General features: G+C 46.6%; 2 protein-coding genes and 2 long non-coding RNA genes across 4 annotated transcripts; 1 reads left to right on the plus strand and 3 right to left on the minus strand.

The window, feature by feature from the left end:
* Positions 1–24,891: 24,891 nt before the first annotated feature.
* On the minus strand, positions 24,892–59,495 carry LOC149343898 (uncharacterized). The gene is made up of 2 exons (XM_089546096.1): positions 57,817–59,495; positions 24,892–25,155 (listed from the first exon to the last, which is right to left on the minus strand). Exons 1-2 carry the CDS (start codon positions 59,197–59,199, stop codon positions 25,105–25,107), a joined length of 1,434 nt encoding a protein of 477 aa, XP_089402222.1. The 5' UTR covers positions 59,200–59,495; the 3' UTR covers positions 24,892–25,104.
* LOC149343899 (uncharacterized) lies at positions 29,930–30,634 on the plus strand. The gene has a single exon (XM_089542787.1). The coding sequence runs from the start codon at positions 29,930–29,932 to the stop codon at positions 30,629–30,631; it is 702 nt and encodes a 233-aa protein (XP_089398913.1). The 3' UTR covers positions 30,632–30,634.
* A 4,812-nt stretch (positions 59,496–64,307) lies between the features above and the next one.
* On the minus strand, positions 64,308–66,118 carry LOC149343900 (uncharacterized). The gene is made up of 2 exons (XR_016283158.1): positions 65,703–66,118; positions 64,308–64,948 (listed from the first exon to the last, which is right to left on the minus strand). It is a non-coding gene; the product is annotated as an uncharacterized LOC149343900 (long non-coding RNA).
* An 8,964-nt stretch (positions 66,119–75,082) lies between these two features.
* On the minus strand, positions 75,083–79,049 carry LOC149343901 (uncharacterized). Its single transcript, XR_016282735.1, has 3 exons — positions 78,731–79,049; positions 77,740–77,920; positions 75,083–76,063 (listed from the first exon to the last, which is right to left on the minus strand). It is a non-coding gene; the product is annotated as an uncharacterized LOC149343901 (long non-coding RNA).
* Between the last annotated feature and the right edge of the window lie 65,130 nt (positions 79,050–144,179).

The raw sequence follows: 144,179 nt of genomic DNA on the forward strand, positions 1-144,179 counted from the left end.
TACAATATGAGCGCAAGTTCGTACCATTCGTTTTTCGTCATTGACATGCAGCTGTTGGAGAAGGAATGAAACAGACGCAAACATTCTGCCCATAAGCACCACGTCGTGAACTCTGGCTCTCCTTTTTTTAAGGTTTTCAGTAAACAGAAGTGCTGCTGTCAACGTGCCATCAAGCTTCTTTGTGGCATTCTTCAGGGCCAAAAAGTCAGCCGAAAAAAGAGAGTTATTCGAGTGACGTGGTTTCGAGCACTTTTTTCTCACGAACTTTTGCTCGTTATGTTCACAACTGGATTATGCGGCATGCGAGACGACAGCCGAAATCCGAGCCTGACGTGACCGGAATGCCGACATCTGGATGACAGAGCCCCAAATCCTTCCATGTGCAGCACTTCTCTGGAGGCACTGCTGATGACACACCTCGGTGATCGTCGTGATAAACAGATTGCTGCGTTACGCAGCACACAATTGTCTGACTCTCTTCTTAACTGAAACCCAAGGATTCAATGCTTAATCTCCGAAGTGACATACAAAGAAATCAGTTTTTATGGAGGTTGAAAAATTGCAAGGCCGGATTTGGAAGCTAAATCTGGAGCGAATCACCATCGCTGAGCAGCCACTTCATGTTATTACGAGGGCTACATAGAACATTTTTCTTTGCCTGAAAGCTGTGCTAGGGTTCCTTACCGAAGGCATGTGCTAGCCTTGTATTAAAGAAATTGAATATAGAGATGTAAAGCCGGGTGAAAAGAAGAGGCACAAGAATAAAGCAACTTATTAGCACTTGACTGCACCACAGTTGCGCAGTGGGCCAAGTTTAAACACAGTAAACATATTTACTCACATTTCCGAGGCGCATGAGGCACATACCCGCATCTGTAAAGCAAAATTGCTTCTGCGTTGCTTCGCGTTGAATTTTAATTCGGTACTTCACACTCCAATTCCTTGTCACGTATGTGTGGACAATGACGTTCGAATGCTATACGTTCGCTTGCTGTATGTTTAAGGCGTAAGAAATCCAACTAAGACTTCATTTCAGATAGAAAAACGATATGATGATAAGTTCATCTGACTTCTATTGACCTCCCTGTCATTTCCCCTCCTCCCATGTTCCCAGATAACCTCAGAATCACCGCCATGCCAAAAAGCGTTGAAGCCGAGAGCAACACAGGCGGACATTCCGCTCGCGTTACGGGTCATATTCATCCTATTTATTCGACGATCGTATACACAGACGCATCACGAACCCACGTTAGAGCAGCTGCTTATTCAATTGCGACTGGCAACCATGTAGCGCCACACACCCTTGTTCTTTACACTGATCCTCAGCCACCCTATAGACCCTTCCGATATTCAACACCTATCCCTGGACTCAGGCTTCCTTAAGAGACTAAGGAGATCGTGTTGCACCTGTAGCCAAGTTACAGTTTCAGCCCTCGTGAAGCAACAGGTGGAGATGTGGCGTTACTCCCTGATTTCGAACATGATCATTTGGAGCGGCTTGCGGAGCGAGGGGTCATTCACGGCTTAAAAAAAATTTGGCTTAGTCTGTGCAAAATTTCTATACTATCAAACTGAAAGGAGAAAAAGAAAGAGGAAACTTTTACATGATACGGCAAAATAGTAGGCCGTTTTTCTATCTGAAATGAAGTCTTCGTTGGATTTCTTACGCCTTAAACATACAGCAAGTGAACCAATACCATTCGAACGTCATTGTCCACACATACGTGGAAAGGAATTCGAGTGTGAAGTACCGAAGTCAAATTCAACGTGAAGCAACGCAAAGCAATTTCGCTTTACAGATGCGGGTATGTGTGTCATGCGGCTCGGAAATGTGAGTAAATATGTTTACTATGTTTAAACTTGGCCCACTTTGCCACTGTGGTGCAGTGAAGTGCTAGTAAGTTCCTTTATTCTTGTGCCACTTCTTTTCACCTGGCTTTACATCTCTATATTCAATTTCGTTAAAACAAGGCTAGCACGTCCCTTCACTAATGCAGGATTGCTTCATGGACTTATGTTTGGAACACTAGCCGTAAAATTTTGCAGTCAGGGCTGGAAAGCTTCGTGGAGAAAGCTTTGAATAGGGGTGTGCGAAGCATTAATACCGATTGACTTCCAGGTAAAGTGTGTGTAATTCCAAGTTCACTTTTATGACCATCAGAACGGAGAGAAAAGACGCAAAATAGACCAAACCAGACAATGAAAAATGGGTACGTTTTCGCAGTGGCACATTTCAGAGAACAGGGACATCTTGCATTGAGTAAAACTGAAATTTGTACGAGCTGGTAAGTATTCATCTTATGGCGAACAGCGCAACTAAGGAGGGACACACACACAGAAGACAAGCGTTGACTAGCAACTTATTTTATTGTAAGACATAATGTGGAATATATGCCGGTAAAATTACAAAAAACCTAGTAAAATGAAACTATGTTATGTGGGAGGGAAGACAGTCGAGTTGTTTGTCTATCAATGTCACGGAAGGGTGGCTGACGCACTTTGCTCCCTGATTGTGGATAAAGTACGCTTCCATGACTTCGCGGGGCACCTTGACCTTGTTGCGGAAAAGCAGTGCTGTCTTTTTGTAGATGATGTGCAATTTTAAAAATTGGCTTTTTGCATTGGCAGAATACTTTTTCCGGTATTGAATTGCCAGCGGTGTAACGTAACAGAGTAGAACTAGGGTGTGCTAATTAGTAGCAAGATAACCTCTTGTTACAAAATTACCTTTTAACTTTGCCATTAGTCTCCTTGTTTTTTGAGAGGCCTGTAGCCCATCGTAGGTAATATCTATATAAGCTCTCACAACTTCATAAATGCAGTTACCCTGGATGCTCTGGCCCAACAATATTCCCTACATCGCGCCTTAATATATCTGTTTTCGAAGAGCTTGCAGACAAAGGAACGCCTCCAGGCCACGTAACTCATCGAAAGAGCATAAATATGCTGAACCACATCCCCAAAGGTAACATGCGTTTCCGAAATTAAGCAAATTGATATGAACATTTCTTACGATGGGCTACAAGCTTATGAATAAAGAGGGAGAATATTAGTAATATGTAAAAATTTGATCTTGATCGAATATTAGTAAATCACCCTATTGGTTACCACGCCTTATCAGTATTCTGACGCGGTACAGCGCTGGCAATGTTGTGATGGAAAAAACGGTCTTCTGAGTTCAAAAAGCCTAGTTTTAGAAATTTCAGGACATTTTTGGTGAAACACCGGGCTGATTCGTGTAGAACTCTTCAGCAACTTTAACTATTTCATGCATGTTCCTAATGACATCGCCCTTTTTGTCTCTCAACGGTTCGATTTTATTGTTGCCGATGTCTACTCTCCTCTTCGCAGCTTTAAGGCTACCTCTGTTCTTTAGAGCGTGCTAGATTCTCTCCATATTAAACTCCCCTATGAGAGCTAGCTTGCGTTCATTTACTATATTCTAGAACTCAGCCGGTCCTATTCTGTTCCAAGAGCATAAGTTCCTTGTTCTGTTTTTTTTTGTCGGAAGTGTGCTTTTAGAGTAATAAATTCTTAGCTTGCCGTTCCTAGCTTAGGTCGCCGTTGTCGTGTGTAAATGTCGGCAGAGAAAAGAAGTGAGTGTCAACACTCCCCTAAGGGCTGTGGCGCCGTAAAAAGAGGATTAAGAACGTCAGCTACTAGCTGTGATAGTTGCGATATGCGACGTTGCGATTATTTGTTGCTCGATTTTATGAATTTACCGATTTGACTAAATCATTCGGGGCCGCTCTATACTTCGTTAAATTGAGTTTTAACTGCACTATTATAATCAATTTCATTTTCTTTGGGAAAATATGGATTAACCAATTGTTTTTTTTTGTAGAAAAAGAATGGCCCAGATAAATTTGATGCTCCTACGCTCACAGTTACGTGAGAAGAAGACGACGAATAAGAGCGAGTTCTGGATCCGTGTTGCCACCCGCCGCAATGGCTCAGTGGTTAAGGCGTGCGTCTAGCGAGCCGGAGTGCCCGGTTTCGAACCCGACCACGGTGGCCGCATTTCGATGGAGGCGGAACGGAAAAGGAACCCATGAGTTGTGCGATGTGAGTGCGCGTTAAAGAGCACCAGGTGGTCGAAATTATTCCGGAGACCTCCAACACGGCACCTCTCTCCCTTTCTTCCATCACTCCACCTTCCTATCTTCCCTTACAGTGCGGTTCAGGTGTCCACCGAGATATCTGAGAGTGATACTGCCACAAAGAAAACTGTTGGAATAGATGCCGCGTGATGGCTCTCATTTTATCGTAACCTCAGACTATGCCCTCCCACGCTGGGTTTCAATATCCTTAGTTGCCCACGCATCACTTGCATAAGTCTCGTCAAGTGAGGAATTTCACTTCCTACCGGGCTCAGCCATATGAGCCTGCTCTTCCTGCCATAGTTCAGGGGAGCATAACTGACACCTTAAAGTGTTATCAAGTTTAATGTAGATCGTGCACTCAGAACTTTGGATTATGTAACTCTCTTCGCACCTTTATTTGCCCCTAGTGACTTTCACAACACGCCTCTTATGAAGGAAGAGTATTGGTTTCATGTTTGATTGTACTATGATATATGGAACGCCCAGGAGCTACAGTGCTAAAAATACGGCGCATTGTTACGAAATTTTGCAATTTGTCTGCCAGCCCCATTAGTCCGCTGTTTGAATTAAAGGGTGCTCACTGCACTGAACGAGCGCTGTCATTAGGTGGCTGTATCGGCCTCAGAGGCTATTTGCACTGACAGCGTAATTTGTCATGTACAAGGTGATTCACTCAGCACCTTGCGGGGCCCTGACCATTTTGCCCTACTCAGAGTCACTCTCACACATTGAGCAGCTAGGTGCATAGTGTGGGGCACGGTAGTAGAGAAGTAGCAACGTTTGAGAAGTTGACAGATGCTTAGCAGCGCGCACTATTCGATGTGTGCAGTGCATCGCAGATGACTAAGTGGAATTACAACGTCGAAGTACAGGACTACATAATTCCTCGCTGCAATTACAAAACTGTCTCAAATAATTCAACCCTTCTATTGGACCCCTGAAGCAAGCTCTTGTTCTGTCGAGTTTGGCCCAGTAATACAGGCGCTATTAGTGCGCTATAGATAGACGTGAGGAACTGCTGATTACTCGCGTTCAGAAGCTTTAGGCATGACTTGTGTTCATACATATGAGGATTTCCAAACCAACGTTGACCTATGGCGGAAGTAAAAATATTTGGCTAACTGTTCTCTAACCAGGAATGAAATTGTTGTCTACACCAAAGTTCATCTACGCAATCACCCAGCCACCAGTTAGAGCTGTACTGAAGGTACTTTGTTGGTCATCTCCAGAGGTCAAGAAGACTTCGCTACGCCAACTATAAATACGGTGAGAACAATTTTTTTTTTGCACAACTCCTCTAAGTGTTCTTTATGCACAATCCTAACATTAGGCCAACGCGATTTTTAACAATTATTTCAGTTCTCATCCTCTTCACCCGTGCATCGCATGCGTGAAACTGACCGTTCAAGCTTCGCGCAGCTGTCGTGTGGTATTCGCAGTTGGGCTTAACCGTGCTGCAGATTGTGGAGCTCATTCCTGAGAGTTCCAGCAGCAGTTCTGAGCCAGATGATACTTTGGTGTCGAGTACACCAAAGTTCCAAGAGAGTCTAACATTTTGTTTTTTACTACGGGAACAAGCCACATCGGTTGTCGAGTTAATGATTGGGAGTCTAATTTTGCTGTACCTCCAATTCACAAACAGCCAATAGCACAAATTGATAAGACACTACGGGTCCCCCTGCAAATCTTGCATAGTCAAAGCCTTCATTCTCGCACTAATGATACAAAATCTATGTCGGGTACTTAGAGGGGAATAAAAAGCACTAGGATCGAAAGCGGCACCTGTGACGAAGTGTGCCTTAAAAAAAATGTCATTGCGAACATGATTATGAGTAGCACATGAATACAACACAGAGAGATAAAGGTTAAAGGTTATAAGGAGGACACAGGGGCGCAATAAAAGACACGGACATAGAAGTAGACAGGGACGAGCGCTTACTATCAACAGGCTTTATTCGATTTAGACCGTTAATATACCTTCGCTTTACTCAAGCGCCACTGTGCGAATCACAAGCACGTGGGTACCAGAGAACACCAAAACAAATCCAAAGGCAGGCGATTACAGAAGTCTATCTAAGAAAACCATTTCAGATCGGCGAAGTATCACAGATGAATCACTGATGCAGTTATCACCTTTTTTTCTAATGTAATAGGCTTCCAACAGTTCCCGTCCAATCTGATCGCGGCTTCTCAACAATACTTTACAGTTCGATAAGCGGGGAAAACAGGCGACCTTATTCTTCTTAGTGCATTTTTGGCAATGGTCCGGGAGATGGGAGCCTGTCTTCTTTAAAGAGTTCTTATGGTTCAGAAGGCGCTTGTTGAGGCAACGTCCAGTTTGCCCAACGTAAACCTTCCCGCAAGTGAGCGGGAAGGCAGGCTTCCCTGATTCCCTCATTCTTGCTGTGACGCAGTCCTTGGTCAAAAAATTCAAGGGCAGCAAGCAGAGCAATGCGAAAGAACGAACGAAGTGTTCAAGGACGGAGGTGGTACCATACGTACACAGAACTTCCCACAACATCAAGAAGGTCGCCAAGAAGTACGGAGTAGAAGTAGTTTTTTCTGCTCCGCGAAAGGTGTCCTGTCTGTGTGCACGCATAAGAAGAAAAGGAAAACTGCAAGAGTGTGGCGTAAAACACGGCAAACCCCGCGTAACCTGCAAAAAAGGAGTTGTATATGAGTTCACGCTCACTTGCGGGAAGGTTTACGTTGGGCAAACTGGACGTTGCCTCAACCAGCGCCTTCTGGAGCACAAGAACTCTTTAAAGAAGACAGGCTCCCATCTCCCGGACCATTGCCAAGAATGCACTAAGAAGAATAAGGCCGCCTGTTTTCCCCGCTTATCGAACTGTTAAGTATTGTTGAGAAGCCGCGATCAGATTGGACGGGAACTGTTGGAAGCCTATTACATTAGAACAAAAGGAGATAACTGCATCAGTGATTCATCTGTGATACTTCGCCGATCTGAAATGGTTTTCTTAGATAGACTTCTGTAATCGCCTGCCTTTGGATTTCTTTTGGTGTTCTCTGGTACCCACGCGCTTGTGATTCGCACAGTGGCGCTTCAGTAAAGCGAAGATATATTAACGGTCTAAATGAAATCAAGCCTGTTGATAGTAAGCGCTCGTCCCTGTTTACTTCTATGTCCATGACTTTTATTTCGCCACTGTGTCCTCCTGAAAAGTTATGAACCAACAAGCCTAAATACAAGTACTTGTGAGATAAAGGTTAGTCATAACGCGCATTGTTGTGTTTCAAAGAATATTGATTTTTAATGCACTATGAAGAATAGTGGGCAAGTAACTATAACACTTAGGTGCAGGGACTTGCATTGTTGAGCGAACCATTGTGACAGTCTTCACAGTGTTCTGGAATAGCATGCCAGGCCCATAACCAGGCAGACCTCTCCAGTATTCATTAAAGTTTCCTCTCCTCCTCCTCTGCACAGTGCATCGCATATACAAAAAAATTTCATGCGTGAGGACTTAACACTTCTAGTTAGAGTACCGCCGTACATTATTTATGAAGCCTGCGTTACGACGATGCAAAGTGCGTGCAGCTGAGAGTGAATAAGTAAGTGAACTGGGCAGTTGAAATGCTATGGATAGTTTAGGAATAATTGGCCCGCTGCGGTGGCTCCGAAAGGCGCGGGTTCGATCCCGGCCACGGCAGCCGAATTTCGATGAAGGTGAAATTCTAGAGGCTAGTGTACTGTGCGATGTCAGTGCACGTTAAAGAACCCCAGGTGATCGAAATTTCCGGACCCCTTCACTACGGCGTCTCTCATAGTCTGAGTCACTTTCGGACGTTAAACCCCATGGAACATAAACTAGCACCAACATTCGAATTACTGCGTCCTCAGATTCTGCCCATATCTGCGACTATTCATCAGACAGCCCAAAGAAGAGCAGATTGCATCCGCGCAACCTGTTTTCGGCATAATCTGCGGCCGTTTTCAAGGATGCAGTTGCCTCTGATATGTTACTCACATTATTGCCGCTTTGCTATGGGGAGGGCAAGGGCGAGCATGCAGTAAGTGGCTGAATTTCTTTAAGGCGAGTCATACTTTACTCAAATTTGGAGAACTTCGATTCGATCTGGTTCCGCCACTCCTGAAGCGAGCTCAAGCTCGACAGGAGCCGCTGCTGCTGAATCTGCTTAATTCGTTTGACAGCCTCAAAATGGGACGTGCATTTCCCGCAGTGAGTTTGCGTTCTAGTTTCAAGCTTTTTATTAGGCTCGAATTGGCGTCAATGTTTCCAGACAAAAGGTGAACTAGGCGCACGAAAATTACGCGACTGAAAAACAGGCAGCACTTTGCACGAGCATTACATAAACCATCAATGGAGCACGGCCCCGCGAAAAGAGAAGGGTTAGAAATGCGAGAGGAAGAAAAAATGTCCAGGCAGTTAACCTGGGCGTCCTAAATCCACGACTCTTTGTTCCGAGCAGTGTAAGCGCCCATGTGTAAGCCCAACGTTCATGTGCCGAGTTTCCAGGTGAGTTAAATCGCCGGTTACAAAGATAGCAAAATTTTTTTGATGTAATCCGATTAGTCTCTTCTCGTTTGGTAGTCAAAGCAGTCCGGTTGCACTTGAGCGATAAATCAGTTTCCAGCGGTTACCTTGGCGTGGCTATGTGATGTGCACACTTGGCTGTCGAGGGAGTTTTGGAACGCGGCGTGTCAGCAGTGGTGCGGCGGACAGCGGAGCGCCGTGCGTGCCAGCCCCCCGTTGCGCGTGTGCACGTGCGTATGGAGGGCGCGAGGCAGGCACGAGGAGCGGATAGCTGACGTGTCAGCAAACCGAGGTGTTAAGGAAGACACCGCGGCACAAGTCTGGCCGTTCAAGCGTGGAAGTGGCAGCGGTCGGACGTTGGATCCGAGCTGCCAGTGACTTCCCTTGAATCATCGACGCAAGATCATTGAGCCCCGTTCAAACGTGGAAGTGGCAGGTGTCGGACGTTGGATCCGAGCTGCCAGTGACGTCCCTTGGATCATCGACGCAAGACCATTAAGCCTCATTCAAGCATGGGGGTGGCAGCCGTCAGACTTCGGGTCTGTGCTGCCCTGGACTTCCCTCAATCAACGATGCAGGCCTACTGCATCCATTTCGAGGTCGGAAGAGGCAGCAGCCAAGGCTTCCTTGGATAGGTTGCGCAAGCCTACGGTGTTTGCGGAACGCCGTCGACAGGACCTGGCTACAGTTTTCCTGCTGCAGCTGCTCAGTTCTTGGGAGCGGCTGACAGGAGTTCGTCAGCGTCTCCCGTATCCATCTCCGTTCCTCATCTCCTGGCTCTCTACCACCGCCTCCCTGAACACAACGCCAGCGGCGCATCGCAACTCCTCAACCCGCGTCTGTGCTACCTGCAAGGCATTCCCGCACCACCTGGACGCTTTGTAGCCGGTGAACTCTCTCCGTTTTATCTGTTGTGTTTTACGCGTGCCTAGTGTGTGTTTTCCTTGGTGTTTTCGCGTCTTCCTTTCCTTTAAAATATAAACACGGCTTCGTTTTGTTTTGTTTGATTCGTTTGTTCATTTCTTCGAACCTGCACGCGAAAGAGTCGGGGATGCGTCTACCCTATTCGCGACAGGCTAGCATGGCGACCATCCAGGCGACGGTGGGTATCACGTCAGCAATACGCCGTAACTCCATGATTGGCGTAGTGTCCGACCCTTAAGAACGCGCGAGAACTGCAACAGTTTCGAGAACATCGACTTTACGTATTCGCTGACAACCATGCACCTACCCTTCATTGCCACAGACAAGCGTGTCCACCCAGCGGCGATAGCCCTCTGTGCATGTGCGCAGGGAATTTACCTTAGGAGTTCTTACCACGCATTTTCGCACAGCCAGAGCTCCTGTGTTTTGAGCCCTCTTTGAAATAAAACTTATTCAAGAAATGAATATCTTTCAAAGGTCTCTGACGCTTTTATTTGACACTGACATTTTCATGACCAGACAGAGCAGAAAAACAACTGCTTGACACAAAGCGCGCCCATACCATAAGGGCGAGGAAAGACAGCAGAGAAGTGTGAGCGCTTCGTGAATGACATGAGAGCGCAAAACGGGGAAAGGGACGAGCAAGGGAACAGGACGAGTACTGCACTTTCAACAGGATTTATTCAGGGAAGAACGTTTATATAGCCTTTGCACTTATCCGTGCTCTTAATCGCAGACATTCACCTCTCACAGATCTACATCAATAAACATCATTTCACTGTGGCGAAGAACAACGGATGTGTCACTAATGCAACTATCACCTCGCTTCTTGTGAGCGCTTCTCTGCCGTCTTCCGCAGTGCTCATGTTTTCTGCACAATTTGTGTCCATCATGGATTACAAGCTAGGCCGAAAGGATACCTTACTAACACAGCCGCCTGTTAAGTGTGGATGTTGGGAGCATCAGCCTTGTCATCGTTTCCTTACCACAGTGAGCCCGCGAAGGAAGAAATGAAACGCAATGCCTTCGCAAGATGATATATGGCACGGCCATGTTTGGGTTAGTTTTTACAAAATTATGCCTGTAAATTTCATGCAAATTTCTTCTATATGCATGTGCTCTTTCCTACTGCGCTTAAGAACAAGAAACCTGTAGTATTACTGAGCGCATGACTCTAATTCACCAACAAGAATTTCTCGACAATATTTATTTTTCCTTTACAGTATAGCTGCGTATTTTGCGATAGAAACGTCCGTGTTTTTCAAGTGAGCCATATTATGCGGCTCTGGCGAAAGCAACAGCTAGCAGTGAATTACTCATGCGTATGCAAAACTAAGCTGTAATAAGTGTCGGCGATCCATGCTACTGTATAACACACCTAATGTGAACAATGGTAGAGAGAGAACAAGGCCGGCTCAACTTGTGGCCGCAGTTTATCATGTTGTGGCCACTGTATATTTCACTACTGCAGGCCTGGTGATGTAAGGCTCACAGAAGCTGAACGAGGGACTAAACATGTTCGACGGGCTGCAACATAGATGCCTTTTATTTGATACACGACGACTGTTTTGTGTTTAATCTAAATTGCTTGTTATACAACTATTACTCCTTTTATTTCCTCCATTTGTTTTTTGCTACATTATTGTAAGTTCCTGTCCCCTTGCCGACTCCAGGCTCTTGTTTGAGGACTAATAAGAGCTTTGGCCTTTGTTTTTAGCTGAGGTGCATATGTGGTGTACTTTGGCCATTACTTTTCCAAATGCAAGCGTACTGTGCCGCTGCCAAAGCGAAGAGCTTGTGGTTTTGTCAAGCTGTAAAACGGAAGCTTTTATTCCAGGCCCGTGCCGCCATTTTTTTTTACCATGATGGCAAATAAAACAAACTGAAATTGAATTGAAGTATAAATATGCCCATAGTCTTTCAAAACCACGCCTATATTAGTGTCCGGCTGAGTGCGTGTTTTAGAAATATCTGCGTATTCATCTCTTTCCTACTTCGCTAAATTCCTTTCCATGTTATTTTTCCGGTTTTGAGCCATGGTATTCCGTTATGGCATTGTGGCAACTAAGGCATTAGACGTTTCCCCAATTTTTAGACATGAAATATTCATTTGAAACTGAAATGAGTATTGAGTATTGCAACTGAGTATTTTATTCTGCGTTGTTTATTATTTGTGTACATTACTAGTTTTAATTCATTATTACGTGTATTTTGTTCAAATTCCTGTGCCATATTTTTATGATTGTATCGCCCCCCCGCCTATGTAATACCCTCGCACGAGGGCCCTTAGGGGTATTGTAAATAAATAAATAAATAAATAAATAAAAACCTTCAGCTTGCAGCCTGCCAAAAGACCAGTAAATTTTCCTCTGCGGCCTATGTTTTTAGCAACATGGGAAAGAAAGGATTTTATTTTCTTGGCTCGTTATCCGTATTTTTTTTCAGTATTTGTATTTACTGCACACCATACGCATGTAATCAATATTTACATCGCATTAACACTAGTCAAAATGCAGTTTAACCACAGTAAGCAAGCAAGTACTCTCAATATGCAAATACCTTCAGTAACTTTGTCACCGCCTGCTCACTTAGTTAAACAGTTTTCCGCCCTGAAGGCAATGATGTGTGACGTGAAGTGAGGTGAAGTGAAGTTTATTTTTGACATCGATTTGTCAGAGGTGACGGGACAAAAGGCAATTCATTTTTTGCCTGACGTGGCCCCGTCACCCGTTACATTGCTCAGGGGTGTGATGCAATACTTCACATACTCGTATATTTTAGCGAAGATTGTGCTCTCTGCCTTTAGGATCTTTTCTTAATTATATTCATGCGCACATGACATGCAGCCATTCTGCAGAATTGTGTTTGTCTTCTCAAGGCTCGCATCTTGGGGTGTTTCCTCCCTGTTCTGCTTTTTTTCCAGCCCTGCTCGCTGCTCTTGTTTCTGGGTAATAAATATCGCTTCATTTATTTATTACTATTTCAACACCCAAAACCACCAGGCTGGGATGTTGGCTAATGTATGGTGAGTTGGAAATGTAGATTAACTATCAAATTCGGTTACCTCGTTGACTGGTGGTTGCGGTCGATTCTTTTAACGCAGGTATATTCTGGCCACCAAAACGCCTTTAGCATAGAAAGCACAGTCCCGGGGATTTTCATTTGCACCTCAGGAAGCATTTATTTTGTTTGCGTTCGTGAGCAGATTTCGTCAGGTTATGCGCATCAAAGCGCAATGCTTATTTGCAGTCTGGGCTGCAATGAGTTCAGGCATTTTTTTCTCCTGCTGTCGGTTCTTTTAGCTGAGAAAGCTAGTTTTAGCAGCCTCTTTTTAGATGTGCGCGAAATTCTCAGAAAGTCACGCCTTTTTGCTTCCTTTCAAGTTCCTTATTTATTTATTTATTTATTTATTTATTTATTTATTTATTTATTTATTTATTTATTTATTTATTTATTTATTTATTTATTTATTTATTTATTTATTTATTTATTTATTTATTTATTTATTTATTTATTTGAAATAACTTACAGGCCTATTGGGAATTGCGTAAAGGGGGCGAAAAAGATATAGTGCAGTGCATTAATAACCAAAGGAAACAAAAGGGAAACAATACAGTCATGATAAACAATATATCAACAAATTAGTAGAGAAGAAGAAACTACGCGGAAATAACAACAGGAAAAGAGAAAAAAAAAAGAATACGCGGGCACAAAATAAAGCACTCTCAATAAAGGATAATGTGCTCACCGAACGTGGGAACATTGAGTAAACTAGCGCGATTAAGGCAAACACGGAAACTTGGCAGGCAAACATAAGTAAGAAAGCAACCAAATGGAACGAGAGTAGCAGCAAAACAAAGAACAAAAAAATCAGAAAAAATAAAAGACTTGAACGTAGGCGTGCTAAATGACGGTTTCAGTGAAATATGTGATGTGTTGAGAATGGAAAGATTCTAGATTAGACGCGGAAGCGATGTTGTCTGGCAGATCATTCCATAATCTGATGGCCCGTGGTAGTGCAGATGAATTGAAAGCCAATGTGTCACCATATATTCTTGCAAAACTGAACTGATTATATAATATTTTCGACTTGTGGGATGAGACATCGAGTTGAAATTAAGTAGTTCTATTGAAGTGCGCATATTTGTGAAATAGTGTTAGGAAAGCGATGCCATGGCGTGTGCTTAATTATTGTAGAGAAAGATCTGTTTTAATCTGAGTGATGCTTGAACGGTACTTATAGTTTCGTGAAATGATTCGTGCTGCCCTGTTTTGGATAGATTCTAACGCGATGATCATGTTCTTATGATAGGGAGACCAAATGGGAGAAGAAAATTCAAGTTCTGGGCGAACAAAAGTGAGTTATGCTAGTTTTCGAATATTAGATGGTGAATTTCGGAGATTACGGCGTAGGTATCCTAATCACTCTGAGGCGACGGCACATATGAATGAGATATGTTATGACCATGAAAGATCTGAAGAAAGGTTAACGCCAAGGTATTTGTAATGTGATACGTGAGAGAGCATCATACGCGCTTCAAATTGCACCCCGCCTGGCTTACCTGATCTTTTTTGTTTAAACATGGCTGCAGCTAGTCCATGACCACAAAGTGGTCCTCAAAGTCAGGAGAGCGGCACTTCGAGAGACAAAGGTATTAGTGAATGCTCTGTCTGTTATCTTATTCCTCCCAGATGGACATAGCGAGAAGTGGAAAAAAGAGAAAACCTAAACACGCAATTTAAGTTCCACGTAGTGCCGCAGTCCTCAGCGTAAAATTACTGTTTGTGGAAATAAAATGGTTCCCTAAGAAACCAGGTTTATATTGTTATTTGCTTTCACATCAGATGAACTCTCGTCTTAAAAATAAGCTGGTCGGTAAAAGCACATTTTACAAAATTTCTTGTTGGTAATATTTTTTTTCTCTGCCTCAAAGGTTAACGTTTGGTGCCATTTGCTGAAGCAAAATGCGACCTCCAAGGTGGACTTGGGCCAAATGAAAACGCTGCTCTCATCTTGTTTGGGGTTCCTTTGAGAATTTTATGGCGTCCACTGGTGTATGGGCGATCAAGATGAAGGTAAGAGGCTCTCGGCCTCTTCTATATTTTGAGTGCCGGCCATGACATTTTGCAACCACCTACTCCGGCCTAAAGGTTTGTGATTCCGTTTTTATTTTTTGGAGTACATAGAATGTTGTACTAACCTTTCCTTACAAATGGGCATCTTCGTACCATGTTTACCAGCTGCACAATCTAAAATGTGATCTTTGTGGAAGTGTTCTGGTTCTAAACTACGAACCGTCGTTCTGCTAAAAGGTGCACTCTAAGCCTGCATTAAATAAGAACTGCGATTCTTATAACCGTTCTCGCGGACAAAAGGCAGTACGAAAAGGAAAGGGTCGCAGCGCTTGGGGGAGGTTGCCTCAGGCCCTCACCTCTACACGGTACCCTGTCTCGGAGGGTCAGAGACCCCGGCTGATGTTCTGTGGTACAGAATTACGCTTGGAGGTCGATGGCCTGCTTTTACGCGAAAGACGAGTGCTGACCCTTTAGAGAGGGCTGGAAAAGAGCTCAAGTATATTTGGATCAACACTAAATCCACCCGCTGTCCCCAAATCTTCCCAAAGTCCCACATCCCAACACTGAAAACCAAAATCCGTTTGTTTAAATCACATCCCTACCCGCTACTTCCGAGTAGAAATCAGGAAAGTCTCTTCAGACTCTGTTTCCCAGCTGTTGGCAGTTATTTATTTTACTTTTTATTTTACTTTCCAATTTGAGATATGCAAATGCTCCTTTGTCTTCTCTCTGCAGTATTCATTTATGATACGATTTTGGCTTTAACTCAGTCTTTCACATTGAACAAAACCGCAAAATGTCCCATGTTGAGCAATCCGGGCCGGTTCTCGAAATGTAACGCCATTCAGTGTGCTTTCAAAGGACTGTACTTCGGTTTTGGAATGGGTTTTTTTCGTCCACCGCATGAAGTAGTGACCCCTGGACTTGTGTATGGCTTTGACTTTTTCAGAATAGGTTGTGAATCGCCCTTGAAAGGAAATGTCGAAACAAGCGCTTTGGTGTTTGGTCAAGTGCACTGCTGGAAAAATTTACAGGTGCTGCATGTTGTACAAGTTGATCTGAGCGGAAGCAGCAAAAGAGCAGCCGTAATTAAGTACGTTGTTATGTTATGCTCTCTTTTTTTCCTGAATCTTTTGTAAAAAATGACTTTCTCAAAAAGGGCACGGACGCAAGCATGTTTCATCTTCACATCGTCACCGTCTGTATTATGAACCTGTTTAATAGCCCTGTACATAGAAACATTTATTGTGAAAAATTTTTTAAAGTCCGGACGCATCATTCCACACCTGTTCTCCTGATAGAGTTGTTTTTATACCATCTATCATCGTTTATCCGTCAGTTCAACACAAATTGGGACCAGGCGCTTCTGGTTGCTTCCGAAAGAGAAGGCCAAATTAGCAGGCGTGTCCCAATATTCCATGCATCAGGACGGCTTCATGCACCGAAGGTGACTGGAAGATTGAGGAGACAATTCTGGTTGTCAGAGAGACGTTCTTCACACCTGGAAAAAGCCCTACGCTGGCTTCGTAGGAAATGACTGGACCGATGACACGAAACCCGTTCGCATTTTGAGGAAGCTAACAGTCGAGCTCCTTTATAAATCCCATTGCCTTTGAAAAATACCTGCGCTCAGACATGCCGTGGCAACAGTTCTGAGGGCTGGGCTGGAACACTGCAGAGCGTTTAACCCACTTTTTGTGAATATCTTCTCTTCCAGAGCGCTTAACCAACTTTTCTTAAATATCTTCGTATACCCTAAGCTTCTCTTCGCAAATAATATTAACAAGGACAGTTTGCAAAAAATACAAAGAACATGAAGCAGGTGTTACAGCATGTCTCTTTTTTAGGGATAAAGGAACTTGTAATATAGACAAGGAAAAGCTTTTTTTGCGCTTCTTAAACCGAAGGGGTTAGATTGAGAAAAAGGGAGAGAGTGAAAGATGCATATCTCCTGCTACATTTCACACATTTGGTTTGTTCGTTTCGAGGGGAGTTGTCTGTGACTCGTTTTACCAAAAGAGAGGTATGCTTTCGCAATAAATGCGAATACAATTTCTGCATATCCTAAACAACAGCACTCTTGGTGCATTAAACGAAAACTTAAACAATTCACTCTAACGGTTTTGCTGGTTCTACGCGCAGTGGTTATATGTGTCGACTGCCACACATTCTCTCAGACTGTTCTGCACCATCGTCCATGACAGAACAGTCATGGACGATGGTGCAGAGAAAAATTCGTGTCCTGCACTGCTTGGTACTTTACGACGGTCAGCGGCGAAAACCTCGTTTTACGACGCACCGTCGAGACAGCGATGTTTCCCAGAGCCATCGTGTGTATACGGCTAATAATTGCCCCGAAAAGCCTCGAGAACGCATGACGACCGGTTGGAATATAACAGCGAAACACTACCGGTCGCCAGAAAGTGCTTATCAGCCGTGCCCAGCCAGCTTACGCATAAAATTTAACGAATAAGAAGTCAAGGATCAAAATAAAGAATGTAGAAATAACGTCTACAAAGGCTTCCCGGGAAGAGGTTTACTGGTAATATTACCACTAAAAAGGAAATAATCTTCTCCGAATGACGAAATCCTTAGGAGAGCTGTGTTCGTAATTTTTAGCCTTTGTGGAATACGTAGCAACAGGGCACATAAGCAGACCAGGAAGTTTCTTTGAATATTTTGTGTACCTTCAAGATTTACGTTATAATGCAAATGTGACGCCAAATTCAGCAGTTGCATTTAACCACGCATGACGGGACCATTGCTAGCTTTTTTTCGTTTTAGCTTGTTTTGTTATCTTTTTTTCCCCTTTGCATGTCATTTACCGCTGCTCGTGTTCTGTTTGCATTTTGGTATTATTGCTCAAATTGTGATTTGTTTCTGTATCCACTCCTGCTTGGGCCTCGAGCCCTGCAGCATGGCATAAATAAAATAAATAAATATATCTTATTCATGGTGAATGATCAGTGCAATAAAAGCGGGCCAAAGAAAAGACAGCGCTTGTCTTGTCTTTGTTCTGCCTTCACTGCATTGTTCACTCACCATGAATGCTTAACAACTCGCCCAAATGTGAGCTTTGCTTGCAGTGCCTATTTAATGCTTTTTTCGCCTTCTAGTGCAGGGTTGCATTCGTGCCTTGAAAGGGTCACTATATTTGTTGTAACCGTATTTGGCTTAGCAGCGTTGATTTTCATTGTGGATTGAATAATAAAGTAAAGTAAAATTATTGGACCGCAATACTTTAGCAAAGCAGGAAAGGGGAATTACTCATCAATCACCTAGAGCACTCTGTTTGTTGGGGACGGTCGCGTGGGGGACGCTCAGTTATGGTTGGGCATCGCTTGTGATCCAGATCCGCCAAGGAATTGATTTTTGGGGGCGGCCGGTGCCACAGCGCTTGAAATCTACGGGGTCAAATTTGGTGGTCACTGTCGTATCGGGCAGGGTCAATTATGGTAGGCCATTGATTGCGGTTTAAATTTTTCGAGGTAAAATTTCGGGATGGCGTGGGCCAAATTTCGAGGTCGACGTAAATTTAGGTACGCTCAATTATGGTTCGAGATCGATTTTGGACCAAAAAAGTTACTGATGGTGTAGCCCAGGTTAAACCTTGTAAGTTGCGGTAGCTTCAGATGTTAAGCTTAGTAAATCTCTTTATTCAGCATACTTCATACTGCCGTAACTTGGCAGCTCGACGAACTGCTACGGCGGGGTATCCCTCGTCTTCCATCCGGCTGCATACGGCCAGGGGAGTGCTACTCGCTCCACCTTATATTCACAAGTTATGACGTCATCAGTCACGTGGATCACGTCATGTTACGGACGCGATGACGTCACATATCGTTCGTTTCGGGGTCAAAACTGAAAGAATATCGAGCCCCAGAGGTGCAAGCTTTATTGAGAGCTCCGAGATGACGCAACGTCGTCTGGTGTCACTGGATAGGAAAGCTAATATTACAGCAGATACTACAATTTTCTCAAGCAGCGTATAATAGCTATCCTAAATTGATTTCGCTGGACAAAAGCGGGCTTCCCGCGAGCTGAGTAGACACTTATATTGAATGTACGTTTGAAGCGCCTAGCCGAGAAATGGACATGGGACACACTGGACCAGAATACTCGGGTTCAATTTCGACCGCGGCCGCCGCGTTTCGACGGAGGCGAAGCGCAAAAGGCGCCTGCGTGCTGTGCGATGTCAGAGCGCGGCGAAGATACCCAGCTGGTCTAAATTCATCTGCTGACCTCCACTACGGCACTTCTTTCTTTGTTTCTTCTTTAATTCTCTCTTTTATCCCTTCTCTTACGACACGGTTCCGTTGTCCAACGAGATATGTGACAGAGAGCGTCATTTCCTTTCCTCACAACCAATATTTTTTACAAACTAGCGCAGAGCGCCGCGCCGATTTCTTGCGGCTGCTAAGCATTCCCCTAATCCTATTGAAAGGATGCCTTCTATTCTTGCATTAATATAACTAAGGCATCCAGAAAAAAAATTGAGTGCTTTTGTACCCCGCTAATTTCAAGTGAATTTTTTTCAGAGAAGCAATTCAGTAAATTAAAAAAAAATATTGATGACTGTAAACAGTGAATCAAGGAATAGACCCCGGACCTCAGGAAAGGCTAAATAAAACACCAGTGTGCCAGTATAAAGCAACATCATCGTGCTTCTTAAAAGAGCGTCATTGCTCAAATCAGGCCATTGTGATCTTGACTCTATTAATATACAATGCGCACGTGGGGGCTGTGCTCCGTGACATCCAATTATATCGAATTGTACAATAAACATACAACAGTTAATTGATTTGTTCAGTTCTTAATTCCTGGCGACAAAGATACAATGTCACGCCAAGACTGCCGCTTCAGTGTGAGCTTTTCGTCGAGCTACCTCTTACAAGTTGAAAAACTTCCTTCTAGAAGGCACCGTTTCTATGATTGATAATTTATTTCCTTTCTCGCATCTGCATATCTCAGCACGCGTTCACTAATTGGTGTGTATGATGCAAGCAACGACATTATCGAGTGAGCAGTCAGTCATTACGTCCAGAGGGAATAAAAACTGCTTTTTTTGCGCTTCAGGAAACGCCAGAGCGGCCGAGTCGGACTTCCGGTTCGCGGACTGTGTAACAACGGCACCATGCCAACTCGCCTCAGCGGCATAATTCGACATTCTGGCCATAACTGTCCGCATCGTCCTCCGACTGAGGCAACACAGTCGTAAAAAAAACAGCCAAACCCATATCCGCTTCTGGGAACTACCGACGAGAGCCTCCTGTGTTCTCACACCACTCTTTCGACGTGACTCTCCCAGAAAAGCCGACAGCAAAGCAATTGCAGGACACAATAACAGAAGCACCCCCTATTATTCGCCGCAAGAAAGCATTTGCACTGCTTTTATCGTTGCCAACGCAAACATGACTAAAAGTCGCTGGGTGCTTGGGCCCAGCAGCCAGCAATCGACAAGGAAACGCCTTTAAGAAGCCCGCCGCAGCCATTCAATTTATGGCTTCTCTTGTGTGCTGCGAGAATCGATGTCCTGCCGGCACAGGCGGTCGGAATTTCTTCCTTTCACTGCCCCACATTTTTCTCTTGCTATGAACAACAAGCAAGCCTTATTCCATACTATTACACCTCGGGACCACACAGTGGGTAGACAGCATTATTAACTACGCTCACAGAAACAGGGCCTGAAGCTCGTCTCTACATGGACAAGTTTCAGTTGGTTCTTTTTATTGCACATTATTGCGTCGAGTTTATACATTGCGCGCCCTGTACATTCTAGGGCGGATCTGTCTGTTTGGATCAGCACCAAGTCCTGCTTATGCTCTCGCGAGTACACGGCTGTATAGTGCACTTTATATTAGTCTGAAGGCTATCTTCTTTGTCAGGTTTACACGGCCTTATTTCCCCAATTCTCAGTTCCCTTCCTCTCACTCGAGTCGGATGATTCTGAGAGATGATTTGGTTCAATGTGCATTGCGAAGATTACTGCTGCCTGAAATGAAGCATGCCATCAAGAAACAGCTAGTTAGTGTGCTGGGGCCGAGAGTAAGGGAGGAGCAGAAAAGATAGTTGCGCGGGCACATAAGTTTTTGTTTTCAGTGCATGTTGCTTCCCGGGTGAAACAAAAATCTGCAGCAATGGGGTGACTGAAAGTTTCTATTCCGTTGGACAGTGTTTCACACTCAAGAGGACAGGAAGATGTGGAAGCTGTTGTTCTGACCCTTGTGGAAAGCTGAGAAACAGTCAATCTCAAGTGAACAACGCATTACGCGAAAGAAGAATGGCAGCTCGAAAGAATCAGACCGAGCTTAGTTAAAGAATGAAGGAGCGGCAGTGGGAGCGGTAGCAGTAGAGCGGTGGAGCGCGGTAAAAGCGGATTGATGCGAACGCTAAGTGGTCGACCGTGCGCACCACTTCTTTCTGACTCAGGAAGCACAGGCCAAGGGTGAAGTGAAGACAGACGCACTTTGTTTGTGTTTGCCCGCTTTCCTAACAACGTTTGCTTTTCTTTTCTTCTCCTGGCCCCTGATAGCCTGGGTTGCTTCGGGACTTAAACCCCCATAAACACACTTTTTTATGCTTTCACATTTTTTTTTCTGTTTAGAAATGTCTAGCGGTTCTGTTCTCTCTTTGACATACTTCCTGAGACTTTTGGAACGACTTGTGAATTGTTCTTTCGTAGCGTGCTTCTTGCACGCCGTCCGAGTTACCTAGTATCCACCCTTGCTGTAACGCAGGCGGCATTGTCTTTCATGTAAGATGCGCGCAGGGCGGAAACATTTAAAATAGTTTCGTATAATGCACAGGAGATATGCTTTTCGTTACCTAAATGGTGTTCCTAACTTCGAAAACAGCTTTTTTTTAAACATTTCATTATTCTTCTGTACTTGCGGCCTCCTAAGTTTTAAATTTCTGCATTGATTTTTCTTATAAAATGCGCGGAATCTTCGCTCTTGGTGAGAGTTCAAAACGAAACACTGTGTTTTGAGTTTTAAGGCATAGATGCCTTGAAAGAAAGTGCGTAACCTTGGCTGAAAAACGCCCCACCAGCCTATTATTTTATGACAAACTTCAATGTGCCTTTACCTCTAAGCTTTCGGCGCTTTCGGCGTCGAGTTCAGGCTCCAGGAGAGACAACCGATGAGTACATCGCTGTCCTTCGCAGCCTTGTCGGCGACTGTGGCTTTGGGACCATGGCGGACGATATGATCAGGGACCAGCTGGTGGAGAAGACCTCGAGTTGCCATCTGCGTGAGCGCCTACTCATAGAAGGCTCCTCCTTGACTCTGTCGCGCGCCGTGCTCCTTGCTCGACAGTGCGAGCAAGCTTCCCGTGAAGCCAGGGAATTGGCTGAGGAGGACGCTCCAGTACATCGTGTGGGATCCGAGCGCGGATCGAGACTGACACCACCTCCGGCCCATTGCTGCAAGTGCCAAAGTCAACCGTCACAACCTGCTGCTGCAATACCACAGCGCATGTGCTACCGTTGCGGTTCTACGGCCCACCTGGCGAACAACCCTGCATGCCGAGCCCGCAACCGCAAGTGTCGTCGGTGCGGCAAGATGGGCCATTTTGACTCTCTCTGCAAGTCGTCCGACCGTCCTGTTCAAGTTCAGCAAGTTGCAGATACTGCTGACACATCGTCGATGCCGGATGGCTCCAGCAGTGCATCTATTCTCAGTGTTGAAAGTAAAAAAAAACGGAATTTTCGCCTCGGTCCTGATTGAAGCATAGTCCATCCGCTTCCTGATTGACACCGGCTCATCTGTGTCAATTATTTCTGAAGACCTATACCACCGATTCTTCGCTGCAATTTTCCCGCTTAAACCAACTGCAGTTCAACTATTGGACTATTCAAAGTCTCGGATTATAGTCCAAGGCTGTTTTGTTGCCACAGCCAAGTTTCACGACCGTACCGCCTGCATCCTGTTGTACGTTGTCTCGGGAGGCACAACGCTGCTGGGTCTGGATTCCATTGCAGCCCTACAAATGAAGATCAAAGGTGCATCGTTGGAATGTCTTTCCATGACACCTGGTACGCCTCTGTTACCTCCTGAGCTACGTCCACAATTGGAACATCTCTTCTCCAAGGAACTCGGAATTGCTCCTCTGCAACCTGTCGCCTTGCCAGAAAAACCTTGGGATAAGGTTGCCATTGATATCGTGGGGCCTTTCGACCAAGCTCCCAGTGGCTGCCGCTTCGCGATTACTCTCATGGACTATTATAGTAAGTGGCCAGAGGTTTTCTTCTGATGCCATCACAACTCAAACCGTTCAAGAATTCCTGCTTGGCCTTTTTGCTCGTGAGGGTTACCCTCAAGAGATTGTTTCTGACCACGGACCTCAATTCTCATCGATGGCCATGCAAACTTTCCTCCGCGAACGGGGGATACGCCATTGCTACTCTTCAGTGTACCATCCCCAAGCTAATGGACTCGTGGAACAATTCAATCGAGTGCTTAAGTCCTATATTCAGCTGGCTCTGTGGGAGCGACGCGACCTACGTACAGCGATTGTGGACTACCTCGGTGTCTACCGCTGTACGCCCCATGCCACGACTGGAATTGCACCAGCTGTCCTACTTCATGGCCGGTTGCCCCGCACAAGACTCAACGTCGTAGGACTGCCGGATCAGTCCTTCTCTATGGATCCGACAAAAGCGCTTAAGCTTTTGCGGCAGAGGCTTGAGGAGAAGCAAGCGCAGTACAAGCTTTATGCGGACCAGCGGAGTGGCGCCAAGTGTCGTGACTTTCAGATTGGCCAGTACGTGCGTGTCCGCAAACCAAATGTGCGAGGCAAACTGTCAGCTCGGTTTTCGGAGCCTCGGAAGATTGTGGAGCAGCGTGGACCTGCATCTTACCTGCTGGATGATGGGCGAGTGTGGCACTCGTCCAAGTTTTCTGCGGTTCGCCCAGAAGTAGTAGTTCAGCAGCAACTGTCCTCCCCAGCTCCAGCGGCCCTTTTCGCTGATATTTCGCCGCCTATCGACGGCAACAGAATGCTGCCGCCCAGTTCACAGTCCGGAACCGTGGTCCAGGGTTCTTCTTCGGACGCGCCTTCAATCCATCTGTTGCCAGCCGCTCAAGTTAGCTGCTCGGGCCCTTCATCGCACCTGGTTTCGCCCGCTCCGGAATCGGCAGCCGCTCCTCAACCCTCGTGTAGTACATCCACAGCGGCAACTGCGGCTTCACTTCCTGCGCCGCCTCGCCGAAGTACTCGCAAAAAGAAGCGGCCCGCATGGTTCAAAGACTATGACATCCGCTAGACATTTTGTTTTTTTTAAAGTGCGGCGGAAATGTGATAAAGATGAAGTGTGGAAGGTGCGCTGCACGCACTCGCGCGCACGGGAGTAGAGAAGACGACAAAGTAGTAGAATACAGATCGGCTCGACCGTATGCTACGTGTACTGTTTCATTGCTAATTATCATTACTACGATACAACACTATGTAGCATCTGCGCCCAGTTAGCAGGATGTGTGCACACTTAAAAATAATAGAGTGCCCGTGATGAACAAACCCTCTAACAAACATGGAAGAAAATGAAATCTAAAGCAAATGCTCAGTATGCCTTTAGGTCATCACCATATGCCAAGATTTCTCGTGCATGTTCGCTCGATACCAGCCAGTGGTATCGAGCGCACCTGTCATGCAATGAAAGCGGCAGTCTCGGATTGCTTGTTCAGGGGAAACCTTTGATATCTCTATTGAAAGGAGAAGCTGAGTCTTGGTTTTCCCATTCCTCACTGTCTGAAGGCTATGAAGTATCTATGCCTTTCTCACTTGAATGTCGTAATTTGCCATGTCCTTAGAACGATACAAACTGCGTTCTTTCTCAGCAACAATAACTCAGCATAATAGCAACCTGTCCCTGATGAGCTGGTTGTTAATAACGCAAGTACGAATAGAAGACCGCTGAGTGATTCGGTTAGGCACATGTGCAGTTATCTCTTTTTGCTACCCGTATTATTTTACCATTTTCCTGAAATCTTCGAAAATAACAACATAAGCCGCTGACACCTGGATAGAAAGTAGGCATTGGCTGGGTAAAGGTTGCTGCCTGATTTCTCGCCTCGACAGCAGGGGAATGAGGTCAGTTTTGTTAACTGCGAGGTAACCGCGGAGTGTCAATTTTTCTGGAAGGCTGTGTAGTAGTTTAAAATGAATGAATGAATGAATGAATTTAAAGCAATCAGTTTCATGAATTTATAAGATAAGAGGGCAGGCCTGCTACGCAATGATGGCAGTTATAAAAAAAACACAGAGGACAAGCATCGATTCACAACTGAAGTTTATTCGCTCGTAACATACTTATATAGGACAAGCGCAGATGAATCAGCAATGGTAAAACTAAACGCACGTGCTCCTACGTGGAACCACGGCACACAACGTCTTTGTCATGTAGGAACACATAGGACTTGCTGATGCGCAATCTTGTGACAATCTTATGTGCTGGCGTACAATCTTTCCTTCTCTGGAAGCAACATTTATCTCATCGATGCAACTTCGAGCGCAGCAAAAGCAGCGATCGCCTTTTCCTATTACAAGAGAATACAAAGAAAGAAAGCATACAGATAAAGATAAGATAGAAGCACAACAAATTGTGAAAACAATTATTAGGCGATACTGCGGGATGGTTTGATTGAGATAGCATTTTCCTTTGTTACTTACTGCGTTGTAGCTTCGCCTTAAGAGCATGACGCGATAGCGGAAGTGTTAGTGGGTTATTGCCCATATATGCAGAATTCGTCATTGTCTACTTTACATTCATGGATCGCTGCCGGTCATCATACCACTCCTGGCGCAGTGGTAAAGCGGCTTAGCAAGTTTATTACTTTAGACTCACTGCCAGCGTACCTCTCCGTGATTAAAAATATACAGAAAGAACTGTTAGTAATTCCCACTTTTTCGCCACTTCTTTACCCACTAACAACGCGTCACAGGGTTTCATTATGCTCTCTCTCCGGGGCACCTTTACCGGCGCTGTATAATGTCTTCATTCCCGTCACTCTTTTGCAGCTCCCTTCAATTATCGTTTCCTAAGTTGGGTCATCAGGCTTTCATAGCAGCGGTAACTATTCTACGCTATTCTCACGTCGTCCAAATGGCGGCTTCTTCACGAGGCGACTGGACACAAGACAGACGGGGCCGCGCTTTCTTCCGCTCAGGGCCTTTGTGGGTGAGAAGGTCGGAGAAAATGCATACGAAATAGCTGTCTAAGATGAGAGAAGGCGACACTGTGACAGAAAATAGCAACAACAAAAGCAATAAGCGAAAAGCAGGAAAAAAATTCGGGCGGAAGCTCTGGCAAGAAAAAGGAGATTAAAAACCTGAAACTGCTGTGTGGATGAAGGATTATCAGAGCAAAGAGAAGAAAAAGAAAGCTTAGTGTAGATAGGATCATCCTCAGATGTGGACACCAGTTAAGAAGAACTTCTTGTTGGGCGACTGGGGCATACTGTAGAGGTATGAATTGCGCACAAAAGACACACACAGTAAAAACACGAGGGAGACTGAAAGAGCGCAAATTATCAACTGGTGTTTATTTGATGCAGTGCCGCTTTATAGGCAGTGTGCACACGTGCCTACAAAGAGGGGAAGGAGAGGATAAGGAGGCAAATAAGACCCTGCGCGACAATCCAACAAAAACGCTCCAAAAAAATCTTTTCCGCGTTGTACAATAAAACGGAGGTGTCACTCACACATTTTTCACCTCTTGCCTTGATGTGGTATAACTCTAGAAGTTCACGGGAAACTTTGTCATTACTCCTGCCCAGAATTCTGATATTATTTAGCAGTGGCTCACAACCGGTGCATGCAATGCAATGAGCAGGCAAATTTGCTCCTTCTCTATTCCTAATTGAACGCTGATGCTCCCCTGCGCGTTCATTCACGCAGCGACCTGTCTGGCCCACATCGACGCGACCCCACTTGAGCGGGATGAGATACACAACGCCCGTGGCGCATTTTACGAATTGCGCCGCATGCTTTATCACGCATGCTCTTCGTCGAGCGCCTTCCGCGCTGATCCTTGGGCACAACCCGGCGAGCTTGCGTGGCGCCGAAAACACCACAGGGACACCATGCCTATTTGCCACTTTTTTATGTTGTGGGCCACCTTGTGCATATACGGGATGACCGTAGTCTTTCTTCGCGGCAATCGCTCCTCGTTGTTGGCGCGGTTTCCTTTTTTTACCTTCCGAAGAAGGTTCTCGGCCACAGCTGAGATTACCTTGCAGGGGAAGCCGGCTGAAAGCAGCCTGTTTATCTGATTATGAAAGCTGGTGTGCATTGCATGCGGGCATGACTTCGTCAGAGAAAATTCCAGGCACGAGCTAACTATGGCTCCCTTAACTATCTTCGAGTGGGCAGAATCATAGGGAAAAAGCCCTTTCTGCGCCCTCGGTGCGCTCTTTCAGTCTCCCTCGTGTTTTTCCTGTGTGTGTCTTTTGTGCGCAGTTCGTACCTCAACATGTGGACACCAGTGACATGCAAACACAAAAAGCGAAGATTATGCACGGCTCTCAAAACGTTTTGCTATATATTTTCTCTTCCTAAACATACCGCGTTTCCACTGCTAGCCGCCAATGAGGCTGATAAAAAATTGCTTTGGTGTCGTCTTGCCGGCTGAATTCTAAGATGGTTTCCTTGTCCTTGAGCCTAAGCTTTCCTCTCATGTTATCTAAATGTTCTTCGTTTCATCAAATAGGGTTTCCTTCACAGTCGTACCACGGGTGTGTGGCTTTCGGGCCAGCAGAATTTTCGCTACTTTTTCCGAGTCTGAAGGGGAGAGAAGGGAAGTGCTTATCTCTATTTTGGGCAGTTGTTTATGCGGCACGCCTGTTTGGCAGGTCCCAGCTACACAGTCACACCGTTTTCTGCAAGAACACGCGAATTGAAGTGGCAGTACATTGGCTTACACTTTCAGTAAAATATACCTGCCAGAGTCCTTCTAGAGATCAGTTGCATTTGGTTTTCGAGGATGTTCATCCAATTCGAACGTAGTAGGCAGTCTTTAATGTCGGTGTCTAAAATTCCAAGGGAAGACAGAGGTGGGAAGCCTTTAGCTTGGAGTAAGCATCGCATATTGCAAAAACTTTTAGTTTTAATGCTTAAACGATTATCGAAAAAATAGGAGGAGGCAAAGAAATGATTTACCGCACTTCTTGGAGATGAGAAAGCAAAATCTATTTCCACACGACACGGATGTATTATTTGTCGCAGTAAATACCATCACTGGAATATGGAAGAGATTCAAGGAAAGGAATTTAGCATTAAAAGATCCAAAAGATAGACATAATCGCAAATACATTCCTAACCTACTCTTCCTTCTCTGCCCACCGATACACACTTGCAGTGCATGAATGAATTACAGAAATTTGTATTTTAGGTACGAGTAACAACTTGAAGTTAATGAAAGCCTGACGCGAATTCATGACGTTTGTTCGTTGCTTTCATGGTCGGCTTTATTCTCTACGCTCGAGATGAAATCCTCGAAGTAAATGGGCGCGTAACATTGGAACAAACCTGCCATAAATACTTTTCAGCACTTTTCACGATACGTATTTCTCAGCTATCCACAAACTAGAGAATCCGGTACATGAATTCATTAGTGAAAGTGGTGCGACCCAACTTTCCCTAATTTCGTTATATCAAACTGATACTCGTGCAGCTCTACACTGAATGTAAGATGTTCACCTTGGCGTCATCCTCTGCCGTAGAAGGCCCTCAAGTTTTCGTGCACAGAAACTCCAGCTCTTGAACCCAATGGTTCTCTCGAGATCTGTTACGGCCTAACTTGTTTCGTTTTACCCTATGATGGCTGCCTTCCACACTGCTGCAGCAAAACTCTTTTTTTTGTAGCAAAGCAAACAAAATACGTTTATTGCAAAAAAGGTAGTGAGCATGCCAAACTGCTTTGTCTGTACCATCATGCGCGTAACCAGTCGCGGCAATTGAAGAGGCAAGTGTACGTTTAATTTTCGTATTCTATATAAGTACCTACGTGCGCAGAAGCAGGCTAGTTAGAGAGTATTCTGACTACATTTCTGTTTAGCATCTGAATAGCCCACAGGCAGCGTTGGGACTTTAAATCGGAACGACAAGCTCTTACTCCATCTGCTTGCGCCCTCGAGATTGTTCTGGTCGTACTGCCTTTGCAGTTATGGAGAGGTCGGGTTATCAAATTATCTCATGAAGGCTAGCGCTGCTCCCTCAGAGAGTATATGAGCAGAAAGCGAATAGCGGAGGCTATTCGAATGTAATGGGGCGCACCAGAATATGCAGAACACGGCCGAGTGTTTGCTGCTTAGTTTCGCTAGCTGCACCTGAGGGGTGGCGCTTGCCCGGCTCATCCCCCCAAAATATTCAGCTCGCACCTGAAAGCCCTGGGCCAGGTGGCATCATCAGAACGGATGGTTTGCAAGTTTTTGAGGCACTCGCACTGTAGTTTGTGTGCGTCTGTTGTCATCCGCCTAACAAGCAATATAGGTTTATGGTTTCTGGGGGTTTAACGCCCCAAAGCTACTCAGGCTGTGACGTACGTCGTAGTGAAGGGCTCCGGAAATTAGCAGCGACGTGTAAAAATTGAAGTAGGTGCTCACTATTTTTGTTCCTAGGCACTAAAGTTAGAGAACGGGCCAGTAAACCCTAGTAATTATTTCAACTTTGCGCTCCATCAAAATACGGCCACCATGGCCGCGACCGGAGCCGCGACCATGGGATGAGCAGCCGAACGTCAGACCAACTGAGAACCCTCGGCGGGTTTCTCCTAGGTTCGAGCTTGTGCGTAGAAATGCGCTCTCTCAGATTGGAATAAAATGTACCTTACATGTGATATGATATCACATCTCGCGAAAACAATGTGCAGTAGGCGCTGACGGGCCGGAATAATGACACTGCCACGTGGAAACGAATTATTTTTCTAAACTTGCTGTAGTGGGCACAGAGATCGGAGAGCGCGAACAAATACCCGTAAAGGTCTCCGAGGCAGAGGTATTGTTGCACTGTGAAACGGCCGCTGTGACCTGCTGTGGGCAAATAAAGTATGCATGCTTGCGGGCATAAAAATATTCATTTAAAGAAAACATTGTGCCATGGGGTATTAAAACGCCAGTCGTCGCTTAGCGCTGGTTTCGAGATGCCCTTGGATGACGCAGCATATTTATTTCTCCAGCGGCGCTGTTTGAAAAGACGTTCTTCCCAAACCTGCTCTGTGCGTTTGGATCGTGGTCTTTACATTTCTTCTTTTAAATTCAGTTCGAAGTGGCGAACAAATTCTTTGCAGCAGCTCCTACGGTCAGCGCCTGGCAAATGGAGATTAATGTGTCAAAAACGAAAGCCATCACATTCACGACGATCAAGCCGGAGTCCTATATTTATAGTATAAACGATGCCCAGCTGGAATCAGTGTCCAACATAAAGTATTTAGGCGTTCATTTATCATCCAACCTGTCATGGAACCTTCATATAGATATGACGCTCAGCAAGGCATCCAAAGCGCTTGGCTTCATTAGGCGCAACTTGCATCTGGCCAACTCGTCTACAAAACTTGAGGCATACACTGCATTAATCCGCTCAAAACTCGAATACGCGTCGCTTATATGGAATCCACATCAGACCTATCTAATAAATAAAGTTGAATCTCTTCAAAACAAAGCTGCCCGGTTCATCGTAAAAAACTACTCACGCACAGCAAGCGTATCTGAAATGAAAAAGTCTCTTAATTTATCTCTGCTCGAGAAACGCAGGTTGCTTCAGCTCATGTCCTTCTTTCACAAACTTTACCATAGTCATTCACCATTTTCTGCGCTACACGTAGTACTAGCTAACCAAGTATTTCCGCGACTGGATCACCAACACAAAGTACAGCCCATTATCGCCCGCACAAATCTGTTTTTTCAGTCACCGCTTCTTGTTGCCATTCGCAACTGGAATCAGCTCCCGGAAAACGTGGCGTCCATCACTGACCACGTCACATTTGCCGACAATCTGAAGTGCTTCCTGGGGCTGTGAATGTTGTATGAGCCGCATATATCTACCTGTTTGCTTCATGTTTGAATTTTGTGTGCACTCGCCTGTTTGTGTATTTTCTCCGTATTCTAAACTTTTATTGTACCCCCCCCCCCCCCCCCATGTAATGCCCACACGGGCCTTTAGGGTAACTGAATAAAAAAAAGGCCAATGCTAAAGAAAAAGTAGCACTCACCTGAGAACAGACAAACGCGATTAAGTGCCGAGAACGCGTTATTGTATGAAAACCAGCACGCCTTTCCGCTCCCAAACAGTTCTAACGATCAGGGAGCGCTAAGCCTTTCGTGCTTTATAAAGGGCTTAATTTAGTTAGGTAATACCTTTGTGCTTGAGGTTGGTTGTGTGGCACCCGTTTCAAGGCTCTCTAAGCGACCGCATTGTAAAGGATACGGTAGCAAGTAGCAAAAGCCGCGGACTAAAGTGATGTTTGTAAACAAAGGTGGCGTTGTAGAGCGCAGAACAACAGTAAGCGCTGAGGACTTGTACGGTGAGTTCCGCTGGCAGTTCCCAGTACTAGATATTATTCAAATGCGCGTTTCCTGACAACATCATTTACATATTTCAGCACGTATAGTAGTCCATGCTTTTCTTTCTTTATTATATTGAATGCAGCTGCGTTATCTAAAATGCGCAGGTGCATCGGAGGAAATGAAAGAGCTACGAGGACGTGAGCGTGCTTTTGAGTGCGACAGGACAGCCCCAGAGTGTTTTCCGAGCTCATTTCGCCGATAACGGCCGCTCTTTTACATTTGTTCCTGAGGCTTTCGCAGTAGCCCACTGCAGCAAAGAAGAAATATTCCTTTCCAAAGCATAGGCCGCAGAGCATAGACAGAAGCGCGGTGCCCCTCTGAATTCGTCGCTGATGACGGCGTACGAATCTGAAAGCTATTGCGCTTGCAGTAGCGTGCCGTCGCTTAAATAACGCTTCGTGCTCCCTGGACATCCGAGCACTAAAGCCATTGAGTAGCATTACTACCCTTAGCAATAGAAACGATTCTGTTGTACTCCATTGAAGCCTTCGCACAGCAATAAGAGGCTTTTGAAAACACTGGTGCCTCGGTATAAAAATGTAAAGTTCGAGCGCGCTTTCTCTACGTGATATAAAAACCACCTAAATTAATGTATATGCGTGAACACTTTGAAGGCCTTCATTACTGTGAAGGAAGGGCTATTTTTAATCAAGGTAACGCTGTTTTGATAAAATTAAGAACAGTAACGGCATCTTTGTAAGGGCAGATTTACTGGAAAAACTTAACGAAACGTTGGGTTGATGTTCATGAGGGGGAGGTGGACACAACTTTGGCTCCTGCGCATGTGAAGCCCGTTTCTTGAATACCTCCAGATAACAACTGTAGTGAATTCTGATAAATACAGATAATCGTAGTATTGTATCGTATCATACCCTACTACGACATACTTGGCGCGGCAGTTGAACACGCTCGCAGTTACGACTCTTACGTAGTCCACAACACTGCCAGTGTTGTAGAAGAGCTCAAGCAAGGCAGAACTGATGCCACATCTGGTTTTTTTGTCGACGTAGAAGTCTTTTTTATTCTGTTTCCAGTTATGAACTCTTTCTTCACAGTGCACGCTCGTAGGGACATGCCAATCCTTCTGAAAACACGAGTGTACTGAATGTAGTCTATTTCATTGAGGTTCTGACGTTTTATTTCGTAAACTTGGAGGGAAAGAGGTATGCGTAGAAGAATAATGTTTTGATTCGTGAAAGTGTAGCTTCGGGGTTGTTACCAACTTGACTGGCCAAATTTCGCTACTGTCATCTATGCCGTTTAATAGACGAGCGGTTCTTCGTTTATTTGATTGTTTACGATTTCCAAACATTGTGCAGGTCGGAGCTAGTAACTCGCTTGCAATCGTTATGAGCAACATGTTGAATGCCTTTGGTGACTGCGGGGGGCCTTATATTATCCTTTAAATGCAAAGTGACTATGCGATTCGGTTTTCAGACTTAAAGCTAATACTTAGCCAAGGTCGCATTCTCTGCGGCTACTGGTTGGTTGGTTTATGGGGTTTAACGTCCCAAAGCGACTAAGGCTATGAGAGACGCCTTAGTGGAGGGCTCCGGAAATTTCGACCACCTGGGGTTCTTTAACGTGCACTGACATCGCACAGTACACGGGCCTCGAATTTCTCCTCCAAAGAAATTCAACCGCCGCGGTCGGGATCGAACCCACGTCTTTCGGGCCAGCAGCCGAGCACCATAGCCACTGAGCCACCGCGGCGGCTCTCTGCAGCTACTGACCCAGAAATAAGAAAGCACTTTTTCAAATGCCTGCTCGCACTCTAAACTGGACAAGACAGGTAGAGGCAGTCTATGCTTCAAGATCTAAGAAAGCACTTTTGCAAATCCCTCCTCGCACTCTAAACTATATATAATGCAAACATACTCAGTCTTTGCGTGAACAATGTCTTGCAGAAAAGTGTTCATCATGCAGTGAATGGCGGCTTTTCTCAGCGGCTCGTTCGCCTATGTTACACCGGTTATACAGCTGGCGTGTTACGTGCGATATAACCGAGTCCGTTCTACAGGAAAAGAAAAAAGAGCGTGCTAGAGGTTTGGCAGAACCTATAATTGAAAGAAGAACTCGAAGTTATGCCCTAATAGCGAGGAATCTCACATAGCCACAAGAAAGTGGGACAAAGGCATCGCGTGATTGCGATATTCTGTGCTCCCAGTAAGTTGTAGTTTTTTATGCCCTAGAATTTAGAACTCCAGAGGAACAAGCCACTGGCATGCACTGTCAGGAATGCCAACAAGTTTGTTAGATGGGCCACACGTATCGTGTACAATGTAGCCCCCCCCCCCTTGCTGTGGGCGGGTATAAACTCGTCAGTCTGGGAGATGCACGAACCAACTGGCGAGAGAACATAATAGATTAATTTGTCAGATCCAAATAGAACATAATTTGAACACAAAGACCATAATTTGTCGGATCCAAATAACCTTCGGTGTCACCGTGCAAAATGTAGAAAGAGCGTCCCGGCTTTTGACAAGATTTCCATCCTGGGAAAAGGAAAAAACAACATACCGAAATATTGGAAGCCTTTCACATTTTGCTGCAAGGAAGGGATACGAGTGTTAGCACCTGTGTCTGTCGCTTACGAATACAGAATTCAAGCTGCTAAAAACGGTTAACGCGTGTATGAATGACCGAACATTTTCATCTGCGCATTGGCTGCCTGATGGTGAAGTTCGTTTTAAGTTACCTTCCTCGTGGCTCTTTTGGTCATCTGATATAAAAATCTCTACCTCTCCCGTAACCGAGAGTAGAGTAAGCATGAAATGTTTACGGGCATAGCACATTGGTTGTAGATGGTACTTGTCAAAATCTTTAAATGGGTCTAGTGTTCAACACACCACACCACACATACTGTGCACTGCTCATCTTTGTAATTGTTGTTTTCATTCCTCGGTTATTTGTACCACTTTGCCTATGTGACACTCGTGACGTCACCACTGGATGACGTCCCACATAATTGACGACGAATTAATGACAAGTAACTAATTAGTGACTAATTACTGATTAATTACTAAATACTAATTAGGTGCTAATTAATGAAGCTTAAGCTTCGCCTTTCGGAGTGGAACGCGACAGCGTATTGTAGTGCTGCCAGGCAGTCCACGGAACGCCGCCACCCGTTCGGCGCGATGGCTTGCCCTTTGAACGCAAGGCTTTTTGAGGAAAGGAAATGGCGCAGTAATTCTCTGTCATCTCGGTGGACACCCGAACTGCACCGTAAAGGAAGGGAGGAACGGCACCACCCGTTCGGCGCGAAGCTACCGGCCCTTGTATGCCGGTCCTGTAGGATGGCTTAGAGAGTCTCGTTAAATCTCGTACGGTGCCCGGATGCTCTCGCTCCAGTGCCCGGATGAGTAGAATTCAGTGCCCGGATGTTGGCTCTCGGTCTCGACGTGACGTCACCACACTGCCGACAACGGGAGCTAAAAGCATTTCATGCTTAAAAACGTTGTTTGCTCACTGCGGTCGGCAGTCTTTAGATAAAACATCACTTGTTACTCCAGTGCTCTCCTTTGTGCTTCCTCCTCTTGTGTAGTCGCTTTGCTGCTGGTTTCATTCTACTCTGGAAGCTTGGAAGCTTCACCGGATGATGGTTTCCATGTAACAAAAGGTTGAAAGAACATGGCCTGCGGATTCGATCTCATCTCGTGGGACTCCGTTGGAGGAGGCTCCGCTGGAGGAGGATTTCTCATCACCCACCGCCAGTGCACCCCCCCCCTTCCCCCGTCCCCCTGCCCAACGACTACCCTTGGAGCCGGAGCGCAGAACGCGGGAGGGAGGTACCCGCGTGATATCGTGGGAGCTTTCCTGTTCCTCACCTCTCGTCTTCGGCGACAGCGCGGGAGAGATAGACGACGGAGTGACGGCGATGCAGGTGGACGGGTCTGGTAAATGCTGTGAGCAGCAGCTCTCAAGGTGACGCCATTCCGTTTGCATTGCTCGCCTGCCTACCGCCAGTGCTAGAGTGGAGGCCATAATTTTCCAGCTCCTCAATAAACACCTTTGCCTGCTGGCTATTTCTCGGTATGTTGTTTTCCGCGGCCACAGCTGTGGTATGAGCGAGCGGAGCGGTCCTGCCTGAGACGACACTAGACACCCACCAACATGGCGACCAGCGTGGGGCCCGAACCCATGTCTCTGAGATTAGAAGTCTCGAGCTCTACCGACCCAGCTGAAATGAAATAAATAACATTGCTGAATACGGACTATCATGCGATCTTGCTGATAACGGTTCCATCGAAGTATACTAGAGAAATCTGTCACTTCAGTCCTTCGGTAATATATCATTACAAATTATCATTACAAATATCATTACAAAGTGGAACAAACTCCGAATTGAATCACCTTGAACTGGAAGAGGATATCAGTTGCGTTGAATGCGGTTTTCTCTCTGCCTTTTTGTCGACTTCGATTTGCCACTAGCGCTCTCGATACCCACCGAAGAGAAGCATTTCTCGATGCGTGGGAAGACTCCATTCTTCCTTATGTTTTTCAAATGGCGAAAATCGACACATAACCGAAATGGGGCGTCCTTTTTTCTCAGCTAAACATACGGTGCCACCTAGCGGCTCTTCGACGGCTTGATGGTGTCATCGCGAAGCATTTATTCCACTTGGTCCCGGATGGCTTGGCGTTCTGGGGACTACACACGCTAAGGGCGCCCCTTGGCGATTAGGTCGCGCATGTTCACGGTTACAATACGATGTCTGGAAATCACCGTTTGTCGGAGCTCTCATGACGACTTGAGGCACTCTCCCTAACTTATACGAAGGTTGCGTATTTGATCCTGTCTGTTCCTGCAAAGGGCTGCATTTATGTCGATTGTGGACGAGTTGTCTTGGTTAGACGAAACTTGTTCGCATCGATCGGAGAGGAAGACGGCGTCTCGTACGTTGAGTGTTTCGTCTGAAAGAGTAGCCGTCGTTCCTCTCTTGCGGTGTCAGTATTCTTCGCCGAAGTTTATAACCAGCTCCTCAGCTTGTCCACTTTGAAAATAAGCGATACCTCTAGCTATGTCTAGTCCTCGATTTAAGTGAAACTGCGTGTTTCCCTCGATGACATTTTTTATGTTCTTGTTAATTTTGGCACCCAGCAAGATAACGACGCTTGAAAGGGGTAGAGCGTTCACGTTTTACTCGAGCACACTCAAGGCGACTTTATGCTTCGGTGTAGTCTTTAAATGTAGGGCTTGTTTCGTCGCTAACACGGTGGCCTTGCATTCAAAGTCGATGACTGCTCGATACATAGTCACAACGTCTATGCCTAAGGTCATGTATCGGGAACATTCTTGCAGGACTATGACAGTCCAGGGCAGGTGCGTCCACTGACCGTTACACGTATGGTACATTTCACAGACGGTGAAACTAGGGGGCCTCCAGCAATGTGGATTTGGGGTATATCTGAAGTGGTCGTCACTTTCTTGAGCTGCGTAGCGAATATTCCACTCATCAAACAGTAGTCCAGTCCCCTGTAAACTAGTGCAGATCTTTTCGGCCGTCGATTCCCACTTCAAGGTACGCGGTTGGTGTTCTAGTATTGAAAGTTGCCTTTGGAGCTCGTATAAGGATTTGTCGGGTGCTCTGATAGTGGCGGGGGTAGGTCATTCTGATTTCGCTGGGCGACGGCTCTATTTTGAAGTGTGGGCGACGTCATCATAGTGGCGGTGGCGGGCTGGTGTGTTGTCATCGGGGGAGGGTCTTCGTCGGCAAGCAATGTCACCTCCAATGTTTGCTGTCTCGTTTTCCGTAAGCAGGCTGGGGGACCTTCTGCGAATAGCCTCTGTTTGGCTGCGGCTGGGAGATGCCAAGCGTGTGGTTGCTGGCGATGGTGAGCTGGACGGATGACTCCACTCGTATTCTTGTCAGTGGAGATAATCGTCGATCTCGCGGGCCCCTTAGGCGGGGTGTGGTCGCGGCCAATCAAAGGAAAAGCCTCAAAGCCTCATTCACCTGTCTGGGCAGTACCGGAGAATGTGGTCGGGCTCAAAATGCAGTGGAAGCCGAGTGGGCGACTCTGGTCGGGTGTGCTCGAGATGTCTGCTTTCCTTGCCTGAGGTTGCTAAAACATGGGCGGGCTACTGTGATCGTTAGAGCAGAACGTTCGGCTCCTGGCGCAGCTGGACAGAAGAATTCGGCTATACATACCGTGGCGGCGTAAAAAAAAATATTAAAATCTGTTTCCTCATCAGAAATTGCACTATATGTGTACCCCTCTCTTCTGCGAGACCCTGCCCATTGTACTCTTGTCCTTCAAATGATTCACCTCATAAGTAAAACCATTTCTGATTATCCACGGTAATCTATATCTTTCGCCTTATTCCTCTTCCCCAAGCTCTGCACAAAGGAGGGCTCGGTGCTCTTTTATTGGGGCATTGGCGCTTTAGTCGCCACGTGTATACTGTGCCACGGCCGCTCAATGGAGAGCGCACTGGGTGCGGCCCGTCGCGTCGCCTGAAAGAGCCGTATCGCGCCTAGTTCTCATCGCCACCGCTGCGGCGCCACCGCTCCGGGACGAGTCCGGGCGGAGAGCTGCGCGCAGCGGCCGAGGCAGTGCTTTCGTTTAGGCGTCCGCGCGGTAGGCACTTTATAATTTTAGCATTTACAAGCTGCGTTTCACAGATTATGGTGGTGCCACGTGCAAGTTTGCTATTGATAGCGTGATAGCGGCATGTCACCATCACTGCGCTTTTCCGAATCTCCCGTACGTTTACAGCGAGAATCGAGGCAGAAGTGCGCTTCGCCGAGCGGTCACCCATTCGGTGACAGGCGTTTCAACCACGGTAATAACTTGTTACATATTATAATCTTGAACTCGGGACAAGGTTTCGGGCCACTTATTGAACATGCACTTTTTGTAAACTTACGTTTGAGGTCGTAACATTCAGCATTATAGTTCAGCCTGTTGCTCCGTTTTCGCTGGAAATAGTTTCAAGTGGGTACCACCCCGTACGAGGGTCATCCCAAAATTAAGGACTGCAGTTTTTTTATAAATCGAAAGACATTTTTATTTTAAGCAAATTACAAATCACTTAAAAGGGACACACACCGACGCGGTGGCTCAGCAGTTACGGCGCTCGGCTGCTGACCCGAAAGACGCGGGTTCGATCCCGGCCGCGGCGGCTGAATTTCGATGAAGGCGAAATTCTAGAGGCCCGTGTGCTGTGCGTTGTCAGTGCACGTTAAAGAACCCCAGGTGAAATTTCCGGAGCCCTTCACTACGGCGTCCCTCATAGCCTCAGTCGCTTTGGGACGTTAAATATCCATAAACCAAACCTTAAAAGGGACACCATTATTCTACTTTTCCACATAATCGCCGTTGGAGTCTATGCATTTTTACAGACGCTGCGGCAGTTTTTGTATGCCTATGTCATACCAGCTCGCCGCTATGCCGTTAAGGAAGCGTTTGACCGCATCTTTCACTTCGTCATCATCAGTGAAGCGCCTTCCAGCGTGGTGTTCTTTTAGCTTTGGAAAGAAGTGGTAGTCAATTAGTGCCAAGTCCGGACTGTAGGGTGAGTGGCTGATGACGTCCTATACAAACTGTTCTAGGAGAGCGATGGTTTGACAGGTAACGTGGGGGCGAGCGTTGTTCCTCTTCTGCGATTTTGAATCGCCCCTCTGAGTTTTTTAAGGGTCTCACAATATCTATCCGCGTTTACTGTGGTGCAAGGAGCCAACAAGTCTACCAACAATACCCATTTTCGATCCCAAAACACAGTTGCCACGACTTTGCCGGCAGACTGTGTTCGCTTGAATTTTCGCGGCTTGGGCGAAGATGAGTGCCGCCACTCACGTGATTCTTGTTTGGTCTCAGGCGTGAAGTGGAATGTCTAGGTTTCATCACCCGTGTACAACAGAATGCAAATATCTCCGTTTAATCTCCAGAACGCGGAAGAAATTCGCAGGAGGAGTCAACGCATTGTTGTTGATGGTCGTCTGTGAGCATTCGCGCAACCTGTCTTGCGCACACCTTCCGATATTTCAACTTTGCTGTTAAACTCCTATGAATAGTGCTTCTAGAAACGCCAAGAACCAAAATGCAGAGTTCGTCGAGTGTGATCCTCCGTTATTACTGCATCATTTCTTCGACCTTCGCGACTGTTTCATCAAAGATTGACGGCCTCCCGCTTCTTTCTTCGTCGCAAATTTAAGTGCGACCAGCTGCGAACTTCCTACACCACTTGGGGAAGTTTTTAACATCCATGCAAGACTCTCCATACACTTCCGTCAACTGGCGATAATTTTCGATTGGTTGAACGCCATTTGCGTGAACTTCGCTCCTGGCTGTAGTGACAAACGGGAGCTCCATTTCAAATGGTTGCCGGGCCAAAACTGACAGTCCCTTTCGCGCTGAGTCATGGCTTGTTTGGAAGACGAGGAACAATGAACACAGCAGTATAGCGAGCAGCCACGCATATAGTTTCCCGGCGGCCGCAGCCCTTTGGAGACCTCACTTTTAAGATTACCCTCGTAAATATACTGCTGTCACAAACAGTTGCAAAAGAAACAACAAAAGACAGCCAGTTCAACCAGACGCCAGCAGGCTCAGCCAATGTTTGTCGTTTTATTTTGAAGCCACGTGATGCACCGAAGGAATTCAAGCCTATTTTACAAGCGAAGAACTTTCCTCGAAAGCGGTTTATGAGCAAGTATGATTTTTTCCACCGTAAGACTGATGTTTTCTACCAAATCGGTCAGCAGTGGTCGCATTAGTTTGGTTAGAAAGGCTTTGCAGAGGTCCTCGGTGTGACTACGGTCTTCTCTCTCGCAAATCAACTCCGGACATTGCTTCTGCGGGAACTCATGGTAACCGATCTTCGGATCTTTTCTTGCGTTTGAGATGCACAGCGGCACGCAGCAGTTGCGTGGCATGGTTTCGCATGCGCTTAGGACGCTGTTGACACAGACACCGATGAAAAGCACGCAGAACTAGCAGAACCACGCGGTCATGCAGAGTAGTTACAGCGAAAACACGCGCCAGCACAGCCAGCGCACTCCTTGCGCGTCAGCGGCTTGTCCCGGAGTGGTGGCGCCCCCGCGGGGAATAGCGGCGGAAACTTCAACTTCTCCCAATACGCGCTTCCCCAGCCATTGAGGCGCGACGCGGCGGGCCGCACCAAGTGCGCCTCCATTGAGCGGCCGTGACTGTGCTTTGACTGTGTGGCCGTGCCTGTTACCTTAACTGTGTTGTCACTTTGGTTTTGTCTTGTTTTGTTTTGATTATGTATTTACTTCACCCATTTTTGTTTGCGGCCGGCACTCAGTACTTTGTCTTGATTGTTAATTAGAGCATTAACTGTGACCTTGGTTTTGTTATTTTTTTTATTTCGTGAACTGCACTCTGTGCTTTGTCTTTCCGCCTGTAACTGCGACTTTGACTGTGCTGTGCCTTTTGTTTCCTCTTCTTTGGAGATTTTTTTATTTTTTTACTGCTCTGATTTTTACTTTAAAATATATTTTTTTTTTCAATGGAGCATTTACCTCTTTTTGAATTTTTCTTGATTTGGCATTAATCCTGGCAGAGCGTTGCTGGCCCGAGGACCCTCCCTCATTCTTTAAGTTTTTTTACCTTTTCTGAGAGGAGAAATAAGTCTGAGAGGAGCGTAACTCATGGTGTGGGGATCTGTGGTTTAAGCTCTCGCTTGAGGAACGCCCAAAATCTCGCAGACTTCGTCACGAATGATTTGCGTTAGAGATGCGATGTTTGGTGATGGCGGTAGAAGTCAATGAATCTCTTCCTTTCGGCCAACCTCGCGGATTACTTGCCGTAAATTGCCGCTGCTTGTTTACACGAAGTCGGCGGGTACTCTACCAGAGGAGACATGTCGCTGCCAGTCATACTGGCGAGCTCTGGATTCTTGGCTCCTCTGTGTGGTGGCCGCCTCCGAGGTGAATTCTGCTACGGTTTCCCTTTCGCTGCGTACCACCGCCATGAAAAGAGGCTTCTTACCACATCACATTAGAAATCTCACCTGTTTCTCTTCGCTCATGCTGTGATCTGCGGGTCGAAAAAGGCGCTTCATTTCTTCGACATACGCAGTCACGGTATTGTTTGGGTCCTGAATTCGTGACTGCCGCAGAACCTCCGCTGTTTCTTTTAGGAAGACCCTGCCGAGCGTTGCCACTAGTTGTTTCCTCAGGGTCTCCCAGGTCATGAAGGAAAGCTTCTGGTTTTAAAACTATATTTCAGCTGTGCCATCCAATACAAAGTAAATATTTCGAAGCTTCGCGTGGTATAAGGCCTTCAGCATGGTCACAAAATCTGAACATAACAGCCAATTATTGCTTGTTCGTGAGAATAAAAATTGAAAGTCGGTGGTTCTCGAGGCTTGTGAAGCACGATGAACGTTGACTGTGCACTAGGGCCTACATTGAAGGACAAAGTATTCCTGAAGCTGTGCACCTCAACAAGATGTCACGTATGTGTGATGGCAGTCAGAAATACAACCAAAAAGGTTTCTAAAAAGCAGTTTATAGCGTTTAACAGCGCCCACAAGGAGCTGAATGACTCGGCGGCAGCATAGCAACAAGCGTGCTCGGCGGTCGTCGAATAAAACGCCTGTAGTTAGTGCCCGCCCAATTTAAAGTTGGGAGGGCGCTTCAATATAAGGAACCAAAAGCAACTACAGCAGTGCGGAAAAATGTGGAAGCTGCTGCGCATGGCCGTGACCAATGGAAATATGTCTGGTCGCATCTCGCGTCCTCAAAAAATGATAAAGCCGCGCGCCGGTGGCTTCGACCGTCACCGTACAAACGGTGCAAAGCTTGGCGTCAATATGAATGAAACACGCAAATGCGGTGACGTTAAAGAACAGCTTAACAGTGGTGAAGGCAATACCTGCACGCTAACAGGTTGGTAAAGATGACTGGCGTAGCTATATCCGGCTGGCTATTTTTATTTTCTGGACTAAAATAAACAAACGCTGGTAGCGTACCTTTTAATTACCTACCTAATAAAATTCAGCCTTCTAACACCTCAAAAGTTCGCACTTTGCCCTGGATTCCTTTCTTTCAAACCTTGTAGTGATAGAATTCACAGACTAAATTAAACCGTTGACTGACGACGAACATCAGGAGGCAGCGGCGCTTGGCGATTTTACGGAAACCACTGGATGCATTTGGTCATTTCATAGACTGCATAAAACTGTAATCCTTGGGAATTTGTAGGTCTACTTCCAACCTGCTGTGTTATCTCGCTAGGAGCTTGTTCAATCTGCTCACTTTGTTCAAGTGCCAGAATCATTATTTGAACCAATAACAACATCAAGCAGGTACATAAATTGCTGTTATTGGCCTCCTTTTGTTTTCATTGACTATAATGATTTGCGGCATGCCATAACAACTCGATCTGAATTCTATATGTCCTGGTACTATTTAATTTCTTCTAGTAACAATACTACTGGCCTGACTGAAAAGACTGCTGACGATCAAAATCTATTGCAGTCTAAAACTAACCCAATGGTATGTTATTCCCATCATGAGTGACTTGTCATTCTTCATGTGTACGTGAGAAAAACATAATGCTTCCTTCTGATTCTCTCACGTTTCTTGACGTGATACTTCGTTAAAATGTAAATTTTGACCTGTACACGAAATAAATTAGCAAACATTTCATGTGGTGAAAGGGTACGAATTTCAAGGCCATATTATTTTGAGCGAACTATTTCCCGGTTACTCCAAAAGGCATCCGTTTATAGTCATCCTAGTTATTCTTCATTATATTCGGGTAACAAATAGCATAGCATCTGTCAACACTGTGTGGTCTTCAAAAAGATTTGCTCGAATGATCACTTTTATATCATAAACACAACGAGTGCTCTAGTTCCCCGCGGACTTAATATTTCCTCTTTCTTGTGTTCAGTACAACTGTGATTAGGATTCCCAATTATTCGTGACCGTCATAGGAGCATTACTATCCCTATCTTTTCGACATCGTACCTGTACGTCTATAGCTGATGTAGATTTCCAGAACAACATAATTCCCTACTTTCAAAAATCAGAACTCTATACGGCATGCAATCAACTCCATATTCGGCCACCACTCTTGGGCCTCCAAGTCAAAATTGATAAATCACCCTGTTTAGAGCATTTAATTTTGCCGTAGCTTTTAAAAAAAAACGGTGTTTTACAATTGCTTGGTTTTGCCATTTCCTTGAACCTTGCATACATGTGAACTGTTTTCGCTTGCGCGCATGTCTATAGTAGCTGTATATTTTTCATCTATGATGAAACTGCTTCTTTTTCTAACATGCAATAGACTTAACTAAATTATTTATTTGTCGCATTCTGCAGTCTGGATAATTTTATTATGAATGTGACAATATTTTACCGTGCTTCTGAGCATTCAATATTTTCTCTTACTGTTGGAGAGCCCTCTGACAGGGTTTAGTTCATGGACGCCCTTCTGTAATAATGATTTACATTGTGCTCATGCCAGAACTCATTCAATAAATAATTTCTGAATGGAAACACGAACGCGTTGGTACTGAGGACATTTTCAAGCGCTTTTGTTACTCTATGTTCATTTCGGAAAGGGCGAGCGCTTTTAGGCAGAATTTGTAAATACGCTCACGACCGTATATCAAGGCCTGCGGATTTATATACATGCATGGTTAAGCCTTCAATAAATCGGCTTTCCAGAGTGCCCGTGTTCATCTTCCACTTCTTCCTCGTCCTGTTGTTTGTGTAAAATAAGTTGGGTGTGATGCCAGACCAGCAATAGCCCAACAGCCAAACCTTTTAAAGTTTTAACATTTAGAGATTTGCAAGATATCCCAATACAGCAGAAAACTTATGTGTGCAGTAGAAAAAGGTACAGTAACGATGAATGGGATCAATATAATAAGTCACTAGCTCACTCGGGTCCTTTACAAATTAGGCTGTAGATATTAAATCGAACAGAAAAAACGTGAACTATTACTGATGCCATGCTTGATACAGCGTCAATGGCTTCGACCGTGGTCTCAACCAAAAGAGCGTTTTTTTCTTTTTCCACGAAATTTGCGAGCTAACCGTAAGAGCCAATTCAACCAATCAAACTTTGTTAGGAGGCCACTTCTTCTCAGGACAACACGACACTTTCAACAATAGGTATACTTCCAAATTTATTTCCGTTTCTCTTAATGCACGCTTCATGATTGTATTTAGGATCGGGGCTCGCATTTTTGACAGGGCTTTAATTGAATAAAATTGAACTCCGAACCTTTTCCTGCGCCATGCGGATATTTACTTAGAAGTATTTTCCAACGACCAGCTGCGAAACAGGTCCTGCTCGACGTAGCCAAAGCGAAAAACGAAGAGCTGGTAAGATCGTGATGCATCTTGGAATTGCACCTTGGCTAACACTACCCCTACCATTCTTTGAAAGCACGCCTTTCGTTGGAACGAGGAAATTGTTTTTTGCCAGTGGGGAAACGACGGCAGAATTGCAAGAGTTGGGGGCTAGAATGCCTGCGAGTTTAGTTGGTCTGAACAACGTCTTAAGTTTAAAGTGATAACGTCCCCGTCAGAACCGGCGGCCGACGGCAAATTGCAGTTCTTTGTCGGAGGTGTCGTGGCACTGTGGTACCCGGCAATTCTTTCTCAGTTCGATTTCTAGTGTTCACTTACCTTCACCCAAAACCTTCACACGAATGCATATAGGCCTGAGATCATAATAGGCTGACTGCATGACACATGCTACCATCAGTCGCCGCAAATGCTCCATCCGATATGGTCTAGGTCGAAGTGACCACCGCTTTTGTTTCTAGTTTGCCTAAACATTCGTTACTCCCCATTTGAACACTTGACGAATTCGGTGAAAAACGCATTACAGTTGGGACACGCATGTGAACTTCCATTTATTGGTACCACAGCTCGCGCGTGCGTTTCGGACAAAAGCCAAAGGTCCCAATTTCTGCTCTGCCAGAGCAACCACGCATAAATTTTGCATACATGTAGTAAATTCGCTACAGTGTAGAGCACAATCAAAATCCGTGAAGAGAATATTATTATTATTATTATTATTATTATTATTATTATTATTATTATTATTATTATTATTATTATTATTATTTATTTACAAATACTGCTGTCTCTGAGGAGAGACATAGCAGGAGTGGGTAAATACATTAGTAAAACAAATAACATGGGTAGCATAGAGATAGATAATACAAAAGTATTAAAAACAGATCAACAGGTCAAATTGTCAGGCAACTGAACAACAAACTCTTCAATTGGCAATAAACGAATTGAGCCGTCCAATCCGTTCCAAATTTCAACAGTTAGAGGAAAAAAAGAAAATTTAAAACAATCTATATGTGGTTTAAAGGGAACACTGTTTAATGGGTGGTTCCGTCGGGTTGCACATGCGCTTGAGGACACAAATGTGAAGGGTGCCTGAATGCCAGATGACGTGTGAACGATCTTGTGCAGCATAATGATGCGTTCACGTGTGCGCCTATGTTCTAAAGTTTGTAAAGATAAGCTGTGCATATGGAAAGAAGGTGAAAACTTGCGATCGTAGCGGCTGAAGATGAATCGTATTGCTTTCTTTTGAACTGATTCTAAGCGGTCAATGTCGCGCGCGTAATGAGGGGACCAGACAATTGAGGCGTACTCCAGGATGGGTCGAACTAGTGATTTGTAAGCAGTTAGTTTACATTCCTTTGTGGCATTTTTTAAGGTTCGTTTGAGACAGCCAAGTTTGCGAAGGGCTTTGCCAGATATGTTATTTATGTGAGCATTCCATTTTAAGTTCTGCGAAAATATAACGCCCAGGTATCTGAACTCGCTGACATGGGTCAAGCAGTTACCGTTATTACTGTAAGGGAAATGCAGCGGATTCTTTTTGTTACCAAAGCTTATTGCAACAGTTTTAGTGAAATTAATTTTCGTTTGCCATGCATTACTTCATTCACAGAACAATGAATACACTTTGTTTAGTTCCTGTTGATCATCGGCGTTAGCAACGTTGCGGTAAAGCACACAGTCATCGGCATATAGGCATAACTTCACTGCGGTGTCATTAGTAACATTAATTACATCATTAATAAAAATTATAAAGAGTATAGGCCCAAGCACCGATCCTTGGGGCACACCTGAAGTTACAGAGACTGACGATGACTGTGCATGGTTAAAAGTGACAAACTGGGATCTTAAGTATAAGTAGTCGGTTATCCAGTCCAGTAAATTATTGCCGCTAAACATGGTGCGTAGTTTACGAAGAAGCTTATTATGGCAGACCATGTCAAATGCTTTGCAGTAATCTATAAATATTGCGTCGATTTGATCACGGTTATTTAAAGCGGAAACGATGTCATGAGTAAATTCAATGAGCTGAGTGACAGTGGAAAAACCAGATCGAAAACCGTGCTGACAGTGTGACAGTAGATTATCACAAGTTAAGAACTGAACAAGGTGCTTATGAATAATGTGCTCAAGAAGCTTACAGCAAGTGGAAATTAGGGAGATCGGTCGGTAATTACTAATTTGTTGTTTATCGCCAGATTTAAACACCGGGATGACATTGGCAATTTTCCAAGCCTGGGGAACGGAGGATGTGTCCAGTGATTTGTTGAAAATCACTGTAAGGTAACGAGCACTCCATTCCGAGTACCTTTTTAAAAACATGTTAGGTATGGCGTCTGGTCCCGCACTTTTAGTTGTGTCAATTTTTACTAACAGATTGTGAACCCCAGCGTAACTTACTTCTAGGTTGGGTAACTGGTGTTCCAAGCTATGAATGAAAGGAGAACTGGTACCATCATCAAGTCGAAAGACAGAGTGAAAGTAGTCATTGAAGGCTTCAGAAATAGTTACGGGATCAGAGCAAGGCTGCTCGTTGATAATAAAGGATACAGAGTCATGAGAAGAGGGTAATATTGTTTTCCAGAATTTCGATGGGTTCTCTTTCATGAATGTTGACAGTGTTGTGTTGAAATAAAAGTGTTTAGCTTGTGTCATTTTTGTCTTTAGCTCCGACTTGAGTGAAAGTAGTAGTGAATCGCGGCTTTCGTTTCTTGACCGCCTGCGCTTGCGCAAGCGCTTGATGCGTCTTATGAAATGAATTATGTCTCTTGTGTACCACGGATGCTTCGGGTTATGTTTCGCACATTTTGTGGGGACGAAATGAAGCACACAGCTATGTACTAAATTATAAAACTGCTCTAATAAAGCATCGACACCACACGTTTCACTGCCTGTCACGATATCTCTGAAAGACGACGCTAGCAGTTCAGTAATAGCATGGTCGCTAGCACGGGTGAAATCTTTAACAATATTCAAAATTCGGCTTATGGGGCTCACAAACCACATTAAATTGCATGAAAACACACTTGTGATCTGACAGTCCGTCGACTATATCACACTGAGATCAGTACTGTAGCAACTGTTCAATAACAAAAACAAGGTCAAGAACAGAGTTTACTCGAGTTCGACATTCAACGACTTGTGTTAAATCAAGTGGTATAGCCATATTAATTAGGGATTCACAAACAGCCTTGTCCCGACCTGTTGAAATTAACAACCTCCAATCGATACAAGGAGCATTGAAATCACCGGTAATGATCATTTTATACTTGTGGAGCCTGTGTTCCGCTATGTATTCTGTAATGTGCGAGAAAATGTTTTCCGAACCGGGCGGACGGCATACAGCACCCACAACTGTCACGAAACCAGAAATGTTTATCCGGCACCAAACAGACTCTGTAATCGGAAGTTCAGGCAATACAAAAATTTCAATGCCTTTTCTAATGAACAGAGCTACGCCGCCTCCTCTAGAAAACTGCCTGTCGTTTCTGATAACCGAGTAATCTGGAGGCAAAAATTCTACATCTGATATTGAGTTGTACAACCACGTTTCTGTTACGCAGTTAAGTGATGGAGTGTAACACTCTACAAGCCAATTGAAATCTTCAATCTTATTAAGCAAGCTTCTAGCATTTAAGTTCAAAAGAGTCAGTTTCTGCTCTTCTTTCTGCTCATTTCTACCGTTCTGCTCATCAACGAGTCACTCTGTGTCCCCAGGCACTGCAGCACGTGCAACCTTAACAAGCCTTTTGGAAACATCATCCCAAGTGTAACGAACACTGTCGACTATCAGGGAATCGTATTGCAACCTATACTTATCTGCTTCTTTGTGGATATCAACCGAGTTGTCCCAGAGAGCCTTTCGAATCTGCCGTACACGCGCAGAAAAGTCTTCACTAATGTTCGTATCAGATCCTTTTAGTTTTCTGTCGTTTTTAAGGATGGAAAGCATGGTTCTAAAGTCTAGCAGTGTAAAGATTACAGGTATCGTCTTTTCAGTTCTTTGCGTGCCAAGGCTGTGACAGCGTTCAATACCTTCACATTGGATTCCAAGTTTGGAATATAGTAACTCCAATACAGAAGCTAATAGCCCCTCAGAAGTTTCATTTGATGGTTCCTTCAAGCCATAGATGATTAAGTTATTCCTACGGGATCGGTTTTCAAGGTCATCATTTTTCCGGTCAAGTTTGGTAATGACATCTTTAAGGTTCTCCGCAGTTATCTCAAGATCATGAACACGCTGGAGAGCGTCGTTTGCAGTTGAAGCCAACGCCTCTATGTTGGTTTATAGGGTTTAACGTCCCAAAGCGACTAAGGCTATGAGGGACGCCGTAGTGAAGGGCTGCGGAAATTTCGACCACCTGGGGTTCTTTAACGTGCACTGACATCGCACAGTACACGGGCCTCAAGAATTTCTCCTCCAAAGAAATTCCAGCCGCCGCGGCCGGGATCGAACCCGCGTCTTTTGGGTCAGCAGCCCAGCACCATAACCGCTGAGCCACCGCGGCGGCCCAACGCCTCTATGTGCGCAATACGCTGTTCAGAGGTAGCCATTCTAGAGTTGAGCTCGGAAAGCTCTGCGCTGATTCGTGCTTGTCCAGCTAGCAGCTCTGTTAGCATTGCCTCTGCCTTTGGGCCTGGATTAGTCTCGACATCGCCGGACAGTTGCAACAAAATTCTTAAAGGGATACTGAGGCAGTTTTCGAATCAGCTAATTTTTTAGGGTTTTGAAGTAGTGTCATTGCTGATCACGTCTGTGAAATTATTTTTTCGATTTTGGCTAAAACAGTGGCGCTATCACCAATTAAAAAGGCGATGTTCAAATCTCCCGCGCCCAGCGCGAGCATAGGAGAGGAGAACAGCGGAGAGGGAAACCTCGTCCATGTCGGCCAACGTGACGTCACGTTGAGGAGCCGGGGATACTTCGGCGCACCTAGGGAGTCTAGCCACCCTAGGCGCACCCGAGCGAGCTTTCAGCGCGCGTTGTTTCTCGTGCTGCGTGCGTTGTGACGTACAAAGCGTGTCAGCCGACCTTGAGAATCAGATTCAACACGAGGTACTACTCTGCGTTCGTGTCCATGAACAAATATGGCCGAGACTGTGTCGTCTTCCACTGTTTTTAGCAAGATCAAAAGCTCGCAGCGCAGGCGCTCGCTGCTGTGACGAAGAATTCAAGCTGACCAAAGCAAGCCTACTCTGCTCGAAGTACTTTCGTAAGAACGGCTACATGCAGAGCTTGTCCCTAATGTGACCTCTGGAGATTTCTGTCGAAAAGGCGCGGCTGAACCATGACAGAGTTCCTTCGATTTTCTCGCGCATGAGAGGCTTGTCACCATTCCGAAGAAGCGCCTCTTTTAAAAGTAGAATCATGCTCACTTAGCCCCTGAAGAAACCTTATAGTGAGTGGCTTAAGCATGTGTCGCTCTCCTCAGCTTAGGTGCGGCCAGACCACCTGAGACGTGCTCAGCAAGGCTCGGTTAGTGATTTTATACTCGGTTCGACGTGTCCAAGCAAGCAAGCAAGCAAGCAAGCAAGCAAGCAAGCAAGCAAGCAAGCAAGCAAGCAAGCAAGCAAAGCAAGCAAAGCAAGCAAAGCAAGCAAAGCAAGCAAAGCAAGCAAACCAAGCAAACCAAGCAAACCAAGCAAAGCAAGCAAAGCAAGCAAAGCAAGCAAAGCAAGCAAAGCAAGCAAAGCAAGGCACAATAAAGCACAATAAAGCACAATAAAGCAAGCATCGAAGCTCTTCATATGCGGGATCTCGTTTAATCGTAGCTAAGCAATTAAAATGAAAGCGTTCGACGTTGATTTCTGATGCAAATTTATGAGAGCAATAAATGCCAACCGAGTTTTTGCAAAAAAACACCGCAACCTCACACGGTTTCTTCATCAAGTTGTGGCAGCGGGCCAGCTGCAGCTAGCTTGGCTTTTAAACACACATATAGTTTGCAACTACTTCACTGAACCTAAACTGCAAATCTAGGAAGGGCGAACGTTTCCGAGGCAGCGATTAATATTTTATGGAATCTGCTGAACGCGCCACGAGTGAAGCAGCAGCCTTGTGCGCGTATTTGGCTTGGTTTCCAGCGCACAATGATTGCGTCACTACCTTGTGGTCACATGCCTCGCAGTGCTTGGCCACTGCGCTTCGCTAATTTTGACACCAACTTTGTGCTCCTTCATCGTTTCCTTGAAATACTTTCTTGCCCCAACCTGCAACGCCGAGTACTGAGAACAGGATTTTTTGTACACAGTGCTTTGGGCCTTTTCTTTAGGATGACGCTCTTCCGGGCGAGCCAGGAGGCGTCCGGTGGTGGTAACTGACTTGAGTATTGTTCGCACCCCTTCCTTTCCGAGAATACGAGCCGAGGTTGTGCTGCAACTTTTACGCATGGTCTGCATCGCGTCTTTGACGCTGGCGTAGGCTTGTGCTAGGCGTAGAATTTTTTGCTTGCGTCTTTTTTGGTTTCAGGCGATACATGTAACGAGCAAACTGTAGTATCCTTTTCTTCGGAGGTCAGTAAAAAAAAAATAGTCGCCGTATTCGCTTTTACAACGGCACGTAAAGCTGCGATCTGCACTGAACGCAGCGCCGGATCCGCATCGGCAGCTTCTCCAGTCCTCAAAGTGACGTCACGACCTCTCTTGACCAATCACGGGCGGCGGCGCGCCGCGCGGCGTGCCCCGCGGCACAGGCCGCATATTTCGGCTAAAAAAGGCAATTCGCGCTTGTTTTTGCCTTATTTCGATGCGATATTCCAGTGTACGGCATGAAAAGCTATAGGATGCCGCTTCCAGCCCGATTTTCAAAAAAAGTGCTTCAGTCTCCCTTTAAGGAATGCAGCAGGCAAGAAAAAATACACGCAAAGTGCTGAGGGTCTGGCAGCAGCAATAAGAAACGAATATCGCTCCTATAACATTTGAAAGCGTATTTGAGGCCTACCTGCAAAATGAAGCACACGTGTTTGCAAGAACCGTTCGCCATGCCACTGCCAGACCCACTGAAGAGGATTGGCCGGTGTGTCGCTTTTATATCCCGTCGGGTCCATGTCGATGACGTTCCGGGGTTGTGCCATGCGTGGTCAAGACAGGCGAGATCGACGGAAGGTGAGGCTATGGTTGAATTGCCATCTATCGGTTGACAGCAGGAACTGAATGGAGGGCCCGTGAGCGTGGATTTTCCATGAAGGAAGCTTGAAGAAGAAACATTGCTCAGGAAGTATGGTCCAGCGATGCTTGCGGCTATCTGCAAAATGAAGCACACGTGTTTGCAAGAACCGTTCGCCATGCCGCTGCCAGACCCACTGACCGAAAGCAATGGAATATTTGACCGAAAGTGAGTGAGTGAGTGAAAACTTTATTAGCTCTAGATTCGGATTGTGTTCGGCGGTTTTGAGATGGCTTCGTCCATCTTGCTCAAAGGTCGGTTGCCCTTAGTCCAGGGCTCCGCTGGATGCTGCTGCCAGTTTTGCTCGCCGAATCAGACCTTCTTGGTCGACCCGACGATCGCTGGAGAGCACTCCCTCCCATTGCTCCGCACTCGGGTTTGTTATCACTGGTACCACGCTTATCCTCTGGCATGCCCACGTTATGTGGTACAGCGTGGGGGGTTCTTGGCACCAAGGGCATTTGTCATTGTATTGTGTTGGATATATTTTGTTGAGTACGTGTAGGTTCGGGTAGGAGCCCGTCTGTAGCTGTCTCCACGCGACAGAGTCCTCTCTGCTAAGGGAGTTGTCCGGTGGTGGATACCGCTTTCTGCAGCCCCTGTAATAATTTAGAATCGCCGAATAATCTTGGGGTACAGGTTCGTTCCCCTCGAGGTCGCCTACGTTGGATGCTCGGTAATAAGTGTACCCTCGAGCTATCCTGTCCGCCTCTTGGTTCCCTGTTACTCCCGTATGTCCCGGCGTCCATACTATCGTATGCCTGATTGGTTCTTCGTTTGTTTGTCGTTGTGTTATGTGGCCCCCAGAGCGGAGTATGCGGAGCGCTCTGTGCCCTATTCTGCCGCGTAGGTAGTTGCGGCATGCTGTTTGTGAGTCTGTAAGGATTTTTAGAGACCGTTTAGACCGATAGCCCTCCGCTGCCGCTAGAGCGACGGCCGCTTCCTCAGCCTCGACTATCGTACAGTCTTGTAGTGATGCGCTGGTGATCTCGCGTAGGGTTGAGTCAATCACCGTTGTTACCGCATTGCTGTTGTGCTGCCCCGCTGTTCTGGTGTATGTGGCTGCGTCCACGTATACCGTCGTTTCTTGGGGTGCTAATGTCTTTTGTAGGTATTCAGCCCTTGCCTCTCTGCGTGCTTTGTGTAGGTTGGGATCCATGTTCCGGGGTATTGGCGTTACTTTTAGTGTGTTGCGATATTCGTCCGGAATTGTTTCTGTCCTCTGTATTTCTTGAATTTGATCGGCGCGGCCCAGTTTCTTTAGGAGCTCCCTGCCAGATGGGGTCTGTTGTAGTCTGCGCAGTTGGGAGACTAGTTGTGCCTCTCTCAATTCATCGAAAGTGTTGTGTAGTCCTAGGGCTAGGAGCTTTTCAGTTGAAGTGCTGTGAGGAAGGTGGAGTGCGGTTTTGTAGGCTTTGCGTAGAATCACGTCCGCCTGTTGTACCTCACTCTTGATGGGATTATAGTAGGGGAGGCTGTATGTCACTCGGCTGACTACCAGGCTTCTGACCAACTTAAGTGTGTCCTCCTCTCGCATGCCATGACGTCTGTGTGAGATGCGCGTGATCATGCGGGCCACTTGTAGAGTGGATGCTTTGAGTAGGGCGAGAGTGTGAGTGCAGCGTTGGTTTGACTGTATCCACATCCCCAAGATTCTGATTAGTGTTTTTTCCGGTATCGACTTCCCGTCGAGGTAGACGTTCAACTTTAAGTCGTCGCTAGTGGGGACTGTGCGATTTTGTTTTCCTCTCCAAACTCTTAGGAGCTCTGATTTCTCGGTGGAGCATGCTAGCCCTCTTTCTCTGACGTAGTTCTCTACGCAGGTGGCTGCCTTTTGTAATTTCTCTTCTTTCTCTCCGAGCGAGCCTGTGTTGACCCAGATGGTGATGTCGTCGGCATACATGGCATGGTGTATGCCGTCGATTGCTTTTAACTGTTTTGCCAAGCCAATCATGGCTATGTTGAAGAGCGTAGGGGAGATGACCGATCCTTGAGGTGTTCCTTTATTTGGAGTAAGAAATTTGTCTGATCTGAGCTCCCCCAGGCCAATCGTTGCCGTTCTATTTGAGAGGAAGGCTTTGACGTAGCCGTAGATTCTCCTTCCGCAGTTCAGGTCGTTCATGCCCGTAAGGATAGCCTCGTGACTGACATTGTCAAAAGCCCCCTTGATGTCCAATGCCAGTATTATGTTTTCTCCGCTCTTGGGGACGTTCCCAAGTACTTCTTCTTTGATTTGAAGTAGTACATCTTGGGTCGATAGTTTTGCTCTGAAACCGAACATGCTGTGGGGATATAGTTCGTTGTCCTCCATGTACTGTTGTAATCTCAGCGTCACCACTCGTTCGTACAGTTTTCCTAGGCACGATGTGAGCGAGATCGGTCTGAGGTTCTCAATTTGTAGTTTCTTGCCTGGTTTAGGAATCATGACAACCTCCGCATGTTTCCACTCCTCGGGGACGGTCTCCGCTTCCCAGTGTTTGTTGAGAAAGTCCGTTAATTCTGCGACTAGCTCATCACTGAGGTTGCGGATGAGTGCGTTATTGATCTTATCTGCACCCGCGGCCGTATTTCTGGTTGTGTTTCGAATCGCTGCGTAGACCTCTTCTCGCGTGATGGGTCTGTCCAAGGTGTCGTTTTCACTTCCTCGATAGCGCTCTGCGTAAGCTGCTGGGTGTGTGTCCCCGAAGCACTTAACGCGTACTTTTTCCAGGAGTGCTGAATCTGGTCCCTTGAACTGGTGGATTAACCGGTAGATGGCTTTGTTGTTTTCTGCCTTGGTTTTTGTTGGATCTATGAGAGCCTTGAGTATATGCCACGTCCTCGATGTGCTCAAAGTTCCGTTGAGGGAGTCACTGAATTGTTGCCAGTTTTGCCTTGCCAATTGCGCCGCGTACTCTTCTGCTTTCGCTGTGACTTCTGCGATCTTAAGTTTTAGTTTTCTGTTGTACTTTTGTTTCTTCCACCTCTTGGTGAGCCCGCGTCTAGCTTCCCATAGCTTGAGCAGCCTGGCGTCCACCTCGGGTGTCTGCGTCGTTCGCGCGATTTCTTTAGTGTACTTGCGCTGTTTTTCTTTCAGCATGTTTCCCCACTCTTCTATCGATTGGATCCCTTTCGCGGCGAGATTTTTTTTTTTTATTCATGAAAATTTAGACAACACAGTGCCTTGGTGCAGAGGGCAAAAGGCGAAGATCAATCCGCCTGACTGGGCCCTAAGCACCACTCGAACACAACAGCAAGGGGCACATATATACACATACATAAACAATATAATGATCACAGTGTAAATGTTTGTGCAACACAACTTCCTAATAGAAACATACATTATATTCTTATTAGCAGAGACAACGTCTAAAAAAAATCACAGGAAAGGACAGTGCAAGAGCATAAATCAAAAATATGTATGGAAACTAATAGTATACCTAGAAAAACAAAATAGAGAAAAAAACACAAAACAGAGCAGTGCAAGAGCAGATACAGATCCCACATATATATAGAAACTAACTGTGTACACAAAAAATAAAACAAATGTGCAATCAATAGAAAGGTGTAAGCAGAAAAAAAGAATTATAGTGCATTTTCCTGAAAATAAATTTTCGCCCGCTTACGAAAAGCAAAGAGAGAGGAAGATTTCTCCATAATATCAATTAAGTCGGGATGGGAGATCAAAAGGTTTGGGATTTGCCAGTTTAACGACTGCCTACCATAGTTTGTTCTGTTTCTTGGTTTCTGTATTTTTGTGTGCCTGAATTCATATCGTGTTTGATCGGTCATGTATTTAGAAAAAAATTGTTGACGATTGGCAATGAGTTCCAAGAATGCCACCTGAGACAGTCGCTCATAATATAATGTTTGTATAGGTAGTATTTGGTTTTTGCTGAAGTAGGAGGATGTGGAGTCATATCTTGATAAATTTTCGATAAAGCGAATAGATTTCTTTTGCAATAAAAAAAGGCTTTCAAGATTTGCTTTTCCAGTGACTCCCCAGCTAAGCAAACAATAACGCAACCTTGAATGAACTGCACTGAAATAAAGCTGGCGCCTTAGCCGCAGCGGTAGAAATGGGCGAAGCCTGTTGAGCATTCCAATGCATTGTGCTATGGTACGCTTTATGCGCTGAATATGTGGTGTCCAGAGGAGATTTTCGTGGAATTGTACGCCTAAGAATTTCACTTGCGTAACGCGCTCTAAAGGTCGTGACTGGAAAATTATCGGATTAGCGAGGTGAATTGGTCTGTTGCTAGAAGAGAATACAATATATTTGGTTTTATTAACATTGAGTGCTAGTTGGTTGGCTGCAAGCCACTGTGACAAATTGGTCAGCCATATATTTATAGTAGCAGCTGCAGTTGATAAGTTAGGTGTAGAAAAGAAAACGCTGGTGTCGTCTGCATAGAGAATGATTTCTGGCGTGCCTGGTATTGATACAATGTCGTTAATATAGAGAAGGAATAACATAGGACCCAGTATGGAGCCTTGTGGTACACCATATATTATGTTTCTAAGTTCAGATTTAACGTTATTGGCAACGACATATTGGGAACGATTTGAGAGATAACTTTCTAGTAGTGTAAGGGAAATGCCTCGTATTCCATAAAACGGGAGTTTTTTAATAAGTATGTCATGTTTAATGGAGTCGAACGCTTTGCTAAAGTCTAAGAATATGCCCAGGGTATAGATATGAGTTTCTATGTTCTGAATAAGTGTTTCCTTTATACTAAGTAAGGCAGATTCAGTTGACTTATGTTTCTGAAACCCATATTGACTGCTACATATCAAGTTGTGTTTCTGTAGATGGCTAGTAATCCGAGAATTAATAACCTTTTCAAAGATTTTTGAGAACAGAGGAAGTACTGAAATTGGCCTGTAATTTCCAAGATCGTTCACCGTGCCGCCTTTGTAAAGGACCACCACCCTCGCTTTCTTCATTTTCCCGTCGCATGCCTCTCGAAAAGCGCTCCAATCCGTAATTTTTGCCGATCCCAGCTGGCGCTTTAGCCTGTCTGAGGTTACTTGTGTTTTAAGTATATAGTGGTCACTGCCCAGATTTTCTAACAGGTTCTCCCACACTGCCTGTTCCGCTCCCCGTATGAAGGTCGGGGCAGGTGTCGGTACTGACGCTGTTTCCGATTCTGGTTGGAGTGTCTGAGTCTGTGAGGAGGGTGCAGTCAGTGTTTTCTGCTGCCGCTGCTAGTGCTTTGCCTTTTGGGTTAGCTGTTTGGTATCCCCAACTTTTGTCCATGGCATTGAAGTCTCCTAGTATGATTAGCGTGTTGTTTTTTGCTAGGTTGCGTGCGCCATGGAAAAGTTCATGGAATTTTGCTTTCCTCTGTTTTGGAGGACTGTATGCGTTCACAAGGAAGATGCTGCCCCTCTTTCTTTTCTTCTTTGGTATAATTTCTACTATCACGTGTTCTACGTCGGTGTCGGCAATCTTGTCATGGTTTATGGCGATGAGCGCCTTACTGACTAGGGTTGCCGTTCTTCCTTTCTCTTGAGTCTCGTAGCACGTATATCCTGCGAGTGTTGGCGTAGTGCCCGTCTCTTGAAGCGCTATGATGTCGGGCGGTGCTTGTTGTGTATGAATGTGTTGTTGGAGGAGGCCCTGCTTCTTGCGGTAGCCTCTGCAGTTCCATTGCCATATGTCTAGGGTTTCTTTGTTGCCTAAGGTTTTGTTGGCCATATTTAAGCTTCAGTGTTGTTTGTGGCCGAGTTGGCGAGGGCTGCTAGCGCGGGCCGGTGGTAGGCCTTTTCTCTAATGTTATCGGCGAATTTCTGTTTGCGGATGCTGCTCCGGAGTTCTGTGACTTGTAGTTGCACTTGTTGCATCATCTGCTGCATCATCTGCTGCATCATCTGCTGCATCATTTGCTGGATTTCTGCCTTAAATTGAGTGAGATCCTCGTTGCCTGTTTGCGACTGGGCTTGGGTTTGTAATGTTTGTGGCTGCGGAGGGCTGTTCGACTTAAGGTCTCGTACTGCCTTCGTGAGCTCTGCTATTTGGCGCTCTAGCTCTGTCTGCCTAGCGCGTGATAGTTCTAATTCGCGTCTCAGCGCTGTTTTCTCCGCGTCCTCCTGTCTAGGTTGGTCGCGGTTGCTGTTTGTGTTTGTGTTCTGTTTGTTAGTTATCCCTCCCGAGTGCGGAGGAAACCAGGGGTTTTCGGCTCCCCAGCTCACCTTGACGCCGCCGCTCTTTCGGGCTTGCTTCTGCTTGTTCTGCTGCTGCTGCTGCTGCTGCTGCTGCTGCTGCTGCTGGCTCCCTCCCTTGATGGCCGGGGGTGGCAGGGGCGGAAAGGACCGTGACCGGCTCCGTGAACTGCTCCGTGACGTCCGGGATCTCGAGCGGCTCTGGGAGGACTCCCCCTCCGAGCTGAACCACCTCGGTTTCTCGCCACGGTCGTTCCGGCTGCGACGTCTGCTCTCGCGTCCGCCGCCGTTGTTGCCGCTGTTGGCCTTCCCTCGCGGCTCTCTGGCTTTCTTTAATCGGTCTTGACACTCCCTCGATCCGGTAGCGTGGTTGCCCCCGCAGATCAGGCATCTCGGGGTACACTGGTGGTCTTTTGGCGGGTTTTGCATCCCGCACTGTTTGCAAGCCTTGGCGTCCGGTGTGGGGCACACGTCGGAGCGGTGACCTTGTTGGCAGCAAACGTAGCAGATTTGTCTTGTGGGCCGATACGGGTAGCACTTGTACTCGGCTCCGCAGTAGATGACATGTTTCGGTGTTATGGGTCCGTCAAAAGTGATGACAGCTGTCTTGGTCTTGCCTAGTCTTCGAGCACTGTGGATGGTAACACCCTGTGTGCGCGTCCACAAATCGGCTTTCAGTTCCTCCGGTGTCGCTCCGGGGTCAACTCCGTGTATCACGCCACGCCGGGTGTCTTCCGGTGCGGCCACGTAAGCGTTCACGTCGTATGAGCGTCCTTCGATCTTGAGGCTAGTGATGCGTCTCGCGAGCTGGGCGGCCTCTTCGTTCGGCGTGCTCACGATTATAATATTCGATCCTGTACGGAGCCTGGTGATCAGGTCTCGTCCTTCGAACTTGTTGCTGCATGCCGCGGCTACGGCCCGGGCCACTTGGAATTGCTGGAGCGACTTGACTACAAGTCCCTTCGGTCGCAAAATAATCTTAAAATCGTCCCTGGGGAGCGGGGGCATCCTTCGCCTGAGCTGCCGTTGCGTTCCTTTCCCGTCTTTTTTCAGCGCGCCGGCAGCTGGAACGCCAGCTGTGGGCGTAGACGCCGGGGATACCCCTCCGAGGTCACCTTGTGCGGCCGGGGAAATTGGGGCGTTTGCCGCGGCGTTCCGTCCGTTTTTTCTCTGTCGCTTCTTTTGGCGTTTGGTCAGGGCCAATTCCCAATTTGCCTCGTCTTCTTTTTGGGTGTCTTGCTGCTCCTGCATGGCGGATTCCTCGATTCCCCCGCCTGCCGAATTCTCGGAGTCGGAGATGTCGAGGAACGCGTCGTCCATCTCTTGTGCTTCTAGCAAATTCGGGGCTATTCTGCTCGTTGAGGGCTCAAAATTTTGGTATTCTGCGGTGCGGGAGGCGGTTCCAGGCTGCATCGCGGTTGCTCAGCGGGCCTGGCTGCCCGCGAACGCCCGTAGTCGTGCTAAGCCTAAGTAGGCTCAGCGGCGAGCGTTTCCCACCAAAAAGTCGCCCGAGCCACGCGGGGCTTCAAAGTCCGGTAATATTGCCAAAAATGGTCCTACCGTCTTGAAACCGGTGTCCGGGTGATCCAGCTTGTGAGTTCTTTCAGATCCAACAAAACGTTGGTGGCCCAGTGGGTCGAGATAGTCCGTGGGGATTGAAATCTGCGGAGCCCATGCGACGCACGTCCGCACTCCTCCGCTACCACAGGTGGTCTCATTTGACCGAAAGCCATGTTTCGACGTGCACACATAGTTTTGGCCTCCATGAAGCTGTCCCTCTAGCGCCAAATTACACCGACGCATAAGCAGCTGGTATAACTCAGCCCCTGCTCTGGTATGTATATAGGGAACACTATTTCATGGGCGCTGAGTCAGCGAAAACGACATGTGCATGGGCCCTATCATACTAGCCGGCGAAACTTCCGGCTGCCGAGAGGATGCCGATCGGTCCTGCCATTATCGTGAAGCGTCCGCCTTGTCCACTGCTCCTGGAGCTAGACACGACGCGTCTTCCTACAGTTTTGTCTTTTGTTTTGTTTTTCTCTCTGTATGTCTGGCTTCTCTAGGCTTCAGATACTGAGGAGATGCTCCGATTTATGCTGTCTACGAACACTGCCCCGACACTCGAGGCTATCCGGACGAGACGATGCCTCGTCTGGCGCGCACGGGAACCCATGGCACACTCTTCTCTCCAATCAGCGCATCCAGTCTCTTCTCAGACTCGCTGCATTACTCCTCACGTTTGTTCTCGGCATCTCGTGTTATTTTCTTGTGCGCGTCTTATCATGGACAGGAAGCATCGCCGGATTAGCAGGGGGATCACGCATGCTGCCGTGCTTATGTGTCTGAGCGTGAGATCTTTCGGATGAACAATCCACAGTGCAGACGCTTTGATAGATGTGCGGCCAGGAAGGACAGGCGTTAGGAGCGGGGAGGAAGAGGGTGGGTATGCTTCCAGTGCGTTAGTGTTGTTAGTGCTGTAACGTAGACCTCTCATGACCAACATCCGCGGGAGCTTATTGGGATACAGTTGCATTCACGTTTAGTCGTATTAAGCCGGAGACCAAACCGGAGGCACAGCACTGGGATTTTGTCAATATGACGTGAGCGTGCCTTAGATCATGCGCTCGCGTGCAGTCGGAACACAGCGCTAAGTAGTGTATCCTCATTTCATCAGCTGGCACGAGCTGAACGCTTCAGGAGTCAAAGAGGATACACGATGTTTAAAGCAAGTTTCAGGTGATTGAAACAATCAAGATAAGTCCTGAAAATGCGGCATTGCCTTACGGTACCAAGGCCAGGCATGCTGTGTGCTCGATATTAAATAATCGTCGGCTAAGGCATCACCCAGCTGCCGAGACAAACCCGATCTGTGAACATCTACGGCATGGACGCACAGCACAGTGGGCACAGGTAAAAATTTGTTTATGGTCTCTGCAATAGCAGTATTGTCCTAGGCTAGCCAAAGAAATTCCCGTTTGAGAAATATATGCTTTCATGTCAGGAAACGCTTGTCACAGTTTGATATGAAGTCTGCGTCGCGGTGGAATGTTTTCAGAACGAGTCTGACCTGTTACCATTCAATTATCTCTCAACATGAATTGCTCCAGTTATCCTTCCTGCAACGCGCGGCATGAAAACTCTCAAGAATGGCCGCTGGAGGTTAAGCAATGAACACTTTCACTGAAGCGCCGAATAACTAAGGTATTTTTAATAAACTTTGTTCAACGCTCTAAAACGAACGGTAGGCGCAGCGCAATGAAGCAAAAAAAAAATTTCTACGACAGTGATTAGGGCGAAGTTTTCGATATAGACCATGTCTCCTTTCCGCGCCGTTATAATGAGCTGGCACTGGTAGAACCGGCAGCAAGCGTTCCTGTGTATTGTAAATTATGTCCAGCACGCCACGGAGAGAACTGAACGTCCAGGTCGATGCGGACATCTCGAAAATTATTTCTTCCCGCAAAGTCGTTTCTTCTTGCTTTAGCTGAAAAAAAATCCAAGCGAACGCAGCAGCTGACGCTCGATATCTGTTCTTCCTACTAATATTACTATTCTAGCATTTGAACTCTGTGAGATAATTTTACTTACACAGACTGAGCCCATTTATTCGCAGTGAAATTACAAAAATTCAGGGGGCACTTTGACTGTCTAAAGTGGGTAGAGGCGGAAGCGTTTTCCGCACCACCTTCGCTGTTTCTGTGGCACTGGTGGCGTCACATGTAATTGAGTGCTAATTACTAAGTGATGGCAAATCACTAATTAATGGTTAATTACTGATTAATGTCTGAATAATAATTAATTGCTAAATAATGACGCTTAAGCTTCGCCTTTAGGAGTGGAACGCGACAGCGCGTTGTAGCGCTGCCAGGTTCCAAGGAAAGCCACCACCCGTTAGCCGCGATGCCTTGCCCTTTGAACCCAACGCTTTTTGAGGAAAGGAAATGGCGCAGTAATTCTCTGTCATCTCGGTGGACACCTGAACCGCACCGTAGAGGAAGGGAGGAAGTGGGAGTGAAAGAAGATAGATAAAGAGGAGCCGTAATGAAGAAAATGAAAATTGTATTTGAGGAAAGGAAATTACGCAGTAACTGTGTCACAAAATTCAGGGGGCACTTTTTTGACCTAAAGTGTGGTCACTGATGTGTGGTTAAGATGTTAAGCTTCGCCCCTAAGAGTGGAACGCGACAGCGTCTTGCAACGCTGCCAAGGAGTCCATAGAACGCCATCGCCCATTCGGTTCTACGCCTCGCTCGTCGGTAAATTGGTTTTTGAGGAAAGGAAATGTATCTGTCTCTCATTTGTCGGTGGACACCTAAACCTCGCCGAAAGGGAATGGAGGAGGATGAGAGTGAGTGAAGACACCGTATTCGCTAGACGCGCCTTTGTTCATTCCAAACCATCGAGCTGGCATGGCGGAGCTCGATGGTTTGGAATGAACAAAGGCGCGTCTAGCGAATACGGTGTCTTCACTCACTCTCATCCTCCTCCATTCCCTTCCGGCGAGGTTTAGGTGTCCACCGACAAATGAGAGACAGATACATTTCCTTTCCTCAAAAAACCAATTTACCAACGAGCGAGGCGTAGAACCGAATGGAGCTGGCATGGCGGAGCGCCAGAGCTACAGTCTGCAATCTTTTTTTTATTAGCAAACTCTAGTACGTGATGCAGGTTTTGCATTGCTCGCGTGTGAACGTTCAGAAGCTACACAGGATTTTTGCAGTTTTCATATGGGCGTCCGAATGGGAACGTTTTAGCAGAACGAACCTGTTCCGGCGGGTAAAAGACGGGGGGCTAGGGCTAGGGCACCTCTTTTTAAGGCAGCTGGTGAACCGTTTTTTGTTTTTTCGCGACGTCACAGACCCGTTCTTGCGCACCGTGTGCCAAGTGAAGCTGCGGCGATTGCTGCCGGAGTTTGTGGTATCCACAGAAGAGCTCTCTGGTGGAACTTTTGGTTACTACAAAGAGATTGTAGCAAGCGTTCGGTTTCTTTCGGCACGTTTTTCCACCGATTATCGACGGCCGCGGCGCAGCCGGCAGCGTTCGTCGTCGGCGCAGCGTCCACACCTAGCCAACTCCACGCTACAAGGGACGCCAAGGGCTTCGGGGCCATAGACGCGTCGCAGCCGGCTGCGTTCGTCGCCACCGCTGGAGCCGCTGCACCTACTCCAGCCAAAGGTCCCACTGACACAGAGACCTCAAGCCCGACACCCGCGTCGCACACTGAGACTCCGGCTGAGGACTCAGACATGGACCTTACGACGTCCCCGGCAGACGACACTCCTTCCCAGGAAATCGGCTGGACCACCATCGGTGCCAACCGTAAGCCTGCCACCGCAGCCCGACCCCGCGCCGAGCTCATCACAGTTGCCATCCAGCTTCCCCCTGGAACCCTCACCCCCAAGCTACCTCTCTACGACGTACTCGCCGCAGTCGCCTCCGCTGCACAACTTTCCTCGAAGACCAGTGCCGACATCACCCTTCAGGCCAAGCCAGCCCAAAGCCTTGTGTTTCTAAAGACTCATTCTCCTCTCACCGCCCACCTCCTACTCTCTGTCACGCATCTTCAGCTTCATGGTAAGCCTGTCACCATCAAAACTTACACCCCCCATCCTCCCATCTCATGCCTCGGCGTCATCCATAACGTCGGGGGCCACTTCACTCCTGATGACCTCATGCATGACCTGGAATCTTTCAAAACAGATATTCTCGCTGCTCGCATGATGGGATCCACTCAATCAGTGCTCATAACGTTCGCTGGCACCGTCATCCCCCACTTTGTTTATTTCAAACGCGTTGCCTTCCGGTGCCGTCCTCATAAACCTAAGCCTCCCACCTGCACCCGTTGTCTCACTCTAGGCCATCGCGCCCACCAGTGCCCCCAGCCAATACCTCCTAGAAAGACTTGAGGCCTGCGCGCTGCGCCAGTGACGTCACATCCAGTAGGCGGATGGCCGCGTCGCTCGCTTCCTCCGCCGCGCTTGGTGTCGCTTTTTTAGGATGGTTTAGTCCCTCTCTATCGACCGCTGTAGTAAGCGCGAGTGCGACCGCTTTACAAGCGTACAAAAAGATAGGCGTGCGCTCATTTATAAAGAAAGGAAGAGCCTGCTGTGAAATAACTAGGGGCCTGGTCGGCTGCAGTGCACTTTTTAGAGAAGTAAGATTCACAAACTACTCTAGGTGAGTGAATAACTGATACAAAACGCGAGAATTCTGCAGTGCAGTTGTTTCGCTTCGCTGGCTTCGGCTTCAGCGGCGTGCGTCACGTGAATTCGGGATGATGGAGGCAACAGCAACTCGATCGTCACCTTCATGCAAAACTGTGTAATGGTGCCTATTGCAGCGTTCTACAATTACTGCTCCCATGGGGAGTTTATTGTTTGCAACTGGCCGAAGACGCCGCCAGGAGCCAAGACCTTCTGGCCGTCGTTTAGGCGGGGGGCCTATATGCCCTTCAGACTGTTGGCAATAAACGTTTTACAATCCAATCCAATTGCTGAATATTCAAGAATGAGGCAAACTTTAGTCGTCAACCAAAAGACAAGTTTTGGTTTATTGGTCATGGGCATGCAAAGGCGCTATAAATAAATGTAAGACAATATAATATACATACAGTAAACAGAACTAATGAAGCATCAAGGTAACAAAATTGAACTGCCAGGTAGTAACCACAGATTTGTAAAACAAACATACCCTTTAAATATGAAAACATAAATTGTACTCATGGTCACACTTAAGACTTAGACCATGTCACATACAGTAGAACAGGTCACTGCAACAAACATCAAGGAAACGAAGGCAGTCATGGTTCGCAGTCCAAAATAACACAAAACGTTTAGCAACATACGGTTAAGCACAAAACATATATGATGAAAAACAATTGCAATCGACTAGAATGAGGAACTTGGTTACTTCACATAATATGGCACTGCGAGAAGAAATCAAAGCAATAAACACTCCACATAAAAACAAGCACATGCTCCTCTCTTGTTTTGGAACACTGTGGTGTGGACAGGTACGATGGGCAGTCCTTGAATATTGAAGGCACAGCGCTAGGGTCCAGTCGTGGCACCGGCAAAGTGGTCTCGATAACCTTTCCAGTCCTTGGGTCATGATAGACTTTCTTTTTAATAAAGCTCTCATGGAAGTGCAGCGCACAGACCTGCAAAAACGAAAACAGGGGACTGTACCACAAAAAGATATCACAGTGTATCCGAAAGGACATTATGTATACGTGCTCAAGGTAGTTTTTTTGTTTTTGGTATTGGCAGATTCTTTCCTGATGCAAGCACAGGCTGAACGAACACTTTTCGCAGAAAACACATGGTATTTGGTGTTTAACGTCCCAAAGCAGCTCAGGCTATGAGAGACGCCGTAGTGGAGGACTCCGGATAATTTCGACCATCTAGGGTTCTTTAACGTGCACGCGTCTGTCGACACTCCTGCCGACGCGTCTGTCGACACGGCTGCCGACGCGTCTGTCGAAATTCCTGCCGACGCGTCTGTCGACACGGCTGCCGACGCGTCTGTCGAAATTCCTGCCGACGCGTCTGTCGACATTCCTGCCGACGCGTCTGTCGACACGGCTACCGACGAGTCTGTCGAAATTCCTGCCGACGCGTCTGTCGAAATTCCTGCCGACGCGTCTGTCGAAATTCCTGCCGACGCGTCTGTCGACACTCCTGCCAACGCGTCTGCTAACGACAGTATGAGGCATCAAAGGCTTTCGCCTTAATATGAACACGAAAGAATTTCGCTTGTCAGCCGTAGGAAGCATTCTGATAGTCACCTCGTCCTTCTATGCGGCACAACGGATTCTAGGCCTAACGCTCAATATGCTCGCACTGACAATGAACTTTGCGCAGCGTAAAAGCGGGCATGAAAGTACACAACAAGCTAATTAAAGCAGTTCTTACCCTTGAAGAAGCTGTAACTTGGTAGTCATTGCGTGGTATTGCACGCAGCCAGCTGTTCCGCTGGGCATCGTCCTTCGGAAATCAGAAGACGAATTTTCGAGTCTTCGTCGTAGTTTCCCCGGCATTTCGGCACACAGCACTTGTAAGGCATGCTGATAGCCGCACTTCACTCCTTGACAACCACCACGCGCGCCGATCATGCGCAAGAACGCGCACCCAGTGCAGAAACACAGAACAACGCCAGAACGATGCACGCAACGGCAGGCTTCCTGCCGCTGGTCCGCGCGCGCCGACTGCGGGGTTCGTCGGTTCGTTTCGTGCGCGCGCGCCTGCCGACTCTCGAAGAGACGATCGCCTACCGGAAATGACGTTGGTCACGTGACATTTGGGAGCGCGCAGGCCTGAAGTCTTTCTAGGAGGTATTGCCCCAGCACAGCGTTCCGGCCAAGTGCCGTCGCTGTGCTGCTCCTCTACCCGCTGACCCTTCCGCTCATGTGTGTGCCCAGCCCTGGTGCGTTCATTGCCAGGTGAACACCCACCCCTCCCTCGACCCCACTTGCCCCTTCATCCTTGCTAAGCAACGCGAGTGTGCTAAAGCTGCATACCTCCGACGCCTAGCTTTGCGCCGGGCCACTCAACCCACCAACCCTCCCCCCTCCCCCGCCTCCTCCTCCTCCTCCTCTAATCATGAATCTCCATCATCTCCGATCACGTCACCACCAGGCTCCTATGCCGCCATAGTTAAAGGATCCTCGGTGCCAGCGTCCCTCTCTTCCACTACACCACCCTCTCCATCCTTGACTGACGAGAACCGCTCCTTCGACCTCCGGCTCGCAATGCTGGAACGCCAGCAGCGAGAGCAGCAGCGCATTTCCCACGATCTACAACAGCAGATACATGCCTTGACTCAAACCCTCCAGACAACCACCTCCTCTCTTACCTCCCAGCTTAGCAAGCTAAATGAGCACCTTGCCACGTTCACCACTCCTTCCTCCAGCGCCCAGGTCGCCCCTTTGGCTGACCTTGTAGAAACCACCACACAGGCACATCACACTCGCTTGGTTCAGCTGGAAACTTCGGTTCTCCAGATCCTTACCACCCTCCAAGCACAATCAAAGCAACTGGAATCCTTTGCATCTATGCTCCAATCCGTCCATGAGTCACTGCCCCCGGCAAAAAAGAAGGAACGCGTACCATCGCGTTCCTCTCCACTATCATAATGGCGTTTGGCGAGGACCTCGAGATTGTGCAGTGGAACTGCCGATATCTTTGTCACAATAAGACCCCCCTCCACCAGTATCTACTCACCCGCCCCTCCCTACCTCATTTCCTCCTTCTCCAGGAGACCCGGACGGCCCGCAATGTCCCAGGCTACCGCGCCTACCATGCCACTACGGCCACACCACTTGCGTCTATTTATGTACGCAGTGACGTGCTCGTAGAGCAAATTGACATCCCCTCCACCATCCTTAAATATTTAGTTGGTGTGGTTTATTACCACCCTTCTTCCCGCGTCTCACTAGTCCTTTTGTCTTTTTACAACCGCCCTGTCACTTCCTCTTTATTCTCTGCTCTGGGCAAACTCCTTCACTCTCTTTCTTCTACCTCCCATCTCCTCTTTGGTGGTGACTTTAATGCCCCTCACACACTCTGGGGCTACCCACAAACCCTCAAACCCGGCCGCCTCCTCCATTGTCTGGCCCAGGAACGCCACCTCACCCTTCTTAATACTCCTGGCTCTCCTACTCGAGCGGGCACTGCCTCACAACGCCCTACGACACCCGACCTCACTTTCTCTCGGGGTTCACTTTCCTTTCACTGGCAGGTGACAGCCGAAACTCATTTAAGTGACCACTTTCCCATCCCTATCACCACCTCTCTCTCCCACATCCCTCGCTGTCATCCGATTATTCACACTGACTGGCATTCTTTTCGCACTAATCTTGCCTCCGACTCCTTTCAATCCTACGACGACTGGACGTCGCGCATCTCTGCAGCGCTCACGTCCAGTAGCCGTCGCGTTCGCTCTCGTTACCCAATCCAAGACCCAGATCCTCACCTTCTCCGTTTATGGCGTCGCCGTAAACGTCTTCAACGCTCCTTTCGCTCCCAACCACACAATGCCCAACTTTCCTCCCGGATCACTGCTTTGCGGGCCGAGATCGTCGCCCACTGCGCCTCCCTCGAGCACTCTCGTTGGAGTGCTCTTTGTGACCGTCTTGACTCTGCATTGCACTCGCGATCCACATGGTCTCTCTTCAAATCCCTCCTTGGCACTAAGCCTGCCCTTGCTCCCACTCTAGCTAAAGCCCTCACTCAAGGAACTCCCTCCGATGTTTTTGATCAGCTCGCCTCTCTCTATCTCCCGCCCCCTCTGGCACCCTCCTACCCGGTGTACTGCGGTGGACCTAACCCCGATCTGGACTAATCCTTCACTGTCCGGGAGCTCGAATCGGCTCTGGCTGCTAATGCTACACGCTCGGCTCCCGGTGAGGATGCCATTACATACACCACACTTCGCAACCTTCCTGACTGCGCCAAAGAATTCCTCCTTAAAACCTACAATGATGCATGGGACAGCGACTGCCTGCCCAGCTCCTGGACCTTCTCCCTCATTTCTATGATTCCAATGCCGGGCAAGCCTCCCTCTCTCTCTAACCTCCGCCCAATCTCCCTGACATCATGTGTTGGTAAGACCCTTGAGCGAATGGCCCTGACTCGCCTCTCTAATTTTCTCGAGACGAGGGTGTTCTTCCCTAATTCTCTCATCGGCTTCCGACGCCACCTCTGTGCACAGGACATGTTTCTGGTTCTCCAGCACACGTTTCTGTCACCTACCCCCACTCAAATTCACGCACTTGTGACCGTCGATGTTCGCAAGGCCTTCGACGGTGTTTGCCACGACCACATCCTTTCCCAACTCGCCTCCCTAGACTGTGGCTCCCGCATGTACTGTTATATCCGCTCATTCCTCTCTAAACGTGTCGCTCGCTTTCGAGTCGACACCTATCTGTCCGACCCCCACAACCTCACCCGAGGCACTCCTCAAGGTGCGGTTCTCTCTCCTACCCTTTTCAATCTTGCTATGGCCCCTCTCGCCTCCCAGCTAGCTGAAATTCCCGACCTGCATCATATATTTTACGCCGATGACATCACTCTCTGGTGTTCATCTGGCTCTCCCGGTCACGTACAGGACACCCTGCAACGTGGCCTAGATCTCATCGACTCCTTTCTCACCACCGCTGGCCTCTCTCCTGCTCCTGAGAAATCCGAGCTTCTCCTTCTCAGCCATTCCTCCTACAAGCGCTCACACAACCACTTCGTCTCTCTCCACCTTTCTGGCTCTCCCATTCCTGTCGTCACACAGTGCAAAGTTCTTGGCTTCCCTTTGCATGCGGCTAAGAATGTGCAATCCCTTCACCACGCTGTCACCACCTGCCACTCTGTAACTCACCTCCTGCGGCGCGTGGTCACTCGACGCTCAGGTCTCCACGAGGCTCACGCGTGCCGAGTTGCCGACGCGCTGGCCCTCAACAAGGTCTTGTACTTTGCACCCTACGCTTCCTTCACTCAGACTCAACTTAACGCTCTCGAGACTGCTCTTGTGGGCCTCTACAAGGCAGCTCTCAACCTCCCTATCACTACCTCTACCACTAAGCTCTTTGCCACAGGCCTCTTCCATCCTCTTCGTTCTCTTCTCAGTCTCCATCGTGACTCGCAGCTTGCCCGGCTTTCCCTTACCCGTCAGGGTCAGTGGTTATTGACTCAAGCGGGTATCTCGCCCATTCCAATCTCCCCGTTTACCTCTCCTATTCCCACCCCCGCCCCCAATCTTCGTATCCTTCCCCTCCCGACCAACATGTCCCCCGTCCTGCACGCCGGACGTCGTCATGCGGCCGCACAGCACCATTCCCCTCTCTTTGATACCCAGGGTGTAGCTTACACGGATGCCTCCTTCGTGGCTCCTCGAGGTTCCTGCGGCTACGCCCTGTACCATCCACACCTCCCTGCTCCTGAAACCCACACCAGCGGGCCGTATCTACACCCTCCAGACGCATTGTCCCTCGAGGTCCTCGCCATTGCGCATGCCCTCCAGTCATTTTCCCTCCTTCCCTCTCTCCAAGAGTACACAGTCTATTCGGACTCACAAGCCGCTATACACCACATACAGAAACGCACCCTGACCCTTTCTCTCCAACAGGAGGTCGAACGAGCGGTCTCCGCACTGCAGCCTTCCATCGTTTTCCTCCGCTGGGTCCCTGGGCATTTAGGGATTGACGGCAATGAGCTGGCCCATCAGCTCGCCCGCGACACACTTTTCCGGGCACCGTTGATCCCCTGGCCCAAGCCCTCGGAGGACGGTGGGAGACTCACCCTTCGCCGCACCATAAAAGAGGTCTACCTTGAGCTCCGCCTCGACAAACGCCTTTACCCTCCCCCTCATCCATCACTCACGGTGCCGGAGTCTCGCCTTCTTCGGCACATTCAGATGAATGCAGTTATCACCCCGTCCCGCCTCTTCCTCTATCGCTATCGATCGGACCCTTCCTGTCCCAACTGCCCCTGTATCTATGCGGACCTGGCCCATTGCCTATTCTATTGCCCGGCTGCTCAGCAGTCGGGTTCCTTCCCCCCACCCTCTCTATCCATCACCACCTGGCTCGACTGGCTTGGCGCTGAAGGGGAAGAAGAACAGCGGCTTCTGGTCGCCCAGGCGGTCGAAATGCTCGGCCTGTAAATTATGGTTGATTAAAAGTCTTTTTTTTTACTTTTACTTTTGTGAAAAAGCAAAAGGAAAAATTTGTACAATGATCTTTGTAATATTGTTTTCCCAGAGCCCATGTACAGGGCCTTCTACAGTAGAGGCCCGGGAGGGGATGTTTTAAAAAGGGTGAAGAAAATGCAGGTGCCACCAGGAGTAAAGACTTTCTTTTTTAAGTTACACACCGGGACGTTACCAGTTAAAAAGTTTCTAGAGGGAAAGGATTTCTTTTTACCGTGGGGATCGAACTGCTTAATTTGTAAACAGCCTGAAACAATAGACCATGTTTTTTTGCATTGCTGGGAAGGGGTTTATTTTTGGGACGTGTTACAAAGGACCATAAAGAAAGAGCTACCACTTGACGCGCACGGAATTCGCTATTTAAGCACTGATAATGAGGATGGGGCACCTTTTGATCTCATAATGCTCTTGGGCCTCCACTGTATATGGCGCTCCAGAATGGCAGGCTGCCATTGTGACAAAGACGCACGACCGGCCCGAATTTATTTTCGGGAAAGCATGGACTGGTTTCTTGCAATCCAAAAAGCAGCTGCGGAGCCTCCCAAGTGGCTCTCAAGACTAGAGCCGTTGTGTATGTTGCGGGAATTTTAAGCTGACGAAGCCAGTCTCGTGCTGGCCGACCACGACAGTGCCGTAAGTATATAGCGTTATGTGTATTTTTGTTGTGCAATGTCATGAGCCAAAGACAGGCAATAAAGAAAGAAAAGCTGGCATGGCGGAGTGGATAGCATGCTCGTCTTTCACGCCGAAGACCGGGGTTCGATTCCTGAGCTCGACCAATTTCTTAATCGGTTTTATTTATTTATATGGCCTGACTAGTACGGCTAATTAGGCTAATTGTATAATTAAGCAATTAACTAAGCTCAGTCCCACTTACTTGGAGCATCACTATACGATGCCTTCAATTGGTTACTAGCAAAAGTACAATTGGCCCCGTTTGAAATTCGCGCACTGTGACGTCACGACCGTTTCCGCCAATTGAAAAGCGTGACGTTTTCTGTCGACAACTGCTGCTTACAACGATGAGACATTAAAGGCTTCCGCCTTAAAATTTCAACACATGTAGTTGGAGGCATTTTGAATAAGGGACTTCCGTCAAAGTGAGGTTCTGTCCCTAATGGTTCGTGTTATGCATACACCAGCGTCGTTATTTTCCTCAATAAAGCGTCGTTGAAAGTGAAAATGCGCGAAGTGCGTGTGACATGTTCTGCCTCATGTCTGTAGGGAAACCAAAATTACTAAATGAGAGCTTAGCGCTTCAGGCATCATCGAGCGAGGTAATAAAGCTACATCGGCTGGACCTCGCGACCCATTTTCCGAGGTTGAATCGCTCAAAGCATGTAAGCACATACGCACCTGTAGATGGCTCTCTCTTTGCGCCCCATTTACTTCACAAAGAAGACCCAGAGATCAGAGTACAAGAAGGGCGCCCTTTGCGAAAACATTCACATTTTGCTCCCCTATTTCTCCTTTCTCGTAGCGGTCGAACTCGAACACTTGGTCCTGAAAGCCTCTGAATTTATCCGCATGGCTGAAAGTGTGACACTTAGCTTATTTCTTGCTCCTCCTCACTGCTCGAATATTGATGGGGCACGTCCGGGTGCTCGTGGCATAACAACACGTCGTTTTTATGCATATTCTATTCTGTGGCGATAGAAGCCATCGGCAAGTAGCCACCTTGCAGAAAAAAAAAAGTATTCCGGACGAGGTTCGAGCGAGCCGTCGTTGTTGACACACTGCTCGCGCTTTGCTATCAAGCCATATATGCTTGACGTTAGTATTTGGTCATCAGGAGAGAAAACGCAGAAGAACCAATATTCTGGCTAGCCCGGAAGGCCCTGAGTGCCCAATTTTTCTATGCCTCATTTCTAGTCTATGCTGTAGTGGAGTTCGGGAATAGCTTGCGACTTTTGAGATGCCCCTGCCATTCATGTATTTTCGCAGTTTATCAAAGAAGGTGCGCTAGGGTAAGGTTGGAGGGATTGTTTCCGATATATACCCGTGTCATGAAAACAAAACATGACGCAGCAATCCTCCTTTCGAAATGGAGCAGGGAAAATTCATGACTTCAAAACGACGCAGAAAACGCCTTGTGAATTAAACTGCATCGTTTTAATGAAATAAGCGATGCATCTCTGGGCTTAGTTTTAAGATGCTGAGTTAACCATTGATCGGGGGTTAATATACGGATTGGTTCAAACTGCGATATCTCAAGGTCATACAGAAGTGTACTTACGTCAGCGAGGAACACGGTATTAAGCTTTGTTGGCTTTCAAGAGCAGTGCATATCTTAACGATGCCATTGTGGTTCCAAGAACAAACAATTATCACGCATTTAAACAAAAACTGTACTATTGCTCACGAAGACGCATAAGGTAAGCTTCTGATTCATGTGAATGATGAAATGGTTGCACACAATAATACGTAATTTTCTTTTGTATCACTCAGGTGTGTTAAACTTTGTGAATAATTTTTTGCAGATGATTAGATACCTGCAGGATGGTGAAATTTCTAAAGATTTACTACTTAAAGAGCAAATTAAAGCATTCAGCATTGAAGAGCACATTTTAACTTCTCAGATATCTCACAGATTTATCATTGAATGGTGGCCACAAACTGATTAGCCGCTTCTACAATATTTTTACCAAACAATAAATCGCACAGCCCCTTTTAAGGTCAGGCATAGCGTCCTTGTTTTATTAGTCATACATAACAATTAGAGTGAAACTTCAGAAAAAAAAGAAGGCTTAAAGGTGACTACTTCACAACCCTCATTTTTAGCATCTCCTACATACGAGGTCTGTTAGAAAAGTATCCGACCTTTGGCCGTAGAAAAAAAAATGGCATAACTGGAGCGCTTGAAACCTACCCTTACAAAAATTTTTAGTAACATTCTTTAGAAAGTCTTTCGACAATTGTTAATAGAACCTATCAACATTGAATAGAAAGTCTTTTAAACGCCTTTGTACATTGTAGTAACAACCTATCAACCGTCTTCCGACAATTGGCCACCGATATCCAAAAGAGTCAAGTACATAGAAAGTCTTTATACTTCCTATCATCCCCTTATCGAGTTTGTATACACTTCCTACTGACCCCTTACCGACAATGTCTACCAACACCCTATTAACGGTCTTCCGACAATTGGCCACCGTTATCCAAAAGACTCAAGTACATAGAAAGTCTTTACACTTCTTATCAACCACATACCGACAATGTCTACCAACACCCTATTGACGGTCTTCCGACAATTGGCCACCGTTATCCAAAAGACTCAAGTACATAGAAAGTCTTTACACTTCTTATCAACCACATACCGACAATGTCTACCAACACCCTATCAACGGTCTTCCGACAATTGGCCACCGTTATTCAAAAGACTCAAGTACGAAGAAAGTATAATTCCTACATCAACTTTTGGAAAAGTGTATGTTAACTACACAGTACAACACTTTTACCAACATAGTTTTATCACTTCAAAATCATTTTGTGAACACTGTCCTGGAGTGTTTAAAGAATAATAGAAGCAAAATGCAAATTATTACATTTATTGTGCACAAGTGTACATACGCGCTACAACACATGCATGATGCATCAAAATATTTTATGGAGAACAATAGAGGAACAGAATATTGCCTTCGGCACACTTCCCCTCAGTTCCCTCTGAGTAACAATGACTGACACACAGCAATTGAAAAACATAACAGGTTTTAATTCACGATGTTTCGGCTGGAGGACCAGCCTTTTTCGAGTATAGTATAGCATTCGAAACAAAAGCTGTGTGCTTCAAATGCTGTAGTACACTTGAAAACGGCTGGCCCTCCAACCAAAACGTCGTCAATTAAATCCCGTTAGGTTTTTCTTACATATATACGAGGTGTTTGAGGGAAGACTAAGTAATTTTCAAAAAACAGGTATATTGAGATGAATGTATGGCTTTTTCAGCATAGTATTACCAGTGTTGGCAGGCACCAGAAAACTTGTGAAGAGTCTTACGTAGTAAGCTGGTTAGCTAATTTTTATTAATGAACCTTTTCACTATCAGAAACTTTGTTAAAACATTAAATTGGGCTAGTTGGTAACGGCTTGAAGGAATCATACTCTTAGCGGTAAGAACACACACAACACCAAGACACACACACAGGACACCTGCTAGACTTCAACTATCTTTACTGGACACTTGTACGACATAAATATGTATCACTGAGCACACGCAGGTGCCTCGTCATCGGCATCAGGTCTAACTACGCCCTCCCCTCTCCTCCAAGGCATACGGTTGCGCCGATAAACAATCCCTTTTTCTGCCCATACCAGGGAGGGAGTGCTTACACACATATCACCCGCCTCTTGAATACGAAAGGCCTGGGAGCCGAGAAAAAAGAAAGAGAAATTATCGAAATCTTTCGTATTCAAGAGGCGGGTGACATGTGTAAGCACTCCCTCCCTGGCGTTGGCAAAAGAGATTGTTTATGGGCGCAACCGTATGCCTTGCAGGAGAGGGCAGGGCGTAGTTAGACCTGTTGCGGATGACGAGGCACCTGCGTGTGCTCAGTGATACATATTTATGTTGTACAAGTGACCAGTAAAGATAGTTGAAGTCTAGCGGGTGTCCTGTGTGTGTGTGTCTTGGTGTTAAGAATATGATTCTTTCACTATCAGAGTTAGGCGTCTAGTTGCCAATAGAGATTTGTAGCAGTTACATGCACTGGAGGGGTTTCTTTCCCAGTGTGCTTTCAAAAGCGCATGTATTTTCGCACGATGCAGCCAAATTTTGTCGAGCCACAGCGGCGAAAGTAATCATGTTTTGTACATTCCAGAAACTGATATGGCTACTACGAACAACTGGCTAAAAGTCTCTAACTGCAACCAGTTGCAAACCTGTGTTAGTTAAAAAGTTAATTATCAGAAATTAGTTAACCAGCTTACTAAATACACCTCACCGGCTTTCTGGTGTCCGCTAACACTGGTAATATTATGCAGCAAAAGCCATATTTTTGAAAACTACTTATTCTTCCCTGAAACACCTGGTGCATATATATACTGCTCACTTTCCTGTACAACACAGAAACGAAATAATTTCTTCTGTAACATGAAAGTTCCATGAGCCACATAACAAACCCGTGGAAAAAAACTGCATGCATACACACACATCTCTCCAAAACAGCTAAAAAATCCCACACAGTGAAACAATGCTTACACTGTCTTAAGACCAACATTAAAGGCTGCAAACACTAGCGAATTAAAAGTCAAACAAATGCCAAACATATGCTAAATGTCCCCATGGATGTAGATATTAAGCTATGAGCTGATTTTAATAAAAATGCATCAGCACAGAAATGCTTAAGCGACTGTTGGTGCACTATCCTGACACTTGTCCTCAATATCAGGCAGCCTGCTTGTTGTTCATCATTATCATCAGCCTGACTATGCCCACTGCAGGGCAAAGGCCTCTCCCATGCCTCTCCAATTAACCCTGTCGTTACTTGTCTGCATCACCAGCGGAAGAGGTAGCGTCCTAGTGATGAGACGTGTGCACGAACGTGAGCCTCCTCCATGGCAGAATGCAGCAGCAAGAGAACTGCACAAGAAAACATTCAAAGTATACAGTTATAGTAACTTCTAATAGAATCAAACAAGGAGAAGCAACAATCAGTTAAATGTGCACTAAAATGCAGCACTCCGAGTGAGTTTGATAAGGCTGCTGAGTAATAGCATAAGCAGCAGTCACAAGACTAGAACTAAATGTAATGCGTCCTTGAACAAGAAAAAGCTATAACATGCTGTTGTGTTCAATTCTGCCCCCACATTCGAAGACTGAATGATATTCACAGGAACTGACATTAACGTGTTACACCAAATTAGGCTACCACGAAGAGATATTTAGCCATTCCAGTCATATGAAGATAACATGCAGGCCATCAAATATAAAAATTATTTTGTGTTTCTGATTTGTCTGCACAAAAATTCAGGCAGCTTTTGTTTTCAAAAGTGATGGCACAAAGGCATTGCAATATAATGCACATGTTGCTGTAGATAATGTATCATTTGGAGCTATACCAGGTGTTAGGGCAAAATGTATGAACAAAGAGTACAAAGGTGAGCAAGTTCGTCAGGGCAAGAGTGGCACACTCTAAAGCAAATGAATCAAAATATTAAGGCACACACTGCGTCAGATACAATACTTGTATGTAAAGCTGCATAGAACTACAAGCGATAAAAGCCTCAGAAACGTGCCCCTAAGGGAGCAGCTGGACTGGTAGTTTTTTATTTGTCCCGCAGCACATCCCTCCAGTGCTGAGGCCTGCTCATATCTGTTTAAGTTAAGAATACAAGGGAAACAAGCAAACAAGTGTTCCAAAGAAGATAAAAATGTGCACTTAGGTTGTTCTTTAGGAAATTACATGTCACTAATTGCAGCAATAAATACCTCGAGAAAGTAAATTAAGCTATTTACACAGCTTATTACAAACCTTTATGGCACGGGAGAAAGGCAACATCAAATGCATCGGTTCAAGTAAAGCCAGGGGTCTTGTTAAGGTCACAGCAATATTTGTTGACTTAGGCTCAGCTAGTGTAATGCAATCAGTAACTGAACGTCGGCATGAATAAAAATAACAATGCACCAATACTCAATTCCAAATGCATTTCAACTGTACAGTGCAGTCAATTGTGACAAAGGGAGCGTGAAAGAAAACCTCAGCAATGCTCATGACATCGAATAAGCACCTTTCTTCTGTACAGCTAAAATATAAGCTTTACAGGGTTTCATGTAATGCAAGGATAACCTGGTAAGGTATCAATTATTGATGCTAGCAACAAATATTCTTCTAAAGCAGAGTGCTCCATTTGAACGCCAATGTTCAATTATGCATTGCCCGTTAGGCCACGCCTATCACATCACTGGTTCACTTCAAACATGCCATACCTTGTAAGAGGTAGGTATTGCTGAAGTAAACCTATAAAATTTATTTGCTGCTTTTAGACCGCTGTATAAAGGTCATGAAGCAGATAATTGTTTTAATTTGATCTATACTGTGGTCAAGATTTCCAAGCACGAGAGGCATGAGGGAAAAAACTATAAAAAGCATTTCACACTACAACACAATGCACTTGACTAGGGGAGTGCTTTCATGATGGCCGCAATAACTTTTCCCTTTCTCTTGGTCCTCTTTTAAAAGAAAAAGAAACGAAAGAGAGGGAGCCTGGACCAGAAGATTTTTGGCAGGCTAAAAAAGACAAGGAAAATATACCCACTTGTCTACCTATCCTTTTACAAGTGGCACATGCTTGATATCCAGTGTCAATGTCTGATAGGCTGAACCAGCAGGTCTTGATGTCATTTGCCTCTGGTTGAGGTAGCATTGGCTCGATGACAGATGAAATCTGGTGCAAAAGTAGCGTGATGATACCGGTGGAGCAGCTGTACAGGGCTTGACTGCGGGTGCATTTGAAGAAAGGCTGCATAGAGCCATGCTTTCATAAACATCACAGAAGCCACATCCCATTACAACCTCTAGCTGTTCAGTCCAATGTGTTCATGAGTGCAAGCTAATGCCTATACCTAATACCTATGCCTCCAATAGTTAGCAAAAAAATGGTTTACAAAGCTTGTCATACTTTTCTTAAAGCTATTATTCACGAATCACGTTATACTTTTATCGCTTCAGACTGAAAATGGGGGAATGACATAAATGTAGTGAACGTAAAAAAATAAAATGACAACAAACCTTCCATTGTGCGATTACCTCAGCTGCACTGCAATGGAATGGTTCTGCTATTTTTAATCGTCGTTTCGTTGACCAGAACTATCAAGAAACACAGCACTTGATGTGACTGCGACATAGAACGGGCAATGCTCCTTATCCACTAAACACTCAGGCAGCAGAATCAAAAGACGCACGCCGCTACAAGCACTTTTCGTTCTTATGGTCTCCTTTTCACGCGCTGCTCCTGTTCAGTCGGAATAACGAATCAAGCAGCACCCCATGGTTCTCGGCGTGCAACCAAATTCTATCACATAACTCCTGCGCCGAGGAGCTGACGCAAAGAGCGTGAGGCGGCGGGTTAAAAGTTGCATAGTTGGCAAGCGAGCGTGTCAGAACACCTTCTCTCTGCAAACGATCGCGTGGTGCCCGCATTTTGCACCTCACTGCGAACAAGACGTGAAGACCAACCCAAATGCATTCGCAGCCCTCAATCATACCCCCGACACATCGCAGAAGTCATTTTCCAGTTCTGCACTTACATTTGTCAACGTTCACGGCAAGCCGTTTCTTCTATCGGGCATCGGGCGCCGGCCGCTCTCGGCGTGGTTGCGTGCAGTACGTCAGAGCAGTTTTTGAGCACTGCGTGCGCGTAAGAACGTCTTCCGCAGCACTGGAGCCATCTGTCACCTTCCGAGTTCAGTCACACTACCACAACACTAACGAGGCCGCACATTTAACACAAACAAACTGAAGAAACGCACCCACAACTTCACAACCGTCGCACCCCGTCAACAAAGAGTCGTTTCAGCGTCCTAAAAAAGATAGTGCAGCGCGCGGCCAACATGAGACTCGCAATCCGCCGCCAGCGAACGGAAAGGTGGCGCTAACGTCGCCTAACTTTACACGCGTTAAAAAAAGAATTGATAAAGCCCTTTTTGCCACAAACGTGTTGCATTAAACGACAAAATATTTTGTTTCAATTACAAAGTCAGCAAATTGCAATGATTGAGGTGAAAAAATGCGACTACTCACAACCATCTGTTTCTGGCGGCGCTGCGAACGAAAGCTTGGAAAACCGGGCAGCATGCCGGGCAGCTGCAGTCGACGCATCTGGGAACAGGAAAGCCGCAGCCGCTGCACGGCTGCACTGTCTGCCTAGTTCTAAGGCTATAACTCAGCTCCCCGTAACTGCGTCGCAGAATAAAGAATGATGATGATGTTGCCAAACGCTACTGGTTTCGGTTTTTATTTTCGCATATTGTGTGGCTTAGCGTACTCTACACAGCTTGGCTCATGCGATTTAGTGTACGTGTGTGTACCTAGGGAACACGAGCGTTCGCACGCCGCTCTAGCGTGACGCGCGAAACTTTCAAGGCTGCGCTGCAGCATCGCCTCTGTTTTGTGTGTCTTTATATCACGTCATTGGACACCTTGCACGCTCTTTGCTCGAGCGAGCCCCGCCGACACTCGCGCTACCGTAGTCTTTTTGTGTGCTTCCTTGATTGCTTTTTGCCTCTGCCTTATGCGGTCCTCGGCTCGGCCTCACGTCCGCTGATGGCAGTAAGAAAAGGCGAAGAATGAACACATGCTTTCGCGCGTCTACTCCGTATGCCTACGTTAAAACCCAACACTTTATTCCAGGATTCCTTAGTCATTGCATTACGGGAAGATAGAAAATACAGCTATCACCACGTTTTCCCTCGCCACAGCTTTGTACCGTGTTTGCGTTGAAGGAGATGCAAGTGAAGATGCGGAAGAGGCACTGCGCCTGTGCTTTAGCGGTGCTCAAAGTGGGGGCTGCTCTCACCCTAGCTTTTTCCATACTGGAAGCTCCTCTGTGGCTCAGTACTACCGAAAAATGTAACAAGTCAAGAAAGAGGGCTTATAGTGCTCCAATTGCCGTGCGCCTTCCTCATGCAAAGCCCTTGTTACCGCAGTTGAGTACAGCGGGCCGGTGTTGCCTGTTTTGTTTCTCTATACTTCTCTTTATAGTATCGGCCGCCGAACATGAATAAAAATTAATATTGCCTTGCCTGAAATTTCGCATGTACAGTCGCTGAGGAACGAAGCATCTTGAGTTCTCGAAGCTGTAAGCCTGCACACGTTACACAGAATTTACTCAGAGCGCGAAGCGGTGCGGCCCTTTTCGCGCGGGGTTTTTCAGTCCCGTGCGATCAGCCATTGCTGGTCGCTCGAGGAGGAGGGTTGTGCGAGGGTTTAAATTGGGCGCTCCCAAGTGGAGTGGCATAAAGTGTACCGGTCACTTTTGCATGGCGGGCAGTGTGCAGGGAAAGTGTGCTTGCGGTGCAGGTTCAGGAAGCTGGTGATATAATTTGGGCGCCATTTGGGCTAGCGAGAACGTGTCATTCAATGAGTGTGGAAACACATCGGTGCAATGCTAAACTTGAATTTTTTTGTAGCTCGCAGCAATAATCCCTCTGAAACCTCAGAGCGAAACGCTCTTAATGCTAGTGTGTTTTAGCACCGTCGTACGGTACATCACTGTTCAACTGCACGTTAAAATATGACCTATCAAGAATTACAACAATAGCAACACCAACGTGTTTCGAATTGGCAGAGTTGTTGTACAGCTCTGCTGAAATTCTTTGTTAGTTCTGAAATGTTAAATCTGTTTAATGACTGCCTGAGTACAGAATTTAAGGACGAATACGCAGCAGAAAGCATTGTTTTCGTGTAGAATGATCCATCAGCGAAACTGATTCGCTGTAACGAAGTCATCATTGCGCTTATGTAACACAATATGTCACTAGCTCCTATTTTTTCTTAAAGTTCTTTTAATTTCCTTGAAGTGCGATTCAATAATACTTGAGTATTCTATGAATTCATTCACTTTGTACCAAAATTATTCCGTTTGCTGGTAACTTTTTTCGTAGACTTTATACAATCAAAAATTGTCACTAAATGTCTTCAATTCAAGGCACGTTTCTGAATTTCGGGATAAATGTTCTGTTATGAACTTTGCCCTTTTCCCCGCACTCGAAAATGCGAAAGCAGTAAAGCTAGTATTGAGAAAATTGAACTGAAATTTCTCAAAATCCACAGCGTGCTCTGCTATGGGAATGTGATTGCAAATTTTTGTTTCGTCTTCAAGGTTAGTTAAATTGCCGCTTTGAAGTTGTCGGCTACAGTACTTGATTATTTTAGGCTTTTATTTGTTTATTCGCATCACCAAAATGTTTTCTCGGTTCGTAGTATGTTTCTATTGACAGCAGTATATAAGCAGTAAAAAAATTGTATGAACTTTCTATCAACAAATGTTGATAAAATATGCCCTTAGAAAATGTGACTGCAAATGTTTGTTTCGTGTTCAAGGTTGCTTTAGTTGCATTGACATGTTAGGCTAGAGTACTTAATTAATTTAGGCATTTATTCTCATTATAAAACGTTCTGTCGGTGTCTAGTATGTTTCTACTGACAGCAGTACATAGAAAGCAGTAAGGAAATTGTATGAACTTCCTATCAACGAATGTTAATAGAATATGGTCGGCTAAGGGAATGTGAGTGTAATGTTTGTTTCGTGTTCAAGGTTGTTTTAATAGCTTTGAAGTGTTCGCCTACAGTACATGATTTGAGGCATCTATTCGCATGACCAAAATTGTTTTGTCACTTTCTAGAGTATTTCTGCTCACAGCAGTCCGTAAAGAACATAAAGTATTAAAATGGAATATATCTTCTGTTTTAGAACGTTTTCCCATATCCTGATTACATTCCAAACGCATTTGCTGCGAATAATGTTGGTCACTTTTCAATATAGTGAAATTGTTGACTAGCTGCAACAGATTCCACCATGCAATCAGGTAAGATGTCGTCACGATTATGCGAACAAGATAGTGTTAATCACCTCGAACACCATGCAGTTTGTTCATTTACTTCTCTCAAGGTGTCAAACTGCACCCAGATTTTCTAGTAACTTTCTATTGACAGGAGAGAGAGAGAGAGAGGGGGGGGAAGGCAGGGATGTTAACCAGAAAGGATTCCGGTTGGCTACCCTGCACAGTGGAAGGGAATGAGGGGAATTAAAGAGGAAAGAGAGAAGTAACAAAGAAGTAACAGTCTACCAACTTTGTATTGACAAAGGTACATAGAATGTAAAAATTATTTTCTAGTAACTTTCTATTGACAGGAGTACATACAAAGAAGTAACTTCTACCAACGTTTATGAACAATTGTTGATAGAATGTAAAAGTTACTACAAGGTTACTAGAGTCAATGGAATGTTAATACAAATTCTAAAGAAAGTTGGTATCCATTTTTGTAAGGGTAATTACCTTCAATGTAGTCTCCTTGGGACTTCACACAGTTCTCCCAGATGTGCTGCCACTGTTGGAAGTATTCCGAAAAGGCCTTTTTCGGAATGGAGTTTAGCTCAGCTGTCGTTGCAGCCATAATGTCCTCTTTTGTCTGAAATCGCGCTCCTTTCCATGGCCTTTTGATTTTGGGAAACAGCCAGAAGTCGCAGGGAGCCTTACCAGGAGAGTAAGGAATGTGTTGAACTACAAGAGTCTGGTTTTTTGCCAAAAAAGTAAAAAAAGTGCGAAGAATGTTCAGGAGCATTGTCGTGATGGATGCGCCAATTTCTTGTTGACCGCAACTCCGGTCTGTTGCGCCGCACAGCATCACGTAGGCGATGGAGGACATCCCTGATGTACTCTTTAATCATTGTTTGACCCTGGGGCGTGCGTACTCGTGGTGTGCCACACAGCGAGAGTCCAAGAAAGCAGTCAGCATCACTTTGACGTTGCTGACCATTTGGCAGGCCTTCATTGGTCGTGGGGACGTGGAATGCTTCTACTGTGACGACTGGGATTTGGTTTCCGGGTCGTACCCGTACACCCAAGACTCATCACCAGTGATTATGGTGTTGATGAAGTCGGGGTCACTGTTTGTGGAATCCAGCGTGTCCTGTGAGACTTCAACACGAAGCTGCTTTTGCTCCACCGTGAGCAGCTTCGGCGCGAATTTCGCCTCAACTCTCTTCATGGCCAAATCTTCGATGATAATGGAATGTGCAGAAAAACTACTGATGTCCACCTCTCCGCAATTTCTCGGATAGCCACACGACGGTCCCGTATCACCAGAGCGTTCACTTCGGCAATGATCTGGCCATTTCGGCATGTTGATGGCCGACCGGAGCGTGGCTCGCTCTCCACCGATGTGCGGCCATCTTTAAACCAGTTGTACTATTGCTTAATTTGTGTGCTGCTCTAAGCATCATCACCGAAACCCATCTGAATGTTTCGAATGGTTTCCACTTGGCTGTCGCCCCGCTTCTGGACAAAATTTGATGCATTAGCGCTGCTCCTGTCGCACCGCCATTTTGCTTGCACTAAAAAACCGACGAGAGCACTGCGCACTACCTCACTCAAACGCTGCCTCCCAGCGACTGACGCTATCGGCAGGCGGGAAAAAATTCGTGCATGCGCACGACACTTCACGGTCGGCTTATGCAAGCCCGATTGCTTCATATCCATCAGGTGTTGGCAAAAAAAAATAAGGTCGGATACTTTTCTAACAGACCTCGTATGTGCATAAGAGCTTCGAGGCAGAACACCCACCATCCTTCTCTTTGTGGCTGATCGCAAAGGCGGCTTGAAAAATCTGGTTATTACAAACCTTATTGTCCTGAAGGAATTAGCACCAAAGATAAGAAGCATAACGTAGACTTATTGTTGTCTTCATATATTTTTAAAACTCTGCAGCTGCATTTTCACAAGTACAACAGGAACTCACGGCCATGTCAGAAGCCATCAGCTTTACAATTGCTTTAACGAAATTCTACAAAGATGGAACGACTTGAATGTCAACGACGGCAGCCAGTGTGCATTAGGCAAAAAGCTGCAGGCCTGCTGCTGCTGTGGGGAAGTAATAGGGCGAGGAAAGAAAATAGGATCTCGGAACCGGTAATTATTTCCACATTGAGGAAGCTTTCTTTTAATGTTAATGGTTTTTATGGGAATATGATGAATATTAAGTGTACGTTTTAAAACGTCCGTGCAGCAGCATGCCTGTATGTATTGTTGCTTTTATTAATGTTGTTTATGCGAAAATGATGAATATGATATGTGTTTCTGACAATTTCGGATAGCAGTATGCTTCCATATATTCGTCACGGCTTTATTCTGAAAAGAAAATGTACAGTTTAAAAATTATGCATAAAGATCGAAAAAAATTTAGCGGTGTGACACCTAACAAAAATGTTGGCAATTTTTGCCAATAAATTACACTTCTTATACTTAAAAGCGCTCCTAACCAAAACTTTCACTGACACACGAGCGCCCTTCCAGCCTGGCGATCATACCAAGTCGTTCTGCCCCTCTGCGTTTTTGGTTGCGATGGCACAGCAGCCTGACGTGAAAGAAATGAATTTCGCACGGAGAGGAGCTCGACATGGACACGAGAGCTCACATATCTGCGCTCTTAGTGTCGTTCTTTCAAACGCGCTGATACTAAATTGCGGTGATATGGCAACAAAGGAGCTGCTAATGTACCGCTGACGGAGATGACGGATATCGACATTGCCTACACACAGTGAGTAGACGGAGCGCGAGTAGTTTGTTGCACCATAGGGAATACTCCTCCAAGGTTGGCAAATTCCGCTGCGGGCTTGCGCAAGTACTCGGTGTCATTACTAACCGACTACAGCGTAAGGAGGCTAGCTCAAAGCGTTTGGAGTCTGCCCCCGTTCTTTTACATCTTATTATTCTGCTAACTGCCCCATCATCGCTAATTTGCATTCTTGGTATCTCCTTCGTCGTTCCTTTTTGTTCAGTACTCCATCGTCAGAATTACTATGCCCACGCTTCATAACGCTCGCAGTGATGAAGACCACGCCGACGTTGTCTTTTACGAATTGGCTCTCCTGCGCAAACTTCATGGCGGGTGTTTGTGTGAAGGTCGAAGGCACGAAAGAAGGCTTTTTTTTGCGGGAATTGCACTATGTCTCTCTTACTCGGAGAAATTGCGCTATTTCTGACGCACGATAGAAGAACATACGTGGTGGAACCGGCCCTGCCTAAGCGTATGCTCCGGTTTTGCAGCCTGCCTTTAGTCTGGCCTATGCAGGAAGTGAACTTAACATTCAGCCCACGCCCTCCAGTTTCTCGGCGCAGGCATCTTGGTTTTGCAAAATAACTTTCGTGCCTCATTCCTTTGCCGCACGGGGTATATTCATCAGATACGAATCACTTTTCTGTTCATATTGTCACAGGCCAGACGGAGGACAGTCGTAGACGTAGAGGGGGACCGCAGAACGGCCGAGGGTTTTAATCGCCCAGAACAGAGCCAGCTCGAGCGCGCCTCACGCGAACGCGACCACTCCGTCCTCGTCACGGCTTAGCGCGCAGATAGCTCGAGCCAGGTCCGTGGCATTAGTCCCCCGAAAAAGAAGAGCATCGTCCCGATGCGAGGGTATGTACAATGCAGAAAACGAACAGGAAAAGCAGGAAGACAATGTTTAAAAAAAAAACGAACAAAAAGAAATAAATTAAAACGCAGAACCCGAACACAGTTTAAAGTGGAGCGTCATCGCTCTCACGCGAGAAGTATGGCTTAAGTCGCATTACATGCACAATGTCAGTCCGTGGTTGCCGACGACCGGTAGACACAGTTCCACGTGGAACAACCTCATAATCCACGTTTCCAACACGACGGAGCACCTCATAAGGTCCGAAATATCGGTGCAGCAGTTTTTCGGACAACCCCTTTTGGCGGACAGGGGTCCACACCCACACACGGTCACCGATGTTGTAGGTAACCTCCCTGTGGCGCCGGTTGTAACGTCTGGAGTCCGTGTCTTGTTGAGCTGTGATGTGCAAACGAGCAAGCTGGCGAGCTTGCTCGGCTTGTTCGACAAAGGAGCCCGCATCTGGTGTCAAGTCATCATCCACGCACGGGAGCATGGCGTCCAGCATCATCCGCACTTCTCTGCCGTAGACTAGACGGAATGGTGTAAAGCGGGTTGTTTCTTGAGTCGCAGTGTTGTACGCGAATGTGATGTACGGGAGTATTTGGTCCCAGGTTCTGTGCTCCACATCCACGTACATTGAAATCATGTCGGCCAGTGTTTTATTCAGGCGTTCTGTGAGCCCATTTGTTTGGGTATGGTATGCTGTCGTTGTTCGATGGCTGGTGTGACTCAGCTCAAAGATGTCGTGGACAAGCTGAGCAGTGAATGCCTTCCCTCGGTCTGTGATGACGACGGACGGAGCGCCGTGTCGAAGCACTATTGCACGCATAAAGAAGTGCGCAACTTCGAACGCTGTGCCTTGAGGGAGAGCCTGCGTTTCGGCGTAACGCGTCAGGTAATCGGTTGCAACAGCTATCCATCTGTTTCCTCCCGACGACGAGGGAAATGGTCCGAGGAGGTCCATGCCGACTTGTTCAAAGGGTGTGTTAGGAGGCATGATAGGCTGCAACACGCCAGGCGGTTTCAGGGGCGGCGTCTTCCAAAGCTGGCACTCACGGCAGGTCCGAATGTATCGCTTCACACATGAGGCAAGGTTGGGCCAATAGTAATTCTGCCGCACTCTGGCAAGTGTTCGCGTGAATCCAAGGTGCCCAGAGGTCGGCTCGTCGTGGCAGGCCAGGAGGATCTCGTGGCGGAGGGCGGCTGGTATAACCAGAAGGTAACTCTTACCACTGGAGGCGGAGTTTTTCTTATACAGCACTCCGCCTCGAAGACATAGGGATGGCAGCCTGCGAGCTAGGTGGGAGGGTATCGAGGGATGGTGACCTTCTAGATGCTCTATGAGCAGCTTCAACTCGTCGTCTGCACGTTGTTGTGCGATGATGTCGGACGACGTGACTGCACCAAGGAATGCATCGTCTTCTGCGTTACCTTCGTAAGGTTGCACGGGTGAACGCGACAAGCTGTCAGCGTCGGTGTGCTTGCGACCAGACTTGTAGATGATGGTGAAGTCAAATTCCTGTAAACGTAATGCCCAGCGTGCTAGGCGGCCACATGGGTCCTTCAAGTTTGTCAACCAGCACAATGCGTGGTGGTCAGTAATAACCTGGAACTGCCTGCCATACAGATAGGGGCGGAACTTTGTGATGGCCCATACTACGGCCAAACATTCCTTCTCAGTTGTAGAGTAGTTACACTCTGCACGGGAAAGTGCACGGCTAGCATAAGCGATCACTTTTTCGACACCGTTCGGACGCTGGACGAGAACCGCTCCAAGACCGACGTTGCTGGCGTCCGTGTGAATTTCAGTGGCGGCATCATCGTCAAAATGGGCTAGTACTGGTGGTGATTGTAGCCGACGTCGTAGATCGTCAAAAGCAGTTTGCTGCTCGGCACCCCACAAAAATGGCTCCTCATCTCGTGTCAAGCGCGTCAGAGGACTGGCCAGCTTAGCAAAGTTTTTTATGAAACGTCGGTAGTACGAACAAAGGCCTAGGAATCGTCGGACGGCTTTTTTATCAGTGGGAACCGGGAAGTCCGCGAGGGCAGAAATTTTGTCAGGGTCTGGCCGGATGCCCTCGGAGCTGACGACATGCCCGAGAAACTTCAATTCAGTAAATCCAAAATGGCATTTTTGCGGCTTTAGAGAAAGATGAGCTGATCGGACGGCTTCTAACACCACTTTGAGCCGCTGCAAATGTTCCGAAAACGTTGTTGAAAAAATGATTACATCATCCAGGTATACTAGACATGTTTGCCATTTAAGGCCGGTCAGCACGGTATCCATCATTCGCTGGAACGTTGCTGGAGCACAGCAGAGTCCGAAGGGGAGCACACGAAATTCATAGAGGCCGACCGGGGTGACAAAGGCGGTTTTCTCCCGGTCTCTCTCATCAACTTCTATTTGCCAATATCCGCTGCGCAGATCTACCGAAGAAAAGTATTTTGCTTGGCGCAGTCTGTCGAGGGAATCATCTATACGAGGTAGCGGATAGACATCTTTTTTTGTTACGCTGTTAAGTTTTCTGTAATCCACACAGAAGCGCAGCGTGCCATCCTTCTTTTTTACGAGAACGACAGGAGACGACCAGGGACTATTCGATGGCTGGATTATGCCGTCATTGAGCATCTCCTTCACTTGCGTTTGGATGGCCTCCCGCTCTCGGGGAGATACGCGATAAGGCTGTTGATGTATTGGGCGCGCGCCATCGTGCGTGACTATCCGATGCTTAGTGATGGGCGTCTGACGTAGCTTAGACGACGAGGTAAAGCAGTCCTTGAACTGCAGCAACAATTCTTGCAATTGCTGCCTTTCTGCAGGCGGGAGGCCCTCGTTTATGTGAACGGCGCGTACTGCCTCTTCGTCAACTTCACCAGGCGTGTCTTCTAGGCATGCGAAACACTCAGCCACCTCTTGGACAGGGTCGACGTGGGCGATGGCTGTGCCACCAAATAAATGGCGGTGTTCATTACTGAAATTGGTCACGAGGACTTCAGTGCGACAGTCAGATAGAAAGGCGAGCCCTCTTGCTACGCAAACACCCATGGTGAGCAAAAGAGAGACATTTGGCTCAACAACGCGTTTTCCGCAATGTGGCGCGTCGCAAGTGACCCTAGCCAGAATACTCGCCCGTGGAGGCACCGTTAAGGCATCGTCGGATATACGCAGTGCGGCTCTGCAATTCTCGGGGGCGGGTTTGGTGGCGGCGAGTTCAGTTGAAAATGTAACCAATCGATTTCGAAGGTCTATAGTCGCACCATTTTCTCGAAGAAAGTCGAGACCGAGAATGACGTGTCGTGAGCATTCAGGCAGAATGAGGAACGTTGCCACGAACGTGCATCCGCGCACCGTAATTCTGGCCGTACACATTCCGAGCGGCGTAACCACGTGGCCACCAGCCGTACGTATCTGTGACCCTGCCCACGGCATCATAACTTTCTTCAGCATCTTAGCCATCCTACAGCTCATTATCGAGTAGTCCGCACCCGTATCCACTAGTGCGCTAACCTCCTTAGAGTCAATCAGCACGGGTATGTCAAGGGAGACCTTGGTCTTACCAGACCCAGTCGTCGGCGCCGTCTTCGTCGTCGTCGTCGTCGTCGTCGTCGGTATCGTGGTCGTCAATTCGGGAAGGGTCAGTCGGCGCGTCGGTGGAAGCTTTTCGGCAATACGGCGTTCGGCAGCCTCGCCTCCAAAGGTCGCCTGTTCTAGTTTTCCCGGTGCGGGCTCGAGGACCCACGCTGTGCCCCAGGTCCATAACCGGACTGATGAGGCGACGAATGTCGAGGTGAAGGCGATCGGGACGTTCGGCGCGGAGGAGGTGGTTAACCACGCCGGCGGGTGACGTATTCGTCAAACTCCTGAGGCTGTTCGGCATGCCGCGGACGGGGACTACCTGCAGACAAGCCTCGGAATCCCAGAGGCCGATATGGACACCGCCGGAAGATGTGACCGGCCTCGCCACAATGGTAACACAGGGGACGTCGGTCTGGCGCACGCCAAATATCGGTCTTTCTCGGCGCCTGTCCTCGAGCTTGCCAATAGGGAACCGGCTGCTCGGCGTGTACTGCGACTACCGAAGGGGCATACGGTGGCGCGCAGGGAACCGGCGCAGGACGCCGCAGCACGTCCGCATACGTCGCTGGCGGCCAAGCAGCTGGCTGTGGTGGCGGCTCTACTGCAGCGACGGGTGGTCTGAGCGCCTGCTAAACTTCCTCCCGAATGGCGCTAGTCAGAGAGTCCACAGGAAAAATCCCCTGAAGTTTCTGCAGCTCCTCACGGACCACAGGACGCACGATGTCCCGAAGGGAGCTTGTATTGGCCCCCGAAGCAGCATCCAGGGGGTGTAGAGCCGAGATAGGGTTTAGCTGCCGGTCGTAGAAATTGTACCGTTGCTGGCGCGCCCTCTGAGTATCCACCGTGAAAGGGCTTCGGGATCCGGGGATTTTGCAGGCTCACAAAAGAAGCAGGTATGAACGGGGCGCTGTCTGACCTCGCTGCCGTGGTCGTAGCCATGGGTGCGCTCTCTTCAGGCCGGAGTCCGAATTCTGGAGACAAGCCGCGGAGCCTGCGGCTGACACGATGGACGGGGGTTCGCACAAGAGGCACCGGGCTTGTGCTTCGGCTCTCCGAGGAAGGATGGAGCATCAGCCGAGAATACCCAGCACCTCCACCAGATGTCACAGGCCAGACGGAGGACAGTCGTAGACGTAGAGGGGGACCGCAGAACGGCCGAGGGTTTTAATCGCCCAGAACAGAGCCAGCTCGAGCGCGCCTCACGCGAACGCGACCACTCCGTCCTCGTCACGGCTTAGCGCGCAGGTAGCTCGAGCCAGGTCCGTGGCAATATAGTTGTGCACCATGATGCTCGAATTCATCTACATACTCTCCAGGACAGCGCTTTTTAATGGCGCCCTATCCACGTCTCTACAGAGAGAAAGCTATTTTTTTAAAGAGTAAAATAACAAAAGTCATCACAAAAAGCTGTGGGTGAAAATAGCAAAAGAGATCGAGCTTCAGCCTTCAAGTGGGCTTGAAACGTATTCTATTATTCTTCGTACTGCGCAACGTATTTTAAATGTGTTTCTGCCTTTGAAATACGGACAGCGAATGGAATGCCTCCGTGGTTGTAGATTTATGAAAGAGGAAAATAAGTGTTCTATGCAGTTAGTTAGCGCATTCAAAAGATAACTCAAAATGAGCTGTCGGGTGTACTCTTAATTCGGAATTTTAATGCGATAAGAGGGGGCTGGGAACATTAGGTTTCGTTGTTGTACATAAGAAGAATCAAGTAACGGGGACCGGAGCACGCAACTAACACGTGAAAAAAAGACAAAGGGCAGGCGGACAACTGGAGCTGTTGCACACGACAAATGCTTTATCGCGGATCATCAACAACCCCGTGGCGTCGACAACATCAAGTGTAGAAGTCGGTTGGCGAAGACCAGGAAGCATGATCGGACTAGGCCGAGCTTAACTTTAAGACTGCGGAGAAATTCGAAGATAGGGAGCCTAACGCACGTACGACAGCCGCAAACATCGCGTGCGGCTACAATTATTTGAGAGAAAACTCTGCTTACTACCAGCCTGACAAAGGTATAACCCTGTGAGTTTCGAGGAAAGAACATGCATAAATATTACATAGATTGGCGGCAAGTGTGTATTCTGCGCCACGCAACGGTACCGTGTGATTTCCTTTTCATGGGATCCTTTTAATAGGAAGAAACTGACAGCAGTTTTAACTTCATGTATTCTTGTATCTATACTCTCATTTCCAACCACTAAGCTCTGGGTCCCAAAGTAAGCGAGAAGTTGATACTAGAGCACGAGTCGATCCTTCGTGTTCAAACAGCAGCGTCTAACTGCGCGACGGAAAAACCCTATTTATTACTCGGAAACTACGTTCGTAATCACAAATAATTTATGCAAATAAAGAAATTATTGAAATGACTCGCAAATACAGTGTTTTTGAAGAAACGCAAAGGGCTCCATAAAATTTAGCACATGTTTTAAGAGCTGCCATGGAGGATGGTATGCTATATCTGTGTAGTTAGTACTTGAAAGGTTAACCCAACTCGAAGATTATGCTAACGTTGCACTGTGATCAGTTATAACAGGGAGTTTGATCGCCTATAATCTAGACCACCACTGACCAATCTGGCGTTGGAGTGCAGTAAGGTTAAGGTTCTGAAATGAATGCATTGGATCAAAACGTACTGGCATTTAGAGATGCTAGCAACGTTGGATCTTGGTCGTTTTCCATAATGAGAGACCGATTTAGGGAATGTTCTCCCTGTGTTCGACTGGCTATTGCGCAGAAATGCATGCGGGACATCAAAGCCACAACATAGTTATACTGGTGGCAAAACCCGGAAGCTGACTACAATCGAGGAATGCATTTGTCTTTAGAGCGACCAATGAACGCCATTCAGAGAGCACACCTAGTCATTATATGAGCTGTCACGCTGGCATACGTTGGCGAATAAGCTAACTAGTTGCAAATACCGGCGTGTTGGATGCTTCCTTCCGCCGTTGCTTCCTCTGTACGTCAAGGTACAGGATTCATTTTTTTTCGTTTTTGTTTTCAATTTACGTTACTTACCCGCCTACTGGTACATTTATGACATGCGATTATTTCATGCAGATGTATTCACCTGACAGTGATTACAACAAAACATTACTATTTCAAGCTGAACAATGATAACCGATCATTGTGCACTAAATGACTCATGTCTCTAAACAATATAAATGCGTCACCAAAGATATTTCCCCGTAGAAAATTATATTTTCTCCTGAATACTATATTCCTCTCTCTAAAATTCAGTCGATAACTCTTAAATATCGCTGGAGTAATCTTTTCGTATTCCCTCATTAGGTCTGTGCACTGTTCCAACAGCACTGAAGACTAACCCACGCGCTTTTTTTACGTCGTAACCTGATACCACATCACTTCCTGCTTTAAAACCGACCTAACTGACACTCGTCAGTCGAAAACAACTGCACACATGCACAGTTGGGGACCTTGATCTGTCCGATCGTTCTGGCGCCATTTAACCATGCAAAATTGTGCCGCAAGGTTGATTCGCTCTCATTATTCACTTTATTCTAGTGTCCTCAATCGGTAGTTAGAGCCTAATCTACTACGCCTCCACGCACGCCTTAAGTTATCCAGAATGCGTCTTTTTCATAGCTTTTACCACACACCACTTCGAAATTGTGTCGCCTGAACCACTCGCCGCGTTTCTCACTGCCTTTATCATGGTAACGACGAAGTCTACCCACCCTTTGCACAAACCACTGCGCATCATCATGCCTTCTTCGCCCAGACAGCAGAGCAGTGGACAACGGTTCCGTACACGCAGTTCACCACACCCACCCGCTATACTTGAAGGCGTTCACTGCAGTGATCGATAAGCTGTCGGCACCAACTCCTCGTGTAGTAATCCAATAGTGGTATTCCAGTTATGAATAAATCTTAACGTAAAAGGTTTCACCGGTTTACATTATTTGGATAGAAAGAAAACGTCGCATGCTGGCTTAGTGTGCGCGATTCAGACTATTCGAGCGCTAGCGTTTCAGAAGCATTGCCATAAAAAAGGGTCATCGAATCTCCTTGTTTTGCTTCAACGCTCGCAGAACACAGCTAAAATAAATTGCCCTATAAATGAATACAAAAAGAATACGCTGTCTTTTAGAGTTTATGTTTTAGGGGCAGGGTATGGTGCCCAAATCTAAGGGTAGATTTCAATGAATAATTATGCGGAATGCTTCCTGTAAGCATCGGATGCATTTTTCTACCTGAATGCATTATAACTTAATGCAGTTAGCCATGAAAGGATACTTTTAATGGGGGCATCGTAAGTCTCGGAATAATCAATTATAAAGACTGAAACCTGGGTTAAAATTATGTTAGCAGCAAGAACATCGCACCCTTTGAAGATTAAGTGTGCTTCCGTTGCCAGTCGTAAGAATTTCGTAGTTTTACTGAGGCACGTCTGCGTCAGGGCTAGGGAAACGTACCTTGCTAATATAAAGGAGTGCGTTAGAAGACTATTCACTCTCTTTTTAGTCACTTATAGGCAGTTCGAGTATAGGGTGCAGTTATAGGAACTGCTAGCTGACGAGACGGTGCGGTGCGGTAAGGAGCCCGTATCACAGGCCACGAGCGTTGGCTGTAGACCTATATGCCTCATTGTATATAATGCAATCGCCAAAAAAGTTGCAATAAGGAATGGTTTGAGCCAGGCAGAAACGATCTCGCCAATGCTATTCACAGCCTGTTTACACGAGGCATTCGGAGGCATTGATTGAGAACATTTGGGGATAAGAGCTGAAGAAAATACCTAAGTAATCTGCGATTCGCTGACGATATTGCCTTGCTAATTGGCTCAGGAGATGAACTGTAAAGCATGATCAATGAATTATATATGCAGAGCAGAACGCTGGATCTAAAAATTGACACGCAGAAAAATAAAGTAATGTTCAACAGTCCCGGAAGGAAACAGAGTTCAAAATTGGTGCCGAGGTGCTGGAAGTGGTAAGGGAATACATCTTCTTAGAGCAGGTGGTGACCGCTGATCTGGATCATGAGAGGGAAACTATTAAACGAATAATAATGAGATCCGGTGCCTATGGCAGGTCCTCTCAGATCATGAATGGCAGTTTTCCAATATCAAAGAAAAGTATAAAGCAGCTGTATCTTACCGTTACTCGTCTATGGGACAGAAACGTGGAGGCTAATTAAAAAGGGTTCAGCTTAAGTTAAGGCTAACGCAGCGAGCTATGGGAAGAAAAATGACAGTTCTAACCTTAAGAGACCTGAAGCGGGCACAGTAGGTAAGGGAATAAACGCGGTTTAATGACAATTAACCTAGTCGAACTATAGAGGCAAGATAAGGTAACTATAAGGCAAGATAACCGCTAGTCATTAAGAGTATTGGAGAGGATTCGAAGAGAAGGTAAGCGTAGCAGAGGGCGACAGAACACTCTTATGGCGGATGGAATTAAGACAGTGGACGCAGCTGTAAAGGAGAGGGTTGTTTGGAGAGACATTAGAGAGGCCATTGCCCTGCAATGGGCATAGTAAGACTGCTGGTGTTGCGGATGATGATGATATACTGCAGTGATATGTTAGTGCACATAGAACAAATAATTAACGCAAATAACTTCTTGCCACCTTTCAACGTCTGCAAAAGTTTGGGAATACTATCGAGGGAACGAGATTTTTACGGCCGACTATGCTGGTCCCGCCAAGCGGCACCTTGCCTCCCTGCATAGATATTTGTTGCTTGCTTCCTACGTGCCTTTATACCAAAAAACCTGAGGCAGAAATGTATTTTCGCCTAAAAAGCGAGCGTCGACAAACACTTCATAGCTAAAGAAAAAATAATAACGCCAAACTTTTAGTTTGAAACCACGGTTTTGGATAGAAAAGAAATAATTAATCTTTTTCCTCTTGTCTCTCGACATGGTGCACTCGGCTGATGCATGCAAGGAGCGGCGAATACATAAATTGCACGTCTCATCACTTCAACATGGTGAGTGTAGTAAACAAACATATGGACCTCAAGAAGCCTTGCTTGCAACATCGCAAAGAGCCACAAAATACATTGGACGGATGCCGTGGAGAACAGTACACGGTCTGTTGCCTTTGTGCCCCATCTTTCGTGGTTGTTTTTCACTTTATGAGTTACCAACTTGCTAAAGACTAAATACTCCATACTAACATTGATTTGAATGCAAGCTCTTTAATGTGATTCCCACGCTGAGTTGTCAGTGCGTGCTTTGCTCCCCCATCATAACATCTTCGAAGTGCTGACCAAGGGCTTACGCCTTTTAAATGCAAAGCAACTGCTTGCCCACCAATGTTTCCTAGAGGTTTGCTGTGCCACCTCCTGCGGTCCACTACCTCGGGCGTTTGGTTTCGCGGTTATTCTTCTCTATAACGAGCTGCCAACTCTCCTACACATATACTCTCTTCGCCATTTTTTGTCCTATATCTGGATTTTGCTTCTTAAACGTGTGGGCGTTACTTGCCCATTGAGCCAAAACCCGTCTGTGTGCGTGTATGTGTTGGCACTGCGTGGTGCCTATTAAAGATAGCGTCCTTATGCAACCTTTAATGTTTAATCACTGTTAATGATTGTTCGTGCCAGTCTGCTCTCGAAGATCTTTGTGGATCGCGCGGCTCCCATCGGTGGCAGAACCTACCACTTCAGGACACTGGAAGTTAAATCAATCATTGGTCGCGACAGATTGCTCGGGAAGAGCAAACTGGATCGCACAAGACCCACTGTTGGTAGCATCTGGCTTCAAAGGGCTCTGCTAGGTGGAGGCTAAATCAATCATCGGTCGCTCGAGGTTGCTCGGGAAGAGCAAACTGGATCGCACAAGACCCACTGTTGGTAGCATCTGGCTTCAAAGGGCTCTGCTAGGTGGAGGCTAAATCAATCATCGGTCGCGCGAGGTTGCTCGGGAAGAGCAAACTGGATCGCACAAATTCCATCGGTGGCAGCATTTGCCATCCCAGGGCCCTAGCGCACCGCTTAACCGCTGCACCACTGACCCAAGAGCAATATGAGGGCTCCCAGGTATCTATGAACGTTAGCTAGAGAAAGACTAACTCTGCATATAAGGGCAATAACCCATTATCTATCGCGTCATGCCCGTAAGGCGGAGCGGGAAAGGCGGTACGGCGGGGACTGCCGTCACGAAGTTAACGCGCAGATCACAAGGGGTGCGGCGGCGTCGCGTCGGTGGCTACATGCAGCTTAGTAGAGGTAGAAATGCCAGCTTCGTGACATCGGGCGACATCACGCTGCGCTGAGTCTGCGTTCACAAAGAGGCGGGCTTGCGCCTTCTCACACGTAAGCAGTCTTAAGTGTCTGTGCCGACATTTTTTAAAGCCTTAACCTTGAAACGTTTTCAATATAGCCGCCAATTTGAATTTACTAGGGCTTTTAAAGTTTTCTTGCTTCAGTAAGTACGACGTTACTCATTAGTCCGGAAAGTTACACTTGAGGATCTAATTTTCATGAGGTTTTATCGTTTATAACTCATATATCTAATTGCTGGCTTGGCTTACAAGTGTTTCGAATGGTTACATAATGGCTCAAATAACTGAAGCTGCAACGAACATAATATACATGTATATAACACGAAAGAAATTTGTGGCCGCATAGTTTTTGCCAAAGAGAGGCTTAAAGGGGCTGCGAAACACTGCCTGGGGGAATACCGGCTATACTTCAGGTGGGTTCTTTATGTCACGCAGATGCTGACTTAAAAAGAATTACAGGAATCGATGCACAGGGACGGGAGTTATTTAGTGAAGAAATTTCAAAATACAAGCAAACAAAACGTTGCCCTCAACTCGATGTTGGCGGGGCTTCCCACTCCTATTTCGCTCGCCCAATGACAGCACCTGGCGCAACCAATCAAAACAGCCAGCCAGAGCACGTCGCGGAAGTTTATACTCCATGGTTGCCTGCTCTCTGTAACTCGTTCTTGCTGAGACTGGCAGCGTTGTTTCCATGCCAGAGCGCCCCTGGTGATGTATTTTTATTTTATTTGCTTTGCAGGGCTTTTATCTAAGACAAACAAATTGTTTTTGTTGATCTAATATAAAACGCAGACAGGTGACAAAATGTGTCTCTATTTATTCACACAATTTGCAGTATATTTACTGTTTGTCCGGTCATCAAGCTCGCGCCAGGTGATGTCATATCCGCTGCTAAAAACCCGCCACTGTGTGGCGACACCATCCGAGCCATGAATTTGTTTTTGGGAGGACATTAAAATATTAAAAAACGGAATGTACGCGGTATTACCGACGCTAATAGCACCATTATAACTCACTGTATGCAATCAACAGGCAAAACAGTTAACTAAGATTGTGTTTCTGGGCCCCTTTAATGGTGGGCCTGTTGGTAATGCATTATCAAATTTTCCAGTACCAAGCAAAAAAGACGCGAGCCCAGCAGACAGCACAAGACAAGGGTGTCTTATCCATCTCCTATGGCTGGTAGTAACCCTTTTTAACGTACTTCATGCGCCGGAACCTAATGTTCGCCCTTATAGAGGTAGAAAACTAATATTTCAGTAAGGATGATAGCCGGTATTAAATGCTATATTCAATGCCTCTGACATTCACCTCCGACATTTACTTCTTCAAAGGGATATAATTAGCGTATAGCCATCTAAACCTTGTGTGTGCAAATTAACCGTCTAAATTCACCGAACCGGTGTTTAAACTCGGTTCCGAACCAAACAATTGGTGAAACGAATAAACAATAAAAGTATTGTGTGACAAGCTTACAGAGTAACAAAAACGGGCGGCTTTTTGGGAAACTTGGATTCTTTATTCTCCTTTTCATAGGAATTAAGCAGACGAGGAAAGGGGAATGAGGGGCTCGTTATAAATATGAGAGAAGCCAACAGCCACAGAAACCAAGGGGCACAGGGGATTTTTAATTTATTTATATATTTTGTGGTGTTGATCAATTTATATTACTGAATATGTTATCGCTTAAAGCTAATTGATTAGAAAAGCAGAAGAAAAAACAACCACATGCCGCCGGTGGGATCCGAACCCACGACCTCCGAATGTTAAACATTGCTTCTCTATGCAGAGCTTAAAATGTTAAGGAGGAGCCTCATGAATGAATTCAGTATGTGGTATAATCAAAAGTACTCTGCCTTCTGCACCCCAGAATGCGTTTATGCATTGTTCCGATGGGCTTTACAAGTTTTTTTAGACAACTGGCAATAATTTCTCGCCACTAGCAGTCTTTTAACACGGGCGGCAGTCGAGCGTCGTTCAATGGGCGAGTGCACGACTGCTTGTCGACCGTAATAGAGCACACTTTTGGATTATTCGGATAGCTAAGCTTTAAAGTTGGAGTATAATGGCACACTCGCAGCTTGTCAGGCGCGGCAACGAGATGTCTTGTTTCACTGAGGCAGTGATAACGGCCTGCCCCCACAAAGTCAGTGGCGGCATCACCTGGCACGCTAAACAGCTGAAAGCAGCGGGCTACCGAACGCAAATGCTAGTTTCAGTGCCTGGCAGCGTCCTGAAGACTGTAGTCTAAAGAAATCAAACGACTAAGAAAGATAAAGAGGTAAGCGGCCAGCGCATTTGTCTTACAAGCACGTCGTCTCCCACAGAGTAAAGAAAGTTGCTGAACAGCATGATGTCGCAGTAGTGTTTTCTGCTTCAAATAAACTCGAAGGTTTGTGTACAAAGGCGAACAACCCGAAACCAATGTGCCGTGAGAGCACATGTGGTGTAAAGCTCACAACAAAGTTCGTGCCCTGCGCGTAGGGAGTGGTGCATAAAATTCCGCTCTGATGTGGCCGGGCATGCGTCGGCCAGACGTGACGATGTTTGAATTAACAGGTGCGGGAGCACCGCAGGTTATGCGGCTTGTTGACGGCGATAGGCAACCTTGTGAGTCACTGCTCTAGATCCGACAAGTACAAACAATTCTTTGACAACACTATCCTCATCCTCGATCGCATGACAAGATCAAACGGGAGCTGTTTTATGCGTTTTTCAAGAATTCAGGAAATGAGTACATGTACTTAAGCGACCCATCAGTCACGTTCACGAAGCAAGAAGTCGACCTCTTAATGATAAGAAATGAAACCCAGAAGAGCCGCGCATGCCCGTCTACCTCAGACGAAAAGAAGCTAATTCAGCAACCTGACACCGCCATGTTCGATATACCCGTTCGTATAAAATAAGTTTCCCGCGCAATAAAATCAGCCGATAGTTTGCGGCCTGTCTGCGCATGGTTTTTGTATCCAAAATTGTTAGTTCCCGTGAGCAGCACACTAATGGAGCTAAATATAATACCTATTTGCTCAATTGGTGCCGTTCCAGATTCTGGAGCAGTTTAGTGTAAGAGTTGGAATGAATGAAAATGGCAAAGCAATCGTTGTATTGGAGCGTTTTAATTCCTCACGTGTCACCTACTCACCCGTCATGTCGTAACCACAGTAAAGCAACTAAAACTGCACAGTAAGAAATGCAGTTACAAATTATTTATTCAGCAGTGACAAACTCCACGAGGTAATTCATTTTTAATAATGTCTTAAGCATCACTCCAGCTCAAAGAAACTATCCGAAAAATTTTGTATATCTCCTTTAAACCTTATAATCTCCAGGTTACATGCGTGTCTCAAATGCATACTTGCATACGTAGCGCAGTGGTATGTGTAGTCACTTGACATCTGGCGCTTGTATTTGTTTTTTAATGCGATCTCAATCTTCGCTTTATAAAACTTCAGGCAAATAGGAATGAATCTCCATGCGTGATTTTTGCACGTCACGGTGCAAAACATTATAGTAAAAGCTTTATTGCACACTAAAGCAGCACAGTGCTTTATTCGCTTACTTTTCCTGCCGCACACTTGAATGTCCACATTCCATGCATAACGTTTTCCAGCCATCACTTCTCCACTCACTGCCTCCGTTCAAGATCTCAGCTCCACTGCTTACCGTGGGAAAACGATGCTGTCGACCTCGGCTGCCACTCATGACGTCTATACACCCGCCTTTAAGGAAACCTAGAGAGTATTTTGCTGGGGCAACACCTCCTCTTTTCAGATTTGCTTTGGGGCTGTGTGCGACAGCTCGCCCCTTTCTGCTTGTCGCAAAAAAACCGTTGCTTGTCTTCTCTCGAACGCACACATTTTATTTCTTTGGCGAAGAAGGGCGAAGTCGTCGAGCTCTGTCGGCCTGTCTAGAACGACGAACACTCTCAGGGTCGCATTTCTGGAAGCGGAGAAGTCATGCTGTATATTATTCTTCTATGCGCGTTCTTTGTTTTTTGTTTCGTGTTCGAAGTGATGTTTGTTCCCTCTAGTCTAGTCGGCACCAAACCCTCAGGGCTTGTTCATTGCGTTTTATTTTCTGCGAATGTCCCGGTAAAGTCGAGGTGTGTGAAACCGCTTACATCGGGGAAAGGAATTTCAGAACGCCTGAAGGTTTCAGGCCAAAATAAAAAAAAAAAAACACACAATCCACCGTTCCCACGAAACCGCGACGTTTGGAGGTTAAAATTTGCTTCCTCTTCGCAGTCTCTGGGATAACCATTCAGGCGAGAATACCAAACCTTCCTGCAAAACTCTGAGGTATCAGACTTGAATTCCTTGCGCAACAGAAAACGCAGGAAAATATCATTGTTGGTATCTTCACGAATAATGTTTCCGAAATGAAATCAAGGGCCGTTTTATGTTAAAGGATGATAAACAGATTGCTGCATGAGACACGACGGAAAAAACAGAATGAGGTTACCTGCTCGCTACACATCGAGAAAAACGCTACAAATCACGAAATCGTAAATCGTGATCCGTTCTGTACGGCAGCTTGTGTTCCGCGATAGCTCCACAGATGCCATAAATAGCGCAAGCAGGCTTCAGAGTTTCTTCCAAAATGCCTCTGGGCTGCACTCTTTAATTGCCGCCACCATTCCTTCAATTAGGCGTCTTGTGGGCGCGGAAAGCTTGCTAGACCATGCATAACACATGCTATATTATCGATGTCACTACTAATTGAAGCTTATATCTTTACATTCGCGGAGGATATTTCATTGTCTAAGCAGATTGTTCTCATTTTTAAGAAAATAATCCGGAGGCTCACATACTTACGCCGCGCAGTGTTTACTGTTCCGCTAGATACCGAGCAGGAAACAAAAGCCTGATACGATTAATCACAGACTACAGCGGCGTTTGTAATTTCCATAAGCTTTTGGACGTAAACAGGGCGGAATTGGTTCGCTAAATGGCTGTTAGTTGCATATTGCTTGGCTTGGCACATTTTTCGTCTTGTATTTCTGTGTTAGATCCGGAGGTGAATAAATATCATGCAGAGCAGCCATATCGGCGAGATTTTTCGATGGTAGTATGGCGGGGCTGTTGTAATGCTTGTGGCGCAGTAAAAAAAAGGCCCAGGCTAAGCTTGGTTAAGGCAAGAATGCGTTGCATATCGCGCGGTGTTTTTTTTTTTTTGAGGGCGAGGTATTGCTTGGCGGCACTCGATTTTCTCGGCAATAGTTGGTTATACTTGGATTTATTCGGTAAAAATTACGAGGAACTTTAGCGGCTAAAATGGTGAAAGGCGAATGCCTGAGTGCTGCATTCTGCTACGCGATTGTTCAGTGCACATTTTTGGTGCATTAATTAACTGCCAATTAAGGATGCTTAGGCTTCACCTTTAGGAGTGAAACGCGACAGCGTGCTATAACGCTGCCACGGAGTCCAAGGAACGCCACCACCCGTTCGGCGCGATGCGTTGCCATTTGAACGCAACGTTTTTTGAGGAAAGGAAGTGGGGCTGTATTCTCTGTCATCTCGGTGGACACCTGAGCCGCACCGTACAGGAAGGGAGGAAGTGTGAGTGAAAGAAAAAGAGGGGCCCTAATGAAGAAAGTGAAAATTGTATTTGAGGAAAGGAAATTACGCAGTAACTGTCTCACATATCTCAGTAGACACTAGTCGAAAATTGTATTTGAGGAAAGCAAGTTGCGCAGTAACTGCCTGACATATTTTGGTGGACAGCCATCAAAATTCGCGCGCGGTGACGTCACGACAATTTGGACCAATATGAAACGCGGACAAATACGCCTTGCTCGTCGGTAAATTGGTTTTTGAGGAAAGGAAATGTATCTGTCTCTCATATCTCGGTGGACACCTAAGCCTCGCCGTAACGGGAAGGGAGGAAGATGGGAGTGAACGAAGACACCGTATTCACTAGACGCACCTTGTTCATTCCAAACCATCGTGCTGTCCAAGTGCCTTGGGCTCTGGCATAGATGGTGGCCATCCCACCCGGACCATTTCGCCAACGTACCGTGGGCGACGACCCCAGGCAAGTATTTGGGCGTCCTGCTCGATGCTTATCGCGATAGCGAGGAGTATTGGAAAGACCAAACTAAAGACGCACGTGACCGAGCTGGGAAATGGAAAGGCACCAGCCTTTCAATTTTCGCCAGAGCTACAGTCTGCAATCTTTTTTTTATTAGTAAACTCTGGTATGTGATGAAGGTTTTGCATTGCTCGCGTGTGAACGTTCAGAAGCTACACAGGATTTTTGCAGTTTTCATATAGGCGTCCGAATGGGAACTTTGTAGCAGAACGAACCTGTTCCGGCGGGTAAAAGACGGGGGGCTAGGGCTAGGGCACCTCTTTTTAAGGCAGCTGGTGAGCCGTTTTTTGTTTTTTTGCGACGTCACAGACCCGTTCTTGCGCACCGTGTGCCAAGTGAAGCTGCGGCGATTGCTGCCGGAGTTTGTGGTATCAACAGAAGAGCTCTCTGGTGGAACTTTTGGTTACTACAAAGAGATTGTAGCAAGCGTTCAGTTTCTTTCGGCACGTTTTTCCACCGATTATTTGTGGAAAAGTAAAAGGAAAAAGTTGTACAATGATCTTTGTGAGATTGTTTTCCCAGAGCCCATGTACAGGGCCTTGTACAGTGGATGCCTGGGAGGGGATGTTTTGAAAAGGAAGAAGAAAATGCAGGTGCCACCAGGAGTAAAGACTTTCTTTTTTAAGTTACACACCAGGACGTTACCAGTTAAAAAGTTTCTAGAGGGAAAGGATTTATTTTTACCGTGGGGATCGAACTGCTTAATTTGTAAACAGCCTGAAACAATAGACCATGTTTTTTTGCATTGCTGGGAAGGGGTTTATTTTTGGGACGTGTTATAAAGGACCATAAAGAAAGAGCTACCACTTGACAGCGCACGGAATTCGCTATTTAAGCACTGATAATGAGGATGGGGCACCTTTTGAACTCATAATGCTCTTGGGCCTCCACTGTATATGGCGCTCCAGAATGGCACGCTACCATTGTGACAAAGACGCACGACCGGCCCGAATTTATTTTCGGGAAAGCATGGACTGGTTTCTTGCAATCCAAAAAGCAGCTGCGGAGCCTTCCGAGTGGCTCTCAAGACTCGAGCCGTTGTGTATGTTGCGGGAATTTTAAGCTGACGAAGCCAGTCTCGTGCTGGCTGACCAAAAGTGCTGGCATGGCAGAGTGGTAGCGTGCTAGACTAGCACTCCGGAGGCCGGGGTTCGATTCCCAAGCTCGGCCAATTTCCTACTTGGTTATATTTATTTATCTGGTTTGACTACAAAGGTTAATTACACTAATTGGTTAAGTAAGCAGTTAACTAAATTCAGTCAAACTTACTTGGAGCATCACTATCCGATCCCTTTAATTGGTTGCATGGTTGTGAGTTGGGGCCCAGCTTTTCCTCCGGCTGTCGTGACGCCGCGTCACGTGGTTTGGTGGCTGCCCGGCCGCGCCCAAGGGCTGAACTGAGTGATTGCAATATGCTACGCATAAAAACTGTCTCGCGGTCGTGGCGGCGGAGATCGGGAGGCGGCTTGAGAGGTTCGGCGACGTATTTAACAGGAATTGGGCCCTCGAGGACACTGTAGAAATGGTGCTTGGGGAGAAATTTCGAGGACAGTCCAGGATTACCTGAGGGTATCTATGGTTACCAAATGGTGCCAGGACAGAAGGCTCTGAGAGAGTTAAATCAACCGTTCTAGCTCCATGACCTGAGGGCGGCACTGGCAAAAATGAAACGTCGCACTGATCCGTATTGGGACAAAGTTACAGTAAAATCGTTAGCCACACTCCCCGACCCGAAATACCTGTCGTTATTGAATTATATTAACGCAATCTGGCTTCGGCAGGTGCCACTCCCCATCGGCTGGAAGACCGCCCTGGTCACCTTCATTCCTAAAGCTGGCAAGGCCATCAACACGAGCAACCTCCCACCCATCTCTCCGACTTTCTGTGTGGAAAACTCATGGTGATGATAGTGCAAACACAGGTCGTCCGAGTTCATGGAATCCATACCGCTTTTTGCACACGCCATGTTCGGGTTTCGCCCACACAGATATGTAGAGGATGCCCTCCTACAACTTGATCGGGCTGTCCTCGACCGCGTCGAATGCCCTCACAATAACAGGGTCCTATCGCCTTGGATTTGATGGGAGCATTCGACAACGTTACCCACGAGATCATTCTCACCAACCTCACTCAAACTAAGTGCGGCAGAAACGCCTTTCAATATATTAGGCAATTTTTGACCGACTGACAATCTTACATTCGATTCCAGGATGGCCCTTTTCATTTAAGAAGCTGGGGTACACCACAGGGCGTAATGCTCTCTACCCTGTTATTCCATTTGGATATGACGCACCTACCGGCCCAGCTGGGCGCTGTCGCCGGTGTGCAGCATGCACTGTATGCCGATGACATCACCTTGTGCGCCACACAGCGTTCCCTCGCAGGCATTGAGGCCAACCTGCACGAGGCGGCGACGATAGTGGACCGTTATGCTCACCGCTGCAGCCTCCAATGCTCCACCCAAAAGTTGATTTGTGCACATGCGCCCCACACCAAAGTGCACAACCGAAATTTCATTGTCTCTTGAGACAGGCCCAATCACTTAAAATATCGAAGTCCGGGTACTGGGGCTCTTTATACATCGAGACAGACGCTCAGAAACAACATTGGCCAAACCACGTCAGGTGGGAGACCAGGTGGGACGCTTGGTCCGCCGGTTTCTAACAAGCGCGGGGGTTTACGATGTAAGGACGCAGTAAAGATCAGGTTCTTCTTCTTCTTCTTCTTTGCACCATAGGTGCCCCGCCAGAGACGGTTTGTTCCAACTGGAAGACTGAAGCTCTTCGCACCAGGGGTGCCCGTCAGAGACGGTCTTGTGTTCAGTTGAGACGCAGGGGTAAAAAAGGCAATAACTGAAGATTTATATACAAAATATTTACAGAATATACAAGTTAAAGCACACTAGAGACATATTAAGCGGCAAAACGGACAAACCAAACAACGAAAAGGTGGATCTGGCTAATACTAGGGGAGGCCCCTACTCGGCGTAGCCGAATATGCGTTGCATCTCACCTTAGCGCAGAACCCTGCTTCCCGCTCCGGGGCCCGGTTTTAAAGCCCTAAAGGCCCGGCCCACATTTCGTGGCTTCCAATCATGTCACAATGTTCACATGATTGGTTTATCAAGAGCCTGGCCAGCCCTCCAGCTTCCGTAGGGCAAAACGCCCTTTCCACAAATACAAACGCACGGTCGTGCCAGTACGTGCAGAGAACATTCCCTCCACCACAAAATAAAAATAGAACAAACACAAATACACATCCGTGCCAGCACGTGTGCGAATCGGTACCGCGGGTGGGGTGGACACCCGTACTTCCCAGCGCGTTCGCGAGCGGCCGCGTTCCAAGAAAGGAGACGCTCCGCTTTGAGTGCCCCCAGCCGCGTTCCGATTACCCCCGCGAACGCTACCGATACCTTACACGCCCTTCCCAAGATTCCACAAAGGGCTCAAATGGCACTTTTAGAATTATAACAAAGGGATCGGTACGGGTCACAAAACCACCCTGTGGGTTACATGCCGCGGATACACTAGCACTGGCACAAACAAAACCAAAAAGAAAAAAAATGCACACGGGCACCACACAACATTACGCAAAATGCACACTTAAATACACACAGTGGCATGCCTGCCGTGCGCCGTAACACAGCGTCCAAGTTGGTGCGTTGCACCCAGTTCACCAGCATGCACACCCGCGTCCTGCTCGACACACACACACCGACACTCGCAACTGGAGCGTTCAGTAGCACTGATACGGGCCACGTGAGCCTCCTTAGTCGCACCGAGCGTCCCTGTGCGCGTTCGAGCCCACACGTGCCTCATTCGACACGATTAACACCTAATGGCCACTATGCTCGTCAGGCTGGTGCCACAGCGGGGCGTGAACTGAAAAGACGGTGCCCTCCAGGATCAAAAACGTCCTGGTCATCGATAGGTGAAAATCTCTGACCATGCGACGCACTTGAGAGCACTCTCTCTCCGGCGCACCAGTACGACACGCGTGGTGCGTAAAGAGCATAGCCCCTGGCCCGTCCAAATATAGCAGTACAGTCAGTCTCGCTACACTTGATATGCCGACCTCTAGCACGGAACATACTGTTCGTCGCGTCGACTTTCAGTGTGAAAGCCACGCACCTGCCTCCTGCCACTCCACCTCGCCCGGGGCCATCTGCACCTTTACTGCACGAGCAAACTTTGAAACCGCCGCTCCGTGCTTGATCAGCGCCCGCTGGCCCCGTGGCATAGTCTGACTCTGAGGCTCCATGAGCTCCCTGACAGTCACTTGACCCGGGCTTGCCTTGCGGCAAGTCGCCACTCATTTCCGGGTCCTCAACTGACCTGGTCGGGCACACACCGGGTGCGTTCAACTGCGCGGCGTTCTGCCCGGTCGGCCCAACAGGCCCACCTCCGCTCTTTGCCTCGGATGAAGGGCTCTTGCCACCAGAAACGCTACGGGGCACTTCATGCTCCATACCCGACACAGTGTGCGGTTGCGGCAACGCCAGATTTTCACTGGCTGTTACTAGCTCCGCGTCAGAGGTCACAATCTTAGAGCCTACAGGAATTCCACCGCTGTCCTGTTTGTTATCGGACACCTTGGTCACGATTGGCCCTAGATCACTAGAATTGGGCTGCTCCTGTTCTTTGCTAGCCGCCCGTGGTGGCGGAAAAGCTGTGGTATTTCCGCGTCCTTCAGGAATCCTGTTTTCACTTCCTGAACCTTTCGCGGCGTTTCCTAAGAAAGATGCGTTCCCGCATACCGGCTGATTGCTTTCAGCGTCCTCACTGCTTTTTCCCTGACCTGTGCATGACAAGCATAATCCTTTGTCTTCCAGCACAGGCTGCCTCACCTCTCGGGACTCGGAGCAGTTCTCCCTGGTTAGTTCACTAGCTTTCCTAGACGCCTTGAGCTCAGCGAGCTCCAGCGCTAGCTGCTGGCGCTTTGCTTCTAATTCATCCAAGACGCACTTAACATCCTGAGGTTTCTCCTCGCACAGCGGCGCCTTTCCTCTATTCACTTTCGCAAGTTCAGCCTGAAAGTACGCTAAGCGCGCCTTTGCTAATTCCACTTGGTACCTCACATCGAGTGAGGGCAGGCTTGGATAGCTCTCCATACCGCCTTCCGTATCCCTCAGATGTCCTATCGGCTCGAACACAGGGACGTGAACAATGCGACCAAGGAAACTCACGGTTTCGATGCGTCGATCCGCATTGCCAGCTCCTTGGCGTCGGGGTCCACCGCCACTTTCCCCGGACGCTGCGATGAGCTGTCGCACGCCGCTGGTCCGCCGCCGGTGATCGTCGAGTTCCCGACGCGCTGCTTCCTTGACCGGACGCATTCCCGCGTCGCTGGACTACTGCCGTGGTCCTTGCGTCCTTGCCGCCGTGTCTCCGCAGGTCCGTTCACGAACGCTGACCTGTCGCCTTGTCGTCACCTTTCTCCCTGCCTTGTCGTCTTCCTGCGCCGTCTTCCGATGGCCGCAGGATCCTGTCGACTGCGCCAGTAAAGATCAGGTTCTTCTTCTTCTTCTTCTTTGCACCATAGGTGCCCCGTCAGAGACGGTCTCAAGATGTGTTGACACGCAGGGATAAAAAAAAGGCAATAACTGAGGTTTATTTACAGATATTTACAGCGTACAGAAGTTTAGACACTCGAGACAAATTAAACGGCAAAAAGACAAACAACAAAAAGGTGGATCTGGCTAATACTAGGGTAGGCCCCTACTCGGCGTAGCCGAAGATGCGTTGCATCTCACCTTAGCGCAGAACCCTGCTTCCCGCTCCGGGGCCCGGTTTTAAAGCCCTAAAGGCCCGGCCCACATTTCGTAGCTTTCAATCATGTCACAATGTTCACATGATTGGTTTATCAAGAGCCTGGCCAGCCCTCCAGCTTCCGTAGGGCAAAACGCCCTTTCCACAAATACAAACGCACGGTCGTGCCAGTACGTGCAGAGAACATTCCCTCCACCACAAAATAAAAATAGAACAAACACAAATACACATCCGTGCCAGCACGTGTGCGAATCGGTACCGCGGGTGGGGTGGACACCCGTACTTCCCAGCGCGTTCGCGAGCGGCCGCGTTCCAAGAAAGGAGACGCTCCGCTTTGAGTGCCCCCAGCCGCGTTCCGATTACCCCCGCGAACGCTACCGATACCTTACAGACGCCTTGCGGCTGGCGCATTCACTTGCAAAAAGTCGAAATCTATATTCGACTCCGTACCTCCACCTGCGGAAGCAAGACGAGGGTGCACTTGAAGTCATCCTCCGCAAAATTATTAAGCAGGCTCTGGAGCTCCCCGCGAACACCTTCAACAAGCGCCTTCTGGGGCTTTGCATGGTGAACACATTTCGGGACCTCCTGGAAGCCCACTTGACCGACCAATACACACGTCTCTCGAAGATATCGTCGGGTCAACGCCTCTTTGCCCGACCACACATCTAACACACCACTCTCGTGGAAGAGCGCGCACGTATTCCATCCCAGTGGAGATGCGCCCTTCACGTGCGCCCTATCCACGCGAACATGAACCGTGTGGGCCATAATGGCAGGCGCCTGGCGCGGGCGGTAGCCCTTGCCCGTCTCTATGAATCGAAACCTGGCGTATTCTAAATGGATGCGTCCGGCCCCCACCATGGGAGATGGTACACAGCCGTAGTCGTCCACCAATCCAAAACAGTGAACAGCCTTACTTTCCGTGCCCGTGACATATTACAAGCAAAGGAGGTCGCCATTGCTTTGGCTGCATCTGATCCGATCCCAAAAACATTAATTCCGACTCGCGAGCGAACTGTCGGAGCGTTGAGCAGGGCTGGGTACCGTACCTAGCCTACCGGATTCTCCAATACAGCGTCTACACCGGGGACCCCGCTCAGCGGCGTATCGTTTGGGCTCCTGCTCACATGGGCCTTGAGGGAAGTGAGGCAGCTGATGCCGCCGCCCGCGCGCCCTCTCACCGGACATTCCCCTCCTGCCCCGACGATCAGGAACTCGAATTCACTCCAGCTTACTCCTTCAAAAACATTGTTTCACTTTATCAATCTGGCCAAGCTCTTTATCCCAGCCCGTGTAAAGGTTTGTCAAAGGCGGAGAAGCGGCTTCTGCTTCGCCTGTATTCCAATAATTTGCTGTGCCCGGCAGCTCTCAAACACTTCGAGCCTTTTTTGTCGCTGTCCGCACTGTGCGGAGAAGTCTTCGGACATCTACCACATGGTGTGAGCCTGCCCCTCCAACCCTGCTATCCCCCTCTCCACTACCTAACCCGAGAGGACTTGGAGGCCACCCTGCTCGGCTGCTGTGACCTGCAGGCCCAACTGGCCTTGGTCGCGCGAGCCCGGGAGGCGACCGACGCCACTGAGGTCCCGAACTGACCTCCACCTAGTACTTCTAAGGGATGGCCCCCTCTGGGTCAGCTCATGCATAACCTCCTGAAGTGTATCTGTGCATAAATGTTTTCCAGCATCACCACCCAATGAGAAGAGTAGTTCAGGTATATTCATTGTGTGCAATAACGTACTCGTATAACGTCCGGGTTTTGTGCATTCCAGACACTGTTATGCGGTTACTGATATTAGTGGTAAAGATATTCAACATGCTGGCGGTACGGTAGCACTTGCGTCTTTTGCCACCACTGCTTTTTTTCGCTCGATTGCAGAGAGGGTGCGTTTGCGTTGATCCTAGTTCATAAGACATCGTTTCCTGCGAATGGGACCATACTTTTCCACTTTTATCAAAATAGGAGAGACACGTCGACGTCAGATATTACTAAGAAAACCAAGATTTTTGCACTCCATTGTTGTTCTGACATGTTTCAAACATTGATATGTGCTCTTTTTCGCTTTCTACTCAACAAATTATTACAGGCCGCCGCAGTTTAACACTGATTATGGTGCTCAGCTGCTGGATTGAAAGACACGGGTTCTATCCCGACCACGACGGTTGCATTTTGATGGTGGCGAAATGCTAGATACCCGTGTGCTGTGCGATGTCGGTGCACGTTAAATAACCCCAAGTGGTAGAAATTATCTCAAGCCTTGGACTACAGCGAACTCACAGCCTGAGTCGCTTTGGGACGTCCATCCCCATAAAAACAATAAACTACTAGGAGATCAAAGCGGCTGAAATGACCCCATATATAGAAAAGCCCTCGAAATCATGCTACAGTGTCTTTCCCACAAAACCAGTATCATCATATCCCGCTTACGTGCAGTGTACGCCAGAGGGCTCTACCAATGTTTTCAGTTGAATCCTTTTAAGCACGAGCTGCGGTAATTTTACCCCTACACGGCTCCTAACTTCATCCTCCTATCGCCCCCCCCCCCTCCCCTCCTGCTACGCTTGCCTCCTCTGTGGTACCACAGGTTGTCTTCCACTAACATGGAAACCTATTCCCATGTCCAGTTAGTCCCGATTTAAGCTAAGCTAGGACATCAGTAACTCACATTAGATTATTTACCCACTTTGCTATTTTTCGGTGTCCTATTGTCATATAATAAAAAGGCAAGTGATATCTTACTGGTTGCTACAGAGGGAAGCCTTTGGTCGTATTACACGTGGACATAAAAGTCGCTGGGCGAGTAAGAATATTTTCAAAGCTTCTGACATTTTGTACTCACGATTGTTACGATAGAACCACAAGTTACAGCTGAAATTCTGGGTCTGCCGCAGTGAATACATGGTTGAAAGAGAAGGATATGCATGGCTGAAAGAGAAGCCATGAGCTTGTGAGCATAATGACTGTACATAGTTACGCACTAAACTCGCTGTAATTGTAGGTGATATGTGCTTTTAGGTCTGGTTTGTGTGCGTGCATGCATCTGTTTCTGCATCTTGTCGCCGATCTGAAATTGAACTGCAACGGCTTTGTAGCCGCAGCTGTTCATAGAGAACTTAGATATAATTAAAGCTACTGCTTCAGGAACAAGACTCCTTTCTCTTGGCTGTTGCGACTGCCTCCGGCCGTATATATATTTTTCAATGGGCTTGAAGCAGCGCAGGAGAACCTTGTGAATATAGGACGCGTCCTTCGCGGGACGAACTATGCGCACGCATTTTAATTATTTCAGCAAGCCCTTAGGGCCGTTGTTGCAGAAGAACAGGGAGAGCAGTTCACGGCTTGTCGAAAGTTGGGGCGAGGAGGAACGGACACGCGTCCATATAGACATTCTTTGCTATGTTTTATTGTATGTGCTCCTTACCCAGTCATACTTCCGCAAAGTTCAGAGCTATTGCAGATATTTGCGACGCAGCGGCGTTTCCTGGAGCAAAGAGATGTTCTGGTTGGACGCTGAAACCCGAAGGCTGGTTAAGCCACGCTTTCGCCTCTAGTAGCCGAAGCGAAAGTGTGAGAGAAAGGGGTGCTAACGCGTATATCCAAGCCAATATATTTTATTTGCGTCGGATTTTGCCGATCGGCGTGCAGGAACGCCACGGCACTCGTTACAGATCTTCCTGCCACTGAATATGATTGCCTCGGTGTTTGCCTTTTCTTCCAACTCGGACTATTTTTGTGCTATCAACGGTAGTTTTCTTAACGTAACACTGTATATTCTCATCGTTAGAATAGTAGTCACTCCGTTAGGCCCTCAGAAAAAATCATTTGCACGTTTTAGTTCTTTGTTATTCTATTTGGCGCTAGTGTTCGGGCACCTCATCTAGAAGCCTAGAAACCGAGAAAATAGCTCAAAGATTTTGCGCGCCAAATTCATTCTCTGCTGCTTGCGCGATAAACAGACATGGAAACACGTCAAAAGTTGCCCATTCCTGTGTGCCAACCTGAAACACTCCAGAAACGAGATATTTAAATTAGGAAGTTTTCTACGCTTATGAAGTAAATAAAAAGGTTTCAATCCTCATGATAATGTACCAAGTGGAAGTGGGGCAGCAAGGGGGGGGGGGGGGAGAAGTTTTCGCGAAATATATGCATTTTAATGATGCAGGATTTATGAACTAATACTTTGCGAATTTTAGAAATGTGTTTTTTTCTTAGAATTGTAGTTTTTTAACATTCCTTTTTAAAATGTGTATAGGTATGAATGGGCCAGCAAATACGATTATAGCGCATTTATTTAAATTTATAGGTTTAACGTCTGGAAGCGACTCAGGCTGTGAGGGACGCGTAGTGGGGAGTTGTCGATAATTTCTACCACCTAGAGTTCGATAACGTGCACTGACGTAGCCCAGTGTACTGGGCTCAAGCATTTCGCCCCATCCAAACGCGACCACCGCGGACGCGATGTAGCCGGAGACTTTTCGGTTCTGTGCGACGTCAATGCACCTTAGAGGCCCCCAGGCAGCATAAATTATTCAGAGCCCTCCCCCATGGCTTCCCTCATACATTGAGCCGCAAGCCAAACCTGCTTTAATCCTATCTGGGGAGCCAATTAAACCTATAGATTTTTTTAAATAGAAATATTTAAATTTTAAAGAAATAGAAATAGATTATTAGCACACAAGTGTTAGATCTTGCGTTGGCGTTGTCGGTGGTATGAGCGAAAAATGGCGGGCATGGCTATAACATGTGGTCCCGAGAGAGCAACCTAGTAGGCAGGTGGGCCACCTTGGTAATGTAACCTTGCGGCGTCATCACAGCCTCCCCACAGGATAATGAGCAAACTGTCCACAGTGACAGGAGGCATTTAAATGAATGGTTTTTCGCCCGGGAAGAGCAACCTAGGTCACACAAGGCCCACCGCTGGGAGCACCTGCTATCGCAGGGCTGTGGCGTACCGCTCAACTGCTGCACAGCGGCGCCAGGAGGGGTATGAGGACTCCCAGGGATCTGTGAATGAAAAGTAGAGAATGAATTCCTGCATATGTGTGAATTAACCCTATATGCTATCGCTTCATACCTTTAAGGCGGGGGTTTAGTGCCCCCCCTCCAATTTTTTGGTTTGACGTTCGGTTTAACTTGGTTTGTCTGCTGGGAGGGGTGACATAATTTTTTCTCGGATTTGGCGAGCACCAGGAGGATTTCGACTGCCAACACTGTATCCCCGCAGGGCCTGTATTGTAATAATGGGCGTAAATGAAGCTAGTGAGCAAGGCTTTAAGCAGGCCCCTGTGTTCCTCTTTCGCTAAGGCATGTCGCGAGTGTCCCACGGTTCAGGCGGCGCGGGGACGGCGGCGCGAGTATTGATATAATAGGACTGATTCTTTCACGCTTGGCTTCACAAAGCATGGAGATGCGCGGCGATGACGTTTGCATTCTATCACTATGTTTTTGCGGATAGGTGGTTGCTTAGAAAGGTGCGCCTAGAAGTTGACGTGATGCGAAAATTTCCGCATCATCCTATGGGGCGTTCATTTTAACGCATAGCGTCAAGGCTCCCGTTCTGCAGAAACTCCGGCGTCGTCATCGTGATATTGTGAGTTATAAATCACCCGATAAGCAACCTAAGGTGACCACCCAGCTCTCGTCACCTTGTGGTGCCATCACAACCCACCCTTCGGATCGTCAGCAAAGTGACCACTGTGGCAGGTAGCAGCTAAATAAATGACTCTTCGTCAGAGGGTGCACCCTGGGTCGCACAAGTCGCACTAGTGGTAGCACCTGCCATCCCAGGGCAGAGGCGCAGCTCATAACCGCTGGAAACTGCGCCAGGTGGGTGTGAGGACTCCCAGGGCCTACGAACGTAAACTCGAGATTGGTCAATGCAGCAAGTATAGACATTAGCTCAATAATTTATCGCACCCTACTCTTAAGACGGAGCTTAGTGTTAACGTTCAATTTTTTTTTCTTGGTAGTTTTTATCTATTACAATTCTAGGAGCATCGCTGACAACGCATAAGTATCCTCTAAACTATCCTAAGTTGCCACTACATGTTTGTAGTGGTGTTACCGCTATTGGGATGGCGGGTAGCGTGGTCGGCCCGGAGAGAGGACGAGAAAGTCGGGCACGGGGTTACCAAGAGAAAAGGAGGAAATTTATACAGGAATATTTACTATATTTACAAAAAGCGCAAGTGGAAGTCAATCTGAGTGGAAGGGAGCTTCTTCGCTAACGGAAGTCCCTGGGCCACAAAAGAACTTCCCGTTAAATAGGCTTCGGATTCCCCAGGTTGCTGACTGGGGAATAAAGTTAGAAGAACGATGTCCAATCCCATGGGCAGATGTGGACGCTGGTGGTACCACCCACGGCAGGGGCGGTGCTGAGCTGTCCCGTCCTCTCGCAGCTCGGTCGATGGGAAGGGATACAGGCTCAGTAATCAAACACCGCGGGAAAGGAATTTCCCGCAGTCTACCAGTAAGTGAATGAACGTCCTCGTGCTTCGCCGCCGGATGTCAAAAACACGAGACCTCTGTCGAGGACACAGCCGTGCTCCAATTAATAGCAACAGCTTGACCTTGAGCAGCACCACTCCGTCGTCCGGCGACCCGAGAGTAGACTCGGCCACCTGATGCCGCCATCGTCGCCGCTGCTTCCGCCGCTGTTTCCGCCGCTGCTACCGAGAACTCCGCGAGGCGCATCTCGTTAACCAATACACGCGTCTCGCCCACACCGTGTCCGGTCGCCGCCTCTTGGACCGGTTACATATCAGACATGATCACCATACCATGGAACGGGTTCGAGTGCCAGAACTGTGGAGAAACGCCCTCTACGTCCGACCCCTTCCGACTAAGATGAACAAGGAGGACCATAATGGCCGGCGCCAGGCGTGGGCGAATGCCCTGCACCGCTACTATGGCTCAAAGAAACACGTCTTCTACGTCGACATTGCAGGCCACTACCGCTACAGGGGGGAATGGTACACGGCTGCAGTCATACACGAGGGAAAACAGGTGGACGGCCTCTCGTTCAGAGCGCCCAACTCAACGCATGCGGAGGAGGTGGCGATCGCCCTCGCATCCTCCCATCCCGACTCTAAATTCATCCTCACAGACTCTCGCGGAGCCTGTCGTAATTTTGAGTTCGGTTGGATCACTCCACTCGCTCACCAAATTTTACACCGCAGTACTCGCGACGGCGATCCAACTCATCGCTCAATCATATGGGTCCCCGGCCACCAAGGCATGCCAGGTAACGAAGCCGCCCATGAGGCAGCCCGCGCACTCACTCACCGGGCACCAGGCGTCCCTTGGGAAGAGCTTAACCCAGATCACAGCCATCTCCTTTCTTTTAAAGAAATTACTGAGCACTATCGTGCCGAACACCGGCGATACCCAATTCCTATGAAAGGACTGGGTAAAGCTGGCGAACGAATTCTCCTCAGGCTCTTTACAAACACCCTGCTGTGCCCGGCGGTTCTCGAGCACTTTAATCCTTCTTTTGACGGCCGCTGCTCATTCTGTGGGGAGGTGGCCGACACCTTCCACATGGTTTGGGCATGCAGAAAAAATCCTTCTCTCCCCCCAATCACCCCTTCCCCTACCCGAGAGGACTGGGAGGCGGCCCTGCTCAGCTGCCAGGAACTATCGGCCCAACAGGCCCTGGTTCGGCGGACTTGTGTAGCGGTCTCGACCAACGGGATCCAGGAATGAAGTACTCCGCCTAGTATTGTAAGGGGTGAGACCCATTAGGGGCCTCTCCCCGAGCACCTCTCGGTACATTACTAAATAAATGCTTTTCTCCTCCTCCTCCTCCGCTGCTACCGCCTTCGCCAGCCCTCGCCGCATCTTCGGCTTTCGCCTGTCTTCGACCTTCGCCGCTGCCGCCGTGCTCACCTCGCTCTAGGGAGTCCACTGCCTTAATCCACTTAGGCAGGAAGAACGGGGGGGGGGGGGGGGTGCTTCCCAAGCACTACACCGCTACTTAGGTTTCCTTGGTATTGATTTTAAGAACAAAGATAAATGTTCTGAATATCTGCCACCATTACATGTGTTTCCTGTTTTTCAGGGCTTGTGTTTTCACCTCGTGACCTTTAACATAGACGATTTAACGCATGCGCTGAATCAATTTTTTCAATAGACAAGAACATAAGAAAGCTAGTTTTGAACCTAATATTTTTAGTGTGCAGCTGCTTGTAGTAGTTAAGCCTCTTATGCTGGTGTGCCTCTTTTTTTGGCTGGTTGTTTAAAGGGCTTTAGATTTCTCTTTAAACTAATGCCGCTGATATCCATTTCCTTCTTCAAGATTATTTGTCTTGGGTGTTCTCGCGTTTCAATGTGTTTTTAATACTGCTAGCTCACAGAGTATTTTTTCTGTCACATTCTCCCGACTTCATGTCGGCACGCTGGATTCAGAACATCTAGCCGTAGCTAGCGCGCATCCGGACACTCTTCAGTTATGGTAAGCATTTCGGTTTGCTATTCTGGAGTAGCTCCAAGCTGAATATTGAAGTCACACTATGAACTGAAGCACTGATATTTAGTATATGTTGGATGTCAATCGTGCTACACTGCAGTCTGTATACCCAACGCGAAAGCAGAGAGTAGACCTGCAGAATTCTTTTCAAAACAGAGCGTGTGAGCTGGGTTTCGCTACTGCACATGGCCCTTTTTGTGTCGTTACTGTGGATATTGCCCTATGAGCGGCCATTAGCAGCATGCACATGCGAGCCATAGTATCCATACAAGGAAGTTCTTGGTAGGTGTATTTAGCCCCTGCAAACTAGTATTTAATGTTGACTACGCATGTCTGCAATGTCAGCAGCCTCATGTGTTTTATTTGCTCAGTCAAACCAGGCTGAGAAAAGCGCCTTAAAACGAGAAATGTGTCTCTTATAAGCAATTACTGCGTCATTAGCTTAGCCCCTGTCACGTCGGGCTCTGCTGACCTTTTTGTGAAGACACCCGAGCGTACTCGCCAGGGGCCTCTAGAGTTGGAAATGTTAAGACGTGCGGTGTGTTTCTCTTGCTGAGGGCGTTGGGGATTTCCATGCTCCCGATAATGAACCAGGATTCTTGTCGTAATCCGCACTGATGCACAGGTGTTCGCTGCACAAGCCACTGAGTGTAAATGGAGAGACGCCTTGACACCTTTGTGTAATAGCCTGATTACGGATGGCCCTGCGTCGCTGACAGACACTGTCGCACGGCTTTCATTGCCTTGGTCTTTGCTGGGCACTTTTTGCTTTCTTTCTCGTTCGATGGAGCCACGAGGTCTTAACGTATCAACGTCTTCTCAACGTCGCTCATTTGGCACAAACTGAGTAGAGAAACAGCAGTTTTTCTGGTGGGGATTTTTCTGGTATATATGGCAGAGCCAGTGTGACCTATTTTTTTCCAATTCCTGCTTTGTCCACCCCTAAGGGTGAAGCTTATATTCGATATGGGAAACAGTGCGAGCATATTCGAAAACGACTCCCGTCCCCTCGTTAATGTTACCGGAGTGAAAGGTTTCCGGGTCACCTGCGCGCGGGTTTTCGGCACAGTGCATTGCTATGAAATTTAGGGGTGCAATTTACTGATCATGACCACGACAGGAATTATTGACATTTGGCACACATGTTATGCATAGATAGATGGAAAGCTCCACACAGTTGGAAATTTTTACATGTGCAGGCTGAACTCGGGCTCAGTGCTAATTTCAGCGCCATGAACTGGAGAAGCAATAAAGGTATAACTCATCATCATCATCATCATCAACCTGACTACACCCACTGCAGGGCAAAGGCCTCTCCCATGTCTCTCCAATTAACCCTGTCCTTTGTCAGTTGCCGCCTCTGTATCCCCGCAAACTTCTTAATCTCATCCGCCCACCTAACTTCCTGCCGTCCCCTGCTACGTTTGCTTTCTCTTGGAATCCTCTCCGTTACCCTTAAGGACCAGCGGTTATCTTGCCTTCGCATTACATGCCCTGCCCAAGCCCATTTCTTCCTCTTGATTTCAACTAAGATGTCATTAACCCGCGTTTGTTCCCTCACCCACTCCGCCCGCTTTCGATCTCTAAACGTTACACCTATCATTTTCCTTTCCATAGCTCGCTGCGTTGTTCTTAACTTAAGCTGAACCCTCTTTGTTAGCCTCCACGTTTCTGCCCATAGGTGAGTACCGGTAGGATACAGCTGTTGTATACTTTTCTCTTCAGGGATATTGGTAAGCTACCATTCATGATCTGAGAGAACCTGCCATATGGCCATATGCGCTCCACCCCATTCTTATTCTTCTAGTTATTTCCCTCTCAAGATCCGGATCTGCGGTCACTACCTGCCCTAAGTAGACATATTCTCTTACTACTTCCAGCACCTCGCTACCAATGGCGAACAGCTGTTCCCTTGCTAGGCTGTTGAACATTACTTTGGTTTTCAGCATGTTAATTCTTAGCCCCAGCGTTCTGCTCGGCCTGTCTAACTGATTGATCATGCTTTGCAGTTCTTGTCCTGAGTGGCTTAGCAAGGCAATGTCATCAGCGAATCGCAAATTACTAAGGTATTCTCCATTAACTCTTATCCCCAACTGTTCCCATTCCAGTCCCCGGAATACCTCCTGTAAGGAGGCAGTGAAGAGCATTGGCGAGATCATGTCTCCCTGCCTGACACTTTTCCGTATTGAAATTTTATTGCTGACTTTATGGAGAACTATAGTAGCTGTGGAATCGTTATAAATATCTTCCAATATTTTCACATAGCACTCTTCTACACCCTGATTCCGCAATTCCTGCATGACAGCTGAGGTTTCCACTGAGTCAAATGCTTTCTCGTAGTCAATGAAGGCTATATATAGAGGTTGGTTATATTCTGCGTATTTCTCTATCACCTGATTAATAGTGTGAATGTGATCTATTGTCGAGTATCCTTTACGAAAGCCTGCCTGATCATTTGGTTGACTAAATTCCAAGGTTGTCCTGACTCTATTAGTGATTACCTTAGTAAATACCTTGTAGGCAACGTACAATAAGCTGATTGGTCTGTAATTCTTCAAGTTCTTGACGTCTCCTTTCTTATGAATTAAGATAATGTTAGTGTTCTTCCAAGCTTCTGGTACTCTCGAGGTCACAAGGCATTGCGTATACAGGGTGGCTAGTTTTTGTAGCACAATCTCTCCTCCGTCCTTCAACAAATCTGCTGTTACCTGATCCTCACCAGCTGCTTTCCCTCTTTACATTGCTCCTAAGACTTTCTTTACTTCCTCCTTCGTTACTGGCAGGATGTCCCATTGCTGTGCTCGACTGCCTCCCTCAGTAACTTGATGATTAGATTCGCTACTGTATAGATTTCTGTAGAACTCTTCTGCTAATTCAACTATATTATCCATAATGCTGATGACATTGCCCTGTTTGTCTTTTAGCGCATACATCTGGTTTTTACCTACGCCCAGTTTTCTCCTCACTGATTTTAGGCTACCTCCGTTCCTTAGAGCATGCTCGATTTTCTCCATATTAAACTTTGTTATGTCGGCTACCTTGCGGTTATTTATTACCTTCGATTGCTCTGCTAGTTCTGTCCTTTCTGTGGAGTTAGACGTCCTCATGCTTTGACGTTTCTTAATCAGATTTTTAGTCTCCTGAGATAGCTTGCTGGTATCCTGTCGAACAATCCTACCACCTACTTCTGCGGCGCACTCTGTAACGATAGCTGTAAGATTATCATTCATTGTTTCAACACTACGGTCGTCTTCTTCAGTTAAAGCGGAAAATCTGTTTTGCAGCGACATTCTGAATTTCTCTACCTTCCCTCTTAATGCTAACTCGTTAATAGCCTTTCTCTACACCAGTTTCCTCCGTTCCCTCTTCAAATCTAAGCTAACACGAGACCTTACCATTCTGTGGTCGCTACAACGGACCTTACCGAGGACCTCCACATCCTCTACGATGCCAGGGTGTGCACACAGTATGAACTCCATTTCATTTTTAGTCTCACCATTGGGGCTCTTCCACGTCCACTTCCTGTTTGCTCGTTTGAGGAAGAAGGTATTCATAATCCGTAAATTATTTCTATCGGCGAAAATTACTAATAACTCTCCCCTACTGTTCCTAGAACCTATGCCATAGTCACCTACCGCCTTGTCTCCAGCCTGCTTTTTACCTACCTTCGCATTAAATTCGCCCATCAGTACAGTGTACTGTGATTTTACTTTGGTCATGGCCGATTCCACATCCTCATAGAAGCTTTCAACTATCTGGTCATCATGGCTTGATGTAGGCGCGTAGGCCTGCACCACCTTCAGCTTGTACCTCTTATTAAGTCTAATCACGATAGCAGCCTCTCTCTCGTTAATAGTGTAAAACTCCTCGATGTTGCCAGCTATATCCTGATTAATGAGGAATCCCACACCTAGTTCTCGCCTATGTGATAATCCACAATAGCACAGTACATGCCCGCCCTTTAGTACTGTATACGCCTCATCTGTCCTCCTAACCTCACTAAGCCCTATGACATCCCATTTAATACCGGCTAATTCCTCCAATAGCACTGCTAAGCTGGACTCACTTGATAAGGTTCTTGCGTTAAACGTTGCCAGGTTCAGTTTCCAATGGCGGCCTGTCCGGAGCCAGAGATTCTTAGCACCCTCCGCTGCGTCACAGGTCTGACCGCCGCCGTGGTCAGTTGCTCCGCAGCTGCTGGGGACTGAGGGCCGAGGGTTAATTGGTTTGTTCATAGAAGGTTGTGGCCATGTACTAAACCAGGGTGGCCAAATCCTGTTCTGGTGAGACAGTGCGTAGTCGGTTCTGGTCACCGAAATCAGGCCGCACTCCAAGCCTGGGTATGCAATTCCATCAACACGCGGAGTTTTTTTTTAATCCGGTGGAGAATTGCGTGGCACCGGGATTCGAACCCCGGTCCTCTTGCACGCGAGGCGGATGCTCTACCTCTACGCCATCGCTGCAGCCAAGGTATGGTATAACTCATGCACATCAAAATCCCTTCATTCAAAAATTTGTAGATTAATAGTTAAATTTGTTTGATCGTTGTACTTGATGTGTTGAACAATTATTGCACAAATTAATAACTACAACTGACCAGATTTTAGGCGTACTTTTAAATGGCATTTTGCATGAAATACGTAAAATTATCAGTACCCGAATAAAGGAAAACAGTGATCTGTATTAATAAATAGTTGAAGAAAACGGTATTTTAGAATGGAGCCCACGGTCTACAGTTGAACACTGATGATTTCACTGATAATAACGAAAATGTGCATGAAAAATGTTTGAAAGGAGGATGCTTAAACCGATTACAAGGAAGGGCGAACTATGGAAGGAAAGTGTGCAAATGCAGGAGTAGCATTTCGGAGGAAGTTGTGCTTACTTTTTCTAACGATTGCACTAAGCCGCGGCAGAGCAGTGCAACGATTTTGCTTTTGGCAGTGAAGCAGTGCACCATTTTCATTTCATTTCATTCCTTAAAGGGATACTGAGGAGAGCTCTATTAATATTTTTTTTTATAGCAAAATTCGATAGTTCGGCATTTAATGGCTTTGTTGCCACTTGGCCGGTACCGAAAGATGCATTTATTTCTAAGAAACTTGGATTCGAAGTTGAAAAAGTTTTTCCCGCCACTCTGATTCAAACTTGGGATTCTCCTATGACGACACATGACTAAGTGACGTGAAACATGACGTGCACATGACGTAACGAAGACTCCGTGATTTCTGGCGGCCATGCAGTGCGGCGCAGCAGCAGCCGAAAAGAAAGCTACCGCCGGCCGCACGTTCAAGGCATCTATCGGCTATTCCGGCCGTCGCTTCGTTTACGTTTGCACCGGCGTTTTGCCAGCGTTAAAATGGACCCCGTTCTCGAAGTCGTCAACGAAGTTCTCTCAAATAGACACCTTTAGCATACCCTGTACCTTGTTACCTTTAGCGGAATACCGGGAGCCCCCATACTACCCTACCCATACCGCTGTGAGCAGGCGCTGATTGGTCCCGGCGCTGCAGGAGCGCGCGTAGCTGTCAGGTACGTGGCGCCATCTGGCGACGTCAAAGAGATTTGACCATGCATTTGCTGCGCCTCAGTGATTCGTGGCTTCTCGTGTCCTAGTGTTGCTAGAACTATGGGTTCTAGCAACACTGTTTTGTCCTATGACGTCATGAAGCTTGTACTTGCGAGTTTGGCCTGTGGCGGCGATACCTGTATTTTGGTGCTTGCTCTTTTCTACGTTACAAGAGCTTTGTTCTCAGTATGAATGGCGTTTTTGTAATCAGGAGCTTGTATTCTGTCGATGCAAGTCAACTTCAATTTCTCCTCAGTGTCCCTTTAAAGACCCTATGACAGGTGTTACATAATGGATGTGAACAAACAACGGGATTACCAAGTGGTAATGCGACGAAAGCTACTTTTCAATATTCTAGGCGAACGAGGATGAGGAAGCGTTGACAGCGATGTCTTTGGGCAGGTTGTTCCAGTGTGCACCAGCACGGGAAAGAAATGAAGCGGCAAAACTTACTGAGCTTGCACGCGGACTCTAAACGTGGAGTGGATGATGTGTGCCTTGAGCTATGCCGGCTGGTGGGATAATGTAAGGTGCACAGCAATGTGAATAAGGCGACGAAGTTAAAGGTGTAATAAATTAGATTCTGCTTTCAGTGATGACACGATGAATTCGTATGAATATGAGTAGTGAATATGAATGAAAATTCTGTGGCATATTCCAACATGCCGCACAAAATATGGTACATATAGCCTAGAAAACACGTTGCCCCGTCTTTTAAATAAGTTTCATGCTGCACAAGTCGATCTACCACGAGGATGCCGCAAAGATATACAGGGTGTATGTCCTACTTTTATGATTTCACCATGCTTTCACTGCTTCTTTATCTCTTTCGTTCCATAAAGTGTCGACAGGATTTTGAATAACCAAAGACTTGTTTTTCTATGAAATGTATTTTTTTCTCTTTCTTTTGTTTTGTAAACATTTGTTCAATGCCGTTCATTGATTATTCTTTTTTTCTAATGATGCACCAACCATTTTTGACAACCACTGTTTTGGATTTTCGCGATGCTACTTGTGTAGGTAATATGCATGTTACTTGCTGCTCTGCAATGTAGGGGCCGAAGGGCATGTCAAGCCACAATTCTTGGCTGTTTTCCTTCCACATGGGAAATGAATAAATTCAATTAAATTGAATTGAATAAATCTGGCCGCTCAGCTTTGAATTGATTCAAGAGCATTTATGAGGTAGGCGTGATGCGGGTTCGAAATGAAAGCTGCATATTCTACCTTTCTTCTTACAAGATATTTATAAGCTAATAATATTATGCATTCAGGGGCATGGCAGTGATGGCGCAAAAATCCAAGCGTTTTATTAGTGGTCGCAATGATATTAGTAATTGCGACGTCCAGGACAAGCCACTACGCAGGGTGAGACCTAGATACTTATATGATAGAACGGACTGGAAAAGGACATCAACTATTACGTAGGGAAAATAACCCGGATTAGGGCTGCGAGAGAAAAAGACAAGCGTTTACTATTATGTGGGTTAAGCTGCATTAATCAATCGTCATACCATTTCTGAATGCGGTTAACGTCGTCCTGATACGTTGTTTGGTCGAACATGCTGGTACTAGTGCGGTAAATAAAGAAGTCGTCGGCGAACACGCGAATATTAGAAGACACATTGGTAGATAAGTCGTTATTATAAATTAAAAATAGAAGTGGATCTATTAACCACCCCTGTGGGGCGCCAGAAGTTACTGGTTGGGTATTGAAATTGCAGTTGCTAACCAGAACAAACTGCGAATGATAAGACAGAAATTCTTCAATCCACTTCAAAATTAGGATGGCGTATTCAAACAGGAATGTTTTAGTAGTAAACGTTTATGTGCAACCTTGTCGACGCTTTCGAAAAATCTGAGAAAATGGCGTTGGTCTCCTGGTGGGAGTCGCCATTAGTCGAAAGATCACGAACAAAGATGGCCAGCGGTGTTTACAGCAGAGACCTTTGCGAAAAACGTGTGGTGAAGAATGTAAAAAGTTGTTGGAATCGAGGACGCTCATGATGTGCGTAAAGATGACGTGTTCCATGAGTTTGAAGGGAAAGCTAGTGAAAGAATTGGGACGGTAGTTAAGTAGTGAACGTTCGTTGCCTGATTTATGGACTCTAACGACATTTCCGGTTTTTCACTGGTTTGGCAGTTGACCTGATGAAAGGGACTGCGAGGAAATTAGGAACGGAAATTCGGCACAAAAGATGAGAGATTCAGGTTATCGAATAAGGACAAAATACCCGATGATGTGAAGAACAGTGGCATCATTGGAAGATCGATCTTGGAAAGTGGCGTAGAAAACGATGTTTTTGTTTCTTTGGTAAAGACGGATCAAAAATCCAGGTTCAACAAGGTAGCGCACTCAGTGTCAGTGACAGCTGCACCGGGTTCATCTGTGAGGATTGCCTCAGAAGTATGGTGTGGGTTAATGGTTAGGCAGAATTCTTTTTCGGGTTGCTGATAAGCGTTTTAGATAGGTCCGAATAAACAAAAAGTGCGCTTGACTTCATGTATTCCAGACCGATATGATTTTACAGCTGGATATATTTAAGCCTTTAATACCTGAACACTATACCACATCTCCCGCTCTAGGTTTTTCCCATTTCATACTTTTAAATATCTTGGTGTCACCATTCCTTATTCACTGAATTCGTTAACCTGCATTTACAACGTTATTAAAAAGGCCACGGCGTGTTTGATTTTTTTTTTACGCAGCAGCCTAAGACTAGCACTTCCATCTGTGTAACTGCCGACCTGTTAACACTCATCCTCTTCAAAGTAAAATACGCATGCGCAACTTAGGATCCGATGTATTTCTCCTTTACGAATGCATCCACAATCGTGCAGCAAGGCTCGTTCATTTTGATTACTCCTTTGATTGAAGTGCCATCAATCTGATGTCAATATGTAGTATTTAATTGCGCGATTTACATCACAAAACTGCTACAGGATATCTGGTTCTCCATTTGGCCACTCATCACTTTGAACTAGCGCCATTACATCTCCTCATCTCTGTTTCAGTGTGTCTTAATTATCGTAAATCCATCCGTAAACCATCTCCACATACAGCTCCAGTTCTTACTGCTTTCTTCGTCTAGGCAACTAAGCTTGGAATCACCTCCCTGCCGACACTGCTCATTTGCTGCGAGAGCGTGCAGTGGTGGGGCAGGCACACTGGGACACTGCGACAGCGCATTTGGCGCTGTCATCAAACTGCCTGACCGCCGTCGCGTGCTTCGTGAACCTTGCCTTCACCTGACGAGCACTGAGACAACGTTCTAAGAAGCTCGCATCTTAGCGGCCAACTTGACACTACCGCCTGAGTCGAGCGCGGCTCTTCTGGTCGAGTTCGCATCGGTTGCTTCCGGCGAATTTCTCGAAGGCAGTGTTCAGCTGTTTGCTGTTTTCTAAGTGGGGCCATGGTGTTCCTTGGGGTGTCGTGTGGCTTCACACTGGCAGCGCCCACGTCCTCTTCACTCACCTTCGCAGCGCACCGCAGCACCATAATACGGGTACAGTGATCGGCCTCATCAAGCGCGTTAGCCCCACTATCGACCTTGCGACCCTGTCCTTGGGTCATTCCTGTTCATTCCCTCACCAGTGCACGATGCCGCCTTTAGGTATCGCCATTGCACCGCAAATATCCACACACAAGACTAGCTCATTGCACTGTGTGCTGAGTTCCGCGACCGCTTCTCCACGTCTCCTAGAGTTCACCAAACTACCATCACTAAGCACAGGATCATTATCGATGACGCTGTTCACCCTGTGCGTCAGTCGCCTTATCGGGTTCCATTGAAAGAATACAAAACCATACAGGAAAAACAACAGAGAATGCATGCTGCATTCCACGAAGAGCAGGAAGACCACGAATAGCAGGCAGTGCCGCCGGACGCAGCGTGTCGAGGCTGATGACGCCGACACAGTGCAATGCACAGAGCGAGAATGGGCTGCACTTTAACATGAGCTGTGCAGCCGACTGCTGCTCCTGTTTTCTGGACCGTATTACGGAACGATCACAAATTCTGTGAAAAGTTAATGACAGTGATGTCAAAATGATGATACGATGTGATGTCGACGCTTGACGCAACCAGGAATCAGCCAAATACAGCCGCGGGGCGCACCGGGAGCATTTCTTTGATTTTTTACACGACAAGGGACCGTCTGCTAAAGTTTTGTAAAAAGACTAAAGAAATGCAAAGCGATAACACTAATTAATGTTTTATTTTGTGGAAACATTATGTTTAAAGTTGGAAATATAAGCGAAACAAGAAGCGTACGAAGTTGCGCTGTTAAATTTGCTTTTGGGTAACTTTCGCTGCAGTGGGGGTGCGCTGACGGCAGTAAAACATCAACAAGCCGCTTTGCATGAAAACAGGTGTTCCAATCCTTGACACTGTATTCTTACGTGGCGTGTAAAATAGAGGTACTATGCGGTTGACCTAAGTGCGCAAAAATCGACGAAGCCAACATGTTAAGGTCTGTGTATTTTACGATCGATGACAAAAGTGTAGAAGCGTGAAGCGTTGCAGTATGGGATGTGTGGTCCTCTGTTTCATTTTCCTTGATCGGCATACAGAAGACGACCACGAAGTGAGATTTTCAGGGAAAAATAAAGTTCTTTGTCAGCATAAGCACGCTTTTTCTTTATGTAGCTGTGGCACAGATGTGACATAGGCTGAGCGATGCCGGCGTGCGCCTCTTTACCAACCGGATCTTGCATGAAAGCCGCCGGTCGCAAATAACCGTCACTGCGCACAGCACCCGCCGCTGCACCGACAGCGCACTCGCACGCACACCTCCCAGTTCATCAACCAGTTCGTTGCCCAGCAACTCCGTAGCCTGCTCCTCCAGGCGACTAAAAAGGCGTCCAAAGAGCTCATCCGGCAAGTTAAACGCGTCTTCGTGCGCCCTCCTTCGACGTTGCTCACGCCGGCGCAGCCGCCTCAGTCGTATCGCGACAAACACCGCCGGCCGCACCATTTTCTGTTTCAAACGCAACGGTAAAATTGACCGCCTCGAGGCGATCACAAAAAAACGCCAATTGGCGTCTGCACAATTAGGTGTGCAACGTCATCACTTTTGTCATGTCCGTGACGTAAACGTCAGCCACCCACGACGCAAGAAAACAAGGCCTCCGGCCACGGCCGATCAATAGGAGCCCGGCCGTGGCGGGGATAATTGAAGCGTTTTTGACAAGTTTTTGATTTGACAGTGCCGCAATACGGCGCCTGTCTCGTTGCCTCCTTCGGACTCTCTCTTTACTCTTCTACGGTGAGGTCGTTCCACGCGTTGTGGATTTGACTAGGTGTTGTTTCTTATTTAAGCAGTGGTTGGCTTTATTGTCCCCTTAGGCTTCGCGCTATATGTCTGTGGTTTCCCCGGATGGGGATCCAGAACCCTGGTTCGCTAGTCTGCCGGCACAAAGTTTGCCAATAAAATTCAATTTGTATTTATTTGTCTGGAACATTCTTTTCGACCCATACGCTCTATGATAAAAGGGCTAAATGCAGATGTTCTCTGCCTGACGAGGGGCCTGTCCTTTATAGAGTGCTCAGACATGCACAAAGGCTTACAACATTGTACAACATTATGCAAATGGTAACGCAATAATAAAAGAGAAAGAAAACAACATCCAATACAGAGTTTCTTGGGTTTCAAAATGTGCATGCACAATGCTTTGAATTGGACAGTATATACGTTCTCAAGAGATTTTTGAAGCTTTTAAATGTTCTACATTGCTGCGATATGTCAAGAAAAGATGGGCGTGTGTTTAGAAATTCAGGCATTAAATACGTCAGTGTTTGTGCACCATGGCTAGTTCTTATGGCGGGTAGTCTGAAGAAGTTCTTTCGAATGTTATACCATGTAGTACTGGGCAGGCGCAAGTTAGTTATCGCTGATGGATTTCGCATGATTTCGTTCCTAATTTAAAATAGGAAGTTTCGGCTCATATTCGGAAGTTTCGGTCTTAATTTTAGCACATTATGTCATTTGGACAAAATGGCGTCAGTGAGATTTCAGTAGCATTTGTACCTATTGGAGACGAAGCTCTAAAACTCATAATCTCTAAAATTATCCAAGAGCAGCTGAAGGCTTTTACCAGCCGCCACTTCGAAATTTGTGAGGTCCGTCCTTCCGGCAGGACGGGTATTGTGTGCAGATCCTCGGATTTGCAGTAAGGGTCAGGTTTGCTACATTGCACATCCTTCGCGTCTTTTTCAGTTAAACCTTTCATTGTCTAAAAGTCTGGTCGCGGGCACACTGAGGCTCATTGCTTTTCCCGTAATACCGTCGACTCAACACTTAAAGACGCGGACGACGACAATGAAGACACCTTCCTAGGACCGCCAGTAATGTGGTTATGAAAGCGCGGCAGAGACTTGGCCCAGAATTCCTCGACGTGATCTGGCATTTCGAAGGTAAAGGAGGCGTAGTTCCAAGGCTTTTTGTGCGCGTACTGACTTCTTTTTTTTTGCCTTCCAGGCAATATTACCTATAAGAAAAACTTTACCGTGAGTCCGACGTCATGGCTTCTCGTGCACGCTGATCTAGGTGGAGAAATTGTTGAAGCCTCTCAAAATGACCTTACCGTGGGACATTTAGGTTTTAGTTAGAAGAACTCGCGAATAGAACAACCTGCCGCGAGGGTTAAATGTGGAATATTCCGCCCGTGAAGCCTGAAGGTCGCCCTCAGACTATCATGCATCGCTTGCGCCGTTCCAGTAAATTGGTATTGATCTGCTCGGACCTTTCCTTACGTCGTAGTCGAGGAACCGACAGATCGAACTTGACTACCACAGGCGCTATGCTGAATCGCGAGCTTTCCCTTGACCAGCAGCTGCGGATGTAGCAGAGTTTATCATGGATTAAATCGCTCTTCGACACGGTGTCCCAGAAGTCGTTTTAACCTATTGTGCTGCCGCATTCACCTCCCAATTTATGTAAGAAATTACTATCTTAAGCCAAACCTCACAAAGCAAAACTACCGCACACCGGTTGCAAACAAATGTGCTCACGGAGCGCCTTAACGATGCCTTCGCTGACATGCTCTTTACATATGTCGATATGGAGCACAAAACCTGGGATGAAGTGCAACCATACGTTACTTTTGCGCTCAGCCCCCGATTTAGGAAACCGCCGGATTATGACCGGTTCACCTGGTACAACGCCGGGACCCGATTACCGAGATACACGCTATGTTGAAGAAGTACTCTAGTTTGGGCTAGTTGGTTCATGATTCACGAGGAAAACGGTGCAAAAAAACGTGGATAAAAGAGACAAACACGATGGCGCCGGTACTGTCGTGTTTGTCTCTTTTGTCCACGTTTTTTTTTGCGCCGTTTTCCTCCTGAACGCTATGTTGCCGCACCAGCGAGACGTCTATACTCCGTTTCATACATAGCAGTCAACGCTGCCAAAGGTACGAAAGTAGTCCGCTGCAAAAAACAAGCGAAATGTATCCGTCCGCCTCGCGTCGTGGCTGAGTGGTACGAAGCGCGCGCCTTTCTGTTCATTTTATAAGGGGCCAACGTTCGACACCCGGCTTGGCTGTTTTTTTTATTGATTTTTTATTTATTTTTCTTAAAAGCTTCATTAGGTAGAAACTCGAAACTTTCAAACTCTAATCCCCACTTTGAAGAACAATGCGCTGTTTACTTGTTTCGTAGGGAAAAGGCAGTGTAGTGTACGGCCTACATACGATGTAACTTGAGTCGGATGGCGTTGAGTGCAAAGCTGTCATATTTAACACTGCGAGAGCTAGATATTGTCACCTTGTTAGGTCGTTTTTGCGGTGATCTTATTCCAGTAGAAAGACCTTCTTTCTTGAACCTCGCAACTGTCCGAGGGCTCACCCCGGTCATCTCGCCCACAGTTTCGAGAACTTCACGCACAGTCTTCTCCGGGGAGTCGTTGCTTATGCTAGAGTAAACGTTGACAATCACCTTCTTGCAGTCTTTCGAAATTTTCGGAGACTTCAGCTTGGAGAATAAGCTAGCAGGAGATGTTTTTGAAGCCGCAGTGCATGAAAAAAACAAGCGAGCAGGAGATAGCGGTGCCATTTTCGCAGACTCAGAAACCGAAAGACGAAAGCAGACGCCATCACCGGCCGGCCTAGCTGCGAAAACCTGATGCAGGAGGAGCCGGAAAAAAACCCAGAAAACTAAGGCACTCTGTTTTGAAGAACATAAAAGAAAAAGCAATCTTTTTGCAAAATAAAACACTTTTATTATTATACTACATTATCGACCAACATTTACTTTAATTTTAAGTTCATTACTCTTTTCACTTTCGACGCACTACATTACGATGCGGACGAGGAGCGCGAACAGGCGCTGCAGCCTTCGCTGCGTTGACTGCTATGTATGAAACGGAGTATACACTCACACCGATGCTCAACTCGTCCCCAAGCACGCGGAAAGAGCTCGACAGCAGGCACGACTTCGCATGCAGGTCGAACCTAGGACACCGTGACGTTCATTTCCAGACTGGTGATCAGGGGATGACGTGGACTCCAGTTCGAAACCGCAGTCTTAACAAAGAGATTTTGAAATGCTACTTTGGATCATACAAGATGCATAGCCGTATAGGCGAGATAAATTTTTAAGTGTTCGCGATTGTGACGCGACCGTTCCACCCGTCACCTCACTCAGAAGTCGTTCATGTGGTTCGCCTCAAAGCTTACCCTGAGGCTAGGAGCACGTCTCTAACTCTTTGCACTCAGCACACGTACGGTGCTTTAGTTGTGCCGTGCTGTGCACCGGGTGGAAGCGCGTTTCGGGACGGGACCGTTGTCATATGAATCATCTGGACCCCCTTACTTCACCTCCATGCGAATCGACGGCAAATTTTAAAACTAATGTCAACTCATCTGGGATTAGGCTCTAGTGTATTCAGTTTGAGAATATGAGGTTTAGGGATTGGCTTGCTGGTTGCACGTGGTGTTTTAGCTACTTGTCTGGGATGCCATCCAGACCGGTATATTTTACATCAATCTTTAGTAAAATAATGCACAGAACAGGTTTTTAGACTATGGACAAACCTAACAATCTTCCCTATGTATTAGAAGTGGTAGATGGCTGTTACTTCACATGACGTGTAAATGCTGGCTGCAAGTAGCAAATAAAGGCGTCCTTCTCACTTTTGTTTCCCGCACAAAACTCTGTGAAAAAGGTTCACTGAATGGAGTGGATGCAGTGGACCTTGCACTTTCGGTGTACATAATCGCGACAGTCTAATAATTTGGAGATGGCCGGTCGGGGTTTGCTGATACCATTCGCATTAAGGGTAATGGTCAGTTGAATCCTTTCGATGTCAGATATGTTAACTTGTGGTTTATTTGTGCCTAGTGCGTGGAGTATTTCAATAGATTCATCTCCTTATTTCTTGATGCCGAAACAATTGTCATATCGCAAAAGTCACTGACATTTTCTCGTCCTCAGATAGAGCTTTTGTTTGATCTAAGTTCCTTTTATCACACATATTGACACGTCATTTTTTTTAAACCACCTTATTTTCCCAAACATTTCGTCGATGGCGTTAAGCTTCTGATTCATTTTATGTCTTGAATATTTGCGGCAATCAACGTTTTCTGCTCCGTGATGAAAAGATGTAGTCTGGGGGTCACCCATGTCTCCCCGTCTAGCAACAAAAATCCCTGCGAAATTCACATGCTAGACGTCAAGGTGCTGCTCCTGGCGGATCCACCGAAGAAACTGCCTCGCCGCTAGTAAATCTGTAGCAGAGAAAACTAACTCAAATGTAGCCGGGTAACTTGTCTTAAGGATGGTGATGATTTCAGCAAGCTTAATTTGCAAGAGGTTTCTATCGCAAATTGTTGGTTGTCCGAACCGTACAGGCAACAATGCGAGCAGAATGTGAGTGGAGAAAATAAACTCACTTGTAGCCCTCGGCTAGGCTTTGCCGTTGTGCGCACGCTTCTTTTGCCTTCCTCAATGGAAATCAGTATTTGGTGCTCGTGTTTGCTGTTTGCGAAATGAATCTGCTTATTAATTTTATTAATATTAATTGCGGACTTTATTGCGGACATACGTTATATAAGAGTTTTAGCCAAAGACTTTCTTACTTTACTAGTTTTCTGCATAAAATGTTGCTGTGCAGTTTTCCGAATTCTTTGCTCCGAGCACAAAAACGCTGGACTTCACCTACAAACCAGATTCTACTTTCCAGACTACATGCCATCGTAGACAAATGTCGCACATTTGCGGACAAGGCTACATATCCGTTGTAGCGATGAAGCTACAAAAAATCCACCTTAAAGAGGTGAAACGGATGTTGACTTCGATGTGAACGAGGCGCCTCGGTGGTTCGAGTGCTCTCTTCCTCTTCTGACCTGGCCGCTCTCAGTGGCCTGCGTGCTGTGCTTCAGTCGTCCTTGCATCCTACTCGCCTTAGGGCACGTAACGTCCTTGGTGGAGGTACCGGTGTCGCGAGAGCGGTGTCCTTGAAATGAGCCTTAGCATCGCACCGTGACTCACCGGGGTTGACCACGGTGGCAGCGCCGGCCTGGCGGCCATTCCGAAGCTATGTCGTGTCATAAGATGTGAACAATGTTTTGTTGACACGGCAGCGTTAAGACTCCCGCTGTGCAGAATATCCAGCGTCGTCTATGCTTTGAGCCAAAAAAGCACGGAGAAGCAACCAAGTGGACTACCTAGGTCACGTGACCTTGTGACGTCGTCTCAACCTGCCAGCTCACCCCAGCGACAGGTGGGAGCTAAATTATGGTTGCTCGGCAAGAGATGGGTCGCCCAAGCCTCACTGCGCAAAGAGTAGTATGATGACTGCCAGAGATCTATAAGTGCAATGTCGGCAGAGACCAGTTCCACATGTATGGGCATTAATTAACAAATTAGAGTAATTTAAACAATTAGACGAATTTAAACTAACATAAGAAAGATTTAAACCGGAGCTTGAGTGTCTGCTCTACTTTTTAAAATGAGGATTTGATGGCTAAGCGCAGCAGCTACAGTAGGTTTCCCAGGTATGACCACCTCATTAGGTTTTCATATTTTTCTTACCTCCGCGATCATTTCTTGTCAGATGCCATTATCTTTTTGTAGCCTTGCATTTTTACACTTTGATTGATTTTTGATTTCTTCTAAGCTGATTGCGTCCTTACATTCCTATTTCTGATTTCCTAAGTCTGACTATTGTGGGTAGAGTGATTTTCAAGCCGAGTAAGTGGAAAATGTTGATTACAGCCGATGCAACCGTGTCTTTGATGTAACGATACAGAAACGCTGGTGATAATGAAGTACCTTTGCGCACATGCAACACAAGCAGGCGATAAAAATAACTGTGCGAACGTTAACACTACACCATCAAAACTGAAAGTCTCGAGACTGCACCTCTCTATTATTAAAGCCATCAAGGGATGAAAAGCTGGAGCTCCCAGCTCAAAATTATCACAATGAAGCGCGCTTCGTTTTCCATCCTGAGCTCTTGCAAAAGCTACCTGATTCATAAAGGGCGGCTGCACGGTTTGAGATTAAATGGGCGTAGCCTTCCGGTCACACGTTTCATTTAACAATGATAGCAAAACAACGACCCCCCCCCCCCCAAAAAAAAAAAAAAAAAAACGAGGACATTCGGTGCTGTTTGCTTCCAGTTCCCATTGCACTTTCGTTTCTGGGTGTCTGTGCGGGAAGAACTCGTGCACAAAGAAGCCTTACCTGAGCATGCATCATCTCTCATCACGCTGTTTTCATGTTCCGAACACCGTTGAGTGCATATACCGCTGCGTAAATCCTCATTAACGGCACGGAATTTACGAAGTCGGAGGAATAGTCAACCGCACTTTGCAATATAGTGATTGTGTAAACTACGTTGTAAAATAAAATAACAGTATAACAGCCAATAATTTACCTGAAGGGGAAATACCACGATCACGTCCGTCAGCCTACCCAAACACGAGGAATTTCATGTCATCTAGACATGTAAGGTCAACCTAAGAGAGCATCACGCGAGAAAAACTTCTCAGAAATACTAGCACTTTATTTACCGCATGATTACAATTCATTCCGTTTTACACTGCTTCCACCTGTACGTCTCTAGATGCAACGAAAATAACAGTTACATAACTGGTTCCTTGGCTGGCAGAGAAAATACTTCGCGAAAATAGTGAATGCCACAGAAGCTCGCATCTCGAAGAAACAAATATGCATCACTTTGAAGTGCTGTTCTCACGACCGACCATATGCCTGTCGAAACGGAGCGCCCGTAGCTACACAGATGGAGCTGGCGTCTAGCTCTAAAGTTTTACAGATTCAAGTCACTTATTCATGTATATGCCACGTCGCATTACAACCTTGGCAACGGCACAGACGAAACAGTTCGCCAGAATACACTAGTATATTTTTCTCTGCCAGCACTCAATTTATTCAAACTTTCCTCGGTTGTTTCGAAGAAAACAAAATGGAGCACACGTGTGGTCCTGAAATGGTAGAAACCGAAAACATTGATAGATAATAAAAGCAGAATAATGCTGTTTTTCAAGATAAGAGCCAACTCAGTTTTTCTTCGACCCTGTTTGGTTTTACTTCCCTGGTTAGTGCATGACTTACATAGGTACGTCCTGCCTTCAGCCTCAGTTCTTGAATACATTTACAATCAATGCACGGCTACTGCCCGAAGTGTGCGGTTAAGGAAATTGAGGAAAACTGAGTGCGTAACTCTGGGGAGCGATCCTTTGAAGTGTTTGCGCTTTCTTCTTATATAACGTGGATCGCAGTTGAGTGTGCCGAGTTTGAGTGAGCCCTTGGTAGTATCTGTTTCAGAGCTTCCAAAACAGATCAATGGCTGTGGCTTTCCTCTGCTGTCCCCAGCGTCGCTGGATCGAATTGTAGCCGCAGGAACTGCATTTTGATGGAGGTAAAATTCTAAACATCGCCGTGTGCTGTGAGATGTCACGGCACGTCGTAGGAGGTGGCAGATGTCGTTCCCAAGCTTTCCACGGCATCGTTGGAGGGTTCATCTTCACCCGTCACTTGACATAATTTGACTTTATGTAAGTCGCGGCTGTATTTTCCATCTGAATCTTCTCCTAATTCATAATTTTGCCTCTCTTTGATCCATAACCAGAGCGGGTACCGTTTGGCTTGAAAGTTAGGCAGAATATTTTTGTATCCCGCCCTGGGATGAAATGCTGGGTTGTCCGAAGGCAAGTGAGCAAAATAGTCAAACATCAAACACAGGCCCACAGTTCACTTTCGTTAAACATTAGGCATTGCGGTCAGGCCACAACAGTGACGCTACAAATCAGCATGCGCTAGTCACCTGGAAAGCAGGCAGAATATTGTCTAAAGCTTCATCGAGGAGGCAATTTTCTATGGAGAAGTGTGGCTATAGAGCCAGGTTCTGAAAAAAGCAATTCCGGTATTCACCTTTGATTACACTGCCGTTGTGCGCTAGCACTCATGGCGAAGAAAGAAAATTGTATTTAGATCGTCTAATTTTACTTATATTCAACAATCGGACCAAAATTTGATCCTATGTGACGAAGCCTAAGATAAGTACTTCAAATATAAAGTTCACGTCTAACGACGAGCATAACAAGGCTGTTATACCACGGGAGATTACCGTAAAAAGACGCACTGTCAACACTGGTTAATACTAGCTGATATTTTTAGTGCGCCACTTCTATTACAGCGTTCAATACGGAGGTGGCAAAAAATATTTTTAGGATTTGCCTGGTTTTCTTATTTTCTGTGTTGCTGGGCGCTCCGAAAACAATACGCATTGGCTAAACCTCCGGACACAGTTTGCCTAGCGACCCGCATTCGCAAACATTATCCCCTTTTTTTATATTGCTTCTTGGATGTCACTGGCAATATTTACTCTTCCTGGGAAGCCACCTTTGAGGATGCTTTTTCCTCTCGTCTGGCTTTTATCCACAAGTTTTCGCCCACGAACTTTTATCCGTGACTTGGCTGAGCTCCGGTGATAAGCCTATTCATACGCCTGGTGCTGTTTTGCTGTCACATCCTCACCGTTCTCGAGCGATCGCTAGGCTTCAGCGGCAATTATTAGTCGCGTACATGGCCTCGGACGGTTAACGGTTGCTCTTTCGATGGTCTCTCGCAAAATAACATGTTCGCGCTGACCGTCATAAACAAGCAGGTTAGGCGGTGCGCAAATTTTCCTTAGCGCTATAGCGCTTTGGTGTGAGTCAGGGGATGTGTGTGAGTCAGCGCGTGCGAGGTGGATCTGTTGCACCAGTGAAACTGTGCTGCGGCAGTACACAATTTTGCGTTACTTCACCAAGAATGCCGTGCATGCAGATGCGCGGAATAAGTATTTGAATTTATTACCAAGTGATATATCTGTTTACGAGCAACATGTCCGACACAACTTCATAAGAGCAATCACAAGGTATGAAATCCGCAAAGATAATGTTCTTTTATACTATTTATGTGTTTTACTGTGAAGCCCTATATTTTCTGACAATAAAAAAAATGTTTCTGTTTTGTTCTAATGCACGTGACCTACAGTCGTCGCCGCCTTGAGCGAAAACTTCAAATCGATCGAAAAGGTGGCTACGCCACACAGGCTGCGGCGGATTTGAAAAACAATTAAAGCATCACAAAAGTGGGAATTCGAAACCAGCAACATGATGCCAATATTTCAGAACGTATGTAAGTAGGTATAAAAAACGAACTACTCTGAACAGGAAAATGGAGTATATAGTCAGGAATCTAACCCGCCGCCTTTTCGTTGCATGTCCACTAGGCCAGGAACACTCTCTTTTTTGCCTTGATCGAAATTCAAATAGTGCCTGAAAGAGACTTCTTCCAAATAATCACGGTCGCCCTCTCGGTTAAAGCAGAGCTTTATATGTATACGTCGTGTGGTCTTTCATGCAATGAGTCTGATTGTGGAAGAGTGTCTCGGTCTGCGTGGACCAGACGAACCACTAAAGCGACCCATGGACGCAGTCGCGTCATGCTCTTAAAGCGGGAGCTGAAACTTCTCCCAAAGTTTGTCGCATTTCTAATAAAAACTGTCCTCGTCTTTAATATTTTCGGCGGGGAGCTTGACGGAGACGCAGATGAAACATGCAAATGCGTTAAAGGCAAACTAAAGTTATCGCTGAGTGCTCACAGTCTTTGGCACAACACAACTGCGCTCCGAGAATTATCGAAGGAGCCCGACTTTATAACCTTCTATTAACGCCAACGTGCTTCGTGATATCGACCGGAGAGGTTCATGCCCCATCCCTTGCTACGAAGCCGCCGCAGGGCTCTTCCCAGGACTGAGCGACGTCTGTCTGACAACCATAATTGTCCCGTCAGTTTTCCTGTCAACTGCATGGCACTCAAACTGTTCACATATATGGAAGATTGGGACAAGCTTGCTCTCGTATGGCGCTAGATTCGTCGATCTGTGCCGAAGTGAGTGCTAAGGGAGGAAACATGCTCAAAAAAGCATGGCTCTTGGTAGAATGGTTACGGAATCGAGAGGCTAACGTAGAGAAAAACTGCGCTTGTCACAAATAATAACGTAGTAATCAATAAATGAATGCTCCAACTGTGTTCCCCACTCATATTTTTCATACCTGTACCATGAAAACATTTTCATAGATAATTACAATAAACACAGTGTTGTTTTAGCCAAAAACAGGTGGATTTAGTGGAGCGATGATACATTAAATCAAATGGACATGCGTTTTAAAGAACAGTTCAGGAGAAAAAAGTATCGTAACTACACACTTCACTTCCTTTCTGTCGTGCTTTTTTACTGTTTCTGAGGAGTAAGTGTGTACATGCAGAGTGAATGGTACTTAGACATTTTACCCTCTGTACATTTTATGCTACACTAAGGGGCTTATTTATATATGCAGAGGGCGATTTTTCGCGGGTTTTTAAAGGTTTTAAGGACAGCACTAAAGCCACACGCAGAGCGAAGAGACACCAGGGATCACACAATTAAATTTCATTCACAAACACGCCCACAGTATGAAAGTGCTTTGAGACGAATAAAATTTTAGCTACAAGACAGCGCCTGTCTTATGTACCTTACTCCTGTTTACGGCTCTTGCACTGTCAGAATACAGCATATTACCAAATCATTGTTTCTGTCTTATGTATTTTTTTCTTTTAGTGTGTGTCACTCGCAGCGTATTCTTTTAGTTACCGATAAACTTGACTCCGTACCACAAACTTCCACGCAAAGTTAAGCTCGTCACGTTACGTTATCTTCGTATGCAAGGTTGGTCAACCCATGTAATTGATGTACAATACATTGCACCAAATTAGCACGGAATGTAGTGTCAGTCAGTTTCCCGAACTCATATATGCTTATAAAATAGCTTTCGGTTCTGCTTCCTTCCTCGGAATTTTATAGTTTGTACCGTCACGTTGAGCCGCTGCATATTTTTTTTAGATGTCACTAGCTATTGAATAGCATGAAGGATTATGGTTCGGGCTAGTGGGCATTTCACATGAGGTTTCCGAGCGCAGAAAACGCCGACAGTGCAGAACACGAGCGCTAACTGCCACTGAACGCCATTAACGCTTTGAGGGCTTGTGAAGGCAGAAACGAAGAGCAGGGCCGACCACATGAAGGGTTATCAGGCTGACCATGTAAAATCAGACATCTCGAAAGCGAGAACAGAACTAAACCAATCGCAACCGAAAGAAAAACACCTGGAAGCGTGCAAGCACGGTTCAAAAGTTGGCATAGCGCAATGCGGTGCACTCTGCGAACTTGTGAAACTTGGTTGCATGTTTTTGCGGTTTATTTTGGCTGCAATTGATTTTTTTTGTTTTTCCTCTCGAATTGCCTGATTTTACATCGTTAACTTCATAACCCTATTCTGGTTCTTCCTCGATCTTCATTTGTTCCTCCATAAGCCCTACATAAAGCGAAGCCATAATATTTAAAAAGGAGCTCCGCACAAGATGAAAGCATGGTTTCTGTTTAGCTAAAGCTCTTCCTCGAGGTCCTGTTTGACGGGAGAAGAGGCACCGGCCATAAAACACTAGAGAGGTTCGCCGCACGTTTTTTCATGACGCGACCTTTTTTTATAACGGGAACATGTGTGATACAGAAAGAAATAACAGTCTTAAGCTGGCCTCTTTGGAAACGGCTTTACTTTTAGAAACAGTGTGCTTAGGGTGAGATCGGCACTGTCATGCGTATCTTCAAAGTCATATTTATGTTGTTTCTTTGCTACTGCTCCCCTAATCCCCACTTGCTGGATTCACAAAGCAGACACACAGCGCCCAGCGACGTCTTTATCCATCTGAGTGCCACTTTCCTGGTTTTAAGAGACACTGTTAGGCCACTGTTGAGTTGAACCCATGTTTAAAGGTTGAAAAAAAATGAGATGAGATGAATCCGGCTTCGTTTAGTTTAAAGCCAGCTTGGTGCAAGAAACTTCAAAGCATGAGAACAGTTCAGGCTTTCTGAATAATGAGAGCTGATCTAAATGGAGGTTGCAAAATTTGTTCGCTCATCTGAGAAAGACGACAGCAATGAAGAAAAAAAGAAAGGCTATTGCAGCTTTTTGTGAAAATAGGTATTGTGTTTTGATTTTCATTTTTTAACAGCATATTCATTTGCTCTAGAGCGGTAGTTTTCGATGCAGAACCATAGCGATGGGTACAATTTTTGAACTGGGTGTTCAATATGGAGGAGTGTGTAATCCTTAATAGTTGCTTTTTTTTCGTTCACAGACCGTTTTGAATTGGCAGCTTGATCTCCAATATTGGAAACAACTATAACGAGCGCGTATTACGCGACATGGGGCACAAATGTTGAGGCTTATTAAGGTGGTTCAGCTTAAGTTAAGGACCACTCAGCGAGCTATTCAAAGAAAAATCATAGGTGTAACTTTAAGAGATTGGAAGTGGGCAGAGCGAGTAAGGAAACAAACGCGGGTTAATGGCATCCAAGTCGAAATGAAGAGGATGAAATAGGCTTGGGCAAGGAATGTAATGCGAAGGCAGGATAACCACTGGGATGGGCGGATGAGATTAACAAGTATGCGGAGATACGGTCGCCGCAACTGGCAAAGAACAGGTTTAAATGGAGAGACATGGGAGAGACCTTTGCCCGGCAATGGGCGTAGTCAGGCTGATGATGATGGTGATGATTACGCAAAATAATTCGAACGATAACTTGTAAATAATTGTGGGTAACTATGCTGTACGATATATATGCTGCGCGATATATAGACAGCCGTAACCACCATTTAACAATCAACCTTGCAACCTGATGCCTTTGGGTGTCGGGAAATAAAAATATAAAGTATTCTTTCTCACCCCTCAAGGAGGCCGGCCAGCATGGCTTTACGGAATGCAGAAAAGAAAGGCAATATCAGCTCCTTTGAGCCGCGAAACGACGGATGGGGTGCCTCAGATTCACACCACACCATATCTGCCTGAAAAAATAGAAAAGGTCTGAGACGCAGAGAGTAAATTTTTCGTGAAATAAATAGAAAGCGAACGCGCAGATTGCTCACCAAGAACGTTCTTGGGTTCACGCGTGTTATTGGTTTTCCATCAGTAGAAAACAATTTTCATATATATTAGCAGCCAGCCAAAATTACTGTAGTTATCTGCCAGTACGAATCAATGGATTGATTACGGTGGTGATTAGTGCACTTTCAGCAAGTGTAAACCAAATTTATTTGCTGTAATAACACGCGAATGGTGTGTAATCGAATTGAAATTTATTTGCTGTAATAACACGCGAATGGTGTGTAATCGAATTGATCTCGCAGGGCAGACACATACCAAGAAGAAAGTTTAAAAATAAGCAGCTTATTTTTTCACGTTGAAAACGGACGTGACACCGAATGGCGAGCCGGCATGCAGGCAGGCAGCTAATTTCGCATTCGGTATCAAAGTATTCACATTATTACTTCAGATACAAATCTAAGGACAGCGTATAATGCCATAGCTGCCGCATAAATTATAACGCCTGAAAGCCAGACAGACTACGTGGAAACAGATAAAAGCCAAGGTGGAAAGAGGTGAATATGTACCTTATGGTAAAAGACTCACTGTAGCCGAACAATAATTAATGTGGACTTCGAGAAACAATGTTTAGGTTTATATTTCGTACATGCGAAGAAAACTTTTTAGCCTGTAACTCCTCAAACACTTTTAGATCACTAATTCCACTCCTGCGAGAATTACAGCTGTAGCTTTGCAGCACTAATAAAAAATTCAGACGTATGTGCAACTGCCAATAAAGCCACCTTTGTTCATGTCAGGAGTGTAATACAAAGGCGTATCATTCCGAGTCGTATTATTGCTTAGTTATGCATATGCATGAGCCGCCGCGGTGTCTCAGTGGTTATGGTGCTCTGCTGCTGACCCGAAAGACGCGGGTTCGATGCCGGCCGCGGCGGTTGAATTTCTTTGGAGGAGAAATTCTATAGGCCCGTGTACTGTGCGATGTCAGTGCACGTTAAAGAACCCCAGGTGGTCGAAATTTCCGGAGCCCTCCACTACGGCGTCTCTCATAGCCTTAGTCGCTTTGGGACGCTAAACCCCATAAACCAAACCATATGCATGAGTCGCCAAATGTTTGCTTTAGTCTTAGATAGAGCCGAATGATCTAGCACCGAAACAACGGACTCTATCTCTTAAAAGCCACAGCCGTAAACATGGATTTGCTTCCTGGAACAAAAATTAATGTCTTTAATACTAAATACTGCGTTGACGGAGATTTAATGGTGCAGAACACTAACGGCGTAAGTAATATTTCGCCTTCATTACTCTCAGATTGATAGGGAAGAACCCGCGCATCATGCGTAAATTGCCATCTGCTTTCCAAACATAATTATGACAAATCTTCCCTCTGGCCACGTCGTATAGAACACTGTAAAAGTACGCGTGTTTTCTCTTCGCCTACTCGACGTCACCGGGAAGAAAAATGGTCACAAGGCTGACGCTCTAAAACATTTACGTTTCGCAGGCGGCTGTGTTACTTGATTGCCATGAAACCGCCAGTATCAGGAAAGACGTACGAGGCAGTTTTAAGCAGTTATTTTTATTTTTTTTTATTTGGTACTGGAATTATACGCACAAGATTTGGGCGGGCCAAACACCGAAAAAGCGCTAGATCTCAGCAGGGAGCGCTATGATCCTCTGGTGCGCGCGCAGGACGTAGGATCCTGCCGTGGCAAAGCCGTTTATCAGATTATCAACTGAACCAGTAGTTTAAAGCGCCACCGCACTTTGGACCCGTACTTTTTTTTATCGTGGCACATGATGTGAATATAAAGACAGTTTGCTGTTCCGAGCAGGCTTATTTGTTACTGTGTATGTTTCCACGCTGAGTTCATGTTCCAGTACAAGCAATAATTTTAACAGTCCTATAAGTTTTGGTGCGATGCGCAGATACGGCACAATGCAAGTGAACTAGCTAGTACGTGGCAGGGACAGAAAACAGCGAACCCTCCGTGAGTGCCGACGTACTTTGCTATCGAATGGCGAACTTGCCCTTTTAGCCTTGACTCATCTTGGTTACGTTTACTGCCGCCGCTGCGTCGAAGCGTTTACGACGCACGCATTCCCTGGCGAGCTCTCGCTTCTCTTCTAACTACCGCTGTTTATGGCCCCAGGATGCGTGCGTGACTCATGGGCGGCTCCGTTTAAGACGCGTCTCAGGGTCGATTCGGAAGAGTTTCTTTGTAGCGAAGCAAACAACTCAAGATGTTGCCGGGTGTTTTTGTTCGCTCCAGGCGTGAAAAAAATACATTTTACACGTGGCTCCGTGACTTGAACCTGCTCCACTCTCTTTTTAGTCCTATACCTTAGGAATAAGTACGTGATTAACGCAATAACTTTTGGGATTCGCATGTGCGTTGAAACTGTAGGCGTGAGGGCCTCTTTGGCTGACTGGGGCACGTAGTGGATCTTACTCGAAGGAACACTCGACAGACGGAGATGATTGCGCTTATAGTTATCAACAATGAAGAACACCCTCAAGCTCATGTGAATCGACATTAAGCAATCAAGCATTCCATGTCCTACTTCTCAAAGAGGGCAAAAAAAATGTCCAAGAAATAGGACCTTATAAGCGGCTAATCAGAAAAGTAATATTTGTAATGCAGGAAACCGGTTTACGACCACTTTTGGCTACTCGGAATGAGAAAAATCTCCATGGTCGAAATACCCTATGAAACAGGCGACACTTGTGCTTGCTTTCTATTCGACAGCGGTGCAAATTATGATACCGGTGAGCGGTGGCTCATATATAACGGTGAGTAAAAGTACACAACACAGCTCCGGCAGCAGAAGAGGCTGGGGGGTGCACGCCAGCGCTTCTTGTACGCACCGGGCGTAGCAACGAAATAGAAAAGAGACGGCGAAAATAATTGAAAAACAGAATGGGAAGGTATAGTAAGATCTAAATCTGAAAGCAATACTGCAGACGCAGCTTTGTCTAATGACATCCAATGATCTGCTGCCAGTTTTTACTGCGTAAGCAGCACAAGTGTCACAATTGCAAATTACCGGCTGCTTCTTTCAGAATCTAGCTTCCGAGGGGGGAGCCTTCACTCATTAGGACCGCGACCTACCATTCATCCTCCAGAGAGAGACTACAGGTCGTTTTTGAATCGCGTCGCACTCCGATTCACAGCGAACTCCTTTAATACACCGGATAGCTCAACATATCCTTGCGGTAAAGGATAACGGCCGAATTGGTATTGATTCATTTCTTTTTTCTGTTATTCAAGGCAAAATTAGAAGATTAGGGGACAACGTGCCCTAAATGAGGTTTGCGTATCCGTGTTTCAATTACACGGAACCAATTAGTGAGAGTTGTGGGACGGAATAGCGCTGCAGAATAA

Source organism: Amblyomma mixtum, chromosome 5, assembly GCF_055824585.1.
Source record: "Amblyomma mixtum isolate Tamu chromosome 5, ASM5582458v1, whole genome shotgun sequence".
Classification (NCBI taxonomy): Eukaryota; Metazoa; Arthropoda; class Arachnida; order Ixodida; family Ixodidae; genus Amblyomma; species Amblyomma mixtum.

What these genes read in the sequence shown, in the direction of transcription:
- LOC149343898 (XM_089546096.1), bottom strand. Translation starts at nt 59,199, where the DNA reads ATGCAGCCTGGAACCGCCTCCCGCACCGCAGAATACCAAAATTTTGAG. An exon ending in GAAAGAGCGGCGGCGTCAAG is followed by an intron (nt 25,156 to 57,816) that starts GTGAGCTGGGGA and finishes CTCTTGTAATAG; the next exon opens with GAAAAGGCGATCGCTGCTTT.
- LOC149343899 (XM_089542787.1), top strand. Translation starts at nt 29,930, where the DNA reads ATGGAGATTAATGTGTCAAAAACGAAAGCCATCACATTCACGACGATC.